Source organism: Elaeis guineensis, chromosome 2, assembly GCF_000442705.2.
Source record: "Elaeis guineensis isolate ETL-2024a chromosome 2, EG11, whole genome shotgun sequence".
NCBI lineage: Eukaryota > Viridiplantae > Streptophyta > Magnoliopsida > Arecales > Arecaceae > Elaeis > Elaeis guineensis.
The window spans coordinates 32970827-33093463 of NC_025994.2; the positions used below are offsets into that span (position 1 = coordinate 32970827).

At 41.3% G+C, this 122637-nt stretch overlaps 1 protein-coding gene across 1 annotated transcript; it reads right to left on the minus strand.

Annotated features, from left to right (window-relative positions):
- Positions 1-54352: 54352 nt before the first annotated feature.
- On the minus strand, positions 54353-107147 carry LOC105034748 (histone-lysine N-methyltransferase SUVR3). The gene is made up of 3 exons (XM_073251720.1): positions 106530-107147; positions 54670-55188; positions 54353-54589 (listed from the first exon to the last, which is right to left on the minus strand). The coding sequence occupies exons 1-2, from the start codon at positions 107122-107124 to the stop codon at positions 54800-54802; spliced, it is 984 nt and encodes a 327-aa protein (XP_073107821.1). The 5' UTR covers positions 107125-107147; the 3' UTR covers positions 54353-54589; positions 54670-54799.
- Positions 107148-122637: the final 15490 nt, after the last annotated feature.

Genomic DNA, 122637 nt, shown 5'->3' on the forward strand with positions numbered 1-122637 from the left:
GCGTGAGAGGATAAAGACAAGTGGTTACACATTTGAATTCAAATTAAATTTGAATTCAAACTAAAACCAACTCATCCCTATCCACTTGGGCGTGAGAAGAGAAGGTGCGAGTCTGCTTTGTGCATGGAAAGGTTTCATGAGAAACTCTTTCTCGTGTGAGATGTGGAGCGCTAAAGTGGATAATGTCATGTATGCATAAGAGTAAGTTATCCATTCAAATTCAAACACGCTTTGAATTTGAATGGCTAACTAATCATCTTTATCCAAATATTGGCACACAAGAGTGGGCGTGAGAAGGGCTTTGCATGAGAAAAAATTCATGAGAAGTTTCTTCTTGTGAATTCAAATGGGCGTAGAGATTTAAGGTGGTGCAGGGATTCAAATTCAAATGGTGGTTTGATCTTAATTGAACCAACCTAATCAAAATAGGTTAAGCACAATTAGACTAAATTAAACCCACTTAAATAGGCTTAATTAGGCTCAATAAAATCTTAATCAAATCAGAAATTGACTAAGCCAACCCCTGATCAAATCAGGGACCAAACCATCTCGACGATTAGGTCAACTCTTAACCTAATCGGGTCAAACCCAACTGAATCCAATTCAATTGACTTGATCCAAAAATAATTACTCAATCAAATTGAGTTAATTAGTGATTAAATCACTAATAAAACCTCTCATAATTATTGAGTCCAAATCCGATGGACAATCGGGTATCAAAGTCCATCAATATGAAACCTTGATCGAAGAGTTCAAATTTCAAATTCAAAATTGAAATTCAAAATTTGACCCCGATACCCAAAATGTGTGGAACTCATGATCAGAGAATCCTAATTCTCAATCATAGAGTTCCAGACACATAAGACTCATAATCAGCCATCAGATCAGAAAGGAACCTCTAATGTGTGTGACCCCGCAGGTTCGAACCTAAGTCGGTAGCACAGGAACCAATTCCTGTACCAATCGAAGTGACCATCTAGCAATGGTACCCGACGTTCGATAAGTCGAATAGTTGCAATCGCAACACTCAGAACCTACGTGAATATGGTTACTGTATAATTCATCCCTTTTGACCCCTGTGTTTAGGATGACTCAGGGTTAAACTGTCAACCCTGATTATATCATCCGAGTCGTGTTCAACTCAATCAGTCCTGTGACTCCTCACTAGGACTACCCTGGCCAAGGTTTTGCTAAATTGAAACACGACTGTATACAGCTCCTAAACTGGAGTGGTCAATCCCATTTTGACACACACACTGACAAGTCAAGTACTTGACTACACCCAGCAGCCTTCCGTCACTGAATTAGAAATTCAGGTAGTCCAGTGCCTAAGTGCAGTGAGTTGCTTGCAAGTCACCGTGACGTTCTCAGGTCGGAGGGATATTTATACCCATATCCCATCGGAGCAAATCTTGACAGCAGAAATAGCTCCAGAGTCGGTCACGTTCAGTGCAGATGTACCATTACATCTCACCTGTATGTCATACCAGTGTCTCCACACTCCTTGGTTATGAGGACAACCAACCCATATGGCACACAACGACCTATGCTCGATAAACGTTGTCTCCTTGATAACAATGTATCATTTGATCGCGAACAGGTTTAAGGACTAAGCGACAAATCCTCCTTTGTCGAGTCTAAATAGTCCTAAGGACTTCACCACAACACAGGAGTTCATTAGAAGATGAAAACATTTGTGATGAAAAAATACCAAAATAACTTTTACATATTTATAATTCATGTACCAATACAAAAGGAGCACAACCGTCAACAAGCTGACGATTGGCTTTGGGACACTATTCCCAATAATCTCCCACTTGGCCTAAAGCCAATCGGTGCAGTATCTAATACCCATCTTCGACTTGTAGTCGTTGAACTCCTTCACCGCAATGGCTTTAGTGAATGGGTCGGCCAGGTTCTCCTTCCCATCGATCTTCTGAAGGTCGACGTCACCTCGATCCACGATCTCCCGGATGAGATGGTAGCGGCGCAAAAATGCTTCATCCGCTGGTGTGCCTTCAGTTCCTTCGCCTGAGCAATGGCTCCAGAGCTGTCACAGTAGAGCAAAACTGGACCAACAAGGGAGGGTGCTACTCCGAGCTCGGTGATGAATTTTCTCAGCCACACCACTTTTTTGGCAGCATCTAATGCAGCAATATACTCCACCTCACATACTGAATCAGCCACAGTGTGCTGCTTGAAACTCTTCCAGCAGACAGCCCACCATTAAAGGTAAAAATAAATCCTGACACACTCTTGCTGTCATCGCAATCAGACTGGAAACTAGAGTCTGTAAACCCTATAAGTCTCAAGTCCGATTCACCATATACAAGCCACTGGTCCTTAGTATTTCTTAAATACTTCAGGATGGTTTTAACAACCTTTCAGTGATTCTCCCCTGGATCAGATTGGTATCTACTCACTACCCCTAGTGAGTATGCCACATCTGGTCGTGTACATGTCATGGCATACATGATAGATCCCACTGTCGAAGCATATGGAATCCTACCTATACGCTCTCTCTCTTGAGGTGTTGTCGGACAATCCTTTTTCGAGAAAAAAATTCCATGGCCTATCGGTAGATAGCCTTTCTTGAAATTCTCTATGCTGAACCTTTTCAGCATAGTATCAATGTACGTGGACTGGGATAAGCCAAGCAACCTTTTGGATCTATCCCTATAGATCCTCATCCCTAGGATGTAGGAAGCTTCTCCCAGATCCTTCATGGAGAACTGTGATGACAGCCAAATCTTTATTTCCTATAATGTAGGGACATCATTCCCCATTAAGAGAATGTCATCCACATACAATACAAGAAATACTACTACTGGACCATTAGTCCACTTATAAATACAGGGCTCTTCTCCATTCTTAACGAAGCCATACGTTTTGATCGTCCTATCAAAACGTATGTTCCAACTCCGAGATGCCTGCTTAAGTCCATAAATGGACCTTTGTAGCTTGCATACCATAGACTCATCTATGGATGTGAACCCTTCAGGTTGTATCATATACACCTCTTCGTCCAGCTCTCCGTTTAGAAAAGCTGTCTTCACATCCATCTGCCAGATTTTATAGTCTAGATGGGCAGCTATCGCAAGCAAAATCCGAATGGATTTGAGCATTGCCACAGGAAAAAATATCTCGTCATAGTCTATACCATAACGTTGACGATATCCCTTAGCAACCAGATGGGCTTTATAGGTCTCCACCTTTCCATCTGTGCCCCTCTTTCTCTTGAAGACCCACTTACACCCTATGGGTTTCACTCCTTCGGGTGAGTCAACCAATGTCCACACTTCATTGACCTTCATGGACTCCATTTCGGATTTTATGGCCTCTATCCATTTCTCAGAGTCAGGTCTCTGCATTGCATCCATGTAGGTGATTGGATCCTCATCATTTTCATCAAGTTTGATAGGATTGCCATCCCGAACCAAGAAATCATAATATCTGTCCGGTTGATGTGGTACTCTACCAGACCGCCTTAAGGGTGCATAATCAATGGGCTCCGGATCTGATCTAATCAAATCCGGTTCAGGTTCAGTAATATGTGTCGAATTTTTACCTATCAAACTTCGTTAAGTTCGACCTTAGAGGCAACAGTTCCTTCACTAAGGAACTCTTTTCTAAAAAGATTGCCTTAAGGCTGACAAACACCTTTTGCTCATCAGCAAGGTAGAAATAATACCTTTGGTCTCTTTTGGGTACCCTATAAAATTACACTTGTCAGACCTAGGTCCAAGCTTGTCTGTAATTAAACGTTTAATATAAGCCGGACACCCCCAAACCCTAAGGTGCAAGAGTACTAGCTTACGTCCTATCCATATCTCATATGGTGTTTTGGCTACATACTTACTCGGAACTCTATTTAGAATGTAACAAGCCGATTCGAGCGCATATCCCCAGAGGGAGATCGGCAGATCAGCAAACCCCATCATGGATCGAACCATGTCCAATAAGGTCCGATTTCTCCTTTCAGACACACCATTATGCTGTGGTGTTCCAGGAGGAGTCCACTGAGAGAGAATCCCATTCTTCCCTAGATACGTCAGAAACTCATTGAAAAGGTATTCACCTCCTCGATCAGATCGAAGAATTTTAATACACTTCCCAGTTTATTTTTCTACCTCATTTTGGAATAGTTTGAACATTTCAAATGACTCCGACTTATGCTTCATTAAGTAGACATACCCATACCTCGATAGGTCATCTGTGAAGGTTATGAAGTAGAAATATCCACCTCTTGCACTTGAGCTCATAGGTCCACATACATCAGAATGTACCAGACCCAAGAGTTCACTGGCTCGCTCACCTTTTCCAGTAAAAGGTGACTTGGTCATCTTACCAAGAAAACAAAACTCACAGGTTGGAAGTGATTCACAATCACCAAGTTCAAGAATTTCTTCTTGAGCCAACCTGTTTATCTTGTTCTTATTGATATGACCTAGCCTACAGTGCCAAAGGTAGACTTCTGACACATTATCTATTCTAGGGCATTTACCGAAGTTTTGAACCACATTAACAGGCTGTGATAGTAAGTAAATTTTATTATTTAATTATCCAACAAACATTGTAACACCATTCAAAATGATATTATAAATATTTTTTTTATTAAAAAATTATAACCGTACATGGCCAAAAGGCCTACAGAAATAATATTTAATAAAAAATATGGATAATAGTGACATTCACTCAGAATTACATTACGAGAATTGATTACAAGACTCATGATTCCTAAAGCTAGAACTGAAACTTTGCTTCCATCTCCAACGTTCAGGAACCTCTCACCTTCATTAAATCTTTACTGACCTGCAGACCCTACATCAAATTACAAATATGATAAGGGCTTCCAGTATCCAATACCCAGGCAGTAGTATCACAAATGGAAAAGTTGCAAGGAGTTATCATATAATTACCTTGCTTCTTCTTCGGCCTGTTCGGGTCCAGGGAGGCTATGTATTGAGGACAGTTCCTCTTCCAATGCCCCTGCTTCTTGCAAAAGAAGCACTCCGCCTGGCTCTGGTCGGGCTTGCGCTTCTTGGTCTGACCCTGTGCAACCGTCCCAGCATGAGGTTGCACCTTCTTGTTCTTCTTCTTCTTGTTCTTCTTCCCCTTCCCAAAGGGTCGACGACGAGAAGAAGACCCTCCCACTACATTCACCAACTCCTTATGGAGCTGGTGATCCTTCTCAAAGTTCTGCAGCAACCCAACAACCCGTGGTAGTTTACTGCAGGCTTTGTCATTCAAAAATGAGTAAGGAATGGGAGGAAGGACTTGGGCAAGGAATTAAGGATCGCATCCTTACCGAGCTGCTCGTGCAGAGGAAAACCCAATTTGCTTAGGCACTCAATCATCTCGATCATGTACAGTACATGATCAGTGACTGAGGCCCCATCCCACATCTGAGCATTGAAAATGGCACAACTAGTTTTGTGCCTTTCAACGTCGTCAGGCATGCCAAAGGAGTCATTCAACATTTGAAGCATCTCCTATGGCTGGGCGTTCTCAAACCTGCGGCTGAACTCGTCATTCATTGCTGCCAGCATAATACATCGGATGTAGTGCGGTCATTGAGCCACTTCTGGTAAGTGTCTCAGATCGCCTTACTAGCATTCGGAGCTGGCTCCTCAGGTGCTGGATCCATTACTACATAAAGAATCCGCTCATGCTCAAGGATGATTTTTAATTTTCGATACCAGCTATCAAAATTAGGTCCCATGAGCTTGTCATTATCTAATAATGACCGGAGCGACAGGGTAGTGGCCATAGCTGTATAAAGGAAAACCAGACCTCTATTAGTACATAAATTAATACTAAAGACTTGGACTTTAGTCTAAAGTTTTTTCAATATTTTTACGAACTGGTAGCCTCAACCTCCAATTCGAGGAATTACTTTAATTCCTTAATGGGTACTAGAATCCACACAGACTACACACGAGCCCAACTTTGGTTAGTCAACCCATGTGCATCTATGGGTAGGTTCTTAACCAGTTGTTTCTCTAAACAACTTCTAGTAATTGATTTTGCCCCAGAACCTAATCAGTAGGCTTTGGCCTCCACTGAAAAGATCTGGTTAGGTCCAATCATTAACATGACTTAATTTGGTAAATCAGACCAATAAATAATCAGGTCCGACTTTGGCCGGCCAACCTAACCACCATCAAAAAGACTCAACCAAATTATCATATTATGAATGATAATTCCATTAGCCAATGAGCACCAGGCCTTTGGGCCTCCAATGATCATTGAACTAATGGACTCATTATCACTCACTTAATGGGAGGCATTGACTTAGTTATCATTATAACTTAATCATTTTAGGGACCTAATAATTTTTGAGGATTTTATTAAAGGATAGTAGAGAAGAAATCATCCAGCCAATTTTAATCCTCCCACTGACTTCACCAAGTCAGATTAAAAAAAAAGATTTAATTAAAGCTGGCATTAGGAGCACCTAAATCAGTCACACTGATTTATCTAATGACATGGGTGAGCTCTAATCACCAAGTGATCTAATCAAAATCTAACTTACCAGATTGGCCAGGTAAGTGAGATCAGTGGTGGGGATTTACCATTAACTCGTCAATGATCGAATCAATGCGAGTAGCTCCCGCTTAAGAACCACTGGTCAAAACTGCCGAACTTACCTTAGACACCAACCAGTTCATTAGTTTTAATTTTGATCAACTTAGTAAATAGGGCTCCACCGCGTAGCCATGAATTAAGTCCATCTTGGTCTAGTTAAAGACATGGACCCATTCAACTACAACTATTGAAGTTGAGTCTAAAGTATCTTTGACCTAATCTAATTCAACTTTTGATTAGATTTGACCAATTACTCCATTTAGTCTATTTTTTAAGCTAACCTTAGGTCTAACCCAATTATGGACCTAATTCATCTAACCCATTGATCCACAAGTTTATGCAATTATCTTAGGTCTTAATTCATAATTCTAGACCTACTAGACAACACTTAATTCTTTTAATTAATACTTGGGCTGATGGGTCAGGGTTTGGCATTTCGAAAATAATTTTCAAATTTTGAAAGATTTTATTTTCTGTTCACCAAATGTGTTGACTCATTTCACAAACGGATCAGCATATTTCATAAACAGCAATCCTATTGCTCATTTCACAATAGAAAATAACTCAAAATAAATCATGAATTTTTTTTTAGATCTAATCTAATACATTCATGATAAATTTTATAATTAAGTCTTTTGCTGCTTCATCGATATGAAAATAATTGCATCGGTACCCCTACCGCCAAAGGAGACCCCATCGAATGGAAAAGAGGGCCTTTAAACCTTATTTTTCTCCTATGACCGGACGGCCATGGCAACCAATCCAATTAGATTACTTGCTACTTGGATCAAGTATATCTAAATATACCAATTTCAAAATTTAAATTTTGAATTTAAATTTCAAATTTCAAATTTTAAATTTTAAATTTAAATTTGAGATTTCAACCAAATTTTAAATTTTGAATTTCCAATCTTTGAATTTTAAATTTTGAATTTTGAATTTCAAATTTTAAATTTCAATTTCAAATTTGAGATTTCAACCAAATTTCAAATTTTAATTTTAATTTTAAATTTAAAATTTCAAACAAATTTCAAATTTCAAATTTCAAATTTCAAATTTAAAATTCAAATTTAAATTTCGAATTTAAACTTATAGATTACATATTAATCTACGCATGCATATGTATATCATATTCTAGAACCATGCTCTGATACCATTTGAAGCAAAATTCAGTGCAGGGGCAAAATGATAATTTTAAAACTTTTTCAAAATTACTATTTTACAGTGAAATTATTAATTAATCTCATTAATTAATACTAATTAACCTACACTAGGATCTAAATATGATACAACAGCATGCATTTAAATTTAAAATTCAAATTTGAAACAGTAAACCTTTTACTGTACTGTGTTCAGAACACATCACCTTTTACGGGTAGTCGATCACGCAATCTGATCACCGTCGGGGGCTTTGATCATCACGTCGTAGCCACACAGTGTCTGGCCTCTGTGGATCATCACATGAAGCTTCCGTCTGATCGGCTCCTCACGAATGCTAGTTCATGATTTCATCCTTTTGATGGCTGATGTTGATCGAACTCCTTCGATCGATGTGTGCTGACTCTTGGATGCTTCGGATCATCTGCACGATTGGTTGAGAGGCTGATGGATCTCTTTCTAAAATTTATGGACTCACAACACTCGTGGCACACCAATCTCACTTCCCGAACCCTAGGTAGAAATCCTAGGGTACACACCAAAAATCCTGCACCCAATTTTCTTTCTTTTCTTTCTTTTTCTCTCAGAAGGTTTTGGACCTTCACCTCACGCACAAGGCTTCCTCACGCCCCACTTTCTTTCTCAAAATTTTTTCTATGCACGCCCCAGCTCCCTATCTCTTTTAAAATAGTTCAAAACGTGTCTTATCCGCGTGAGAGGATAAAGACAAGTGGTTACACATTTGAATTCAAATCAAATTTGAATTCAAACTAAAACCAACTCATCCCTATCCACTTGGGTGTGAGAAGAGAAGGTGCGAGTTTGCTTTGTGCGTGGAAAGGTTTCATGAGAAACTCTTTCTCGTGTGAGATGTGGGGCGCTAAAGTGGATAATGTCATGTATGCGCAAGAGATAAGTTATCCATTCAAATTCAAACATGCTTTGAATTTGAATGGCTAACTAATCATATTTATCCAAATATTAGCGCACAAGAGTGGGGTGAGAAGGGCTTTGCATGAGAAAAAATTCACGAGAAGTTTCTTCTCATGAATTCAAATGGGCGCAGAGATTTAAGGTGGTGCAGGAATTCAAATTCAAATGGTGGTTTGATCTTAATTGAACCAACCTAATCAAAATAGGTTAAGCACAATTAGACTAAATTAAACCTAACTTAATTAGACTTAATTAGGCTCAATAAAATCCTAATCAAATCAAAAATTGACTAAGCCCAACCCTGATCAAATCAGGGACCAAACCATCTCGACGATTAGGTCAACTCTTAACCTAATCGGGTCAAACCCAACTGAATCCAATTCAATTGGACTTGATCCAAAAATAATTACTCAATCAAATTGAGTTAATTAGTGATCAAATCACTAATAAAACCTCTCATAATTATTGAGTCAAATCCGATGGGCAATCAGGTATCAAAGTCCATCAATATGAAACCTTGATCGAAAAGTTCAAATTTCAAATTCAAAATTTGAAATTCAAAATTTTGACCCCGATACCCAAAATGTGTGGAACTCATGATCAGAGAATCCTAATTCTCAATCATAGAGTTTCAGATACATAAGACTCATAATCAGCCATGAGATCAGAAAGGAACCTCTAATGTGTGTAACCCCGCAGGTTTGAACCTAAGCCGGTAGCACAGAAATCAATTCCTATACTAATCGAAGTGACCATCTAGCAAGGTATCCGATGTCCGGATTAGTCAATAGTTGCAATCGCAACACTCAGAACCTATGTGAATATGGTTACTGTATAATTCATCCCTTTTGACCCCTGTGTTTAGGATGACTCAGGTTAAACTGTCAACCCTGATTAGATCATCCGAGTCATGTTCAACTCAGTCAGTCCTGTGACTGCTCATTAGGACTATCCTGGCCAAGATTTTGCTAAATTAAAACACGACTGTACACAGCTCCTAAACTGGAGTGGTCAATCCCATCTTGACACACGCACCGATAAGTCAAGTACTTGACTACACCCAGCAGCCTTCCGTCACTAATTAGAAATTCAGGTAGTTCAGTGCCTAAGTGCAGTGAGTTGCTTGCAAGTCACCATGGTGGTCTCAGGTCGGAGGGATATTTATACCATATCCCATCGGAGCAAATCTTGACAGCAAAATAGCTCCGGAGTCGGTCACGTTCAGTGTAGATGTACCATTAATCTCACCTGTATGCCATACCAGTGTCTCCACACTCCTTGGTTACGAGGACAACCAACCCATATGGCACACAACGACCTATGCTCGATAAACGTTTCATCCTTGGTAACAACGTATCATTTGGTCACGAACAGATTTAGGACTAAGCGACAAATCCTCCTTTATCGAGTCTAAATAGTTCTAAAGACTTCACCACAACACAGGAGTTCATTAGAAGATGAAACATTTGTGATGAAAAAATGCCAAAATAACTTTTATTTATTTATAATTCATGTACTAATACAAAAGGAGCACAACCGTCAACAGACTGATGATTGGCTTTGGATACTATTCTCAATAACCACCACATACTGCTAGGTATCACTGATAGATTTTGGGTGCAATTAGAATGATATTGATGATCGATCATTCTAATTATCTGAATCAGAAGAGTTCTAGTCCATCGAAAGAAGTTTCGATAATATCGATGATGAGATCATGATATGTCTCATTACCATACGGAATTGAACCTAACTGGGTCACACAAACAAGGGTTAGGGTCTGGATGTCATCAATTGGGCTAACCTAATTGATTTGGATAAGATCCAATTAGGTTCAAGGAAATCGTGCTAGCACACGATTGAGCCTAACTTTCTCCTCGTGTAATCTTTTCTGTCTCTACTGAGCCAAATGTAATTTGACTCATCCAAGAATCTTGAAAAGATTTCTCTCAGTCTAAATGAAGTTTGTCCAGCTCAGAAAATACTTGTCTTAATTCATGAGATGAATTTAAGACAAGCACCTGCTAATTTCTATCACCTGCCAATTTCATTTTAAGATATTTGTCAAAAGTTGACATATGGGTCTTAAATTGAAGGCCACTTGGCAAGAGCTTATTGGAGGATTTTTGTGGAGTCAAACCACATCAAATTGGGTGCCATGATTAGATTATGGCATGAGCCCAATTGGATTAAGTGGGCACCCCAAGTGGATAAGGTTGGAGAGTCTTGATAAGATTGGACTCTTTGGTGCCAACCTCTCTTTGTCCTTATCCAGTGTTGGCACCAACTTTGAGATAGAAGATTGGGTTCTCATCTGATGTGATCAGATGACATCATGCAACCAATCAAAATTTTTCCAAAATTCATTGGAATTTTTGATTGGTTGAATGATGTGGCACTGGCAGCATACAGGGTCTATATAAACCCTTCTGCGCCTAGGGTTTCAAAAAAAAGTTTTTTTATGTACCAAACCCAATAGCTGCTGCCCCCTCTCTTCTCCATATCCTCCCTACTCTCCTATCTCCCCTCTTCATGTCCAAGGAGTTAGACGTTCATCTGGTGCAAGGAAAAGGCTGATGACTCCTAGAACAGGAAGGCTGCAGGACATCTTTGACAGGCTGCTGCTCCAACTTCAGAAGGAGTTCTGAAGCACTTCCAAATCAGATAGAGATCTGATTTTTGGAGCATAGATTTGCGAGGAGAAAATATTCTAGGTCCTGCCTGAGTAGATATCGGTAGAGGTCAGGCGCTTGCGTGGCTAACATCAGAACCTCGGGCTGTGCTGAGATCATCTACAGGGTAATCAGATTACCCTTAAGGTATGTCTATACTTCTCATACTTTTAGATTTAATTTTAAATTTTAAATATCAGATAATAAAATTAGATCTAATATATATTAGATTGAAATAGCATAGAATAAAATTTTTAAATTATTCTGCCCAGATTTGATGAAATCTGGAAGATCCTACAAAGGAAAAAGGCAGTTTTTCCTTCATCACATTTGTAAGAGTCTGCACCATCCCATCAAACATCCTCACCCAAATGCTCTCTATATCAGTAGCCTTGCATGGGTGATCATCTCTGAGTGTCACGATCTCTTCATCAATTTTGGTGTATGTCACGAACCAAGATCGGTTTGGGGTGTAGTGATGCGAATAGGCTGAATCTAGGGTCCATACATCTGTGCATTGCCTGTGACCATTAGATACCACCAAGAGGTCATCCTCCACCTCCTGATCAGCCACCATACTCAGTGCATCAGATCCTCCCTTATCTTCCTTCTTGCTCTTCCATTGCGGGCAATCTCGCTTGAAGTGCCCGATCTCATTGCACTTATAGCACCAAGCCTCTTTCTTGCTTCTACTCTTTGAGATTTTGATCATCCCCTTGATTTGCCCCTTTCTTTTCTCTTCCTGACCACTCCCCCATGGCCAAGCCCTCCTGAGGAGCCCATCCTTGGTCATCTTTTTTTGCTGTTCATTGGAGCACAGCACCGAGACCATATCTTCATACTCCAGAGTCTCCTTGACATACAATAGCATCATCACCAATGGATCATAGGAAGGGGGAAGCTAGCATAGCAATAATAAAGATTTATCTTTCTTCTCCATCTTCATTCCGATGTTCAACAACTCATTGCACATCTGGTCGAACCTCTGGATGTGACCCAAGACATCTCGCCTTCCGGCATCCGAAGGCTGTACAGTCTCTTCTTCAACATCAGCTTGTTGCACATATTTTTTCCCATATACATGGTGTGCAACTTCGACCACAAATCCTTTGAAATCTTCTCCTCTAACATGGAATAGAGAGCCGCATCCATCAAATATTTTCTAATCACCGAACAAGCCTTCTTCTCTAGGGACATCCATTGACGATCCAATATCCTTCAGGCTTCTCCTCCAATGCCTGATCTAGATCTGCCTGAACCAAAACATCTTCAACTCAAACTTTTTACATAGAAAAAAAATTTTTCCCATCAAACTTCTCAAAATCAACCTTCATTTTTCTTGCCATGGCTGGATCCAAACCAAATCATAACAGAAAACTCCAAGAGATTTGAGAAATACCTTGACAAAGATCTTGCTGAAATTTTAGCCTTTGAAGATCTTCACTTTCTGGCATCTCGTTCTCCCTCCACGCAATACAAGCTCTGATACCACTTGTTGTGCCATGTTTTTAGGTGTGTGGAGTACCTCCCACCAGGAGATCAATAAAGAAAACTCTCTGGAAGGGGATGAAACATGTTGAAGAAGAACAGCCTTTTTGGTTGCAGCAGCCTTATAAATTCTGTCAGCAGGATTTCTTTCTTTGACTTGAACTCCTTCTCCATCAAATTGAAATTCACCTTTTGGAACCTGGAAGCAAACTTGATGAAGCCTCTAAAACTAAAAAAAATAGGAATGAAACTCCTCTTGAGCAGCCAAGAGGGGGTGCTCAAAACAGGGCCATGGATAAAAGGCTGGTTCTTTTCTTTCCTTTTTGGGTTGGCGGCTAAGAAACCCTAGGTTTCTTAGTTCTAGGGCATGGAGAAGACCAGAGAGAGAGGGGGAAAGAAGGAAGAGAGAAAAAATTCTGGAAAAAAATGATTTGATTGATTGAACCCTTCATACAAAATCTAAATACAAAGGTATTTATACAAGGTCAATGTGATCCAACCACAAAACTCCCTTGGCTAACTTGATATGAGATTTGTGCTAATCCAAACCCATGTATACCCATAATTTAAACAAATCTTATCTATCTAAAACTCAAATTTAGCCCAAAATAAGTTAACCCCTTGAGACTCAAGTCTCCTGAACCTCAAGATCCGAAAGGCTGACAGCCTTTCATCCTAGGATCCAAACTAGTCCTAAAACCTCATGAGCACCTCATGGACTTTGGACCTTGGTCTTAGTTTTGGTCCCCTGAGCCTTGAGAGCACCACATGAGGCCCAACACTAAATTAGCTCGACTCGAGTTCATCTGTGAATTCTATGAAAACTCTTTTTCAGTATTCACACTTACTCTGACTAGAGATTTTTGAACTCAGTCTTACAAATTATATAGGACTTCTCTTTTTCTATCAAGGTCGATAGATTTTATCAGTATATTCTACTCCAAACAGTGAATCTAAACCTATAATAACCAACATACATAGCAAGGACCCAAACAGCTAGGGACCAAGAGAACATACAGTTAAACTATGCAGCCTCGCTGTGAATAGCAAATATACCGTAAGTCAAAGGACCAGTCACACTACTGCAGCATCGAGAAGATCACTAATGAGTGAGTAGATATCCAAATGATTTCTCATGTTGGTCATGCTCAGTACAAGTTATTCTCTAACAACCATCTGTACTTTCACTCTAGTGTCTCTACACCGCAGACTCAAGACTCATCTATCCTAAAGGGAGGTGATCTGTGCATCGATCTTTAATGGATTGATCACTGTCTTTCGTGATGATCCTTCGATTGGAGCATTTAAAAATTAACCACTAATGATATATGTCTCAAATTTTCAACATCTTGAGAATATAAAAAATTATCTTTGTTAATTTTTAGGATAAATCATGGACACATATGACATGATTGGTTATAAAGACTACCCATCAAGTATAAAATATGTCCTAAAGAAAGGTATGTGTCAGTCAATATTGACTTTTAGGACACACATCTAACAAACTTCTACTTGCATTAAAGCCAATCTACCATATATCTGAGCCCCATCTTCTGAAGACAGGCTTCGATGTTTAGCTGGCTAAGTGACTCGAGCCTAACACATTCTCTGTGGAGTCTACTCTTTGTACCTCTTTGTATTTTTACTTGAGATAATATGTATATCTCTATTCTATGTGCATAGACTTTTGGGGAGATCTTGGCTCCTTAGCAAGGGCTATGGACCATTATCTTTGTAGTACAATATCATAGCATCGAATGGTATGACATCCAGTTCTACAACTATCAAAAGAACCAGAATGCATCCTGCATATCTATAGCATATTCAGCTTCCATTGGTCAATTGTCTAGAACCCTTCCAACATATCGAACCAACATAACTCAAGAATACATGCTGATTTAAACATTCTACCATCAGCATCAGTGTATCCTCCTACTCTTAGCTCTAATCCTTTTTCAAAGATGAGGAATAATCCTTTAGTACTTTTCAAGTACTCAAGAATATTTTTCATGGTAATCCAATACTCCTAGTCTGGATTCGACTAATATCTGCTTGTGACTTTCACAGTAAGATATACCAAGTTGAGTATATAGCTTGGCATATATCTATGTCTAAGAGGATAACGGATCCCTCTTAAAGATTTCAATGCTAAACCTTTCAACACCTCTTTTATGTACTTATTTGTGAAAAACAAACATCCTTTTAGGATCTATCTCTATAGACCTTTATTTTCAGAATGTTTGACCTAGGCCTTTGAAAAAAAATTCTATACGTAACCACATCATAACCGATGTCAGTATGGGACCCTCTAACTGACCTTCATGTAACTATATGATTCCTCATATCACATCATTGTAGGTTATGGGATCATCCCTATGTTCTCAATCTCTCTTGAGAAATGCTTTCTCTAAATCCTTTGTAAGAATACCAAATACATTACTAAAGATGAAAGCTCCTACTAGATCTATGAGATGAAGGAGGTACTATATATACTGACTCATTTTAAATAGATTATACAGATCTTGTGACTCATTATTCTATAGAGATTTTCTCTTTAAGTTCATCCTCCCACTGTTTTCAAAGAAAATGTATGATTGCTCACAATCACATTGTGAACCACTGAAGAAAGAAAGTGACATTTCAAATTCTTTTGGGATACACCATAAATGAGCCCTCGTAGATCTATCCTCTAACTTGTCCACCATATCATATCTCATATGATGTAATGAAACCAACTTTAGAAGGAACCTAATTAGATTTCAAAAATTAAATTTTTTTCTAATGAAATAATAATTAAATTAGTGATGTTCATGATGGATCAGACCATATCTCATACAATGCCATCCTCCTTATAGATATCCCATTGAGCTGAGGTATATAAGGAGAATTTTATCATGAAACTATGCATTCTCTTTAGATAATCGATAAATTTTTTATTTGATATTGCATCCTCGATCTAATCAAAGTATCTTTAAAAATTTTTTGATTTATCTTTTCTACTTCACATCTAAATTTTTGAACTTTTTAAAGTGTTTCAGATTTGTATCTCATATATATATCGATACCATGATAGCTCATCGATAAAGATGATGAAGTAGTGATAACCTCCTAGTCTGGCTCATCAAATGGGTCATGCACATCGTATGTATACTAGGATAAGTATCTCAGTGGTCCTATCCCTTTGACCCATAAAGGATAGCTTGATCATTAATCCTCAAAGAAATGATTCACAGACTAGATATGACTTAACAGTCAATGAGCCCAAATGTTCATTTTCTCTTCTCGGCAAATCATTTCTTCTCATATATGATCTAGCCAAAAGAACCATCTATATACTTTAGGTTATTTGGTTCTGGATCTCTCAAGCTCAATGGCAATCACTATTTTGCTCAAATAAGTTCACAAATGCATCACCATGCAAATGATAATGAACTAAATCCAAACAGTAATCACTGAGATTGATGCCCATGGTCTCAGTGCAATGTTTGCACCATTGCCGACTCAAAAGAGTTATTTCACCTTCCCTCAATTCTCTTCTTTTCTTAAATCTCATATTAAAGTACGTAATATGCACTAGAGTCTAATGAAAAAGAGACAATTGTAAGATCAATTTTGAGCAATTCGACATACCTTCCAAAGGCATGTCAATATTTTTTTAGATTTTTTAGGTATGTACCTCTGAACTTTTCAAGATCCCTTAGTTATCAGTATATCAACCAATTCAGTTAAGGTGCTATAATATTTATTCATATAATAGTTTCACAGCCTATCTGTATGAATTAGAGATTACAGGATCAAATCTATTAGCAATTTCTTATGTATAGTCATATCGAGCTTTTTAAGTTTTCAATATCCTTGATCATCGATCATGGATAAATTGCCCATTATGCATCTCATATACTGTGCGATCTGATCATCTCACAACTATTGCAGATGAATCAGTACGTCATTGGCAGTCTATATGTCCTTATGCATATATTAGATTTCATCAACTATGAAGTCCAATTTATAGCACTTAACCTAATTGTCAATATCCAACCATTTGTCAAGTATAGCTCCTTGACCATGAATTGGATAAGCTGATGACATTGGGTTAACCTAGTCAAGATCATGGTTTAATTTTTAAAAGCTAAGAACTATTTTTAGATTTTGAGTCAGAATATATAATTGATTTCGATTAAGTGGTTGATATCTAGGATTCAAGCTAGAGGATTGGAAGCTGAAGAATTGATCATAAAGAGTAAAGATTTAAGTAAATGATTATGCATGTAATAGTTTGTTCTAGAGACTTTAAAAATAAACAAAGGCTCCCACTAATTTTTTGAATCTCTCACACCCCTCGGATGGAGAAACGAAAATCTTAATATGATAAGTGATTCTAGTGGGTGTTGGTCCCATCGATGTATGGCACCTCACCTAATAGTTATTGATGACACATATACCAATGCATGGACAACTCTTTATCCAGATGCTTCTCCAAGCATGTTGCAGCGACTTGATCTCTAAGTCCTGTGGCCTTACCTAACAGGTCTCTAAGTCCTGTGGCCTCACTCTAATGCCAATAGAGTGGTTGTGCCTTCCCGATGCAACCGAACCACTGTAACCAGTCGAGAACGATCAATGTCGGAAAAGGAATCCACATCTCTACAATGATGGAAGATCAGTAGACTTAATATTTAGTGAGGAGATTTGGATTCAGATCTCTTCTAATTAGTCACATACATCTAATATAATGACTAATCTGGTTGAATCATTACATTTCATGTCTGACCAACCTAATCGCATGAGTGAACTCGGATCAACAAGTAATCTAATACAAAACATAATCTCCCAAGATGTCCAGATAAGTGAAGATGAGTGGGGTCCCCCCGTTGCTTTTCTTAGACACCAACGAATTGATCAGATCAGACAATAAAACAATTAAATAACCACCATCTAATATTTATCGTAGACACCAAATTGGTTGATTAGGATTAATTAGATTGACCTATAGATCGGGCTCGAACCGCTAAGCCAAATTCGATCTTGACTTAATCAATTCACATCACATGTAAATCAATTTGATCAATTATAATTAAATTTAATTTTGAGCTCCTTTGATCTAATTCCAACCAACTCTTGATTAGGTTCGATCAACTACTCAAAATCGAAAAGGATTCTAACCTAATCTAATCAATGACCCTAGTTACAGTTTAGTCTCTAAACCTAATTTGTTCAACCCATATCCGAAGTCCATATTTTATGCATTGAAATTTAGATCTTAAATTTATAATTTTAGATCTTATAATTTTAAATCTTAATTCTCAATTAAGTACATTATGTACATGAGTTTAAGTTTAGATCTTAAAATAATTGCTAATCTAAACTATTTTATTGTATCTCATATAATATTGCTATTTGTAGAATCGAGTCGATTCACCCTAGTACACGAATCGACTTGTCACAATGAGTCGGCACACACTGAGACAAATAGAAACCTATAGACCTAGCCTGCACATTTGAGTCGGCTCATCAGCAAATGTGCCAACCTACTAGGATTTCGAGTCGACTCCGACAAATGAGTCAACTCACCTCAACAACTCGAGTCAACCTAATTGAGAATCGAGTCGACTCCACAGACATACCAGTCATAGTTTCATATTTTCATGCAAACAAAGCCTAGGATTTTGAATCTAAAATTTTATAGAAATTAAGTTTTAGATCATGTGTCAAATAATATATCACATATAATATTAATTGATCTAAAATACATAAAAATATATGCATAATCTGATTCAAATCTAAAATATGTATCACATACATATTTTTTGTTCGCTATTCATCTTCATAAAAAATATCACAGTCGGCATCCCTACACGTCATAAGAGAGAACCCATCGAATGGACTATAAAGGGACTTTAATCCCTTCATCATCTTATGATCGAACGATCATGGTGATTATTCCAATTTGATTACTAAGCTATTAAGAATTTAATCTAACACATCAATATGTAATCAATTAAAAATTAGATCTAATTATCTTTCACATGTCAAACATATGAATAATAACATTAATCTATGCATGTAAGAAAAATTTCAGCAATCATACTAGATCCATATTAAATCTAATTAATATTTTTAGATCTAAAATTAATTTTAGATCTAAATAACTCATGATTTATTTCAGATCTTAAATAATTTTAGATTTAAAATAATTCTATAATCATATCACTGCATGTAGAAAATTAGATCTAACCTTAATCGATGTTCTACATCGTTTTAGAATAATCGTTCAGCAAACAAGGTTATGCCAGGGCAATCTTATTTCAGAATGAGTAGATCATCAAACTAACCTTCAAATCTGATTTCTAAAATCATATTTTAGATCTGAAGAATTTTTATGTTCGTATCAGAATCTAGCTCTGACACCACTGTTAGAAAAATACTACGATTTCGTACGTGAAATTCAAAAATTTTCTAAGCATCTAAGCAGTGGAAGTAAATCAATTAAAATATTTTTAATTAAACCATGTATCAGATTTAATCTAAAAATCATAGTTAGGATCTTGATATGAATATTCAACCATGATCTAAAATCTAAAAAAAAAAAATCGTTAGAAAAAGAAATCGGAGATCAGATCTCTATACCTTAGATCTTGTGGATGCTTCGAGTTTTGATCGTAGCCGCGCACTTGCTCGTTCTCTACTAGTATCCACATGGAGATATCTAATTGGAACATCAAGATCACTAATGTACTAGCACCTTACAGATCTCGCTCCTTACCCTTGGATCTAGATCTCTTCTTTAGATCATGAAGAAAGAGATCGCTGCGTGAATTCTTTCGTACATATCTGACAGGATCTAAACCAGATCACCATGAAGAGAAGAAGAATCCTTCTTCTTCTCTTCTTCTCTCTCTTTTTCTCTCTTAGATTTGATCACCATCAGATCTGGGCGTAGAGATAAAAAAGAAAGCAAGAGGAGGCATTGGAAGGAAGTTGTGATGTAAAAAAAAAGACTCTCACATATCACGCACGCCACCCTTCTCTTCATATTTTTTGTCACACCAACCACTCTTTTTCTTATACCCAAACCCTTCTTAATGCCTTAATAGATCAAATCCTATTTGATCTTGGGCATTCAAATCATAAAGAAAGGATGAGATTTAATGAGATAAGAGGAGGAAGAAACAAATCTCACACACATAATTAGCACATGCCCACTTTCTCCAATTTTTTTTTATCATACAAAAAAAATTTTCATACTCTAATTAGATATATTTTTATCCTATTTTAAATCAAATTTAAATAAAAAAATCTAGAAGAAAAAAAAATTTAGATAAGGTGGGGCGCCAACTATTGGTGCCCCCTCCCCTTTCACGCGTGCAACAAAAGAAGGATGAGAAAAATAATGCCTCTCTTCCCTTCTTAGTGTGATTTCTAGAGAGAGAGTCTTAGAGAACCTAGGCTCTCCGATTCATGATTCTTTTGGTTTAATTGGATCTTAATCGGGTTCAAATCAAGTCCGAATCGAGTCAAATTCGAAAAGGCTGTCCAGTCTGATCCAATCAAGCTTGAAATTCAAATCTAATTTGGATAATTAAATTTAATTAATATTAAATTAAATTAAATTAAATTTGATTTGATTTAAATTAATTAAAATTTAATTTATAATTTAATCAACCTTAAAAAAATATAATATTTGCAATTAAGTCCCTGCGCTAACAATTAGCAACTGCCAAAACTATAACAATTATGAATTAGCAGTTTTTAAAATTTAAACTATCAATCCGATTGATAATTTGAATATCATCCAAGTTATTGATCAGGTCATGCTCTTTTTGTATATGATCCCATAGGTTCTATTCTATCTAGTAGTGAGATATACCGTGATCTCCATCACAGCATCATCGAAACTCTTTTTGATGGACTGAAATGATTCCAACTCATCTCAACAAAGATCATTGATCCGAAAATGATCTTAGTAAGTTCTCATGATCACCAGTGATGTCTAGCAATATGTAGTGTAATCAATAAAATAAAAAAAATAAATCCCTAGATACAGTTATCGTGTGATACAATCTCTCTATCCTGAGTTCTGACTAGACGAAAATCATAGAGAACTCGTCAAACTCCATCGTCGGTCATATCCTAGACTGGCTCGACTTGAGTTCATTTATGAATCTTGTGAAAATTTTTTTTTAGTATTCACACTTTTTCTGACTAGAGAGTTTCTGAACTCAGTCTTATGAATTGCATAGGACTTCTCTTTTTCTACCAAGGTGATAGATTCCATCTAAGTGTATCCTACTCCAAACAGCGAACCTGAACCTACAATAACCAACATATATAGCAAGGATCCGAATGGCTAGAGACTAAAAGAATGTGCACTTAAATTATTTAGCCTCACTGTGAATAGCCAATACACTGTAGGTCAAAAGATCAGTCACACCACTGCAGCATCGAGAAGATCACTGACGAGTGAGTAAACATCCAAGTGGTTTCTCATGTTGGTTATGCTCAGTGCAAGTTATTCTCTAACAACTACCTATACTCTCATCCCAGTGTCTCTACACCACAGACTCAAGACTCATCTACCTTAAAGGGAGGTGATCCGTATATCGATTTTTAATGGATTGATCACTATCCTCCGTAACGATTCTTCGATCGAGAGTATTTAAAAATTAACCACTAATTATGTATATCTCAAATTCTCAATACCTTGAGAATATACAAAATCATCTTTATTAATTTTTAAGATAAATCATGGACACATATGATATAATTGATTATAAAAATTATCCATCAAGTACAAAATATATCCTAGAGAAAGGTATGTGTCAGTCAAGATTGGCTTTTAAGGTACACATCTAATAGTTCAGGCTCATTTCAATAGGTTAATCTAATCAATTCTAATCGACCAATTTGGTGTCTAAGGCAAGTATTTAGATAGTAATTTTTTAATTAGTTTCATTGTCTGACCTGATCAATTTTGATTAGTGTCTAAGGTAAGCAACGTGCAGACCCCTATGCATCTTCACTTACCTGACCATATTGGAAGATTTAGTTTTGTGTTATGTTACTTATTGACTCGAGTTCACACATGCCGATTAGGCTGGTTAGACATATTGATATGCTGACCTAATTTAATCAGTCAGATGTCAGATCTGCTGATTTAGAAGAGACTTAAACACAAATCTTCTCATTAAATATTAAGTCTGGAGGTCTTCCATTATTGTAGAGATGCGGGTGCCTTTCTGACGTTGATCGTTCTCGACTGGTTATAGTAGTTCGGTTGCATTAGAAAGATACAATCACTCTATTGATATTGATATCCTGAGGTAGAGATGGGGTTGGGCCCAATAACTATTAGATGAGGGTCCCAATGATGGCTTTACGTCTGCTGGTGAATGATGGGTCTGACTTAAAAAGAAATGCCAATAACTATTAAGTGAGGCCATAGGACTTAGAGACCAAGCCCACTACATCTTGCTTAGTGAAGTAATGGACAAAGTGTGAAAGGAATATGCCCTATAAGCCAATCAAAATGTGTAATTTGATGGATATTCTTTTATCTCCCGACAACTCATGTACTTATGTTTTAAATAAATAAAGGCATTTAGTTCATCATATGCTGTATTTTATTTTTGATTATGATGAACCCCATAAATCAGGGCTATGGTTTTAGATTATGATGCGATCATACTAGTGAGACCTAAAACTTAAAACCCTAATTTTAAATATTTTTAGTTGATGGAACATTGAGTAGGGGATCAATATTTTCGATAAGACTGTACATCCTGTGTATGCTTGATAGAGAGGATAATTGATCTCACAATTACTTGTGTATGACACTAATATAAGGATGTAAGTACTCATTAAAGAATGAGTTCATGAATTGATCCAATTAAAGAAATCTGATGGAGTCTTATCTACATGTCAACAGATGTTTCTCATAGTGGAATTGTGCATGTAAATCTTTTGACCTGAGACTGCCATAGAACCTTATAAGTATGAATCCATATTTTGGATCAGACTCATTCATGATTTAATCATGTATGGGGTGTTCTAGATATAGTGGATTGCTTATGAAGGTTGTGAGTAGGTCAATATGGAAACGATCACTCCTAGTAAGAGGAGATCGCATCCTATCTGCTTCGATCGAATAATGATTCAGGAAGACTTTGATCAGAGCATTATGAAAAATTAGAAATGATTTCTAATATTTCATAAATTGAATCATTATTATCTGATCAAGAGAAATATGAATATAAAATTGGGTTTGATATTTTTCCATACCCAAACTTATATTCGGGATGCAGATGATTGTAAGATCAAGTTGCACGGTAATTTTTTGCTGAAGAATATTTTTGGTATTTTTATCAAAATTTTATATCTTTCAGGTAGACATGATACATTGCTAGATGACAATCATGTCTTGTGAGTTTGATTGAATTAAAAATTTAATTTGATCATTAATTAGAAGCTGTTCTGATTGATCGAAATGGGTCAGCTAGATTTGACCTAAATCGCTCGATTGTGTTCTAACCAAATTAGGTCAAATTGCACCCGGACTCACTGCTGGCTAGATGTGGAACCCAATGGGTCACACACAAAGGGAATTGATCATGGGTTTAATTTGATTAAACCATATTTGCAAGTTGAACATGCTAGCACATGTTGCAAACCCTAGCATCTAGATTCGAATTGGATTCGAATCGGGTTCCGATTTGGGCTAATTTAGAACCAATTTGAGCCAAATTGGATTTGGTCTTAAAATGAGTTTGAAGTATTCTGATTGGGCTTACTGTTAGGTGCCAAAAACTAGGGAACCACACACCTAAGAGTCTCTCGCTGGCATGTGGATTTAAATCCATGCACATGTGCCACATGGCGCATGGAGGGAGTTGGCACCCCTTAACTTGGTCTTATCTATTTTCTCCGTGGCTTTTATTCAACGAAAGGTTTTCAAAAATCTTAAGAGGTGCCTAAGAGTCCTTCTGATTATTAAACTCTTCATAAAAAAAATTAGGAGAAGAGATAAGGATGTATCCATGTGCATGTGCCACATGGCGCATGGATGGAGTTGGCGCCCCCTTAACTTAGAATTATCCATTTTTTTTCATGGTTTTTTATTCTATGAGGCTTTCAGATCCTTAGAAGGCACCTAAGAGTCCTTCTGTATTGAAACACTCCGTAGAATATTTGTGGGAAGAGATAAGGATGAAATCCCATGTGCCACCCCTTGGAAGCGCCCCTTGGACCAAGTCAAATCTCAAGGTTGTTTTGAATTGTTCCACGCCCCTTATCTCTTGGCCCTTCCTGAAGTTGGTGCCCTCTATCTTGGTCATTGGATGGGCTTCCTTCCAGATCCAAAGGCATGGGTTGATGGCACCAATAAGAGAAGCATTGCGACTTCTCATGTGAACACCGTAAGTTGAGTTCAGAGAGTCCTTCTGAAATAAGGTGCCTCTTCAATCCAACTTTGATGTCCACATGGCTTTTTCTCATCAAATGGGGTATGAGAAATTGAGAGGAGGCATGAGATGAGGTGTAGTGGGTGTGAGATGCTTGGTTTGCATCCCTACGTGCAATATAAATAGGGGTGCACGCCGAGGAGTCATCGCTCATTCCAAACTCTTCCTTCTTTCTTACAATAGGCTCTTCTTGTCCAATTCTCTTTATTCTTTTTCTCTAGCTATACAAGGTCTAGATAAAGGACAAGAAGTCTTCCAAAAGGCTTAGAGAATTATAATAAAAATTAAGGTGACAAGGAGCAAGAAAGGAAGGCAAGAAAAGGTCCAACAGGGTGATAGCAAAGCCAAGAAAGGAGGTTCTGCCCAAATTACATTTAAATTCTGATAAATTAGAATTTAATTATAGAGAATTTTTAAATAGGTGCTAGTGGGTTGATTGAGTCCCGTGTGGATCAACGTTGGAGGGTGAACATGTGGGCACCTGGTGGAAACCCTGACGGACTACTGCCGGCGATCGAGCACAAATTAGGGTCTAGCCATAAGAGGTATGTTTCTATACCTTATATTATGATATTAATGTATATTATATGGTTTAAATTTTGATAAGGTGATCTGGAATTAGGTTTTGGTATTATGATTTCATAATAATTGCTTTGAAATCCATGTTTCGTCTTGACACCAAACCTTACAGTGGTATCAGAGCGACCTTGTTAGAATTAAATCATATGATGATATGTTAATGATTTAATGGCAATATTATAAATATGATATGATCATAATTTATAATTTTTATATGATATTAATATGATGAGATCATATTCATTATTTCATAATTAAATTATGATGTATATAATTATGGAATGTTGCCCTGTCATATTGAATTGTGTTCACTATGATGCTAATTTCTTTTATTCATGTATTTAGTATGATATAGAAATTAAATATGCATTAGACCTCAAAAGCCCTCTATAAAATATATTAAGTTGTAGTGTAATTAACCAATAGCAGAACCAGTCCAGATGTCTAATTGATCAATCAGTGTTTAGGAAAGTGGTTCATGATTGGTAAAGAGAAGTGATTTCTAATTGATTTCGTTGTCTAACCTGGCCAATTTATTGGTATCTAAGAAAAGCAACGGGAGGACCCCCACCTCTCTCCCACTTACCTGGTTGATTAGATTAATTTAATTCTTGGTTGGGATGCTTGGTGTTATATTCACTACATTATGGCCTTCCTTCATGGTAGGAATTATTATGTCACGAACCATATTAGGTTCGTTGTGTAACCACAAGACCAATTATGGAAACTGACATAATATTGTTCTAGTGCATGAGATGCTTACAGTATTTTTGAGTATAATGCTTTGTTGTGTAACCACAAGAGCATTTATATTCTATTTTGACTGTATTGAAATGAAGGGTCCTACTTAACTAAAACATTATGGTTTGTTGTGTAAACACAAGGCTATTAATATTTTCGAGGTCAGGATTTTTTATTGAGAATTGCATGAGATGCAATTGGAAAGAGTTTCCTACCTTTAAACTTATAAAAGATTTGTTGTGCAACTACAAGATCTTTTATAAGGAATTAGGGTCTCAATCCCACTAAGAAAATCAATCAGGGTTTTCTAGAACAGCATACTAGAGGGTTATGATGTCTAATAAAATAATGGAAGACACAATAAAATTAAAGTCCTAATTTAATTGTGCATATCATCTTGAGTTGTTTGCTTATGTAATGTTCTTTATTATATAGATTAATGGCTTCTTCACTTTCACTTCGCTCCATTTTGGATACAAATAAATTAACTGGTACCAACTATGTAGACTGGTTGAGAAATCTTAAAATAGTACTTAGTCAAGAGAAGCTTTCTTACATCCTCGATACCCCTGACATTGAGCCAGTTGGGGAGGATGCCACAGAGAAGAAAAAGCCACATATAGGATATGGCAAAATGATTCTTTAACTGTCAAGTGTATCATATTGCCTCTATGACAAATGAGTTACAGAGGCAGCATGATAACATGGACACTCATTTCATATTGCTCAATTTAAAAGAGCTTTATGGGGAACAGAGTAGGACTGCTAGATATGAGATATCTAAGTAGTTATTCTATGCCAAAATGGCAGAGGGGTCATCCGTACAAAACCATGTTTTGATGGTTATTGACCTGATCACTCGATTAGGTCAATTAGGTTTTGTTATGGATGGGGAGTTGAGTCAGGATCTAATCCTGCAATCACTCTCAGAATTATTTTCTCAGTTTGTCGTGAACTATCACATGAACAAACTAAATTCTTCCTTGCTGAGCTGTTAAATATACTCAAGATAGCAGAGAGCCATATCAAGAAGGATAAGGCTCCTCTTCTTCTTGTGGATGGGATCTCCAAGAAGAAGGCAGGCAAAAAGGGTTCTAAAAGGAGGCTGAACCCTAAAGGTGGTATAAATAAGAGGAAAAAGAAAAGAAGACCTTCGGACAGTCAACCTGCTTTCACTGCGGTAAGGCAGGTCATTGGAAAAGGAATTGCAAGGTTTACCTTGCAACAGTGAAGACTGGTGAAAATAATGCACCAAAAGGTATGTATGAGATACAAACAATATTATCATTGAATTCTTTCATTTCAAACTCTTGGGTATTGGATACCGCCTGTGGTTTTCATATCTGCAAATCATTACAGGGGCTGCAGAAAATTAGAAGTTTGAGGAAGGGAGACTTCGAGCTCTACGGTGCTGGAGGAGAGTCCATCCAAGCAGAAGCTGTAGGGACAAATATCTTGAAGTTTTCTTCTGGGAAGATCTTAGAGCTAACAGATTGTTATTACATGCCTAAGATCATTAAAATATTGTATCTGTACCCTTGTTGATAAAATAAGGATATTAAATATTTGTAACGAGCAATGGTTGCTCGATTAATTTTTCTAATGAAATAATTTGCCATGGCATTTTTGATAATGGTTTGTTGACTCTATGCTTGAATGATAATATTTTTCATGTTGATGAAAATAGAAAACGTAAGAGAGATAATATAAATAATACCTTACTTTGGCATTATCGACTTGGTCATATCAGTGAGACTAAGATTAACAAGTTGTACAAAGAAAAGTTCTTTGATCCTTATGATTATGAATCATTAGGAACTTGTGAATCATGTCTCATGGGTAAAATGACCAAGACTTCATTTAGTGGACATGGAGATAGGACAAACGAGTTGTTAGGACTTGTACATACAGATGTATATGGCCTTATGACAACCCAGGCCAGAGGTGGATACTCTTATTTTATTACATTTATAGATGATTTATCTAGGTTTGGATATGTGTATCTTATGAAACATAAATTCAAGACTTTGATAAATTTAAAGAGTATCAAAGTATGGTCGAAAAACAAACTGAAAAAAATATAAAATCCTTCGATCTGATCGAGGAGGAGAATACTTATCCAATGAATTTTTAGACCATCTTAAGGTAAAGGAATTATCTCTGAATGGATACCTCCTTATATGCCACAATTAAATGGTGTAGACGAAAGGAGAACTGTACTGTTGGTGAAAAATCCACCGACGTCGGAGAAGCTGGAGTCGAGGGAGCCGCAGTCACCATCGGACCTGCAAAGGAAGTCTAAACAGAGTTAGGGGTGCTCCGGCAAGACCCTCCGATGCTCAAGTCAGTTCTCTGCCTCAACAAGAATGGAGTGCTCGAACGAAAATTTTAGCAATTTTGAGATAGAAATTAGAGCTTAGAGAATAACGATCTGGGGTCCCCTTTTTATAGCGGAGGGTGCAATAGACTGATAGCGATGTTTGTAACCGTCTGCAGTGGGCCGTTCGGGTCAGGAGGAGTTTGTTATGAAGATAGTGGAGTGGAATCGTGGCATCACCGTGACCTGCCACGTGGAGTCTGTTGGGGGAGTGGAGCGGCATCCGTTGTCATGACTTGCCAGAGAGTGGAGGAGCCGCGCGATATCCATCGCAGGAAGTGGAGCAGAGTCGTGGCCATTACTGTGGCCTGCCAGGGAGTGATGGAGCCACATGGAATCCATCACAGGAAGTGGAGCAGAGTCATGGCCGTTACTGTGGCCTGCAGGGGGTCCAGCCTGTCGACCGAAGTTCGATTGAGGTGCCTGGCGAAGAGAGGTAGCTATCCATCTGAGAGGAGCTCGGATGTTGCAAATCTTTTGGGTGCCTTGGGCGTTAAGGCTGCAGGCGAGGACCACTTGCCGTAGAGCTCGGTCAGAGGCTTTCCGCAGATGCAATCAATTTTGCACAGAATTCGATAGAGGGTCGATCGACGGTGGATGTCAGATGGCGCTGGAGAGGTTCATCTGCTGGAGGGGTCCAGCTGCTGGATTTTGTGAACCCAAAATTTGTCCGCTATAGAAGTTCGGTCAGAGTCCGATCTCCGTAGAAGCCCGGATGGGGATCATTTGTGAGGAATCTCGCCAAGGCCTGTCTGCAATAGAAATCCGAAAGAAATTCATCCACAATGGAAGCTCGGGTGAAGGCTTACAGTGGGAATCCGCACGACCGCTCGTGGTAAAATTTGAAGTAATCATTTGTAGCAGAAGCTCGGAGTGGTCGCTTGCAGTAGAAGCTCGGAGTCGGCCCTTATAGGAGTTCGGGTGAGGTCAACCTGCAACAGGAGTTCAGGCGGAAGTCCGGCTCCCGTAGAAGCTCGACGAGGTCTACCTGTTCGGGGAAGAAGTCTGCTCCCGTAGGAGTCCGAACAAAATCTACCTGCAGTCGAAGTTCAGGGAAGAGGTCGGCTCCCGTAGGAGCCCGGATGAAGGCTATCTGCAGTTGGAGTTCAGGGAAGATGTCTGGCTCCCGTAGGAGTCCGGACGAAGGCTACCTGCAGTTGGAGTTCGGGGAAGAGGTCCGGCTCCCATAGGAGTCCGGACGAAGTCTAGAAGGTGGTCAACCACCGTAGAAACTTGGATGGAGTCCGTCCGTCGTGGAGAATTCGGTTGATGCTGGTAGGGGTTTATCTGTCAGCAGAGCTTGGAACGTTGCGGAGGCTCAGCCGTCGGAGAGGTTCGAAAAATGTCGTCGAAGGTCTGACGTCGGTAGAATCTCCGGAGGGTCACTCCTGACACGAACTTGGCTGGGGGTATTTTATACCCAACAGTAGTCCCCCTACTTTCGAGTTTGAATTTGAATGAAGGAAGTACAGAGAAATTTTCACAGCTGAAGTTGCCCTCTGAATCCTACGTACGACCATCCTAGAAAATCCTGGCATTTAATGCGCACGTGCTGGAGTCTTTTCAAATCGGGGTGATCCGAAGAGTCTTTCGAAATTCTCGCAGAGCGTAATCCCAAGCGCCATGCCATAAGGTCCCCCAGCAGTCAGCCCTGCACCACGGTGAGTGGGACACGTGGCGGGCACGGATCGGCCTGGGAAGATCTGCGATCATCATAGCGCGGATCCCAGGGTCTATTTAAACCCGCTTTCCGCCTCCAGGAGTCTCATTCCGCCTGAAAGTTCTGTCGGTGTCTGCCTTTTCTCCGAGAGCTCTGACCTTCCTTGGCGTCCACCTTGGCCCTAAGCGTTCTTCGAGTCATCCCTGTCCTCGCACCTCTGCATCCTTCGGAGCACTTAGGTTAGTCCCGAAACTTTTGTTCCTTTTCTTGCCATCTAGGTGCCCATTCTCCTCATTTTTCTTCTGCCGTATTCCTCTGGTTTGGTCCCCGCAAACCTTTCTCTCTTATTTCGTCTGATTCCTCGAGATTTTTAGGGTTCTTATTTGAAATATCTTCTGGCACCTCCGCCTCTAGCGGTTCCAGGAGCTCGTCCGCTCAGTCCCCCAGAACCCTCATACTGTAGACGAACCCACATCTAGGGCTGGGCCTCGCCGATTTTTGCCATGCGCCATTCCCTGTTCCCTGACTCCGGACGAACTTTTACTGATAAAGGTTCAGTATGGAGTTCCTCCGGAGTACAATCTGGAGCTTCCTGATCCCGCGACCGGGCTAGCACCCCGCACCTGGCCGTTTCTGCCTGTACCAAGAGGCCTTCCATGCTGGGCTCCGACTTCCACTTCCCCCTTCATCGTCGCTCTTTTTCATTTTTTAGACATTTCTTTAGCTTCAGTCGCACCGAATTCCTTTAGGTTTCTGATAGGGTTCCTCTCCCTTTGCACGTAGTCGAAGTTCAGCCATCTCTTTCTTTGTTTAGGTATTTTTACACCTTCAAGTGCCACCCCTCGGCAAAAGATGGTGGTACTTCTCTCCCAATTCGGCGAGAAGGAGTTGCTGAAAGGTGCTCCCTCTTCAATCCATAACTGGAAGGGAAGTACCTCTACGTCCAATGCCCGACCTTGAAGCTGGGATTGCCCCTTGGGGCTCCTTGAGGGACTCTGTCCGTCGGGCCCCCAGCCTGGGGGAGGACGACCTTCAGGCTGCCCGGAAGCTTCTTAGTTATCCGACTCCTTCCCTTCCTAACCTTTTGAAGGAGCAGTTTCTGTTCAACATCGGCTTGAGTCCCCTGGATCTGCGAGTATTCCATCTTTCCCTTCTTCTTCTCTTCTCCTTTTCTTCTCCCCTTTCTCTTTTTCTTTTTCTTTCTTCTTTCTCTTTTTCTTCTTTTTTTTTTTTGTTGGCGTCACCTCTTCCTTTTTCATCCCATTGCTGATCTTCTCCTTTTTTTTTCAGGAATGGATGCGAAGCAGCACGGATGCTTGCCAGGGCCTCAAGGTTACAAAAGGAAAGGCGCTGGGCCTCCGGGTTGGCAAAGAAGGCCAGAACGGAGGAAACGAGCTCGACCATGCCTGCCCAGGCGGCTTCGCGGTCGACGTTCCTTCAGATCGAACCTCCGGCTCCCGGGCCTCTTCAAGGAGTTCTCCCGTTGAGGTTCCCGCTTCAGGGGCCCACTTCGAGGAGGTGCCAGGGGTTGAGAGGGGGAGGAGAAGGAAGTCGGTGGCCTGCAGGGTGAGTAGCCACCGAGCCGCCATCGAAGAGTCCCACGTTTCGAAGAAGAGCCGGGGAGAATCTTTTAATGACAGGGACCTGATAAGCAACTGGTCGACGGCTGCATCCTGCCCGAAGTCGTCCAGAGGATCATTCGCACCGATCCCGAACAGGGGTTTGGGACTCTCTAGGGTCCTTTCTCGAGGTAAACAGGTTCACTTTCCTCCTTCTCCTCCTTTTCGTTTAATTAATTTTCAACTTTCATTCTGACCTCCTGCCGCCCTTGCAGATCGGGCACCAGCTCCTTGCCAATATCGAGGCGACGAATCGGGCGAGGAGGGACGCCATCCAGGTGGAGGAGAGTCACGGGCCGAAGTCGCTCGCCTCAAAGAAAAGGCTGCCGAGGTAGCCAACCTCCAAGAGGCCCTTGAGAAAGAAAAGCAGACCTCGAGGAGATGGTGAGGAAGGCGGATGCCGAGGTCGCAAATTTGACGGAGCAGATTTTGATTCTGATCTCGGAGGCCAGGGTTCTAGCGATGGAGGAGTTCAAGGCCTCTACAGAGATGAGGGACCTGAACGTCAAGTTCGCCCAAGAAGCATTCATCAAAGGGTTCGAGCTCTGTAAGAGAAGGTGGTCAAGAAATTTTCCGAGCTCGACCTCAGCTTCTTGGATGAGGGTTTGAAGATGAAGCCAGGCCCTCTCCCACTGCCGCTACCACCGCAGCTCCCTTCCAAGAACACCAAGCTCCCCAACTCCTATTTCAGAGGTCTGAGACCTCTGACTTTGTATTTTTCTTTTATTATAATTTTTCTTTCCCCTTTGGTCTTTAAGAAACATTCGATCAATAAAATTGGGTTTCTCCTTATGGAGGGCTTCTCCACTCTTTTTCTTTTCTTTCTGCAATGAGATGCGCCTTGACGCTTTTGTCTCCACTGGCAGTGTCCTGCCGAAGCACTTTCCTTGCCACAGGGAGTTCACTGAAGTCCACGATCCAACATCTGAGGAAGAAAGTTTGTCATTTAACAAAAAGGTCAAAGGAGATGGAGAACAACTTCGCAGGTTGAGGGAGAGCCACTCTGAGGCCACTGCGGAGGCCACCTACTTCGGAACCTCCATGTGAAGGGATCATGGAGTACAGTCGGAGGAAGGCGAACTTCGAGAAGGAGCTAGAGGAACACAAGAAGCGTGCCAGCGATCGATCTTGGGCTCAAGCTGCTAAGGTCAGCTCTCTCAGAGGGAGCTGTCGGCTGCACAGGAGAGGATCAGCCAGTGGAAGGAAGCTCATCCTGGCTTTCGACTCGGGCCGACTGCGATCGAGAATGGTCGAAGAAGTTCTCCGACCTTCAGCAACAGCTCCAGGATGCCGAGGTGAGCTATAACGCATGCCGGGCCGGCTGGTGCAAGCAGTGGACGACTATAGGGGGAAGCTCAGGATGGCGACCGACGAGATTGCCCGCCTTCGAAGGCAGTTATCTGAAGGAGCTCCGTTTGCTCCTGTTCGGGATCCCGACGAACTCCAATCCCTGAGAAGAACTGTAGAAGAGCTATCTGTCGCCCTTGGAGAGGGAAGGCTGAGCTGCAGCAATTGAAGATCCACTGGTATACGAGCAGCAGGCAGTCAAGGATGCGGAGGCAGAATCGAGGTCTTGAGAAAGAGACCGAGAGGTGGAGAACGAAAGCCAGTGCTTCATCGAAGATATATGGAGATGCTAATGAGGGAGAAGGAATTGGAAGAGGAAGTCAAGAGCTTAAGGCACTCCTGATGAGGGTCGAAGCCGAAAGTTCGAAGTCGGAGGAAGCCGGGCCTCCTTAGGGCTCTTTTTGCCTTTCGTCCTTCTATATGTCTTCTTTTGCCGCTTGTTTGTTTGTTGTTGTTTTTTTTTTTTTTTTTGATGCCGATGTCGTCTGGAGGTTCTTGGTCGTCGCCACGTCGGCTTGCTTTTCTTGTCATCTTTCTTCTTCAGCCTCAAGGGCTCTGTAATGTATACTTAATTAATGACATGAGAAGAGAATTTTTCGTTACCTCTTTTACTCGCATGTTGAATTATCGTTTGCCGAGCTCCTTTGGCTTTTGCCTTGCTCGATATCGATGCCGTTTGGAGGTACCCGATTGTCGTCGCATTGACCCATCCTTTTGTTCATGGCCACAGATTTGTCTGGGGCCACTCGGGTTTGACGCCTCCTTTCAAGTTCGAGCTCGGAGGTCTGAGCTTCTCGCCGTCCTGAGGAAGCTGCCTTACCCTTGGCCTGTGTTGAGAGCTCTCTTGGAGATCGGGATTTTGATAAGAACCCCAATCCTCGCTGAGACAAGTTCCCTGTATCTTTGATGTAATTTTTTTCCATTCGTCGCTGATGTAGTTCGTCGCTTTCCTTTTTAACCCCCTTCCCCTTTTTCTTTTTCTTTTCTCGAGTGAGGGTTTTCCTCTGCTCTTAGTAGGGTCGCGGGAGCAGGAGGGGCCTGAGAAGGTTTCCTTTTTCTTATCTGGTCTCGAATGATCGGACCTTAGTCGGTGTCAGGACGATGTTCTTCCCTATTTCTGATGCGGTCGATCTCAGCTCAGATTAGGATGAGGTTCTTCCCCCGCTCCTAATAGGGTTGGGGGCACATATGGGCATTGCAAGGCCTCTCCCCCCATCCGGTCTCAGGGTAACCGAGCCTTCGACTTTGCTCATGTTAGGGCGAGGTTCTCCTCCTGTCCCTAACAGGGCTGTGGGGGCGCATATGGGCGCCGTAGGGCCTCTCCCCCCATCCGGTCTAAAAATAATCGGGCCTTCGATCTTGCTCATATTAGGGTGAGGTCCTCCTCCTGTCCCTAACATGGCTGTGGGGGCGCATATGGGCGCTGTAGGGCCTCTCCCCCATCCGGTCTAAAAATAACCGGGCCTTTGACCTTGCTCATGTTAGGGCGAGGTTCTCCTCCTGTCCCTAACATGGCTGTGGGGGCGCATATGGGCGCTGTAGGGCCTCTCCCCCCATCCAGTCTGAAAATAATCGGGCCTTCGACCTTACTCATGTTAGGGCGAGTTCTCCTCCTGTCCCTAACATGGCTGTGGGGGCGCATATGGGCTGTAGGGCCTCTCCCCCATCCGATCTTAGAATAATCGGACTTTCGATTTTGCCCATATTAGGTGTTGTTTTCGTTGTCTGAAGGGTTATCCCCCTGTCATTACAAGTCCATGCCAAAAGGAAAAGATGTGCAAATCTGAAAGAATCTTGATTTAAAGCGAAGTCGTTCGTAATACATTTACAGATTTTTCAAATCTCAGGGCGTAGAAGGTCTGCTCCCATCAAGGTCCTCCAGAGATGGAGTTGATGATCCAATTGGAGGCCGATCTCCGGGCTGCTCTTCCCTCCTCGGCGGCTCAGGTTGCGGCAGGGCCCTTGGCCGATCTTCTCTACCCTCAGATCGGCGCCGAATGAACCTATCGAGCCGACCTCATCTGATGAGCTCCTCGATCTCGTCTCGGAGTTGAATGCATTCCTTGTGTCGTGGCCGTGGTCACGATGGTAGAGGCAGAATTGTTAAGATTGCGCTTCCAGGTGTGTGCGCATCCTTTCTGGCCTTGGGAGCTGCTCTCTGACTTCCATCAGCACCTGGGTTTTCGATGCGTTGAGGGGGGCATAGCTGCAGAATCTTCCTGGGGAGAGCCCCGGCGAACCCGGCACTCCGGGCTTCTCTGTCTGCGCGCTCGGGGAGGAGTCTGGGGCGCTTGTGCCCGGGAGGAGTTCGAGAACATGGCCGAGCTTCTCTCGCCCTTTCTCGACTGCGGGCTTACTCGAGTCTCCCACCTGTTGCTCTCTCGCAGTCTCCTCATCCTTCATCTTGAAGGCTTCTTCTGCTCGGGCGTACCCTTTGGCCCGAGCCAATAAATCAACAAAATCTTGGGTACTTCTTTTCCAGGGAGAATAGAAGGTCGTTCTTCTGAAGGACGCCTTTCAGAGCGGCCATCGCGATCGATTGGTCCAAGTTCCGGACCTCCAACACGGTGACATTGAAACGGTTGATGTAAGCCCGAATGGACTCCCCCTCCCTCTGCTTGATGTTGATGAGGGACTCCGAACCCTTCCGGGGATGCCGGCTGCTAACAAAATGAGCCGCAAACTGGTGGCTCATCTGATCGAAGAAAAAGATGGTACCGGCTTCAGCGTCGAGTACCAGTTTCTCGCCGCTCCCTTCAAGGTGGATGGGAAAGCTCGGCACAGGATGGCATCCGGCGTGCCATGAAGTAGCATCACTGTCCGGAAGGCCTCCAGGTGGTCAACTGGGTCGAAGTCCCGTTGTAGCTTTCAAATTGAGAAGCTTGAAGTTTGACGGGATCGGTTCTGCATGATCATTTGAGAAAAGGGAGGGTCAGTACAAATATCCTCACCATAAGCGAGGGGAGCGTGGCGGAGTTCTTCGATCCGCCGGTTCATCTCCTGGAGCCTCCGGTCCAGGAAATCCTCTCGACTATGGGTCTCGAGGGTCTTCTGGCAGAATGGAGGTAGAGATCTTTAGGAGTAGATCGTGATCTGACTGAGGGCTCTCCACCCTCGGATTCATCTTTCCGGAAAGATGAGGCGACTGGCCCAAGTGGCCCTCCTACTGCTGGATTTTGGAGTTCCGACAACGTTCTCTCCAGTCGTACCGACGCCTGCGCTGTTGCTGCATGGCCTGTACCGCTTCAGTGAGGCCTCTGACCTGCTGAACCAGCAAGTCGAATTGCTCCGCGCCAACCGCCGTTGTCGGAGGAGGAGGAGGAGCCTGAAAACTGGAGGTGAGGCGGAGCCTGAGATCTGGCCGCTGAGGTCGTGGATCGCGGGTGGATGCTTTGCGGGGAGGCATCAGGCGAAGATCTGGTAGAGGAAGGAGAAGAGGATGTCGGAGAGGATGACCGGAGGGGTCCCGTTGAGCGCTCCTTTAAGAATAAGGGTACTGTGAAGACACAGGCCTTCCTCTAGCGCCAATCCTGTTGGTGCAAAAATCTCCGACGTCGGAGAAGCTGGAGTCGAGGGAGCCGCGGTCACCGTCGGGACCTGCAAAGGAAGTCTAAACCGGAGTTGGGGGTGCTCCGGCAAGACCCTCCGACGCTCAAGTCAGTTCTCTACCTCAATAAGAATGGAGTGCTCGAACAGAAATTTTAACAGAGTTTTGAGATAGAAATTAGAGCTTAGAGAATAACGTATCTGGGGTCCCCTTTTTATAGGCAGAGGGTGCAATAGACTGATATCGACGTTTGTAACCGTCTGCAGTGGGCCGTTCGGGGCCAGGAGGAGTTTGTTATGAAGAGTAGTGGAGTGGAATCGTGGCCATCACGTGACTGCCACGTGGAGTCTGTTGCGGGGAGTGGAGCGGTGTCCGTTGTCGTGACTTGCCAGAGAGTGGAGGAGCCGCGGTATCCGTCGCAGGAAGTGGAGCAGAGTCGTGGCCATTACTGTGGCCTGCCAGGGAGTGATGGAGCCCGCGAAATCCATCGCAGGAAGTGGAGCAGAGTCGTAGCCGTTACTGTGGCCTGCCAGGGGGTCCAGGCCTGTCGACCGAAGTTCGATTGAGGTGCCTGACGGAGAGAGGTAGCTATCCATCTGAGAGGAGCTCAGATGTTGCAAATCCTATTGGGTGCCTTAGGCGTTAAGGCTGCAGGCGAGGACCACTTGCCGTAGGAGCTCGGTCAGAGGCTTTCCGCAGATGCAATCCAGTTTTGCACAGAATTCGATAGAGGGTCGACTGGTGGTGGATGTCAGATGGTGTGGAGAGTTCATCTGCTGGAGGGGTCAGCTGCTGGATTTCGTGAACCCAAAATTTGTCCGCTATAGAAGTTCGGTCGAAGTTCGATCTCCGTAGAAGCCCGGATGGGGATCATTTGTCGAGGAATCTTGATCGAGGCCTGTCTGCAATAGAAATCCGAAAGGAATTCATCCACAATGGAAGCTCGGGTGAAGGCTTACAGTGGGAATCCGGCACGGACCGCTCGTGGTAGAAAGTTGAAGTAGATCGTTTGTAGCAGAAGCTCGGAGTGTGTCGCTTGCAGTAGAAGCTCGAGTCCGGCCTTGTAGGAGTTCGAGGTGAGGTCAACCTGCAACAGGAGTTCAGGGTGGAAGCCCGGCTCCCGTAGGAGCTCGGACGAGGTCTATCTGTTCGGGGAAGAAGTTCGACTCCCGTAGGAGTCCGGACAAAATCTACCTGCAGTCGAAGTTCAGGGAAGAGGTCCGGCTCCCGTAGGAGCTCGGACGAAGGCTACCTGCAGTTGGAGTTCGGAGAAGAGGTCCGGCTCCCGTAGGAGTCCGGATGAAGGCTACCCGCAGTTGGAGTTCGGGGAAGAGGTCCGGCTCCCGTAGGAGTCCGAACGAAGGCTACCGCAGTTGGAGTTCGGGGAAGAGGTCCAGCTCCCGTAGGAGTTCGGACGAAGTCTAGAAGGTGGTCAACCACCGTAGAAACTTGGATGGAGTCCGTCCGTCGTGGAGAATCCGGTTGACGCTGGTAGGGGTTTATCTGTCAGCAGAGCTTGAGAACATTGCGGAGGCTCGACCGTGGAGAGGTTCGAAAAGATGTCGTCGAAGGTCTGACGTCGGTAGAATCCCCGAAGGGTCACTCCTGACATGAACTTCGGCTGGAGGGTATTTTATACCCAACACGTACCTTATTAGATATGGTGCGGTCCATGATGTGCTTCATTGAGTTGCCTATTTCCTTCTGGGGTCATGCTTTAGAGACCGCAATAATTATCTTGAATAGGGTACCTTCTAAATCTGTATCTAGTACTCCATATGAGATATGGAGAGGTAAGAAATCCAATCTTAAATATTTTAAGATATGGGGATGTTCAGCATATGTCCAAAGAAATTTTGGACACAAGCTAGATGCTAGAGCAGATAAATATTTGTTTGTAGGATATCCTAAGGATAGTATAGGATATCTATTCTACCACCCTATTGAACAAAAGATATTTGTAAGTAGGCATGCCACTTTCATGGAGAAAGAATTTATCCTAGAAAGAGGTAGTGGGAGAAATATTGAAATTAATAAAATTTAAAAAAATAAATAGATATTTTTCAACCAAATATTCACATAAATAAGGAAGAACCAGAACACATTACTCCTATCCATAGATCAGATAGGGTATGATATGTACCTATAAGGTATGGGTTCATTATTGAGAATAATGAAGTCCAAGTCATTGAGAATGATGAACCTTTGATCTATACGGAAGTTATCATGAGTAAGGACTCAGACAAATGGCAGGATGCCATGAAATCCGAGATAGACTCCATGTACACCAACAAAGTATGGACTTTGGTTGATGCACCAGAAGGGGTAAATCCTATTGGGTGCAAATAGGTCTATAAAAAAAAGATTGGAGCAGATGGTCAAATAGAAACCTATAAAATTAGATTGGTAGCTAAAGATTTTAGGCAAAAATAGGGTATTGATTATGATGAAACTTTTTCACCTGTTGCCATGCTCAAATCTATTCAGATTATGCTTGCAATAGCAGCATACTATGATTATGAAATATGGCAAATGGATGTTAAGACCGCCTTCTTGAATGGTTTTCTAGAAGAGGAGGTCTACATGTCACAGCCAGAGGGTTTTATCTCAAATGACAAACCAAATCAGGTATGCAAGCTTAAAAAATCTATTTATGAATTAAAGCAAGCCTCAAGGAGTTAGAACATCCGCTTTGATGTGACAGTCAAAGAGTTTGATTTCATCAAGAATGTGGATGAATCGTGTGTATACAAGAAGACTAATGGGAGTGCTATAGTTTTCTTGATTCTGTATGTGGATGACATACTCCTCATTGGGAATGATATCCCAATGTTACAATCAGTCAAGTTATGGCTATCTAATAAGTTTTCCATGAAGGACTTGGGAGAAGCATCCTATATACTTGGAATTAAGATCTATAGAGATAGATCTAAAAGGATGCTAGGCTTATCTCAGTCTAAGTACATTGACTTAATATTGAAAAGGTTCAGTATGGATAGGAGTAAAAGAGGTTACTTACCCATGAGTCAAAGCATACATCTCTCTAAGAAGATGTCTCCTAAGACACCTGAAGAGAGAAATAGAATGAGTTCTATTCCTTATGCTTCGACTGTAGGATCAATAATGTATGCTATGTTATGTACCAGGCCTGATATAGCTTATGCCTTAGGCATAGCCAGTAGATTTCAGGCTGATCCAGGAGAGGATCATTGGAAGGCTGTGAAAAATATTTTAAAGTACTTAAGAAGGACTAAGGATATTTTTCTTATATATGGTGGATCTGATCTTAAACTAGAAGGATACTCTGATTCTAGTTTTCAATTAGACCCAGATGATAGCAAATCCATTTCAGGGTATGTCTTTACTTTGAATGGTGGAGCAGTGAGTTGGAAGAGTTCTAAGCAGCAGACTGTAGCTGACTCAACCACAGAGGTAGAATACATAGCTGCAAGTGAAGCCGTCAAGGAAGCTGTCTGGATGAAGAAGTTCATCACTGAATTTGGTGTTGTTCATGAGATTGAGAACCCAGTACCACTTTATTGTGATAATACTGGAGCAGTTGCTCAAGCAAAGGAACCCAGGTCTCACCATAAATCCAAGCATATTTTGAGATGCTTTCATCTCGTTCGTGAAATAATTGAAAGATAAAATGTTATTATTGAACGAGTAGACACAAAGAACAACATAGCGGATCCATTCACTAAAGCTTTACCACAGCAGCAGTTTGATCGCCACCTCGATTATATGGGGTTGAAATATAAGGGCGATTGGCTTTAGTGCAAGTGGGAGATTGAAAGGAATATGCCCTATAAGCCAATCAAAATGTGTAATTTGATGGATATTCTTTTGTCGCTCGATAACTCATGTACTTATATTTTAAATAAATAAAGGCATTTAGTTCATCATATGCTGTGTTTTATTTTTGATTATGATGAACCCCATAAATCAGGGCTATGGTTTTAGGATTATGATGCGATCATACCAGTGAGACCTAAAACCTTAAAACTCTAATTTTAAATATTCTTAGTCGATGGAACATTGAGTAGGGGATCAATATTTTCGGTAAGACTGGTACATCCTGTGTATGCTTGATGGAGAGGATAATTGATCTCACAATTACTTGTGTATGACACTAATATAAGGATGTAAGTACTCATTAGAGAATGAGTTCACTGAATTGATCCAATTAAAGAACATCTGATGGAGTCTTATCTACATGTCAACAGATGTTTCTCATAGTGGGAATTGTGCATGTAAATCTTTTGACCTGAGACTGCCATAGAACCTTATAAGCACGAATCCATATTTTGGATCATACTCATTCATGATTTAATCATGTACGGGGTGTTCTAAATATGGTGGATTGCTTATGAAGATTGTGAGTAGGTCAATATGAAAACGATCACTCCTAGTAAGAGGAGATCGCATCCTATCTGCTTCGATCGAATAATGATTCAGGAAGACTTTGATCAGAGTATTATGAAAAATTAAAAATAGTTTTTAATATTTCATAAATTGAATCATTATTATCTGATCGAGAGAAATATGAATATAAAATTGGGTTTGACATTTTTCCATACCCAAACTTATATTCGGGATGCAGGATGATCGTAAGATCAAGTTGCACGGTAATTTTCCACTGAAAGATATTTTTGATATTTCTATCAAAATTTTATATCTTTCAGGTAGACATGATACGTTTCTAGACATCAATCATTTATTGTGAGTTTGATCAAATTAAAGAATTTAATTCGATCATTAATTAGAAGCTATTCAGATTGATCGAAACGGGTCAGCTAGATTTGACCTAAATTGGCTCGGTTGTGTTCTAACCAAATTAGGTCAAATTGCACCCGGACTCACTGCTGGCTAGATGTAGAACCCAATGGATCACACACAAAAGAAATTGATCATGGGTTTAATTTGATTAAACCATGTTTGCAAGTTGAATATGCTAGCACATGTTGCAAATCCTAGCATCTAGATTCGAATCGAATTCGAATTGGGTTTCGATTTGGGCTAATTTAGAACCAATTTGAGAAAAAATGGATTTGGTCTTGAAATGGGTTCAAAGTATTTTGATTTGGCTTACTGTTGGGTGCCAAAAACTAAGAAACCACACGCCTAAGAGTCTCTCTCTTGGCGTGTGGATTTAAATCCATGAGCATGTGCCACATGGCGCATGGAGGGAGTTGGCGCCTCTTAACTTGGTCTTATCTATTTTCTCCATGGCTTTTATTCTACGAAAGGTTTTCAAAAATCTTAAGAGGTGCCTAAGAGTCCTTCTAAGTATTAAACTCTTCGTAAAAAAAATTAGGAAAAGAGATAAGAATGTATCCATGCGCATGTGCAACATGGCGCATGGATGGAGTTGGCGCCCCCTTAACTTGGAATTATCCATTTTTCTTCCATGGTTTTTTATTCTATGAGGCTTTTAGATCTCTTAGAAGGCACCTAAGAGTCCTTCTGTATCTGAAACACTCCGTAGAATATTTGTGGGAAGAGATAAGGATGAAATCCCATGCGCCACCCCTTGGAAGCGCCCCTTGGACCAAGTCAAATCTCAAGGTTGTTTTGAATTGTTCCACACCCCTTATCTCTTGCGCCCTTCCTGAAGTTGGTGCCCTCTATCTTGGTCATTGGATGGGCTTCCTTCCAGATCCAAAGGCATGGGTTGATGGCGCCAATAAGAGAAGCATTGCGACTTCTCATGTGAACACCGTAAGTTGAGTTCGGAGAGTCCTTCTGAAATAAGGTGCCTCTTCAACCCAACTTTGATGTCCACATGGCTTTTTCTCATCAAATAGGGTATGAGAAATTGAGAGGAGGTGTGAGATGAGGTGTGAGTGGGCATGAGATGCTTGGTTTGCACCCCTACGTGCAATATAAATAGGGGTGCACGCCGAGGAGTCATCGCTCATTCCAAACTCTTCCTTCTTTCTTACAATAGGCTCTTCTTGTCCAATTTTCTTTATTCTTCTTCCTAGCCTAGACAAAGTCCAGATAAAGGATAAGAAGTCTTCCAAAAAGCTTAGAGAATTATAATAAAAATTAAGGTGACAAGGAGCAAGAAAGGAAGGCAAGAAAAGGTCCAACAGGGTGATAGCAAAGCCAAGAGAGGTTCTGCCCAAATAGCATTTAAATTTTGATAAATTAGAATTTAATTGTAGAAAATTTTTAAATAGGTGCTAGTGGGTTGATTGAGTTTCCGTGTGGATCAACGTTGGAGGGTGAACACGTGGGCACCTGGTGGAAACCCTGACGGACTGTTGCTGGCGATCGAGCACAAATTAGGGTCTAGCCATAAGAGGTATGTTTCTATACCTTATATTATGATATTAATGCATATTATATGGTTTAAATTCTAATAAGGTGATCTTGGAGTTAGGTTTTGGTTTTATGATTTCATAATAATTGCTTTGAAATCCGTGTTTCTGCCTTGACACCAAACCCTACAAAGTGTTGTCCACTCATTGATCTGTACTCATCAATAACTGTTAGGTGAGGTGTGTATAGATTAATAGGACCGCAATACCCACTTGAAATCGATCGCGTATAGATTTCTGTTTCTTCACTTAAAGAGTGTGGGAGATTCAAAGAAATAGTGGGAGCCTTTGTTTGTTTTTAAAGTTTTTAGAACAAATAATTTTATAAGTACAAAACCTAACTAGAAACTGATCTCTCTACAAATAACCATGTCGAGTTCAAACTCCTTAGCTCGAATTCTTGATACAAATAGATTGATCGATACAAATTACAAAGATTGACTCTGAAATATGAGAATTGTTCTCCATTCCGAAAAGCATACCCATGTTCTAGACCAGGAAGTGTCTGTATTACCTGCTCGCCCATCTGTTGATCAACGAGCTGCACTTGAGAAATGGATAGACAAAGATAACAAGACGAAGTGCTACATCTTAGCGTCCATGTCTAATGATCTTTAGCAATAGTATGAAGATATAAGGACTGTCAGAGAAATGCTGGTTCACCTGCAAGAGTTGTATAGTGAACAGAGTCACATAGCTCACTTTGAGGTCTCCCAAAGATTTTTCAGAGTGAAGATGCATGATGGACAGTTTGTCAATGATTATTGTTTGACAATAATCAAGGACATAGAGGAGTTTCAGAAGCTCAGTATGAATATGGATAAAAAATTACAGATGGATCTGATCCTCCAGTTTCTTTCTGATTCATATGGGCAATTCATCATGAAGTACCATATGAATAAGATCGATGCTACTTTGCCTGAGTTATTGAATATTCTGATGACTACAAAAGACACCTGGAAGAGTTCAAGGGATATAGTTCTAGCTGTGGAGTGGGCTTCCTCCAAAAGAAAGTCTTCTTTTAAGAAGAAGAAAAAACCTTCGAAGAAGCAAAAGAATGAGGCCAAGCCTAAGAAACAAGCTCCTAAGAAGGTCGACAATAAGAAAAAATATTTTCATTGCAACGTCGAAGGCCACTGGAGAAAGAACTATCTGGCCTACCTAACGACTGTCAAAAGAAGGAAGAAGGATGAGCTTTCTGAAGGTACATCTGAAATGCTCGTTATTAAAACTAATCTAACGATTATCTCTTCTTCTAGTTGGATTCTTGATTCTGATTCAAGTGCTCATTTGTGCACTTCAATGCAGGATCTTGAAGAAGTTAGGGGGCTAAGGGAAGACGAGATCACTCTTCGGATCGGTAATAGAGCAAGGATTGCTGTTGTGGCCATCAGAACCACCCTCTGCGACTATCGATAGGATTTAGTTTACTTTTGAAAGACTGTTACTATGTATCTATAGCCAGTAGAAATTTGATTTCTATCTCTGTACTGGCACAGAATAATTATAATTTTTATTTCAATAAAGACTTATGTTCTATTTATTTTAAAATTAAACTTGTAGCATATATTTTCTTGATTGACGGTCATTACCATTTGCATACCGATGTAAGTGTAAACATTAACGAGCAAATAGTGAATGCCATAGGATCTAAGAGACTTAAAGATAGGATCAGCTAAAAGTATCTATGGCACCTTAGACTAGGTCATATTGAAGAAGACAGACTCAACAAACTGGAGAAAGATGATCTTCTTTGACCATTGACTTTCGAGTCTTATCCAGTCTGTGAATCATGTCTTCAAGAAAAAATGGCCAAGCTATCCTTTGTGGGATAAGGAGAAAGGACCACTGAGATATTAGTCCTGGTACACACTGATGTGTATAGTTCATTCGATCGGTACAAGCTAAGGGTGGCTATATCTACTTTATAACTTTTATCGATAATTTTTTATGGTATGGATTTATGTATTTGATACACCGAAAGTCTGAAGCCTTTGAAAAGTTCATAGAGTTCAGATATGAAGTAGAAAAATAGATCAAAAAACTCATAAAGGTTCTTTAATCAGATCAAGGAGAAAAATACCTTAGTAAAAATTTCAGACCTATCTCAAAGATAATGGCATAATCTCACAGTGGATACCTTCAAAGATACCTCAACTCAATGGAATATCCGAAAGGAGAAAACAGATCTTATTAGATATGATCCGATCTATGATGAGCCTCACAGATCTTCCTGACTTCCTCTTGGGGCATGCTTTGCTTATTGGGATTCATCTTTTGAATCGAATTCCCTCAAAATCCGTTCCTACCACACTATGTAAATTATGGCATGATAAGAAGTCAACTCTTGGGTATCTCAAGATTTGAAGATGTTCAGCCCATGTTAAGTGACAGCAGGCGGATAAGTTATAGGCTAGATCTTTTAGGGCTCATTTTATAAGGTATCCTAAGAAAATCATGGAATACTACTTTTATCTTTCTGAGGATCACAATGTGATTGTGAGCCATCATGCCGTCTTCTTGAAAAAAAATTTTATCTAAGATGGAGCTAGTGGGAGGAAGATTGAGCTTGAAGAGAAAGTCTCTGAAGAGCATCGAATCCAAGAACATGAACTCAATAATGAGTCAATAGATGTGATACCTCCTCCACCTCGTAGATCATGTAGGGTCCCCATCCTCCTGAAAGATACTCAGGTATTCTTATAGAGAATTTAAAGGAAGCGTTCCTTATGGGAGATAGGGACATTAGGAATGATCTCAAAACCTACGATGAGGCAATGTTAGATGTAGACTCCGAGAAATAAATGGAAGCGATGAAGTCAGAAATTGACTCCATATATTCCAACCAAGTTTGGTCCTTAGTAGATCCACCTGAAGGTATTGTACCTATTGGGTGTAAATAGATTTACAAAAAAAAGATTGGGTCAGATGGTAAGGTAGAAACCTATAAGATAAGGCTAATCGCAAAAGATTATAGTCAACACGAAGGCATCGACTATCATAAAATATTTTCATCCTAATCATTCTGAAATCCATCCGTACTCTGCTTGCCATAGCAGTATTTCATGATTATGAAATTTGACAGATGGATGTGAAAACTGCCTTCCTAAATGGATATCTTGAGGAAGATATCTATATGGAGCAGCCTCTGGATTTCACATCTAATAATAGTGATCACAAGGTTTGCAAGCTGAAAAGGTCTATTTATGGACTCAAGCAAGCATCTCAGAGTTAGAACACTCGCTTCAATGATGTAATCAAAATATTTGATTTCATAAAAAATGAGGAGCTGTGTGTGTACAAAAAGGTCAATGAAAGTATTGTCACATTCTTCATATTGTATGTGGATGACATCCTCCTAAATTGAAAATGATATTCCCATGCTGACGTCAGTTAAAGTATGGTTGTCGAAAGAGTTCACCATGAAACATCTAGGAGAAGCTTCCTACATTCTTAAAATAAAGATCTATAGAGATAGATCTAAGAGAATGATAGGACTCTCACAGCATATGTACATAGAGAAGGTGCTAAAAAGATTCAGTATGAAAAACTTCAAGAGGGATACTTTGCCCTTTAGACATGGTATTCATCTCCAAGAAGATGTGCCCTGACACACCTGAGGAGATCCAATGCATGAGCAAGATTCCTTATGCTTCGACAATAAGGAGCCTTATGTATGTCATGTTATGTACACATCCTGATATAGCACTTACCGTGAGTATCACAAGTAGATATCAGGTGAATCCAGGTTAAGAACATTGGATTGCTGTTAAAAATATCTTTAAGTACTTAAGAAGGACTAAGAATTTGATGTTGATCTTTGGTGGAGGATTGGAGCTGAAAGTTGAGGGATACACCGATTCAGACTTTATGACTGATGTCGATGATAGAAAATCTACATCAAAATGTACTTATGTAATAGTGGTGCGGTTAGCTGAAAGAGTTTCAAGCAGTCGATCGTTACAGATTCGACTATGAAAGTCGAGTACATCGCCGCTTCTGAAGCTGCTAAGGAAGCCTCTTAGTTCAAAAAATTTATTACGGAGCTGGGTGTGATGCCATCAGATGCCATTGCACTGCACTGCGATAACAACGGCGCCATAGCCCTCGTTAAAAAGTTAAGGTCTCACCGGAAGTTCAAGTATATAGAGCAGTGGTTTCACATCATACGCGAATACCTCGAAAAAAAATTCGTCGAGGTGCAGACAGTCGACTTCACGATGAATGTGGTGGATCCACTGACCAAGTCTCTTAGCCAGTAGAAGATCGAAGCTCATCTTGAGAAGATGGGTCTTAGGTATATGGCCAATTGGCTTAAGGTCAAGTGAGAGTTTGTTAGATTTGTGCCCTAAAAATCAATTATTGGTTGATACATTATATAATTCTAGAGTCTAAACTTGTGCTTGTAATCTTTTTATTATTAATAAAAAAAATTTATTCTAATTATATTTATGTATCCATGATTTGTTCTAGAAATTAATAAAGATTATTTTGTATATTCTTAAAGAGTTAAAAATTTGAGACATACATTAATTAGTGGTTACTTTCTAAATACTTTCGATTAAAAGATTGTTACGGAGGACAGTGATCAATCCATTTGAGATCAATGCATGGTTCACCTCCTTTGTAGGCAAAAGAGTCTCGAATCTATGGTGTAAAGACACTAGGATAAAGATGCATGTGGTTGTTAGAGAACAACTTACACTAAATGTGACCAATACGAGAACCACATGGATGTCTACTCACTCATCAATGATCTTTTCGATGCTGCAGAGGTGTGAGTGGTCCTTTGACCTATGGTGCCATTAGCTATTTACAGCGAGGCTACTGAATTTGACTGCACGTTCTCTTGATCCCTAGCCATTCGGATCCTTGCTGTGTATGTTGGTTTCAGTAGGTTCAAGTTCGCTGTTTGGAGTAGGATACATCTAAATGGGATCTATTGACCTTGATAGAAAAAGAGAAGTCCTATACGATTTATGAGACTGAGTTCAAAAAATCTTTGGCCAAAATAAGTGTAAATACTAAAAAAAAATTTTATGGAATTCATAAATAAACTCGAGTCGAGTCAATCTAGCATATGACTGACGATGGGGTCTAATGAGTTCTCCATGATCTCCGTCAAGTCGAGACTTACGATAGAAAGACTGAATTATATGATATCTGTCCTATGAGTTTGTATTTTCATTCTACTAGATTGCCACTACATACTGCTAGGTGTCACTAGTGAATTGTGAGACTCATCGAGCATCATCTTGATGATCGATGGCCCTCGAAGGATAGAATTAAAAATATTTCAATCCATCAAAAAGAGTTTCGATGATATTATGATAAAGATCATAATATATCTTACTATCAGATAGAATGGAACCTATAGGATCGCACATTAAGAGATTTAATCTCAAATTTGCCAATTAGACTTATGAAGTTTCAATTGGATTAAGGTTTATTGAAATCCTATTAGGTTTATAAGAACCATGCTAGTACATGGTTAAATCTAATTCCTCTCAAAACTTCGATTTGATTGAGTCCATAGCCTTAAACCTAACCTAAATCCATTTGAGTTTAATTGGGCTCTTAATTGTGAGCCCAAAAAAATTTGATTAAGTCAATTAGTTGGCATAATTATCCTAACATTATCTCTTCTTTATCTCCTAATTATCTCTAAGTGTGCATATGGAATAGATGGAAAATTGGGTGGCGCCTTCCTTCTCTTTTGGCAAGAATTGGGTGCCAAATTTTGGAAAGGCCCGCCCCCTCTTATATAGCATGGTGTGGAGGAGAGAGAGGTGGGGCCATGCCCCTTCTTATTTGGATAGAAATCCTATTGTGGGATGCCAAGAGTTGGTGCCCCACTACCTGACATATATTAGATGGGCGCCTCTTGTACATACTTAAAGGGACTGATCATATACCATTTATATTTGATTTTAATTAGAATAAATCAGATTAAAAAGGTAGAAAATTCTTATAAGATAAGGATCTACCTTTTTAAAATAAATGGATTCCTATTTTGTGTCAGGATAGTGCCTATTTAAAGGGTATATCTTTAGGGTTCCTAGCTAATTGATTTTTGGTGAAAAATCTCTCTCTCACCCTTCTCCATGCCTCCTCTCCTCCCTCTCTTCTCTTCCATGCCCAAGAGTTGGGCATCCCCATTTTTCACACGCCAAGAGGTGCAGCTTTATCTTCAAGAGTAAAGATCGAGGAAAAGAAGAAGGCTGCTGATCAAAGAGTTGATTCCGCAGTCTAGATCAAGACGTTGATCAAAGTGTTCTAGACTAAAATTTTTTTTGAGAAGAAAAATCTTTTATGAGGAGAAATCAGTTTGAGATCGATCTCGATGGATATCCGTAGAGGCCGGACGCATGTGTGGCTCAAGAATCTACAAATTTGTGATCATCAGAAACGGTGAACATCTACCCATGCCATAGTAAAGAGATCTGATCTCATATTTATTTTTAAATTTTAGATTGTATAGATGTGTTTTCTCCTGAGCTTGGGTAGGATTAGATTTGATCTATTGCATGTGGAGGTTAAAGGGTTTAACTCATTAGTTTTCTGCTGTGATTTTTAAAATTTTGAAATCTACATATGCTGCCTTTCCGGTATTCTAACACATGTGTCATTGATAGTTAATTTTTAAATTACTTCTGATTATAAGATCATCATGAGGATGGTGATTGATCCGGACAGACTGATGCACAAATCGTTTTCTTCAAACAGATGGATCTCGAGTTTGCAATGTAGGGACACTGGAGTGAGAGTATAGGTGGTTGTTAGAGAACAACTAGCATTGAGCATGGCCAACATGAGAAGTCATATAGATGTCTGCTTATTCATTAGTGATTTTTTCAATGTTGTAGTAGTATGACTAGTCTTTTGACCTGCGATGCCATGACTGCTCACAATAAGACTGCTAGAGTTTGACTATACATAAATATGGCATCAATGAATCCTTGTAGTGGATGTTGACGATAGTTAGTCCACTATAGGAGTAGAGTACGGATCTAGATGGGATCTATTGACCTTAATAAAAAAGAGTAGTCTTATGTGATTTATGAGACTGAGTTTAGAAGTCCTTATCCAAGATAGTATGATTGATGAAAAAAAAATTTCATGGATATTCATAATATGAACTCAAGTCGAATAAATCTAACATATGGCTGACGTGGGGTTTAACAAATTTGTCATGATCTCCATCTAGTCAGAACTCACGATAGAGGGACTGTATCACATAGTAACTGCATCTAGAGATTTATCATTTTTATTCTGCTAGATTGTCACTACATGCTGCTAAGTATTACTGATAGATTATGGTGCTCATGAGCATCATCTTAATGATCAATAATCCTTGATGGGTAGAGTTGGAATGGTTCCAAACTATTAAAAGGAGTTTCAATGATATTGTGATAGAGATCATAATATATCTCACTACCAAATAGAATAGAATCTATGGGATCATACACAAAAGAGGCTCTTGACTGATCAGATGGTTGAGTTGCGATTATGAATCGTAATAAGATTTAATTATCAATTTGATTGATGATTAAATTAATACAAAATTTGCAACATTTAATTCACTAAGGGTTAGTGAATTTTTAGGATGATTCAATTTGCAATTGGATTGCAATAAGGCTCGATATAATGGAGCTATGGGATTCAAATTAGATTTAATTGAATTTGATTCAATTTAGTTTGATTTGAATTTGATTGGATCAAGTCCTATTGAATAATAGGCTTGATTGGATCAAATCCTATTGATTATGAGATGACCTTTTATCCAAAAAATCAATCCCTAGTTTCATAGGATTTAGCCTAACTAATTTTTTAATTGGATTAGGATCTAATTGGATTCCTAATTGGGCTAGGACCTGATTAATTATTTGGTTATAGCTAATTCCTAAGGTAGTTAGGATTTGGTCCAACAATTAGTTAGGGATTTAAACTAACATTCAAGAAAGTTCTAGTTGGACTCGGACTCATGTATTCTTGGCCGCCCACCCCATCTCCACATCCACTTCTTCACGTTAAAAGAATTTTATGTGAGGAATTATCATGCCAATAAGGAGACCACGCCCACTCCCTTTTCTCTATTGGATTAGGATAACTTTAAAGTTGGAACTAGATTCAAACATTTAAACAATTTGACCCAATCCTAATAGAACTCTTGCACGCCAATTTAAGAAGGGTTCTTAGGGGCGTGTGAGAAAAATTTTAATCTGGTTTTAACCATGTAATATCATATGTTAGCATGAGAAATTAGATAGTAAAGCTGTGGGATCCTTTTTTTTCTTACACACCATAAAAGAAGGTGGAAGGCATCTAAGAGTTGATGCCCCTCTAAACACCTGTTGGCCCTAATCCACGCCTATTTAAAGAGCCCCTTCAATGTGAGAAAGCTGCTGATTTTTGAGCGTCAAAATATGAAAAAGCTTCTTTTATGGTGTGAGAAAAAGAGAGGAAGAAGGTCTTCCTCTTGGGCTGAAAAGAGAGGAATTGTTCCTCCTTCTTGGCGTGATAAAAGGTGAGGGAGAAGGTTTGCTCATGAGCTAAAGAAAGAAAGAAGGTCTTCCTTTTTGTATGCTGATTTTGGAGAGGAAAGGTTCCTCTTGAGAGTGTAAAAAAGGATAAGAGAAAGATTTTTTCTTATGCATGGAAGAAAGAGAAGAAAGTATTTTTCTCATCATCTCTAGCATAGAGATCTTTATCCTCCTATTCTTCTTCTCCAAGAGTGTCTTGAAAGAAAAGAAGAATTTTTTTCAACCGTCAAGATGCGATTTCTGTAAGAGAGCTAGCACCCCAATAAGATCAAAGGCTTCTGATCAGATCAAGGCCTTGTGTGGATATCTGTAGAGATCGAATGCTTATACGGCTTCAAAAGGACCTTTTGGAAGACATCCAAGATCATCGCTTTGCAGGTGAAGATCGACTTATGGTGAAGATCCAGATTTGAAGATGGAAAAATGAAATAGGTGCACGATCTAATCATGTGTTTATTTCAGATTAAAAATCAGATCATATTGTTTCTGTATATGAACTAGATCCTTAGGTACTTTCATATGATGAATGCATGTTATTGATTAAAAAAATTTTAATCTACTATATTTTGATTTTAAAAAAATTTTAAAATTTATATGCACTAGCATCTTAGAAAATCTAACACCTACTGAGTCACGGGAGTAAATCATGGATCAAAATGAGCAGCTCATCCATGAACTGGTCATCCAGCTCTAGTTCTGGGTCAAGTCGCTCAGGCTCACCCTCTTCTAGTTCCAAGGTAGCCCAATCAATCATCCCAAATGGTCCTGATGCCATAGAGAGTACCTTGTACCAAGTTGATTTAAATAGGATTAGGAAATCATACTTCGTTTCACCCAGCATTTCCCCAAGGCTACCCGGGTCTGATGGAAGGGCCTCTAGTTGTCTTCCTGCTGTGCTCAGCTATGCAGGGAGATTTTGAAAATAGGGCTGAGATTTCCTCTTCAACCCTTTACAAATCAACTCTTAGATTGGTACCAGTTGGTACCAACACAACTAGTCCCCAACTCTCGGAAGATTGTGGTTGAGTTTCTCTCTTTTCTACTCTATATGGTATCCGGGCCACCATTGAGCTATTTAACATCCCTCTAAGAATGGCTAGTGGTATTTTTCAGCTTGGAAGATGTATCGAGTAAAGGATGGCCCTCCCTCAACCCATGGCTGGAAAGATCGCTATTTCTTCATGTCCTCCTAGCAGCTATAGAGCTTTAGCACAGTATGGGGGCCGCCTAGAAAGTCTCTAAAGCAGACCCTAGCTTGTGGAGGAGCAAAAGGCACTAGATGATCCTTGCTGAGTTGAGATTCCCTTTATTTAAGAAGTTCTGGCCGAGTAGATGCTAGTGAATGCCATTTTGAGCAATGAACCCAGGGGTTCGAGTTACTTGAGGGAACTCGAGGGTGATACATGTGTTCAATTGACAAAGGTGCCAAATACGAGCATAGAGGTGCAAGCTTGACCGTATAATTGGATTACTGCACATTTATGTTTGAGATAGACTCATGCAAGCTGGCTGTAGCTGTATGGCATGCCACGGTGCCACACCAGTGCTTGAGCATTGAAAACACCCGCACCGTGACCAATAGGTGAGTTGAGCTAAGTCCAAATCTAATCGGGATGCACCTGGCCTTAAGCTGGACTAATATTTACCCAACCTTAAGTGATCCTCAACCCAGTTTCAACCCAAGTCAGGCTCGTTCATTATAGACCAGAAACCCAAGCGCGGCGCCTAGCCCAGGAACTGTCAGGACTCTACAATTCTGTGCCACAATCGAGCCAGAGTCCAATTCTTTCCATACTAGGTCAGCCCTACCTATCGACAGCCCTTGATATTTTCTTTGCCTTGTAGGCCCTTTTTTTTTTGGGGTACATTTATCAGTGAATCACGAGATAGCTTCCAATATTAATATATCAGTTAATATTTTTCAGTTACCTTTTGACTACCTGAAATTGATATTTTAGATAACTAGTTCTGTAACCAATACTTCAATATTTTTAATCTAAGTTTACCGTATTAGATGAGAGATTGATATTTCCGCCCTATATATCAGCTGAGATTTAAATAATTGTTGGACGTCCCTGCATTTTTGTACTATCCAATCATATGTATCCATGATCTCCAGTCCATCTTGATTGTGGAAGAAATTATTGCCTAAACCATGCCCCAGTAGACTACTCAAATCCCAAGGTGGATAACACGCCACATTAACCCTTGTATTTTCACATTATTGTCTAGACCACACCCCAGTAGACTACCCAAATCCCATGGTGTATAACACGCCACATTAACCTTTGTATTTCATAAATTCTCTATTGCACACTATCCACCGTGCATGTGCTCCAAGATTTGCACTGATGGGCATGATCCACACAATAATTTCCCTGATCGCAACCATATCAATCGAGATTTCAACTTTTACAAACTTGAGCAAAGCATTCACTTTCACCTCACAAGTTTTCTTCTCAATCTATACGCATTGAGACCTCAAGAGAGCTAGATAGTTGATGATGGTAAGTACATAGCTAGATTAAGAGTAAATGGAAGCAAGTATGATGATTTAGAGAAGATTGAAGAAAATAGTTGATAGCAAGACTGGATGTAAAAACACAAAGGCAGTCTGCACTACATTAAAAGATCAAAATAAAAAATAGTTGGCTTGGACTGCATATTGGATGTCATAAAATTTTAAATAATATTTAAAAAAAAAAGATGCTTTGTACACCACGCGCACCGCTCACGATGATTGACTCACACATAGAGAGAAAGCACGGCATCCGAAAAAAAAAATATTTCTTTTGACCCTACACCCAGGCCAATCACCGCATGCGATGCTGCACCACATGCGGTGCACAAACCATTTCTCTTTATATAAAAAAAAAAAAAAAAAAAAAACCCTACATTGTCTGCTTTTCCTCCTACCTTTTCTCTTTCTTTTTTCCTTTATTTCTTCCGCTTTCTGCTATTCTCTCTTTTTCTTATATATTTCTACTGCTATGCATCTTCTGTACTGGATTATTGTGTTGATGGTGCTGATCTCTTGCATGTTATTAAAATCTTACCCATTAGCATTTCAGCACTCTAAATTTCATTAGTGCTGTTATTTCTTGGCTACTAATTTGCCAGCCAGTCTTGAGCAGTCTCTTTGAACCGGCCTTGAGCTTTGAATTCACCTACTTTGACATTCTTCTAATCCTAGAAACTCTTAAATTTTGATACCTCCCAAAATCCTAGAGCTGATACACAAACGCCCTCCCCCACCACAATCGGAATCTAATTCAGATCTAGCCTATTTCTCAATTCCGGACAGCATGCATCAAGTACTTTTAAATCATACGAAATCTTATCCTTTTTTTCGCCCATCACTTCTAGTACACAGTTCAAACTCGTGTCCTACATCACATACTAGAGATACCACGTGATTTAGAATTTAAGTTCATCCACACTCAACAACCCACTTGTCAATGACATTTTTTTGATGACCAATTATGGAACTGGATTGAGCATTGTATCAATGTCCTCAAACTGATATTGTTACGCTCGTATGTCTCTTGTCTTAACCTGCATGCACCAAGGTAGACATTAAAATGGAGATAGAAACATCGTGCTAGTCAACCATTAATGCTGAGGAACAAGTTTACCTGATATTCTCATCTGTCAGAAATATGCAAAGGAGACAGGTGAGTAATCCACGAATAATGGCCTTTGAACTTTTGAAGGGGACCACCACTGAAGTCCTTCATGCTCTTACGGCGGAGATGGAGAGCAGCATCAAGTTTCTTCCGAAGGCAACATTCCAGAGCAAATAGAGCTACCACAGAAGCAGTGCTGGCCATTTTGCCTAAGCCTAGCACTTCCATAGCTAAAGGTGAGCTCTTCACCTTCCTGTATATCCACGGCAGCAAAGAAACAAAGTCTTGGGAGCAATGAGCCAGAGCTCCTTACCAGGACAATCGACAGATTGCCACCATCACATGAGTGATTGATGAAGCGAGCCACATTGCCAACTTTTGTTGCATCAATATTCACCCTCAGACATGCTTTGCCCGAAGGTAGATGCTCCCTCACAACCAGAAGTGCAGGAGAAAACCTTCCACTGGATGCAAGCTCATCATAAGTTCTTTGACGATTTCTCGCTTCCTCTGTTATCAAAAACTCTCCTGCACACAAAACATTACCAGTGTTTGGACACGTGCAATTAGAAATGGAGTTCTGATGACCTTGTGAAATCTGGCTCTTTCATCCCATTTTGTTTTCATTTGTGCAATTCAGTCATTTTTGCTCGACGGCAATGACCCAGTTTCTAAATTTTCGGATACTTCTGGCCCTGACCCCATTGGACAGCCACACACACATTCAGCACTCAACAAATACATGAATCCAATATTAAATATATGCACATCCACTATAAGAAAAGAAACTATATATTTTTGATACTGAATGCACTTATTTGCCAAGTGTTGAATACACATACAATTGGAATGTATCTGATGGGGCCAGGAACAAAACTATCCAAAACAATTGAAACTTACCCAAGAAAAATAAGATAAAAAATAGGATTGGGAATGTGCAAAATCAAAAATAAAATGGGCCAAGAGTACCAAGATTTTCCCTGATATGGTATCCATAGAGGATGTCACACAAGGAAGGGCACACAACCCAAATAAAAGAGCAAGAAGATACAGAGATATACATGCAAGAAATCCTATGGCCACATGAAAGTTTGTACTTTTACCATCTTCATGCTTTTAAGTTCAACATAACAAATGAAGCATGTCCATTAATAGAATGAAGCATCAAAGTCAGAAGTCAAATCACTTTCATTTCGAAAAAGAATCTTTTTCATTCATCCTGCAGTAATATCTTTAGTAAATAATGGCAGAAAATCATATTTGCTTTCATGAGCATCAAAATTGTTGATTATGGTTTTAGATAAATTTGCTAATGCTTAACAATTTGTGTAGACATCTAAAATCCCAATATAAAATTCATGTATCTAGGTTTCAATGACAACTGTGATAAAGAACATGGAAAAGCTTGGACTGAGCAGATAGAACACCATAGAATTAAAACCAAGATTTTCAGAACCGGTATCGATGGCCATATCGACGGCCGGTGGTACGATACGGTACAGTTCCGTATCATACCGAACCGACGCGAACCGACGAAGGCAAAAAACCCGAACCGGGAGAAGAAAAAGAGAGAAATAGAGAGGAAGAAAGAAAAAGAGAGAGGATGAAGGAAGAGTACCCTATAAGCCAATCGCAAGTGTGTTGTGATGGGACTTTTTTTTATAATTTTTCAACTCATATAGTGATATTTATTATTTGATAATAAAATGAGGCATTGATTCATCGTATTAACTGCATCTTATTATGTCTGAGATTATGATGAATCCCAAAGTTTAGGACAATAATTTTAGGAGACATGAATGGATCATGCTAGTGAGACCTAAAACTCTAAAATCCTAATCTTAAATATTCCTAATCGTAAGAACATTAAGTCAGAGATCAATATTCTAGATAGACTGGCACATCCTATATATGCTCGATGGAGAGAATGGCAGATCTCACTAGCCACTTGTGTGGAACACTAATCAAGGATGTGGATGCTCATTTGAAAAATGAGTCTACTGAATTGACTCGATGAAAGAGAACATCTTATGGAAGCCTTACTTGCATGTCAAAGATGGTTCTCTAAGTGAGAGTTGTGCAAGTGATCCTTAGACCTGAGATCACCATAGAATCTTGTGCACATGAATCCATATTTTGGTTCATGCTCAAGCATGGCATTAAGACATGTACAGGATGTTCTGGATATGATAGAGTGTGTATGAAGATTGTGAGTAGATCAACATGAATTCGATCACTCCTAATAACAGGAGATCGCATCCTGTGTATTCTCATTCTTAGATGACTCAAGAAAAATCTTTTGGCCAAAAGTAGGAAGGAGATCAGAAAGAGTTTCTAATGCTTCTTCATTGGAGTCATTATTGGTTAATTGAGAAACGATATGAATATGTGTTTTAGTTTAATATGGTTCCATACTCATGAACATATTCAGAGTGCAGGGATGATCGAAAGATTGAATTGCACGGTAACCTGCCACTGAAGGATATATTTGGTATTTCCACCAAATTCCACATCTTCTAAATAATTATAATATGTTGCTAGACGTCAATCTTAACTTGTAGGCCTGATCGAATTAAAGAGTTTAATTCGATTGCCAATTAGAAAGAGTTCTAGTTGCTGAAATCGGATTAGCTCGATTGGACCTAAATCAGTTAGATTAAAATCTAATCAAATTAGATCAACTTGCACCCGGACCTACTGCTGGCTAGATGTGGAACCCAATGGGTCACACACATATGAAAATTGGCTAAGGACCCTTTTGAAAAAGGTTGATTGAAATTTTGGATTAAATCAGGATTCCGATAAGCATGCTAGCACATGTGAAAATCCTAGCTCCTTTAGAGATCAATTTGGTCTCATGCCTTGCTGATTTGCTAGCCCAATCTGGTGGGCATTTGGATCAGGTCAAGCCACCTGGAAGCAGCCAAAAAAAGGTGCCATATCTGATGATTAATGCCAAAAAATAAGAGTCCAAGATGAAGACTCTTGGCGCATATATGCTGAGCGCATGCGCTCTTTGGTTTTGGCGTGCAGAAGGACTAAGAGTCCTGCTTTGGGTCTTTATTTTTTATAGCAAGTAGATCAGATCATGAACCACCTAGCACGCCATTTAAATTATAAAAAATCCATCAGATTGTGCATGAAAAAAATTCTTGGAACATTGCTACGTGCGCGACAGATTTTCTAGACATGCGAAGGGACGCGAAGACTCCTTCTATTTAAGAAGTCTTAAAAGACTTTTTTATCTGATAACTTTCCTGATAAGGATCAGTTTTAAGTGCTGATCATGTGGTAAAAATCTGAAAAATTATTGGATATTGGAAAGTTGCTTTTGATGCCCTTTTCTGGGTTTGCGCGCACGCGACAGCGAGAAGACACTTGCACATCTTTCCGATTAAAAGCCTTCTCAGGTTTTAAACACTTATCCAAATGGGGCGACACTTGCTAATAGCCTTTCCATTTGAATCATGTGTTACATGGCAAATTTTCATGCTGATCTGAAGGGAGAAGAGATACCAATTGTGTCTCATTCTGTGCATGCGCGTATGAGAGGGCTAAAATCGACGTATGACATCCTGAAGAGTCCTTCTGTTTAAAGACTCAGATAAGTGATACAATGACTTGATATGGCTTTCTAGATGAGACGTGCCTTCTCTATTGGCGCCCCATCTGATGCTATAAATAGGGGATGGCAGAAAGATTGATCATTCAATTCTTACATCCCCTATCCACTCCCTCTCTCCCTCTCTTACAACTCTAGGATTTAGGACAAAGGCTTGTTCTTTTAAGACAAGCCTAAATCCTAATAGCTCTAAGGGTTTAAGAGGTCCAAAAAAAGGTGGTCAGATCCAATGGGTGGTTCTAAGAGATTCAGACTCAAGTCTGAAGGAAGATCTGATCGATTGATGGCTAGTTGAGTTATAGAGGCTAGAACTCTTGAAGCAAGGTGAAGGAGAAGCGCTGTCTTTAGTTCAATTTCTGTGAATCACCGTTGGAGAGCGGACACTTAGACACCTCGTGAAAATTGGATTAGCGCTACAGGTATTCTTCTAATCCAAATTTATTTTAATTATACTTTGATTGATATAGCAAGGGTTTCTGGGTATTAGGATTTTCGGTGCATCGGATGTTTTGAATGAAAATTTTAAACACCTAACCCTTCCGTTGCGCCACCGAAACCCAACAGTGCTATCAGAGCCTACCTTGATCTATATAATCAAAAGTTAAATTATTGCCTTGATTGTGATCAAACATGAATTTTTGGTTTGGTTCAAATCGGATCAAAGGTTGAACCCGATTGAACATCCAAACCCTAGCATATCTTAGAGATATTTTAAATATAAAATGCATAATGTATGTATAGAATTTTCTTAGAAGCTTAGTACTCTAATTAGGGTTCATCGCCAGGCTGCCTGTCATAAGAGTAAGTAGTGTTCAGAGACCCTCTCTTCGTATTCCATAGGGTACTCTTATAGCATGTAAAGGTGCCACTGTGATGTCCCAAAAAGAAGAACCGCGAAAAGAGTATTTTGTATTCATGCATGTTATTAGAATTTCATGCATATGTGATATGCTTGAGATGCTTAATTATAATCATGTTATATGATTATGTTTTCATATCTTAGAAATATGATTAGATGCTATGATTAGTTGTTATGATTTTTAAGATACAACTATATTAGTGCATCATTGTGATTGATTGATTTAGGATGTGCTTGAGATCATTAAAGTCCTCATAAAAATCATATTAAGTAGTAGTGTTGTGAACCAGTGGCTGATCTATTTTCTTGAATCGATTGATCAATTGGTGTTTAAGGAGTGTTTCAAGTGCGCTGGTTATTTAATTGGTTTCGTTACTGGCCTGGTCAATTTTATTGGTGTCTAAGAAAAGCAACAAGGGAACCCCCACCAATCTTAACACTTTTCTGACCAATTGGATTAGTTCGAATCTTGAATGATGGTAGCTTAGTATTTTGAACACTATATTTGCCTTCCTTCATGTCTAGTCAATATCCTGTCAAAAATCATAGTAGGTTTGTTGTGATATCCACAAGGCTTGCTATGGAGATTGATGTGGATTTATCTTGGTACATATTAGATGCTTTATGGCATATTTTGGATATGTTGATTTGTTGTGATATCCACAATGACAGTATTTTTCAGATATGGCTGTATGGAAATGAAAGATCTGACTTAACTAAAAATACTATAGTTTGTTGTGATATCCACAAGGCTATGAGTATTTTTAGAGGCAAGGATTATGTTAAGAGTTGCATAAGATGCAATTGGATAGGCTTTCCTACCTTGAACTCATTGAGGTTTATTGTGATATCCACAGCTTTATTGAGGGATTAGGATCTCAATCCCATTAAGAAACCAGATTAGGATTTTTTGTTTACTATAGGAAGAGGGCTATGGTATCCCATAAATTAGTGAGAGACAACTAGTTTTAGAAATCCTCATCTAGTTATGTATGTCAAACATGAGTGCTCTGCTTATATTATTGTTCTTTATTTATGCAGATTTAAGTCTACATTATGGCTTCTTTATTTTCACCGCATAACATCATAAATAAAAATATATTGACCGATCTCAACTATATAGATTGGTTGAGGAACTTGCAAGTTAGGTTCATATTGAAGAAGAACTCCGATGTTGTGAAAATTCTTGACCTCGGATTGGTCAGTTATAATAAGAAGGCAAAAGATGTCCATAAAGATATTATCTGTTCATTTTGTGGCAAATTTGGATAGTGGGAGTAAAATTACAAGAATAATCTTGCAAGTTTGAAGCAAAGTGTAAGTGTAGCACCAAAAGGTATGTATATGATACAGATCTGTTTTTCATTGAATGGCTCAGACTCTGATACTTGGGTATTAGATACCGACTGTAGATCGCATGTTTGTAATTCATTACAGCGATTACAAAATATCAAAGGTCTGAAAAGAGGTGACCTCGAGCTTTATGCCACAAGTGGAAAGTCCATTAGCGCAAAGGCTGTGGGAACCTGTATGCTTGATTTGCCTTCGGACAAAACTTTAGAATTGAAAGATTGTTATTACATGCCAAAGATCATTAGAAATATTATTTCTATACCTTTGTTATTAAAACAAAGTGATAAAATAAGGCTAATGGGAAATGGATACTCCATTTTCTTTTCTAATAAATTTTATGGTAGTGGTTATATTGATAACAATCTTTTAATTCTTGCACTTAATAAAAATATTTTTCATATTGAAAGAAATATGAAAAGAAAGAAGATGTGAATATCACATATCTCTGATATTGCCGTCTTGATCATATTAGTGGGTCAAGGATAAACAAGTTATATAAAGAAGAATTCTTTGACTCGTATAATTATGAATCATAGAAAACTGATGAATCTTGTCTCATGGGTAAGATGACCAAGACTTCATTTTCTGGATATGGAGAGAGGACGAATGAATTGTTAGCCCTAGTATATACAGATGTATATGGACCGATGACAACTCAAGCTAGAGGAGGATACTCCTATTTTATCACCTTTACAGATGATCTATCAAAGTTCGGATGTGTATCTTATGAAACATAAATCCGAAGTCTTTGATAAGTTCAAGGAGTATCAAAATATGGTCAAGAAACAAACTGAAAAAAATATTAAGATTCTTCGATCTAATCGAAGAGGAGAATACTTATCTAGTGAATTTTTTGATCATCTTAAAAGTAAACGTATTCTCTCTGAATGGACTCTTCTTGATACACCCCAGTTAAATAGTGTAGCAGAAAGGAGAAATCGCACTTTGATGGATATGATGCAGTCCATGATGTGCTTCACTGATCTCCCAATATCATTCTGGGGATATGCCTTAGAGACTGCCACATATCTTTTAAACAGAGTGCCTTCAAAGTCTGTTGCAAGCACATGATATGAGATATGGAAGAGAAGAAAGCCTAATCTGAAACATCTTAAGATTTAGGACTATCCTGCTTATATCAAAAATATTTTTAGACATAAGCTTAGTGCTAGATCAGACAAGTATAAATTTGTAGGATATCCTAAAAAAACTAATGGATATTACTTCTACCACCCTACTGAACAAAAGATATTTGTTAGTAGACATGCCACTTTCTTAGAAAATGAATTCATCCAAGGAGGTAGTGGAAAGAATATTGAACTTGTGAAAGTTCAGAATCTACAAACCGATCCAGAAATACCTATGGTTGGACTACAAGAAGATCCTCAATCAGAAGTACTCAGGGATGAGGTACATCCACAACACACCTCTCCGAAGGTCAGATAGAGTGCGTCAAGCACCTGAGATATGATTTTATCATTGAGAATGACAATTCAATCAACATACTACAAGAAGATCCTCAATCAAAAGTACTCAGGGATGAGGTACATCCACAACACACCTCTCCGAAGGTCAGATAGAGTGCGTCAAGCACCTGAGATATGATTTTATCATTGAGAATGACAATTCAATCAACATCATTCAGGATGATAATCCACTGATATATTCGGAAGCTGTCATAAGTAGAGACTCAGATAGATGGCTGGAAGCCATGAAATCTGAGATGGACTCGATGTATACCAACTAAGTGTGGACCTTGGTTGATGCACCTGAGGGTGTGACCCCAATAGGATGCAAGTGGATCTTCAAGAAGAAGATCGAAGCAAATGGCCAAGTAGAAATCTACAAAGCTAGATTGGTGGTAAAGAATTTCAGACAAAGATAAGGAAATTGACTATGATGAAACCTTCTCGCCAGTGGCTAATGCTCAAGTCCATCCAGATTTTGCTTGCAATAGCAGCATACTACGACTATGAGATCTGACAGATGGACGTCAAGACCGCTTTCCTCAATGGTAATCTATCCAACTCTTTGGAAATACAAATGTGTCAACCAACAATTGACTTTTAGAGCACACATCTAACAATGTCCAACTCTTTGGACAAGGAGAAGAAGAGGGGAGATGTTCAACTCTTGAATATAAGACAAGGGAGAAAAAGAGATATCTTACCTTCAACAACCAATCTTTGGTTGTAAGAAAAGAAGAGAAACAACCCTCACATGCCAACCCAAGGAGCCGCAGCATCATCTCTCTATTTTTCATGCTTGCTGCCTTGGGGACGTGCGACCCAGGCCGGGACTCGCGTCCCAGGTCCCCCTACAGATTAGTCAGTAGGCACCCCTCTTATCCTTATTTAAAAGAAGTTAGATAGGTTTTAGTTAGAGTCCAAATCCAAGTGGAAGTTGGAGTCCAATTCAGATTGGGTTAAGTCCAATCCCATTAGACTAATGAAACCCAATCCAAGTCAAATTAGAACCACATCTAATCAAATTAAATCTGATTTAATTTGACTAAGACCCAATCCAAATCAAATATAGCTAAAGATTAGATCAAACCTAATCTAGATAGGTTTGGATCAAATATTCATTAAATCTAAAATCCCATTAGATTAATGAAACCTAGTTTGCGTCAAACTCAAATCAAAACTAATCAAATTAAATCTGATTTAATTTGATTAGAACCCAATCTTAATATTTGATCAAATCAAATAATATACAATAATTATAATTTAGTCCTCCTATAACTTACAACTCTTAATAAGTTCTTCATGTAATTTTTTTCCATATTAGTCCAATCATCAATCAAATTGATAATTGAATTCTTTTGCGATTCGAAATCGCTATTTGACAATCCGATCGATCAGAACCTCTTTTATGTGTGACCTCATAGATTCTATTTTGTCTGATAGTGAGAAATATTTTGATCTCCATCAAAATATCATTGAAACTCCTTTCAATGAATTGGAACAATTTTAACTCACCAATCGAGAATTATTGATCATCAAAATAATTCTCGATGGTCCTACAATCTATTAGTGACGTCTAACAGTATGTAGTGACAATCCAGCAGAATAGAAGGATGAACCTCTAGATATAGTTAACGTGTGATTCAATTCTTCTATCATGAGTTCCGACAAGATGGAGGTTATGAAAAACTCGTCAAATCCCATCATCTGTCATATATAAGATTTATTCGACTTGAGTTCATTTGTGAAGTCTGATAAAAACTCTTTTCCATCATTCACACTGTCCTGACCAAGATCTTCCAAACTCAATCTCATAAATCACATAGGACTATTCTTTTACTAAGATCGGTAGATCCTATATAGGTGCACCCCTATTCTTACAATAAACCTACTGCAGCCAACATACACTTCAAAACTCTGTATGACTAAGAGACCGAGTTATTGTGTAGTCAAACTACAGCAACCTTATTGTGAACAGTTGAGGCACCGCAGATCTAAGAACTAATCACACGACTATAGCATCAAGAATGTCACTGACGAGTGAGTAGACATCCAAGTGATTTCTCGTATTGACCATACTCGGTACCTTTATTCTCTAACAAACACCTGCACTCTCGTTCCAGTATCTCCATATTGTAGACTCAAGACTCGTCTATCCTAAAGAAAGCAATCCATACACCAATCTTACCGGATCAATCACCGTCTCCGTGATGATTCTTTGATCGAGAATAATTTGAAAATTAACCATCAATGACACATGCCTCAAATTCTCAACTCTTGAGAATGTGTCATCTTATGAGTTCTCTAAAAGATTCATACATACATTTACTATATGAATAGAATTAACTGTCCTAATTAATTTGATCAAGTACAAAATTATGTCCCAGAAAAAATTAATATGTCGGCCTGATTGACTTTTAGAACATACATCTAACAATCAACCACTTGCACTAGAGCCAATCTACCATAAATCTAAGCCCCATCTTCTCAAGATATGCTTTAGTCCTGACCGACTAAATCATTTAGTTAGTGGACCCACCATGTTTCCATGGAGTCTACTCTGATCCTTGAAGTCTTACTTCTCGAAATAGTCGCGAATCATTGCTCTTATGTGCTAAAAACTTTGGTGAGATCTTAGCTCCTCAGCTAGAGCTATGGCGCCTTCGTTGTCGAAGAACAGTATTGTGTCATCTCATGACATTACACCTAATTCTGCAATACACCAGAATGCTTTCTTAGCTTCCTCATAAGCAGTGACAAACTCGGCTTCTAAAATCTGTAATGATCGGTTGTTTGGAACTCTTCCAATTTACCGAATCCCATTGCATAAAAAATTACATCCTGATGCAGACTCTCTACCATCAACATCAGGCTTAAAGTCTGAATTGTGAATCCTTTTATCCTCTATTTTTCTTCTCCTCCCAAAGACCATAAACATATCCTAAGTACTTCTTAAGTACTTAAAAATATTTTTCATAGCTATCTATTACCCTCAGTCTGGATTCAATCAATATTTGCTTGTAACACGCATAGTAAAAACTATATCGATTTGTATGCATAGCATAACCTACACGAGGCTTCCTTTAGCTGAAGCATAAGAGATCTAGCTCATATGCTGAATCTCCTCAAATATGTCAGATCACATCTTCTTGGAAAGATCAATCTCATGCCTAAAAGGTAGAAACCCTTCTAGGAGCCATCTATGCTGAACCCTTTCAACACCTCCTCTATGCATATTTTCTGTGAAAGATTTAGCATCCCTTAAGTCTATCTTATAGACCTAGACCTATCTCATAAATCTTTATTGGATGCTTCTCGAGGTTCTTTATGAAGAGTTTGTTTAGACAACCAAATTTTAAACCAATGTCAGTATAGAAACAACTTTTCTAATCAGAAGGATGTCATCCATGTATAATACGATGATTGTAACAATAATCCCACTGACTTTTATAAACACATATTTTTCTCAAGGAACATTTAATCACATCAAACGATTTGATCACATCAAATCATATTCCTTATCTCCCATGAGGAACATGATTGTAACAATACTCCCACTGACCTTTATAAACACATGTTTCCCTCAAAGAATATTTGATCACATCAAACGATTTGATCACATCAAATCATGTTCCTTATCTCCCATAAGGAACACTTTCTCTATGTCCTCTAACAAAATACCTAAGTATTTTTCAGTAGGATCAGAGATTGAACTCTATAAGATAGAGGGACTACATGTACTGGCTCAATATAAATAGGTTCTATAACTTGTTGCTCTTAAGAGATTTTCTCTTTGAGCTCAGTTTTCCTCCCACTATCGCATTTTGGACAAACTATTTCTCCAAGAACATAGAATATCGGGCCACAATCAAATTATGATCCTTTGAGAAGAAAAATAGTATTCCTAAAACTCTTTAGGATACTTTGAAACGAGTCTCATAGACCTAATCTCTAACTTGATCCACATGTCAACACTTGACATAGGTTGAACATCCTAAACATGCCACATCTCATACGACGTGATAGAAAAAACTTAGAAAAAACTCTATTCATTAAGCATATTCCTAAAGAAACATAAAGGAAGATCAGTGATGCTCATCATCAATCGGACTATATCGAATAGAGTCCAATTCCTCCTCACCGACACCCCATCAAATTGAGATGTATCAGGAAGAGTCCATTATGAAACCATGTCGTTTTCTTGAGATAGGTTAGAAACTCCCACTAAAGCATACACCTCTTTGATCTCATCGAATAACCTTAAGGATTTCTAATTTATTTTTTTACTTCATATCTGAATTTTTTTAACCTTTCAAGATTTTAGATTTGTGTCTCACACATATACTTGTACTATAAACAGTCACCAATATAAGTAATGAAGTAAAGAGAATCATCCCTTGCCTAGCTCATCAAATGGACTGCATACATCAGAATATATCAGGACAAGTGTATTAGTGTCCTCTCTCCATGTCCTACAAAGGGTGGTTTAGCCATCTATTCTTGAAGGCAGAATTCATAAATCGAAAATGACTCGAGAGTCGATAAGCCTAGGAGCTCATACCTTTTCAATTTATTTATTCTGTCCTCTCCAATATGGTCAAGCCTAAGGTGCCACATATATTTTGGATCTATCTCATCTTTGGATCTCTCAGATCCTACGGCACTCACTATCTGCTCATACTTTCTGAAAGTATATCCCTTATCCTTTTCTCTAAGTTCTCCAGATATACAGAAACCCTTCTCCTTGAACTCTTCAAGGTTCCATTAGTAGTCACCAACTCAACCAAGGTGCAATCAATTTTATTCATCTGGTAGTTTACTATAAACTGCCTATATGAACTAATAAGGAATTACATGATCAAATCCATTCGTAATTCCTTGTGCTTGGATATATTGAGCTTCTCAAGTACATCCAAGTCTTTGATCATTATCAAACAATGATCATGAACTAATTGCCCTTTGGTCAAGGTTGAACGGTTTGGTGACATAGGGATATCCTGGTTAGCTCAATTTGTGGAAACTTAAAACCATTTTAGGTTACTAAGCCAGTCTTTATAACTTGATCAATTAGTCAATTGGTTCTAAGTTTGTGAGAATTGAAAGTCATTTTTAATCTTTAAAGAGTAAAGATTCTCGTTAAATATTTGTACTTGATTCTAAATTTGTTCTAGAGACTTTTAAAACAAATGTGCTTCCACTAATTTTTTGGATCCCAACACTCAGATTGGAAAGCGAAAACCCCTTCGCGAGTTAAAGTTCCTAGTGGGTACTGCGGTCCTACTGACTGGCACACCACCTCACCTGACCGAACTTAGTGAATGTGTCAACCAATGAGTGGACAACTCTTATTCAATACTTCTTAAACAAATTACAGCAGACTTGATTTCTAAGTCTTGAGACCTCACCTGACAGATCTTGACCTCATTTTTTAGTTAAGTTAGATCCACCATTGAGCACGAGTGAAGCCGTCATTGGACCCTTACCTGACAGATGTTGGATCCACCCCCATCTTCACCCCGCAATATCTTATGCCAATAGAATGGTTGCTTCACCCCTGATGCAACTGAATCACTATATCCAATCAAGAACAGTCAACATCGGAGACGGCACAGCACTCTACAACAGTGAAAGACCCCTCGACTTAATATTATTGAGGAGATTATTATTTTAGGTCTCTTTAATCCTTAATTAGTCATAACTGTTATGACTAAACCTAAGGACGTAGGCTAGCTCGAATCACCAAGCAACCACATCAAGACTAATCAACCAAATTGGCCAGAAAAGTGTAAGATCAGTGGGGATCCCCCCGTTACTTTTCTTAGACACCAATAAATTGGCCAGATCAGCAAACAGAACCAATTAAATAATCTCTCTAGATCGAACCAAACCACTTTTCTTAGACACCAATAAATCAATCAATTTCGAATAGGTTAGCTTGTGTAACTCAGGCTCGAGCCACTGAGCCAAATCAGATCTTTGAGTTAATCAATCCTATTGGATTTTCTACGTATGCTAGTGCATGTGAATTTCAAAATTTTTCTAAATCCAAAATGCAGCGAAAAATCAGATTAAAACAATTTTAATCTAAACCTGCATTCATCATATAAAAGCATCTATGGATCTAGTTCATATACTGAAATTAACATAAATTGATTTTAGAATGAATAAAGAAAAATCTGTGATCAATTCACATACCTGAATCGCTTTCCCTTTGTTTCAAATCAGTAATAGGAGCTGAATCCAATTCAATCCCTAGATCTGGGGTTGAGCAGGTTCTGAATCAGCAACACAAGCATCCTACCTCTATGGGTATCCACAGAGCCGACCTAGATAGGCTCCTCTTGATACAATTTACTCGAACTCAAAGCCTAAATAGCTTGAACCAACCTGGATAGGGATCAACCCTTGAACCCTTTTTGATCTTTCTTTCTTGATTCTTTAAGCCAAGAACCTATCTTGATGCCTCAACTAATCAAGAAGAACTACTATCAAGAAGTGGTTATAAGAAACTCCCAACAAACTTGAAAGGAAGAAGAAGAAACCAAAAGCCTTGGCGCCAACCCTTGACACCAAGGAAGAGGATGCCGCCCACCTCTCTCCTAGATCCAAAAAAGACGCCTAGAGAGAGAGAACGTAGACTAGAGAGAGGAAGAGGAGGGGAGGCATTGGGCACAGTAAAGGTGGCGGCAAGGATGAGAGAATAAGTGATATGTAGAGAGGTAGGACTAGGATTCTTTAAATAGACAACGTAAGGATATCCTAATCAAATTAGGATCCCTCATAATCATATTAGAAGTCCTAACTTAAAACCTCTTAGACCAATTAAAAAGGACGCCACCCATCCTTGACCCACGCCCACACCCAATGCTAGGCATCCCATCATATGGGATCCAATTAAATGCTCTCAAAGCAGCCCATGTGATTTCACAAATTCACTTCAAGAATTTTTGATCAAATCAAGATGAATAAAATCAAAAAACTCTTTATTGATTTAATCCAAGCCATAAATTAAGCATCCAACCATTAGAGGCCATTGAATCAAATTCAATTAGGATCAAATCAAGTGTAGAAATTGGCTAAAACTTATCATATAAGCAAACCAACAACAAGAGAAATTGGATTCACTGAGGTGCTAGCAAAGTTAACATGAATCCAATAGAATTTCTCTAAATCCATATAAATTGGTGCTTCATAAACTCAATTTTAACCAATCCAAACATTTTTCTTTTAAGATGTGACCCCATAGGTTCAATTCTGTCTGATAATGAGACATATCATGATCTCTATCATAGATATCACTGAAATCCCTTTCAGTGGATCGGAACAGTTCCACTCTAACTCCACAAAGATCATTGATCCATCACAATCCACCAATGACATCTAGCAATATGTAGTGACAACCCAGCAGAACTGAAATAGAATCTCTAAATGTAATTAATATGTAATACAGTCCCTCTATCATGAGTCCCGACTAAATGGTAGGTCATGGATAAATCGTCAAAGCTCATCATCAGTCATATGATAGATTCGATCAGTTCAAATCCAATAGTGATTCCAAATGAAAACTCTTTTCCATCAATTATACTGCTATGGCCATAGACTTATAGATTCAACTTCTCAAATCTAATAGGACTACTACTCTCTATCAAGATCGATTGATCCCATCTAAATACACACTTGCTCCTACAGCTCAACCAACTGAAGCAAACATTCACTACAAAAATTTATAATTGAATTAATGCTTGTGTAGTCAAACTACAGCAGTCTTACTGTAAGCAACTGTAACACCGCAGATCGAAGGACCAGCCGCACACTATAGCATCGAGATGATCACTGACGGTTAGATAGAAATCCATATGATTTCTCGTATGGTCACGCTCAGTACTAATTGTTCTCTAACAACTATCCGCACTTGTCGCTCAATGTCTCTACACTGTAGATTACACTCATCTACCTCAAAGAAAGTGAACCGTGCATCGATCTATTTAGATAGATCACCGTCCCCATGACTATACTATGATCGAAAGCAATTTAGAATCGATCATACATGCCTCTAATTCTCAACAGTTGAAAATATATATCGTAACATCAATTCTAAGAACGATTCAAGAACACATAACATTTGAATGAAAAAAAAAATTTGCCCTTTATTGATTAAATCAATAGTTTAAGTACAAATTTATGTCATAGAATGAACAATATATCAACCAATATTTGACTTCTAGAATATACATCTAACAATCTCCCACTTGAACTAAAACCAATTGATCATTAATCTAAACCCCATCTTCTCAAGATGAGCTTCTATTTTGGGCTAACTCAACTATTTTGTCAGTGGGTCTGCCACGTTATCTGCGAAATCTGCTTTTCGCACCTCGACATATTGCTTCTCGAGGTAATCACGTATAATATGAAACCGCCTCTCAATGTGCTTAGATTTTTTATGAGACTGAGGCTCCTTAGCAAGTACTATGGCTCAATTATTGTCGCAGTACAGTGGTATAGCATCTGATGTCATTGTACCAAGTTCCGCGGCAAACTTTTTGAACCAGAAGCCTTCTTTTACAGCATCCGATGCAGCGACATACTCAGCCTCTGTGGTCGAATTTGCGATGATGCTCTATTTGAAATACTTCAAGCTAATTATACCACCATTGCAAACGAACACATACTCTGATGTAGACTTTCTATCATCAGGATCTGATATAAAGTCCGAATCTGTATAACCCTCAATCCGCAATTCAGGTGCTCCTCCAAAGACCAAGAGCAAATCCTTAGTCCTTAATAAGTACTTTAAGATATTCTTCATGGCTATCCAGTGCTAATCGCCTAGATTCGACTGATACCTACTTGTGATTCACAGCAAGGGCAATATCAGATCGAATATATAGCATAACGTACATGAGACTCCTTATCGCCAAAGCATAAGGGATCCTACTCATGCGCTCGATCTCCTCAGAAGTGATAAGACATCATCTTGGAGAGTCGAATACCATACCTAAGGGGTAGTAAACCCCTTTTGGAGTTATCCATACTGAACTACTTCAGCACTCTCTTTATACAGCTTTTGCAACAGACCAAGCATCTTTCTAGATCTATCTCTATAGATCTTTATCCCAAGGATATAGGATGCTTCCCTTAGATCTTTCATGGAGAATTCTTTAGACAACCAAGCTTTGACTGAGATCAATATGAAAATATCATTCCCTATAAGAAGGATATCATCTATATATAGTACAAGGAAGATAAGCGCGCTCCCACTGATTCTTTTGTAAACATAAGGTTCCTCTTCATTTTTTATGAAACCAAATGACTTGATCGCATCATCGAAATGAAGATTCTGACTCCAAGAAGCTTGTTTTAGTCCATAGATGGACCTTTGCAGCTTGCAGACTCGATGATACTATCATCGGACGTGAAACCCAGAGACTGCTCTATATAAATATTTTTTTCAAGATATCCATTCAGAAATGCAATTTTCACATCCATCTGTCAAATCTCATAATCATATTAAGCTGCAACAGCAAGCAATATTCGGATGGATTTCAACATGGCTATGGTGAAAAAGTGTCATGATAGTCAATGCCTTCGTACTGACTATAATCCTTCACTACCAACCTTATCTTATAGATCTCTACCTTACTATCAGCACCTATTTTTCTTTTATAGATTCATTTACATCCAATGAGAACAATTTCTTTAGGTGGATCCACTAAGGTATTAGATGTATATCCTAGAAACTAATATGACTGACACATTGTAATAAATCTAGGACATAATTTTGTACTTAATACATTGATATGATCAATAAAAGAGCAAGTTTATATTTCATTCAAGTGATGTGTCCTTGAATTATCCATGAAATTAGCTTTCGATACATATTCTCAAAAGAATTGAGAATTAGAGATATGTATTTAATTCCTAAATGCTTTCGATCATAGGATTATCATGAGGACAGTAATCGATCCGGATAAACCGGCGCACAGATCGCTTCCTTCGGAATAGATGAGTCTTTAGTCTACAGTGTAGAGACACTGGACGACGAATGCGAATATTTGTTAGAGAACAACTAGTACTGAGCGTAACCATACGAAATATCACTTGAATTTCTACTCGATCGTCAGTGATCGTCTCGATGCTGTAGTTGTGTGACTGATCCTTTGATCTGAGATGGCACTGCTGCCCGCAGTGTGGCTGCTGGAGTTTAATTGACATATAAACATGGATCTCGATGAGCCCTTGTAATATTTATTGGCGACAGTTGGTCCACTGTAGGAGTAGGGTGTGCATCAAGATGGAATCTATCGACCTTGATAGAAAGTAATCCTATGAGATTTGAGAGGCTAAGTCCGAAAATCTGTGGCCACAGTAGTATGATTGATGGAAAAGAGTTTCCATAAAATCATATTTGGACTTGAGTTGATCAAATCTATCATATGACTGATGTTGAGATTTGACGATTTATCCATTACCTACCAGCTAGCCAGGACTCACAATAGAGTGGCTGAATCACACGTTAACTACATCTTGAGATTCATTTCAGTTCTACTGAGTTGTAGGTGTCACTGATGGATTGTGAGAGCTTACTAGGATTGTTCTGTATCGACAATTCTCGATGAGTTAGAGTAAAATTATTCTGACTCATTGAAAAGAGTTTCTATGATACTTTGTATATCTCACTACCAGGTAGAATTGAACCTATGGGATCACACAACTCACTATCAGGTAGAATTAAACCTGTGGGGTCACACAACAAAGGAATTAAGCCTGGAATTAGCAATTGAGCATATGAAATGTCAATTGAGTTTAGAAAAACTCGATTGGGTTCAAGATAACCTTGCTAGCATATGGTTGGATCCAATTTTCTCTTTATATTTAGATTTCTTATTTGATAAGATAATTCAAACTTAATTACCTGCTAATAATCTAAATGAATTAGATTCATTGGACTCCATTTGTTGAGTGTCTAAGATTTTGGATCAATTGAATTAGGATGCAAGTCCCTAATTAATATTCCTTGATAATTTTATAGGGCGCCACCTTGATTGGATCAAGTTGGACATGTCCCATGATTAGAGGGCCTTTTGATTTCATGTGGGACGTCTCTTGGGTGCAAAAGAGGGTATGAAATAATCAGTACAAGGAGTCTAGGAGTTGGCGCCTAATAGGATTCCCAATGTAAGTTAAATAACTTAAGTTATTAGGAAATCCAATGCAAGACTTATATTATGATATTAAACAGGATTCAATCCTCATGCCTATTTAAAGAGACCTCCCCTAAGGTCCCTAAGGTATCCAACCAGCACCCCACACACCGTAAAGGAGACCTCCCACACCCTCTCTTCTCCTCCTTTTCTCTTCTCCCTTGGACGTCCAATGTCCTTCATCTTTGGGCGTCCCATCTTGTTCCACGCTCAAGGCTGTTGGATATCTTTTGTTTGCTGGTTTCCACCTACTGGTAGCAGCACAAAGCAAAGGAGAGGCAAGAGAATAAGAGAAGAAAAAGATCAAGGAAAGAGATCAAGTGTTGATTGCGATCCAGACTTCATTCAGATTCAGCAGCCTGAATTTTTTTTTAAAAAAATTCAACTTGAAGAGGACAGTTCTAGGCTGATCTCGAATGGATACCCGTAGAGGTCGGATACTTATGCGGCTAGAAGAAAACTTTTTCTTTTCCAGATCCAGATTTGAAGAAAAGAATTGCAAAACAGATATGTGATTTGATCACAATCTGAATTTCAATATATGTCAATTTCAGCACATGAACTAGATCCTTGTGGTTTTATATTTTTATGCATGCATGATTCAGATTAAAAGCATTTTTATCTTGTATGCCGCTGTGGTATTTAGAAAAAAAAATTTTGAAGCACACATGCATACCCTAATCTCAAATTCCAATAGTGGTATCAGAGCCACGGGTTTCATATGCTGAAATTTGACATCTATATTTTGAAAATGTTTCAAAATTTGATTTTTCCTTAATGCATGAGATGTATAGATGAATCTTTGAATCTGGAATTTAATTTGGGTTTGATTTTAGAACATATAGTTGATATATGAAAGCATGCATAGATCTGAATTTTGATCTAGAACAGTTTCTAATTCATGTTCATGCAGATGCATGCATAAACTTAAAATTTTATATGACCTGATTCATGATTCATATATGAGATATATGATTGCATGTTTAGGTCATAAAATTATTTTTAATATAATTAATGATTAGTATATGAGATATATGATATCATGTTGTAGATCTGAATTTTATTTAAATCTGAATTTTACATGCATATATGTGATATATATTTGTATGTTAAATCTGAAAATTATTTTCATGATTTAAAAACTTACTTTCATGCAAAGAATTTAGATCTGAAATTTTATTTTGATTGAAATTTGTATTTATGCATAAATTTTGGTCATAGGAAAATCAAAATTATGCCATGTAATAGGATTGCATCTAAGATTTTTGATTTGAGTCATATGAATCTAATTCGATTAAGTAATTAATAGAATCGAGTCAGGTGTTAATTAGGATCAGATCAATTAAGTTAAATGATCATGCAATTGTTGTTGATCAAATCGATTGAGTCCCATATATAGAATCGATTAATCTAAGGATCTAATTTGGCTCGATAGTTTGAACCTAATTCGCTTAAGCTAACCTGTTTGGACCAATTGACCTATTGGTGTTTAAGACAAGTAATTGAAACGTGATTATTTAATTGGTTCCGTTCGCTTATCTGGCCAATTTATTAGTGTTTAAGAAAAGCAATTGGGGGACTCCCACCGATCTTCATTTATCTGGTCAATTTGGAACATTAGGTCTTAAATAAGGTTACTTAGCGGTTTGGTTTAACCCATGCCAATTAAATCGGTCATATGATGACTGATTAGATGAGACCTAAACCTAAACCTCCCCACAAATATTAAGTCCATAGGTCTTCCACCGTTGTAGATGTGCGGGCATGCTACAGGCATTGATTGTTCTCGGCTGGTCACAGTGGTTCGGTTACATCGGGAATACATAACCACTCTATTAGCAAAGAGTTGCTCCAAGGTAAAGATGAGATTGGGCCCAATAACTGTAATGTAAGGAATCCAATGACGACCTTGCACATGCTTGTGAATGGTGGGTCGGGCTTATCTAAGGAGTGGGCAATAACTGTTAGGTGAGCCCACATGACTTAAAGACCAAATCGCTGCAACATGCTTAGAGAAGCATCTGAACAAAGAGTTGCCTATGCATTGGTGTACATGTTACCAATAACTGTTAGATGAAGTGCATGGCATCGGTGGGACCGCAGCACCCACTAGGAATCCTTTGTCGCATTAGGATTTCTGTTTCCTTCTCAGAAAGTGGAGGGATCCGAAAAATTAGTGAGAATCATTGTTTGCATCTTAAAGTCCCTAAAAGCAAACATAATATTAAGTACAAAAGTCTAACTTGAATCTCTACTCTCACAATTAAACAATATCAGCCTCAAACCCTCGAGCCCGCATCCTTGAAACCAATCATTTGACCGGTACAAATTACAAAGACTGGCTCAGAAATCTCAAGATTGTCCTGACCTCAGAAAAACTAAGTCATGTACTCGATCAGGAATCCATAGTGCTACCAAACCGTCCTACTGCTGAGCAAAGGACTGCTTATGAAAAATGGACAGATTAAGATAGTCGGGTCAAGTACTATATACTGACTTTTATGTCAAACGAGTTGCAAAACCAGCATCAGCATATGCCCACTGCCAGGGCTATGATAACTCACCTGCAAGGTTGCATGGTGAGCAGAACCATACAGCGCGCTTCGAAGTGTCCAAGAGACTTCAACTTGAAGATGCACGAAGGGCAGTCTATCCATGAGCACTGTATGACAGTGATCAAGGATATTAAGGAGCTTGAGAAGCTCGAGCTGAATATGCAAAAGGAATTACCGATGGATCTGATCCTTCAATCCCTTACGAGTTCATATAGTTAATTTATTATAAATTTTCGTATGAACAAACTCGATTGCACTATATTTTAACTAGTCAACATATTGATCACTACGGAGGAAATCTTTAAGAGTTCAAGGGGTACTGTTCTCGCTGTGGAGCGGACTTCTTCCAAGAAAAAGTCTACCGGGAAGAAGGCTAAATCCGCTAAGAAGCAGAAAAAGGAGAACAAGCCAAAGAAGGACGTTCTAAAAGGGGCTGAAGCTATGGAAAAGTGTTTCTATTATCATGTTGAAGGCCACTAGAAGAGGAACTGTCCACTTTACCTGGAGAGCCTAAAGACCAAAAAGGATGATAAACCTTCCAAAGGTATGCTCGCAATTGAATCAACCTTATGGTTTCTTCTACTTCTAATTTGGTATTAGACTTTAGTTCAAATGCTCATATATGCACCTCAATACAGGATCTAATAAAAAATAAGAGGTCAAGGGAAGGTGACATGATCCTTCGGATCGATAATGGAGCAAAAATTGCTACAGAGGCCGTTAGCACTTATCATCTTCGATTACCGTCTGGTTTTAGATTAGATTTGAAAGACTATTATTACGTTCCTGTAGCTAATCGAAATTTGATTTCCGTGTCTGTGCTAGCACAGGAAGGTTTTGAAATTAGTTTTAATAAAGACTTTTATTCCATTTATTTATGAAATAAATTGGTTGCACGAGATCTTTTAATTGACAGTTTTTATCACTTGCATGTTAATGCGAATGTGAATTTAAACGAGCAAATAGTGAATGCCATAGACCAAAAGAGATCCAGAGATAAAATTAACCAAAAGTACTTGTAGCACCATAGACCCATATTTGAAAGGATAGGATAAACAAACTGGAGAAGAATGGGATCCTTGGCTCTCTTAACCCAGAATCGTATCCAGCTTGTGAATCTTGTCTTTAAGAAAAAATGACCAAGTTATCTTTTGTAGGACATAGAGAAAGGACCACTGAGTTACTTGCCCTGGTACACATCGATGTGTGTGGGCCATTTGATGTGCACGCCAAGGATGGTTATGCCTACTTCATTACTTTTATCGATGATCTGTCTAGGTATGGATATCTGTATCTGATGAAACATAAGTCTGAAGCCTTTGAAAAGTTCAAAGAATTCAGACGTAAAGTAGAAAAACAAACAGAAAAATCCATCAAAGTTCTTCGATCTGATCGAGGAGATGAATACCTAAGTCGAGAATTTCTCAGATATTTTAAGGATAACGGCATAGTCTCTCAATGGACTCCTCCCGGAACGTCTCAACTCAACAGGATATCCGAAAGAAGGAACAGAACCCTATTGGATATGATCAGGTCCATGATAAGCTTCACCGATCTACCGTTATATCTTTGGGGATATATCTTGTTAACCACCATTCACCTGTTGAATAGGATTCCATCAAAGTCCATTTCTACCACACTGTATGAGATATGATTCGATAAAAAACCGAGTCTAGATTATCTCAAGACTTGAAGATGTCCGACCTATGTCAAGAGACAGATGACTGATAAGTTAGAGGATATATCTATTATAGCTCGTTTTATAGGACATCCTAAAGAATCCATTGGATACTACTACTTTCTACAAGACCACAATATGATTATGAGTTCGAACGCCATATTTCTAGAAAAACAGTTTATCCAGGATAGTGGCAGTGGGAGATTAGTTGAGCTCGAAGTGGTCTCTAAAGAGCAAAAAGCTATAAATCTTTAGGAACCCGTTATCCATGAGCCAGTAGTTGATGTTCCTCTACCACCTTGTGATCTAGCAGAATCTCCCAACCTCCTGAAAAGTACGTGGATATGTTTACAGAGAAAGTAAAGAAAATGTTCCTAATGAAAGATAAGGATCATAATGATGATCCTAATACCTTTGACAAGGTAATATCTGACATCGATTCTGAGAAATGGTTAGATGCAATGAAGTTAGAAATTGACTCAATGCACTCGAACCAAATATGGACCTTAGTGAATCCACCTGAGGGTATTATACCCATTAGGTGTAAATAGATCTACAAAAAGAAAATAGGTGCCGATGGTAAGATAGAGACCTATAAAGCTAGGCTTGTGGCTAAAGATTATAGTCAGCACGAGGGCATTGACTATCAGAAAATCTTCTCGTCCGTAGCCATGCTGAAATCTATTCGCACTTTGCTTACTGTTACAGCTTATCATGATTATGAAATCTGGCAGATGGATGTGAAAACTGTCTTTCTGAATGGATATATTGAGAAAGATATCTATATGGAGCAGCCTATGAGTTTCACATCTGATGATGATAATCACAGAATCTGCAAGCTGCAAAGATCCATATACGGATTAAAGCAAGTTTCTCGGAGTTGGAATCATCATTTTGATGGAGCGATCAAATCGTTTGATTTTATCAAAAACGAAAAAATCCATGTGTATACAAAAGGATCAGTGGGAGCACTACAACATTCTTCGTATTGTACGTGGATGATATTCTCCTTATTGGGAATGATGTTCCCATACTAACCACAGTTAAAAGATGATTGTCCAAAGAATTCTCCATGAAAGACCTAGAGGAAGCATCCTATATTCTCGAAAAAAGATCTACAGGGATGACCTAAACGGATGCTAGGCTATCACAAAAGCTGTACATAAAGAAGGTGCTGAAAAAGTTCAGCATGAAAAACTCCAAAAAAAAATTTTTACCTCTTAGGCATGGTATTAGTCTTTTCAAGACGATGTGTAGTTCAGCGCATAAGTAAGATTCCTTATGCCTCAGCCATAGGAAGCCTCGTGTATGTCATGCTATGTACTCTACTTGATATTACCCTTGTTGTAAGTATCACGAGCAGATATCAATCGAATCCAGATGAGGAGCACTGGACAGCTGTGAAGAACATCCTTAAGTACTTAAGAAGTACTAAGGATTTGTTCTTGATCTTTAGAAGAGATTCTGAGTTGCGAGTCGAGGGATATACTGATTCAGACTTCATATCTGATCCTGTTGATAGAAAGTCTACATCAGAATATATGTTCATTTGCCATGGTGGCGCGGTTAGCTGGAAGAGTTCCAAGCAACCCATCATAGCGGATTCGACCATGGAGACTGAGTATGTAGCTGCTTCGGATGCTGCAAAGAAAGGCTTCTGGTTCAAAAAGTTCATCACGAAACTTGGGGTTATTACATCGAATGCCATACCACTTTACTGCGACAACAATGGAGCCATAGCACTTGCTAAGGAGCCGAGGTCTCATCAAAAATCAAAGTATATCGAGCGGCGATATCATATCATACGCGACTATCTTGAAAAAAAATATGTCGAGGTACAAAGAGTAGACTCTACGGACAACGTGGCAAACCCGCTAATAAAGCAGTTGAGTCAATCAAAAATGAAAGTCCATCTTGAGAAGATGAGACTTAGATTTGTGGCCAATTGACTTTAGTCCAAGTAGGAGATTGTTAGATGTATGTCCTAAAAGCCAATATGCCTGACACATTATAATAATTCTAAAACATAATTTTATACTTAATACATTGATATGATCAATAAAAGGACAAGTTTATATTTCATTTAAGTGTGATGTGTCCTTGAATCGTCCATGAAATTAACTTTCGATACATATTCTCAAAAGAGTTGAGAATTAGAGACATGTATTTAATTTCTAAATGCTCCCGATCATAGGATTATCATGAGGACGGTGATCGATCCGGATAAATCGGTGCACAAATCATTTTCTTCGAAATAGATGAGTCTCTAACCTACAGTGTAGAGATACTAGACGACGAGTGCGGATAGTTGTTAGAGAACTAGTACTGAGCATGACCATACGAAAGATCACTTGAATTTTTACTCGATCGTCAGTGATCGTCTCGATGCTGTAGTTGTATAACTGATCTTTTGACCTGAGATGGCACTGCTGCTCGTAGTATGGCTGCTGGAGTTTGATTGACACATAAATATGGGTCTCAATGAGCCCTTATAGTGCATATTAGCGACAGTTGGTCCACTGTAAGAGTAGGGTGTGCATCAAGATGGGATTTATCGACTTTGGTAGAAAGGAATAGTCCTATAGAATTTGAGAGGCTAAGTCCGAGAATCTGTGATCACGATAGTGTGATTGATGAAAAAGAGTTTCTATAAGAATCACATTTGGACTTGAGCTGATCGAATCTATCATATGACTGATGTTGAGGTTTGATGATTTATCCATGACCTACCATTTAGTCGGAACTCATAATAGAAAGACTGAATCACATGTTAACTATACCTAGAGGTTCATTTCAGTTCTACTGAGTTGCCACTACATACTGCTAGGTGTCACTGATGGATTGTGAGAGCTCACTAAGGTTGTTCTGGATCGACAATCCTTTATGAGTTAGAGTAGAATTGTTCCGATCCATTGAAAAGAGTTTCAATGATACTTTGATAAAGAACATTGTATATCTTACTATCAGGTAGAATTTAACCTATGGGATCACACAACAAAAGGATTAGGCCTGAAATTAGCAATTGAGCTTATGAAGTGTCAATTGGGTTTAGAGAAACCTGATTGGGTTCAAGATAACCTTACTAGCACATGGTTGGACCCAATTTCCTCGTTGCATTTGGATTTCTTATTTGATAAGATAATTCAAACTTAATTAGCTGCTAATAACCTAAATGAATTAGATTCATTGGACTCCAATTGTTGGGTGTCTAAGATTTTGGATTAATTGAATTAGGGTGCAAGTCCCTAATTAATATTCCTTGATAGTTATTATGAGGCGCCACCTTGATTGAATCAAGTTGGACGTGTCCCATGATTAGAGGGCCTTTTGATTTCATGTGAGGCATCTCTTGGGTGCAAAAGAAGGTGCAAAATAATAGATGCAAGGGCTCCAAGAGTTGGCGCCTAATAAGATTCCTAATGTAAGTTAAATAACTTAAGTTATTTAGGAAACCCAATTCAAATAGGACTTGTATTATGAGATTGAATAGGATTCAATCCTCATGTCTATTTAAAGGGACCTCTCCTAAGGTCCCTAAGGCATTCAACCAGCACCCCACACGCCACAAAGGAGACCTCCCATGCCCTCTCTTCTCCTCCTTTTCTCTTCTCCCTTGGACATCCAACGTCCTTCATCTTTGGGCATCCCATCTTGTTCCACGCCCAAGGCTGTTGGGTGTCTTTTGTTTGCTGGTTTCCACCTGCTGGTAGCAGCACAAAGCAAGGAAGAAAGGCAAGAGAAAAAGAGAAAAAGAAGATCAAGGAAAGAGATTAAGTGTTGATCACGATCCAAGTTTCGTTCAGATTCAGCAGGCTGAATTTTTTTAGAGAAAAAAATTCAACTTGAAGAGGGTTGTTCCAAACTGATCCCGAGTGGATACCCGTAGAGACCCGACACTTGTGCAATTAGAAGAAAACCTCTTCCCTTCTAAATCCTGATTTGAAGAAAAGGATTACGAAATAGGTATACAATTTGATCACAATCTGAATTTCAGCATATGTCAATTTCAGCACATGAACTAAATCCTTGTGGTTTTATGTTTTTATGCATGCATGATTCAGATTAAAAATATTTTAATCTTGTATTCCGCTGCGGTGTTCAGAAAAAAAAATTTTGAAACACACATGCATGCCCCAAACCTCAAATTCCAACATAAGGTCCATACCTGGTTCGAATGCATGGAGTCAATTTTTGACTTTATTGTATCTAACTATTTTTCGAAATCGATGTCGAACATTGTCTCATCAAAAGTACTAGGATCATCACCATGACCCCCATCTCCCATAAGGAGCGCTTCCTCTACATCCTCTTTTAGCATATTCATGTATCTTTCAAGAGGATAGGAGATTCTACCTGATCTATGAGGTGGAGGTGGAACATTAACTACTGGCTCATCATGGATGGGTTTTTGAGGATCTATAGCTCGTTGCTCTTTAGAGACATTCTCGTCGAGCTCAACTAACCTCCCACTGCCACCATCCTAGATGAACTATTTTTCTAGAAATGTAGCATTGCAACTCACAATCACATTGTGATCATGTGGAAAGTAAAAGTGGTACCCCACAAATTCTTTAGGTACCTTATAAATCGAGCCACAACAGATCTATCCTCTAACTTGTCAGCTTTCTGTCTCTTGACATAGGCTGAACATCTCCAAATCTTAAAGTAACTCAGACTTGACTTCTTATCGTGCTATCTCTCATATGGTATGGTAGGAACGGATTTAGAAGAAACCTTATTTAAAATATGCATCGCGGTAAGCAAGACGTGTCCCCAAAGAAATAAAGATAAATCAGTGAAGCTCATCATGGATCGAATCATATCCAATAAGATCCTATTTCTCCTTTTGGATACCCCGTTGAGTTTAAACATATCAGGAGAAGTCTATTGAGAGACTATGTTATTCTCCTTAAAATATTCCTGAATTCAATACTTAAATATTCTCCTTCTCGATCAGATCAAAGAACTTTGATGGATTTACCTGTTTATTTCTCTACCTTATGCTTGAATTCTCTAAATCTTTCAAAGGCTTCAAATTTGTGTTTCATGAGAAACACATATCCGTACTGTGACAGATCATTAGTAAAGATAATGAAGTAGTTATAACCACCCCTAGCCTACATACCAAATAGACCACACACATCAATGTGTACCAGGGTTAGTAACTCAGTGGCCCTTTCTCCTTGTCCCACAAAGGGTAATCTAACCATTTTTTCTTGAAGGCATGATTCACAGGCCGGAATTGACTCAGATTTAACCAAGTCAAGGATCCTATCCTTTTTCAATCTGTTTATCCTGTCCTCTCCAATATGGCCAAGCCTATGGTGCCATAAATACTTATGGTTAAACTCATTTCTGGATCTCTTTTGGCTTACGATACTCCCTACTTGCTCGTTTAAGTTCACATTAGCATCAACATACAAATGATAAAGACTGTCAATCAAAAGACTAGATGCAATCAATTTATTTCGCAAATAAATGGAACAATAGTCTTTATTAAATTAAAAAAATAAATCCATCCTGTGCTAGTACAGATATCGAAATCAAATTTCAGCTAGCTATAGGAACAAAATAATAGTCTTTTAAATCTAATCTAAAGTCTAACGGTAATCAAAGAGGATAGGTTTCAACGGCTTCTGCAGCAATTTTTGCTCCATTGTCGATCCGAAGGATCATATCATCTTGCCTCAACCTTCTACTTTCCATTAGACTTTGCATTAAAGTATATATATGAGCACTAAAACCAGAATCCAATATCCAACTAAAAGTAGAAGAAACCGTTAGGTTAGATTCTATTATGAGCATTCTTTCAAAAGGTTGTTCACCCTTTTTCATTTTTAAGCTCTCCAGGTAAGACGGACGGTTTCTCCTCTAATGGCCGTCGAAGTTGCAATGGAAACACTTTCCCTTCTCTACGGCTTTCTTCGAAGTGTCCTTCTTAGGTTTGCTCTCCTTCTGCTTCTTTATAGGCTTATTCGTTTTCTTCTCTTGAGACTTTCTCTTGGAAGGTGCCCGATCATCAACAAAAACAGAGCCCCTTGAACTTTTCAAGGTACCCTCAACAGTGACCAGCATATTGACCAACTCGGGTAAGTTGCAGTCCAATTTGTTCATATGGTAGTTTACGATAAATTGCCTAAACGAACTAGTCAGGATTGGAAGATCAAATCCACCTTTACCTCCCTCTGCATATTAAGCTCGAGCTTCTCAAACTCCTCAAGATTTTTAATCACTGTCATACAATGATCGTAGACTGATTGCCCCTCACACATTTTCATATTGAACAACCGCTTGGATAATTTGAAGCGTGCGGTCCGACCCTGCTCACTGTACAACTCTTGCAGTGAGTGATCATGGCACGAGCAGTGGCCATGTGCTCATGCTAACTCTGGAACTCGTTTGATATGGAAGCCAGCACATAGCACTTTACCCTAATGTCATCATCCGTCTACTTATCCAGAACGGCTCTTTGCTCTGCCGTAGGACGGACTGGTAAAACTGAAGCATCCTGATCGAGTACATACCCAATCTTTTCGGATGTCAAGATCATTCTGAGGTTTCTAAGCCAGTCCTTAAAATTTGTGCCAGTCAGACGGTTGGTTTAAAGGATGTGGGCTAGTAGGTTAGAGACCAACATTGTTTATCTGCGAGAGTAGATATTCTAATTAGATATTATATTTGCTTTAAAGACTTTTAGATGCAAATAGACTCCCACTATTTTTTCAGATTTTGATACTTTCCGGATGAAAAACAAAAATCCGACACAATCAATGCAAGATTTCTAGTGGATGCTGCGGTCCCACCGACGCCATGCACCTCGCCTAACAGTTATTGACGACACGCACACCGATGCGTAGGCAACTCTTTGTCCAGATGCTTCTTTAAGCATATTGCAGTAATTCGGTCTCTAAGTCATGTGAGCTTAGATAACACATATTGTCCCACTCCTTAAATTAAGCCAGACCCACCGTTCACAAGCAGGTGTGAAGTCGTCATTGAGTCCCTCAGACAACACATATTGGACCCAACCCCATCTTCATCCTGGAGCAACTCTTTGCTAGTAGTGGTTGCGTGTTTTCGATGCAACTGAACCACTATAACCAGTTGAGAACAGTCAACGCCAGTACCACATCCGCACTTCTACAATGGTGGAATACCATAAGATTTAATATTGATTGGAGAGATTTAGGTCAGATCTCATCTAATCAATCATCACATGACCGATCAAATTGACATGGACTAAGCCAAAATGCCTTGGCAACTAATGAACCCAATCATCTAATTGGCCAATAAGTGAAATCGATGGAAGGGTATGCCATTAATTCACCGTAGGCTAAATTGTCTAGGTGAGTAGCCTCCCAATTAAAAATCACGGATCGAGACTTGCCTTAAATACTAAATGGCTTATTGATTTCAATTAGTCAGCTTAAATAAATTGGATTCGAGCTATAAAGCCGAATTAGATCCTTAGATTGACTCGATTCTACATATGGAGTTTGATCGACTCAATCTACAACACTTGTAGAATCATTAGCTCAATTGATCTAACCCAAATCAACATTTGATTTGATTTGATTAATAGCTACATCGATTTCGACCCAATATGATTTAATCATAACCTAAGATGAAATCCAATTACATGACCTAATGCAAAACTACCCATGTCCAACGATCCATGCACACACTAATTTCATATCATAAAAATAATTTTCAGATCTAAATTTATTGCATAAAAAGTAAATTTTTTTTGTTCTCGAAACACTTTCAGAACATACATGCAATCATATATCATATATATATAAATTTTCAGATTTTTCAGAAATCAATTTCAAATCTAAACAAACCATCATATATCACATACATAAAAAATTCAAATCGCAGAAATTTAATTTCTAACCTGCGTATGCTTTCATATATCGTATATATGAATAAAAATCAAAATTAAAATACTTTTCAGATCTGAACATAAGTACATACATCACATGTATGAACCAAAATCAGAATTTTGAAAATAATTTTCAAAATTTTTATGCTACTTTTATACATATGAACCTGTGGCTCTGATACCATTGTTGGATTTTCTACAAGTGCTAGTATATGCGGATTTCAAAAATTTTTCAAATCCCCAATGCAGCGAAAAATCAGATTAAAATAATTTTAATCTAAGCATGCATTCATCATATGAAAGCACGTATAGATCTAGTTCATATGCTAAAATTAACATAAACTGATTTTAGGATGAATAAAAAAAAATTATGACCAATTCACATATCTGAATCACTTTCTTTTTACTTTAAACCTGTAACAGGGGTTGAATCCAATTCAATCCCTAAATCTGGGATTGAGTAGGTTCTGAATTTGCAGCACAAGCCTCCTGCCTCTACGAGTATCCACAGGACCGACCTGGATAGACTCCTCTTGATACAATTCACTTGAACTAAAAGCCTGAATAGGTTTGAACCAAGCTTGGATAGGGATCAACCCTTGAACCCTTTTTTATCTTTCTTTCTTGATTCTTGAAGAAGCTAAGAACCTATCTTGATCCCTCAACTAATCAAGAAGAACTACTATTAAGAAGTAGTTATAACAAACTCCCAACAAACTTGAAAGGAAAAAGAAGAAACCAAAAGTCTTGACGCCAACCCTTGACACCAAGGAAGAAGATGCCGCCCATCTCTCTCCTAGATCGAAAGAGGATGTCTAGAGAGAGGACGTGGGCTAGAGAGAGGAAGAGGAGGGGAGGCATTGGGCACAGTAAGGATGGCGGCAAAGATAAGAGAATAAGTAATATGTAGAGAGGTAGGGCTAGGATCCTTTAAATAGACAACATAGGGGTGTTCTAATCAAATTAGGATCCCTCTTCCTAATTATATTAGAAGTCCTAACTTAAAACTTTTTTGACCAATTAAAAGAGGCGCCACCCATCCTTGACCCACGCCCACACCCAATGCTAGGCGTCCCGTCATATGGGATCCAATTAAATGCTCTCAAAGCAGCCCACATGGTTTCACAAATTCACTTCAAGGATTTTTGATCAAATCAAGATAAATAAAATCAAGAAACTCTTTCTTGATTTAATCCAAGCAATAAATTAAGCATCCAACTATTAAAGACCATTGAATCAAATTCAATTAGGTTTGAATCAAATTCAATTAGAATTGGCTAAAGCTTATTGTTGGGTATAAAATACCCACAGCCGAAATCCTCGGCGGAATCGACAACAGCACAGCTCCGCCCGGACTCCTACGGGAGCCGGACTCCGCCTCCGACATCGACGGAACAACACAGCTCCGTCCGGACTCCTACGGGAGCCGGGCTCCGCCTCCGACATCGACGGAACAACACAGCTCCGCCCGGACTCCTACGGGAGCCGGGCTCCGCCTCCGACATCAACTGCAGAACAGCTCCGCCCGGACTCCTACGGGAGCCGGGCTCCGCCTCCGACATCAACTGCAGAACAGCTCCGCCCGACTCCTACGGGAGCCGGGCTCCGCCTCCGACATCGACGGAACAACACAGCTCCGCCCGGACTCCTACGGGAGCCGGGCTCCGCCTCCGACATCAACTGCAGAACAGCTCCGTCCGGACTCCTACGGGAGCCGGGCTCCGCCTCCGACATCAACTGTAGAACAGCTCCGTCCGGACTCCTACGGGAGCCGGGCTCCGCCTCCAACATCGACGGAACAACACAGCTCCGCCCGGACTCCTACGGGAGCCGGGCTCCGCCTCCGACATCAACTGCAGAACAGCTCCGCCCGGACTCCTACGGGAGCCGGGCTCCGCCTTCGACAACGACTGCAGAACAGCTCCGCCCGGACTCCTACGGGAGCCGGGCTCCGCCTCCGACATCAACTGCAGAACAGCTCCGCCCGGACTCCTACTGGAGCCGGGCTCCGCCTCCGACATCAACTACAGAACAGCTCCGCCCGGACTCCTACGGGAGCCGGGCTCCGCCTCCGACAACGACTGCAGCATGGCTCCACCCGGACTCCTACGGGAGCCAGGCTCCGCTCTCAGTATCAACTGCTGGTAAGCTCCGTCCAGACTCCTACGGGAGCCGGACTTCACCTCTAACTTTGATTGCAGAGGACTCCGCCCGGACTCCTACGGGAGCCGGGCTCCGCCCGCAACTTCAGCTCCGAGAGAGCTCCGTCCGGACTCCTACAGGAGCCGGACTTCACCTCTAACCTTGATTGCAGAGGACCTCTCCCGGACCTCCACAGAGGCCGGGCTCCGACCGCTGCCGAGCTTCAATCAACAGATCCGCGCCCCCTGGCGAGCCACCATAACGGCCGCGATCCTGCTCCACTTCCTGTGGCGGATTCCGCGCAGCTCCATCATTCCCTAACAGGCCGCAGTAACCATCGCAGCTCTGCTCCACTTCCTGTGGCGGATTCCGCACAGCTCCACTACCCCCTGGCAGGCCACCATAACGGCCACGAACCTGCTCCACCTCCTGCGACGGATACCGGGCGATTCTCCCATCCGCTGGCAAGTCACGACAACGGACGCTGCTCCACCCTCGTAACAGATTTCACGTGGCAAGCTGTGGTGATGGCCACGATTCGCTCCACTACCTCTCGCAATAAATTTTCCCTGACAACGGGCGGCCCACGATCCGACGGTTACAGACGTCGCCATCGATCCATTACCTCCCCCGCCTATAAAAAGGGGGGACTCAGATACGTTATTCTCTAAGCTCATTTCTTATCTCCAAACTCCGCTAAATTCTCCGTTCGAGCACTCCATTCTTGTTGAGGCAGAGAACTGACTTGAGCGTCGGAGGGTCTTGCCGGAGCAACCCCACCTCCGGTTTAGACTTCCCTTGCAGGTCCCGGCGGCGACCGCGGCTTCCCCGACTCCAGCTTCTCCGGCGCAAGCAGATTTTTGCACCAACAGGATTGGCGCTAGAAGAAGGGCGTGTCTTCGCAGCACCCTTGTTCTTAAAGGAGTGTTCAACGGAGCCGCCTCCGACCGTCTCTCCGTCACCCACTCCTAATCTTCCCCCGCGGGATCGACACTCGATGCCTCCGCACAAGGCGTCCACCCGACGGTCCACGGCCTCCGCGGCCAGATCTCAGGCTCCGGCCTCCCCTCCCGTTTCTCAGCCTCCTCCTCCCCCTCCGGCAGCGGCGGTCGGCGCGGAGCAATTTGACCTGCTGGCACAGCAGGTCAGAGGTCTCGTCGAGGCCGTACAAGCGATGCAGCAGCAGCAGCAGCAACCGCAGGCGTCGGCGCATCCGGAAGGGGCATCTCCGGAATGCCAGAACCCGGCGGCGGGGCGGGCCACCTGGGCCAGCCGCCCCGTCCTTCCCGGGAAGGCAAATCCGAGGGTAGAAAGCCCTCAATCGGACCACGACTCCACCCCTGGAAGATCCCTGCCCCCGTTCTGCCAAAGGACCCTCGAGACTCGAAGTCGAGAGGATTTCCTGGACCGGAGGCTCCAGGAGATGAACCGGCGGATTGAAGAACTCCGTCACGCGCCCCCCGCTTATGGTGAGGATATTTGCACTGACCCTCCCTTCTCCCAAATGATTATGCAGGAACCGATCCCGCCGAACTTCAAGCTTCCCCAGTTCGAAAGCTACGACAGGACGTCGGACCCGGTTGATCATCTGGAGGCCTTCCGAACGATGATGCTGCTTCACAGCGCTCCTGACGCCATCTTGTGCCGGGCTTTCCCGTCTACGTTGAAGGGAGCAGCGAGGAACTGGTACTCGGCTCTGAAGCCGGGTACCATATTTTCCTTCGATCAAATGAGCCACCAATTTGTGGCCCATTTTGTCAGCAGCCGGCGTCCCCGGAAGGGTTCGGAGTCCCTCATCAACATCAAGCAGAGGGAAGGGGAGTCCATACGGGCCTACGTCAACCGCTTCAACATCGCGGCGTTGGAGGTCCGGAACTTGGACCAGTCAGTTGCCATGGCCGCCCTGAAAGGCGGCCTTCAGAAGAATGGTCTTTTGTACTCTCTGGAGAAGTACCCCAGGGATTTTGCCGATTTACTGGCTCGGGCTGAAGGATACGCCCGAGCGGAAGAAGCCTTCAAAATGAAGGACGAGGAGACAGCAAGAGAGCGTCAAGCGGGAGATTCGAGTAAGCCCGCAGTAGAGAAAAGGCCAAAGGAAGCCCGGCACGTTCCCGATCCCCTCCTGGACATAAGCGCGCCCTTACTCCACCCCGGGCACGCAGGCAGAGAAGCCCGGACCGCAGGGTTCGGCGGGGCTCCCCACCAGGGAGATTTCGCAACTACGTCCCCCTCAACGCCTCAAAGGTCCAGGTACTAATGGAGGTCAGGGAACAGCTCCCTAGGCCGGAGAGGATGCGCACACATCCCGGGAAGCGCAACCCCAACAAGTTCTGCCTCTACCACCGCGACCACGACCACGACACGGAGGAATGCATCCAGCTCCAGGACGAGATCGAGGAGCTCATTCGGCGAGGTCGACTCGACAGATTCATCCGCCGCAGGCCTGAGGGTAGAGGAGACCGGCCAAGAGCCCTCCCACCGCCTGAACCGCAGAAAAGGGAGGAGCAACCCGGGGACCGACCTCCCATCGGGACCATCGACTCCATCACCGGAGGGCCTCAAGGAGGAGCGGGAAAACTGTAAATGTATCACTTACTATTTCGCCTTGAATCTACTTTTCTTTCTGCCTAACGTGCCCCTCCCACCTAGCGTGGATGTATTATGACTGGATATGATCCCTCCAAAAACACAGCCATGTCAGGAACAGGAGGAGAACCTCGTCCTGACATGAGCAAAGTCAAAGGCCCGGTTCTTTTAGACCGGATGGGGGGAGAGGCCTTACAATGCCCTAATGTGCCCCCACAGCCTTGTTAGGGACAGGAGGAAAACCTCGCCCTAACTTGAGCAAAGTCAAAGGCCCGATTCTTTTAGACCGGATGGAGGGAGAGGCCTTACAACGCCCTAATGTGCCCCCACAGCCCTGTTAGGGACAGGAGGAAAACCTCGCCCTAACTTGAGCAAAGTCAAAGGCCCGGTTCTTTTAGACCGGATGGGGGGAGAGGCCTTGCAACGCCCTAATGTGCCCCCACAGCCATGTCAGGAACAGGAGGAGAACCTCGTCCTGACATGAGCAAAGTTGAAGGCCCGGTTCTTTTAGACCGGAGGGGGGAGAGGCCTTACAGCGCCCTAACGCGCCCCCACAAGCCAGGCTGGTAACGAGAGGAGAAACTCACGCCAGCTCGAGCAAAATGGAAGGTCCGGACTCCTACGGGAGCCGGGTTCCGCCGCCAAGAAAGACTTCACCCGGACTCCTACGGGAGCCGGGTTCCGCCGCCAAGGAAGACTTCACTCGGACTCCTACGGGAGCCGGGTTCCGCCGCCAAGGAAGACTTCACCCGGACTTCTACGGAAGCCGGGTTCCACCGCCAAGGAAGACTTCACCCGGACTTCTACAGGAGCCGGGTTCCGCCGCCAAGGAAGACTTCACCCGGACTCCTACGGGAGCCGGGTTCCGCCGCCAAGAAAGACTTCACCCGGACTCCTACGGGAGCCGGGTTCCGCCGCCAAGGAAGACTTCACCCGGACTCCTACGGGAGCCGGGTTCCTACGCAAGGAAGACTTCGCCCGGACTCCTACGGAAGCCGGGCTCCATCCGCCACTTCTGCAGCGAGGGTTAATAATGGTGGCGAAACTCGACCGCGTAACAAGGTCGGATGAAAGGAAAGAGCCCCCCCACGACGACATCTACGTCAAACAAGCCAAACGACAAGAAAGGTTCAACAGATGACAATATCAGTGCTACGCGTGGACAAGGTAACACAAAACGCTCTTTTTCCATTTCCGATATACACACTACAAGGCCAGGGCGGCCAAGGAAAGAAGGACAAAACAACAAAAAGGAAGTAACTACATGATAAGACATAAAAACAAAAGAGCTCTAAGGAGGCCCTGCTCCCTCCGACCCAGGGTTATCTACTCCATCCCTCAACCAGGACTGCCTCAGGTTCTCTATTGCTTCCTCTAGTTCTTCCCTCTTCCGCCGTTCGTCCTGGAGCACCCGACGAAGTTGCTGGCTCTCAGCCTCCGCTTCTCGATGCCACTTCCGCAAAACTTCGGACTCCGCCTCCGCGTCTGCAACGGCCTTCCGCTCAAGTGCCAGTTGGATCTTCACTTGTTGCAGCTCGGCTGTCTTCTCCCCAAGGGAGACAGAAATCCCTTCGACAGTGCCTCTCAGGGCTTGGAGCTCTTCGGTATCCTGGGCGGAAGTAAGCTGCGCCCTATTAACCAGCTGCCTCTGGAGACGAACGACCTCGTCAGCCGCCCTCCGGAATCTCCCTTTGTACTCTTCCACTTGCCGGCGCCAGCTGGCCCGCTGCACGTCGTGGCTCATCTCGGCGTCTTGAAGCTGCTTCTGGAGGTCGGAGACCTTCTGCGACCACTTCTGTTCATCATCAACCCGGGCCAGGAGCCGGGATGAGTTTCCCTCCAGCTGGCCAATCTTCCTCTTCGCAGCTGATAGCTCCACCTTAAGGGCGCTGATCCTGGCCTCTTGAGCCCAGGTTCGGTCGCTGGCGCTCTTCTTGCATTCCTCGAGCTCCTTTGTGAAGTTCGCCTTCCTCCGGCTGTAATCCATGATTGCCTTCACTTGGAGACTCCTAAAGTGGGCGGCCTCAGCGGCGGCTTCGGAATGGCATTCTCTCGATTTGCGGAGCTCGCCTTCCGACTTCTTCAACTTCTTCGTCAGGTGGAGGACCTCCTTCTTCAGCCGCTGGATTGTTGATTTCAGCGGGACCCCCAGGGGCAAGGGGAGTGCTTCAGCAGGGCACTGCCATCGAAAGGTGCAAGCGTCAAAGATCGACTCATTACAAGAAGAAAAGCAGAAAGGAGGAGGGGGAAGGAGAGGCCATCCACAACAAGAAATTCGACTTTATTGATTGAATAATTTTGAAGACAAACAGAAAGGAATATGGCGACAAAATAAGAGCACAAGATCAGAGGTCTCAGACCTCGGGGGCAGGAGGTGGAGAACTCGGCGCGGGGGGTGCGACTGCGGTGGCGGCGGATGAGGGGCCGGCCTCGTCTTCAGACTCCTCAAGAAAGCCGAGATCGAGGTCGGGGTATCTGCTGGCCACCTTCTCTTGGCAGAGCTCGAACCCCTTAGTGAACGCCTCCTGGCCGAACTGGACGTTCAGTTTCCTCATCTCCGCGGAAGCCTTGAACTCCTCCACCGCAAGGGCCCTGGCCTCCGAGACCAAAACCGGAGTTTGCTCGACCAAATGGGCGACCTCGGCCTCCGCCTTCCTCGCCGACTCCTCCAAGATCCGTCTCTCCTCTTCCCGGGCTTGTCTCTCCTCTTCCCGGGCTTGCCTCTCTGTTTCCAGGGCCTCCTGGAGGGCGACTACTTCGGCCGTCTTCGCTTGGAGGCGAGCAACCTCGGCTTGGTAGCGTTCCTCCGCCTGAAGGAGGTCCCTCCTCATGCGGCTCGCCGTCCCGACATAGGTGAAGAGCTGGTGCCCAATCTGCAAGGACGGATAGAGAATTACAACAAAGGCCGAGTGACCGTGTAAATAAATATCTGCTTACCTCGAGGAAGGACCCCAAAGAGTCCCAAGCCCGCTGCTCAGGATCGGCGCGGTCGATCCTCTCCACGACGTCGGACAGGATGCAGCCGTCGAGTAGCCGCCTGATCAAGTCCCTATCGTTGAAGGGGTTCTCCGATCCCCCCTCGGAGCAGATGGACTCGTCTGCAACAGCTCGGTGGCTACTCGCCCTGCGAGCCACCGATTTCCTCCTCCCCGCGGCGGGCGCCTCCGTGGGGCGAACCCCCGGAGCGGGGGCCCCAGTCGGCGGGCTCCTCGAGGAAGCCCGAGGGGCCACTGGCTCGGCATCTGAAGGAATGTCGATGGCCGGGGCCGCCTGGACGGGCGCAGCCAAGCTCGTCTCCTCCGCCCTGGCCCTCTTCGCCGATCCAGAGGCCGTCGCGCCCTTCCTCTTCTGAGCCCTCATGCCCCTGGCAAGCATCCGCGTTGCTTCGGCGTCCATTGCTGAAAAAAAAAAAAAAAAAAAAGAAAAAAAAGAGAAGCGACACCGATCAGTCCAGAGTCAAAAAAAAAAAAAAAAAAAAAGAAAAGAGAGAAAAAAGAAGAGAGAAAGAAAGAGAAAGAAAAGAGCGGGAAGGAAAAAGTAAAGAGAAGAAGAAGAGGAAGGCAAGAAAAGAAAAGATAAGATGAATACTTGCTGGATCCTGAGGGCTCAGGCCGATGTTGAAAAGAAGCTGCTCCCTCAGAAGATTAGGAAGGGAAGGAGCGGGATAAGTTAGGAGCTTCTGGGCGGCCTGAAGGTCGTCCTCCCCCAGGCTGGGAGCCCGACGGACGGAATCCCTCAGAAACCCCCAAGGGGGCAGGCCCAGCTCCAGGGTCGGGCAGTGGACGAAGAGAAATTTCTCCTTCCAATTGTGAATCGAAGAAGGGGCGCCCTTCAGCAACCCCTTTTTACCAAACTGGGGGGAGAAGTACCACCAGTCCTTCGCCGAAGGATGGCGTTTGAAGGTATAAAAATGCCTGAACAAAGAGAGGGACGGCTGGACCTCGGCTATGTGGCAGAGGGAGAGAAACCCTATCAAAAACCTAAAGGAATTTGGGACCACGGAGGCGAGAGAAATGTCCAAGAAGCGGAAGAAGGCAGCAACAAAGACAGGAAGCGGAAGCCGGAGTTCGGCACGGAACGCTTCCTGATACAAACAGAAGCGACCGGGAGGAGGAGTGCTGGCCCGATCAGAGAGGCCAGGTAGCTCCAGGTCGTACTCCGGAGGAACCCCGTACCGAACCCTTATCAGAAGGAGTTCATCCGAAGTCGACGAACATGGAATAGCGCCCGGTGCAAAAACCGGACGAGGCCCTGCCCCGGACGCAAGCTCGTCCGCAGAGACAGCGACCTGGGGGTTTGAAGCGGAAGAACTCTCAGAACTGCCAGGAGCAGAAGAGTCAGAAGACATTTTGAGTGGTTTCGAAGGGAGGATCTAAAGGACCCTAAAAGACAGACCGAAAGGGGAACGAGACGCCGAAGGTTAACTCGGAGGGAGGCACAAAAGTAATGAAGAGAGGAGAAGCCCCTAGGCGGTGAGAGGAAGGTTGGCACTAACCTATATTGCTCTGAGGGACCTGGGGGACGAGAAACGGGAGGCGCCTACGGCTCGAGAAGACGTTCACTAGAGCAAGGCTCTCGAAGAGAAGACAGACACCAGCAAAAACTCAGGAATGGAGTAGGACGCCTGAAGGGGGGAGGACGGATTTAAATAGACCCTGGGATCCGGCGCCATAATGATCGCGAATCCCCCAGGCCAGTCCGCATCCGACACGTGTCCCACTCCCCCTGACAGACGGCTAAAAGCGGCTGACGGTTGGCAGGATCATAATTGCGCCGTACCTAGGCCAGTGTACCTGCGGGATTTTCGAAGCGTCCTCTCGTACCGCTCCAATTCGAAAAGACTCCGGCACGTGCCCATTTAATGTCAAAATATCTGGAGGCGGCAGTGCGCAGGATTCGGAGGGATAGTTCCGACTGTACCTATCTCTCTCTCTCTGTGTACTTCCTTCGCTTGAAATTCAAACTCGAAAGTAGGGGGACTGGTGTTGGGTATAAAATACCCACAGCCGAAACCCTCGGCGGAATCGACAACAGCACAGCTCCGCCCGGACTCCTACGGGAGCCGGGCTCCGCCTCCGACATCGACGGAACAACACAGCTCCGCCCGGACTCCTACGGGAGCCGGCTCCGCCTCCGACATCAACTGCAGAACAGCTCCGCCCGGACTCCTACGGGAGCCGGGCTCCGCCTCCGACATCAACTGCAGAACAGCTCCGCCCGGACTCCTACGGGAGCCGGGCTCCGCCTCCGACATCGACGGAACAACACAGCTCCGTCCGGACTCCTACGGGAGCCGGGCTCCGCCTCCGACATCAACTGAGAACAGCTTCGCCCGGACTCCTACGGGAGCCGGGCTCCGCCTCCGACATCAACTGCAGAACAGCTCCGTCCGGACTCCTACGGGAGCCGGGCTCCGCCTCCGACATCGACGGAACAACACAGCTCCGCCCGGACTCCTACGGGAGCTGGGCTCCGCCTCCGACATCGACGGAACAACACAGCTCCGCCCGGACTCCTACGGGAGCAGCTCCGCCTCCGACATCAACTGCAGAACAGCTCCGCCCGGACTCCTACGAGAGCCGGGCTCCGCCTTCGACAACGACTGCAGAACAGCTCCGCCCGGACTCCTACGGGAGCCGGGCTCCGCCTCCGACATCAACTGCAGAACAGCTCCGCCCGGACTCCTACGGGAGCCGGGCTCCGCCTCCGACAACGACTGCAGCATGGCTCCGCCCGGACTCCTACGGGAGCCAGGCTCCGCTCTCAGTATCAACTGCTGGTAAGCTCCGTCCGGACTCCTACGGGAGCCGGACTTCACCTCTAACTTTGATTGCAGAGGACTCCGTCCGGACTCCTACGGGAGCCGGGCTCCGCCCGCAACTTCAGCTCCGAAGAGCTCCGTCCGGACTCCTACGGGAGCCGGACTTCACCTCTAACCTTGATTGCAGAGGACCTCTCCCGGACCTCCACAGAGGCCGGGCTCCGACCGCTGCCGAGCTTCAATCAACAGATCCGCGCCCCCTGGCGAGCCACCATAACGGCCGCGATCCTGCTCCACTTCCTGTGGCGGATTCCGCGCAGCTCCATCATTCCCTGACAGGCCGCAGTAACCATCGCAGCTCTGCTCCACTTCCTGTGGCGGATTCCGCACAGCTCCACTACCCCCTGGCAGGCCACCATAACGGCCACGAACCTGCTCCACCTCCTGCGACGGATACCGGACGATTCTCCCATCCGCTGGCAAGTCACGACAACGGACGCTGCTCCACCCCTCGTAACAGATTCCACGTGGCAAGCTGTGGTGATGGCCACGATTCCGCTCCACTACCTCTCGCAATAAATTTTCCCTGACAACGGGCGGCCCACGATCCGACGGTTACAGACGTCGCCATCGATCCGTTACCTCCCCCGCCTATAAAAAGGGGGACTCAGATACGTTATTCTCTAAGCTCATTTCTTATCTCCAAACTCTGCTAAATTCTCCGTTCGAGCACTCCATTCTTGTTGAGGCAGAGAACTGACTTGAGCGTCGGAGGGTCTTGTCGGAGCAACTCCACCTCCGGTTTAGACTTCCCTTGCAGGTCCCGGCGGCGACCGCGGCTTCCCCGACTCCAGCTTCTCCGACGCAAGCAGATTTTTGCACCAACACTTATCATATAAGCAAACCAACAACAAGAAGAATTGGGTTCACCCAGGTCCTAGCAAGGTTAACATAAACCCAATAGGATTTCTTTAAGTCTATATAAATTGATGCTTCATAAGTCCAATTTTAATCAATCCAAGTCTTTTTCCTTTAATATGTGACACCATAGGTTCATTTCTATCTGATAGTGAGATATACCATGATCTCTATCATAAGTATCACTGAAATCCCTTCCAGTGGATCGGAACAGTTTCACTCTAACTCGATAAGAATTATTGATCCAAAACGATCCTATTGAGCTCTCACAATCCATCAGTGACATCTAGCAATATGTAGTGGCAATCCAGTAGAACTGCAATAGAACCTCAAATGTAGTTAATGTGTAATACAGTCCCTCTATCGTGAGGCCCAACTAGATGATAGGTCATAGATAAATCGTCAAATCTCATCATCAATCATATGATAAATTCGATCAATTCAAGTCCAATAGTAATTCGAAATGAAAACTCTTTTCCATCAATCATACTGCTATGACCATAGACTTGTGAACTCAACTTCTCAAATCTTGTAGGACTACTCTCTATCAAGATCGATAGATCCCATCTAGATACACACCTTGCTTCCACAGCTCAACTAACAACTGAAGCCAACGTTCACTACAAAAACTCATAATTGAGTTAATGCTTATGTGTAGTCAAACTACAACAGTCTTATTGTGAGCAACTGTGACACCACAGGACAAAAGACCAGTCACACACCTACAGCATCGAGATGATCACTGACGATTAGATAGAAATCCATGTGATTTCTCATATGGTCACGTTCAGTACTAGTTGTTCTCTAACAACTATCCGCACTTACCGTTCAATGTCTCTATACTATAGATTAGAGACTCATCTATCTCGAAGAAAACGAACCATGCATCAATCTATCTGGATGGATCACCGTCCCTATGACTATCCTATAACCGGAAGTAATTTAAAAATCGATCATACATGCCTCTAATTCTTAACAGTTGAGAATATATATTGCAACATCAATTTCAAGGACGATTCAAAGACATATAACACTTGAATGAAAAAAAAACTTATCCTTTATTGATTAAATCAATAGTTTAAGTACAAATTTATGTCATAAAATGAACAATGTGTCAGTCAATAATTGATTTCTACGACATATATCTAACAGATCCAATATATGGCTGTTAATCGATGTGACCAATCTACACCTATTGGATTGATCTCGAGCACTCTTGACCTAATCCTAATCAACTCTTGATTAGGTTGGAACAACCGCTTATCTCGATTAAGTCCTATTATGTACCAATTGATTATCCAAAAGTAATCGAATTACAAGACCTAATGGAACTACCCAAGCCCAAACCCTTATGTTTTATGCTTAAGATTAAGATCTTAAATTCTCGATTTCAGATCTTAATACTTAATTTCAGATCTTTAATTTATAATTTCAGATCTTTAATTAAGTGCATTATGAATATGAGGTAGTTCAGATGTCAAAACTACTTTCATATCTAAACATTTAAACATGTATCTCATACATAACCACATAAATTCCAGATTTATGTTTATATCCAAAATGGTTTTGGATTTAGAGTTTTGATTTAAAAGGGTCTCATCTCACATCATCCTAGGACAACCATTCAGTACAATTTCCATTATGCTAGGGCAATCTTATGTCAGAATGATTTTGATTAATCCAACCAATTTAGATCTAATCTAAAATAGGTTTGATCATTTATACATCTCATGTATATTTAGATCTAATAAATACGCATCTCATGCAATATTCAGATTTATTAACATGCATCTCACGCATATTAAAACAGATTATGTATCTCATACATAACTACAGCTATACATATCACATATGCACATCACTTATACATCTCATGTATAAATTGATCTAATACGACACATGTATTTAAATTAAATCTAATCTAATTACTAAATCTGATTTTCATATCAAAATATCTGATTTTCAAATCTTAATAATATGCATGTGAAATTAAACCATGGCTCTGATACCACTTGAAGGAAGACCGACTTTCGGGATATGCATGCAGAAATCAAATTGCAGCGAAAATTAAAACTGACCTAGATTTAAAACTATTTTAAATCTAATATACATAAAATATAGATCTAATCTATACATGCCAGAAATGTTTACATGCTGAAATTAAGATGCTGAAAGTAAAAAATTAGTTTTAGATTCAGATCTTTACCTTACACGGATAGATATTCATCGCGATCCGATGATCCGTGGATATCTTCACGATCTGCTGAACCTATGATCCAATAATCCATGGATGTCTCGAAGGTCCGTTGAAGCCGCACAAGTATCCAGCCTCTACAGATATCCACACGAGGCTAATCTGATTAGGAGGACTCGATCTCACCAGGGTGCTAGCTCTCTTGCAGAGATGCTCCTTGGATTGTCGAATCGGCTTGATCTTTTGATTTTCTTCCCAAGAGAATCAATCAAATCTATAGGAGGATATGATGAAATCAGATCACGTGATTTTCTTTTTCACTTTTCTCTTCTTAAGAGAAAATCAAAGATCTATTGAAGAAGACAAGAGATCTAATCTCTTTCTTCTTCCATCTTGTTCAACCCTTGGACTCGATCTAAGAAAAAGTAGAGGAGAACTTCTGTCCATCTCATAGACCAATAGGAAGAGGCAAAAATCAGATCAAATCTGATTTTAATCATGTTCAACTCTTGAACATGTATAGAGGAGAACCGTCCATCTCTTGGACTAAAATAAATCAGATCAAATCTGATTTTAATCATGTTCAACTTTTGAATATGTATGGAGGAGAAGATGATGGAGATATGTCCAACTCTTTGGACAAGGAGAGAAAGAGGGAAAATATTCAACTCTTGAACATAAGACAAGGGAGAAAGAGAGATATCTTACTTTCAACAACCAACTTTTGGTTGTAAGAAAGAAGAGAAACAACCCTCACACGCCAACCCAAGGAGCCATGGCATTATCTTTCTATTTTTCATGCTTGCTGCCTTCGGATGCGCGTCCCAGGGCGGGACGCGCGACCCAGGCTAGGACCTCCTACAGATTAGTTAGTAGGTGCCCCTCTTATCCCTATTTAAAGAGAGTTAGATAAGGTTTTAGTTAGAGTCCAAATCCAAATGGAAGTTGGAGTCCAATTTAGATTAGGTTAAGTCCAATCCCATTAGACTAATGAAATCCAATCCAAGTCAAATTAGAACCATATCTAATCAAATTAAATCTGATTTAATTTAATTAAGATCCAATCCAAATCAAATATGGCTAAAGATTAGATCAAACCTAATCTAGATAGGTTTGGGTCCGGTATTCATTAAATCTAATCCCATTAGATTAATGAAACCTAGTTTAAGTCAAACTCAAATTAAAACTAGTCAAATTAAATCTGATTTAATTTGATTAGGATCCAATCTTAATATTTGATCGTCTGTCATATGTAGATTTATTCGACTTGAGTTCATTTGTGAAATCTGATGAAAACTATTTTCCATCATTCACACTGTCCTAGTCAAGATCTTCTGAATTCAGTCTCATAAATCACATAGGACTACTTCTTAACTACTAAGATCGATAGATCCCATATAGGTACACATCCTATTCTTACAATGAACTTGCTGCAGCCAATATACACCTCAAGACTCCGCATGGCTAAGAGACCGAGTTATGGTGCAGTCAAACTACAGCAATCTCATTGTGAACAACCAAGGCACCGAAGGTTTAAGAATTATTACACCACTACAGCATCGAGAATGTCACTGACGAGTGAGTGACATCCAAATGACTTCTCATGTTGGTCATGCTCGATACCTTTATTCTCTAACAAACACCTGCACTCTTGCTCCAATATCTCCACACTGTAGATTCGAGACTCGTTTACCCTAAGGGAAGCGATCTGTGCACCAATCTTATCGGATCAATCACCGTCCCTGTGATGATCCTTCGATCGAAAGCAATTTGAAAATTAATCATCAATAACACATACCTCAAATTTTCAACTCTTGAGAATATGTGTCATCATCTTATTAATTTTCTGAATGATTCATGGACACATTTACTATATGAATGGAATTAACTGTACTAATTAATTTGATCAAGTACAAAATTATGTCCTAGAAAGAATTAATGTGTCGGACTGATTGATTTCTAGGGCATGCATCTAACACTAAGTTGTCTTGCATGATTTTTGAATCAGAGCAAAAAGATCCTACTCCATTCATCCTTTGTTTGCTTTACCTTTTTATTATCCATTTGATTCTCTCATTATGTCATCAAATAATAAGCAAGCCAAACCCCTAAGTTGTCCTGCATCATTTTTGAATCAGAGCAAAAGGATCCAACTCCATTCATCCTTTTTTTGCTTCACCTTTTTATTATCCATTTGATTCTCCCATTATGTCATCAAACAATAAGCTAAATTTTAAGCTTAAGATTCCTCATCAACACATGAGGAAGGACTCTAGACTTAGCTGCAATGATTTATCATCAATCTAACACTAGATTGATATCTCTTAACAGTATGTTTTGGTGTTAACGAATGCTAGGTTGCAAGAATTGGAAGCAGCTTTAGATGTTTGACAGGGCTTTAAAATAGTCATCTTCTCTGCTTGTAATTATCAACAAGTTATGAAGTAAATTCCTACAATGCCCATGCAAGTCCATCTGCACAAAGCACTGGAGATCAAAACCCTTAAAATCCATCAAACAAGAATGCAATGCTCAAAGATGTATCAATAAAAGATCATAGAAAGTACAAAAGCTGAACCCTCATGTCAAGAGTTTGCCATGGAAGATATACCATGTCTTGGAAAATCAATTACCAAGCATGAAAGCACAAGGACCCATGTCCAAGAAATTTTCAAACAATAAGGACAGGGGTTGGAAACATTCAACGAGTTGTGCTCATATCACAGCATCTCAATGATCAAGGATTCAATTTTGTTGATTTTGTGGGTTCATCAAAGCATAGCATCAATCAAATGATCAAAAGCATCATGCTTGAAGAACCAAGGGCACCAAAGCAACCAACTAGCATCATATTTATGAGAAAGTTTTATACAGGTCTCCATTGTCAGATCTTGGATGTTCATTCAATCATGTCAAAGCATTATTAAGATCTCAAGGGCAAGATCAATGCAGTGAAAGAATATGGAGAAGTCAAGGACAAGGATCATGAGAAATGATTGCTATTATGATCATTCAAGCCCTCATCCAATTATTTTGAAAACGAATAGAATCAATCACAGCACTTGAATCATGAATGGTCAACATTTTATTAAAATAAATTTGTATGTTTTAACATAATTGTATTAGCTTATTTGGCCCTTAAGTAACTTAGACATTAAGTCACTCTGCCACCAAGTTAATCTTTTTTAATGACTTGTCCATCAAGTTACTTGGCTCACAAGTAACCGGGTCTCCAAGTTGCGTTGTATTTTATTTTATTTGATTACTTGCTCCCTAGGTTACAGGAGGCTATAAATATAGTTTATGGGATAGCTAAGAAGGGAGATTTGAATCATGTACTCTATGACTTTGTGTTGTTGAGAAAGAAAGTGTCTCTTTCCTCTTATACCTTTTTCTTCTATCCTTCTCTCTTGTCTCCGCTCACTCTCTCCTTTCTCTAGCATACTCTACTCTTTCTTCTCTCTATTTCCTCGATTATCCTAATGTGCTAGGCCCATCTATATGCAAGCAAGCCAACCCCTTAAGCCATCCTGCATCACGTCATACTACCAATAACCTTGATAAGATGACACCACACCAATTGCAAAGTAGTTGTTGTGCCTCTCTCATCCCTAGTAATACATACAGCTAAGAAGTGAGGCTAGAATGAAATTTATTTGGCAACAGAAAAGTAGGATTTGGACCTTTGGCTTGCACATAAGGGTACCACACAGCTATGTTGCCTTGATAGTTGATACTTTAGTTTGTGGTACAGGATTGCTATGACATCTAAGCATGGCTCCAAAAGAAGAAAATCTTAGACATTGAAAAATGATCCTGCTTAGATACACACCCCAACACCTGACATACAAGCCAAGTCCATGTAACGTAGCCTCTCTACATGCTATCTTTTTTTTTTGTTTGAAATCTCTATAATTCAGCCTCTAATTTTTCCAAGATTAATAGTTTCAACTAATCTTTAACCTCCCATGTGGTTTTCCTTGCATATAAAAAATTTTGAAATTTCACATGTTAGTACTTGAGCTCTTAAAAACTTTTGACATTTCACAAGTTAGAACTTGAGCTCATTATTTCTACTTCTGGAATAAATGTGATCATATCCTCCATGCTGTAAATATTATGCATATTACACGTTTTTCTAAAAGACTTCAGGTGGGAAACAAGAAGCTGCAGGCCACCTAAAACATACGTAGTCACCAAGACTCCTAAGGTGAAGGTTAACCATGCAGACCTCAAAATCCTTTCTGATGGGAGTTTACCTTCTTATTTGGGACCAACTCCACTAGCAACAGTCCCTAGCACTTGAAACTACAACACCAACAAAGCATTCTCTACTGCCAATAGTAGCCCTACCAGCAACGGTAGCCTTAACTGGATACCACCCTACAACCCCACCAAATGGTAGCTATAGGAGTTATCATCGCCTACTTGATTGCCAAGGTTTTGATAAGAGAAAGAAAGAGATAGAGAGACTTGGGAAAGAAAAAAAAGGATAGTTAAAAAGATAATTTACCTGAACTGTCACTACAATCACTATCACCAAGTGCTGCTCCTGACTGCCATGCACCATCACTGGCTACCAAGCATTGCAACCATATTGCTACTTCCTCCCGCCCCTCCCTCTCTGCTCCTATAGAGATGTCTAGTGCTCACTCAAAAGGATTAAGCCTCAGGGTAGGGGTTAAGTGTTAAATGAACAGGAAGGGTACTAAGTTATTAGGTAATTGTCTGGTAGAACCCTAACCCAACAAGCACGAAACCCCAACCGACCTCCTTAATCATGGATGCATGCCCATGCAACCTTGGCATGGTATCCTAGGTTCAATTGAATTTCGGGTAGGCATTTGACCCAAGTTTTAAAAGTCATAGTAACATCTACCTAGCTAAATAAGCTTTCTTCCCATACATTCCATTATTAGCAAGTGCAAGTTTATCAAACTAAATACCTAGCAAAGCTCAAAACTACTGTGTTATCCAACAGCATGGTTCTTTTCATTCGACCGATATACAAAACATAAAGCAAATATAGTGATTTTGTTTGAAGACAAGTGAAGCACCACCATAACTTTGGCCCATAACAAGTGCCTCCATTTCATCACTCAAGAACAAACACATGTTATAGCATGCATGACAGCTTGCTAAGGTGTCAACCCACCAATTTACATCACTAGCTTTGGCTGACATGCAAGATCAACAAATTACTATTGAACTTAGTGGAACGCCCAACCACATGAATCTATTGCTTTAATTTGACATTGTAATCCTTCATGGAGTGGTCTAAATTGCCACAATTATAGCAATGACCAAGCCTTATATTTTTGAATTTCTTGTAATGCTAAGCACCATATTTAGGTTTCTGCTGGTTTTGGTTCTTGAAATCACTTTGAGTTGGCTCATCATTCTTGAATTGTTTCCTCTTGGGTTGCATCTTCTACTCAAAAATTTCTTCCATTACATTGGCTTTGATTAATCACCTTATAGACATATTTTGCATGACCATGACTGCACGGCTCCTCTTTAATACATTTGTGCTAGAGAAAATCTTTCAACAAAACTTGCTTCTTGGAATGATAGTATTTGTTTCTCTAAAGATGTCATTGTTTAACAATATTTTATAATAACAGTTTTTGATAGAAAAGATAGTTAGAAAATTGAAAGCACTATGTAATGTCCTTTATTATCATTTTTTGATCCCAAAAGCAATTTCTTAATTTAGTCACCAAACAAATACTAAAGTTCCACAACACTTAGCAAACAGCTTTTTTAAAAACTCTATTAGCAAAAGCTTTATTGTCCAAAGCTCTACAAACAAAAACTCTACTACCTACAGCGATGCCAAATGGGGCCATAGGCTCTAAGCTCCATACTTTTGGGTATATAGGCTTAGCATCAACAATAAAGAAGTTTTTCTAGTTTATCACCAACTAGGTTTGATTATTGTTTGTGTTCCTTGCAATGTTTTTTGATTTCCTCTTGGATAGCCTTGGCACAAGTTTCCTTGTGGTTGAATCTAGACAAGTTATTGACCTTACCACTCAAAAATATTCCTCATAGAGGAAATTTTCTCCCATCCATATTTCAAAAGTAGCTTGCTCCTTTGGTGGAGTTCCTAATTAATCTTAGGAAGCTTTTGAGTTAACATACGATACAACTCAGTGCCTCTAGGTACAAAAATTACCTTTCACCTCCAATTATCATCATCAAACTCTAATCCATTGTCAATTTTATACAATATGAACCTTTTAAAGGATCCATGATGGAATCAATTTCTGAATTGTTGGTATTGGAATTTTATTTTGGGATATCTAGATATGGTGTCACACCAAGACCTGAAACTAATTCAAATCAGTGAACTAGAACTTGCCCCAATTGTCACCTCTCCACTCAGCAACCAAACGTTCTAGGTGCGATTTTTGAGAGGTGCATCTATGGACTTAGGTGATTATAGGGCAGGTGATTTCCCCATCCCTTTATCTCAAAAGGGGGAAAAAATCCCAAAGAATGACAATAACTTTTAAGGCTGCAACTTCGGTTGGCCAAGCCAAACCAAACTTAAGCTGAAAACAAATTTGCATCAAGCTTGGCAGGTTAAGCCGAAACTCAAGCCAAGCTTAAGTTGAGAAACCTTGACATGAATCTATCTAGATCAAGCATAAACTAAAGTGCTGGGCAACCAATCCAAACCCAAACATGACTTATTTAATATGCATACGCCAAAAAGCCTCGGCCCTTTCCTATTTATTTCTCAACATTGCAGTCCTTTGCTTTTTTTAATAATAAAAATGCCAAAAGTTAAATCTTCTAATCATAAGAAATACTGATACTATGATTGACTGGAAAAATATTTAAATTTCAAAAAAGCTCTGATATTTCACACAGTTTAGGACCTTTTTCTAAAGATTTATTTATACCCTCAAGGCCACATAAATTCTCATTGCTAATGCAAATGAGGCTGCACATATCCTTAATAGCGAACCAGATGGGGAGAACTTACTTCTAAAGATTTATTTATACCTCAAGGCCACATAAATTGCATTGCTAATGCAAATGAGGCTGACCTTAATAGTGAACCAGATGGGGCCACATAAATCCTTACCACTAATGCAAATGAGGCCACACATATTCGAACTGGGAAACCAAATGAATTACATATATTTCAAGACCCACATATATCACTGCCCAAGGATCCCTATGTATCTTTATCAATAATTTGAATGGGGCCACATTTATCACCTAATATAAGTCAAAAGTATATCCTCATTGGTAACTCAAATGCAGAGAAATATGCCACTTTATTTGAGGTTCACATGTAAATCTAAATTATGACATTATGTTCAGATTTAATATAAACTGCACAAATGCCATTTAAAAATATATATAAATAAAAATTCACAGACACAGAAGAGGTTCTACCATGCAAAGAATTTCAAAGTACAAACACGCATGCAAGTTCATGAATGCAATTCATAAATTTTCAAATAGAAACAAAAATATAAACTTAAACTCACAAAGTACCAAACATCAAAGAACAATAAGTTAAAGTCATTGCAACTAATCATAGGTTTCAAAATTAAAAACAGCCTTAAAACAAAACAAGAACAGAAAGGAAAGGAACGGAATGGAACGGATGGGAGAGAAGCTAATACCGGCATACTCGCAAATAAATTGCCCTCTTTTGACGAACTGAGCCGCGTGTAATCCCCACCCTTTCAGGGGATGTTTGACGACCCGCAATCGGGCAGAAATCCCTCCCTGCGTCACGCGATTACGGCACTCGGGCCCGCAGGGGCAATTCACCCCGCACTCCGTCATCAGCTCCATCCCCGGCTCGGGGCCCAACGAGCACGGGCATTCGGACGCGCACGCCGGTGCGCAAGCGCACCCTCCGGCTGCCGGCGAGAAGGTGAGAGCGGCGAGGGAGGAGGGGTTGGAGGGGGTGGGGCCGCGTCCGCCCCACGGCTGTGCGGAGGGGGAGTGGAGGGCGAGAAGAGGGAAGCGGGCGTAGAGGAAGTAGGAGTAAGGCTGGGCATCGACGGGGTTGAGGAACGGGACAGGGTGGCGCTCCAGGCCTCGGGAAGCGTCTGAAGCTCTCCGGTAGGAGACGCCCATGGCTACGCTGCGGAGGGCCTTGCTCGCGGAGGCGACGGCAGCGAGGTCGGGAGGGGCCAGCCAAGGGAGGACCAGCTCGGCCCATCCCCGCAACGCCTCCCCCTCCGCCTCTCGGCCTCTCTTCTCCTCCATGTCTCGAGGTGCCGAGCCCGAATGGGTTGAAGTACAAATCCCAACTCGCGCCCGTTCTAGGGAGAAATTATTGCATGCACCAGGTGCAAGTTAACCAGGGCAAATCCGGGAGCATATGCACGGTGGAGAGCGCTCAATCGGGAATCGGTGAAATTCAAAGGGTCGCGTGGCGTGTTATCCACCGTGGGTCTTGCGCGATCCAATTGCACCTGGTGCATGCAATTCGGAGGCCGTCCTAGGTTGGATCACGCCCAATCCAGTTAGGACTGAATCATCACATTAGCCAGAGAAATCTAATCTAATTTAATATAATATATAAAGAGAACGATCAAATTAGTAATTTTTTGACAAGTGATATTTTTAATATTTGACAAATGGCATTCATGACTTTTTGATAAGTGGTATTCATATTTGGATTGTAAAATAAAATCTTTGTGTATTTAAGGTAATTGATTTATAATGATAATAGTAAATATCTGTAAATCATTATTTATTTTAATTTAATAAAAAAATTTATATTAAATTGAATAATATAAAAATTGAAAATTAAAAATTAGATTTATTATTATAGATTTGCCTTATTTTTGTGTGTTGATAAAAATTATTTTTTTTATGCCCAGATGCCATAGATAAATATTACTTATTGAAGTCATATTTTTAAAAAAAATAATTATAGTAGATGATGTCATTACATTCAAAATATAATAGAGTAGAATCAAATTTTTTAAATAAAAAATGATAGAGACATGCTATATATAAGCCCTCGGCTCATTCTTCTTTGCTACTATTTGAGTTCCTATTATTTAATTTATATTCTTTATTTCTATATTTTGTTTAGTATAATCAAATATTTAAATGTCATCGAATATTGAATAATGTTTTAAACTCTCCTCCTCTTAGATGGAATAACTTTATGCGAAACAGGTCTTACTCTAGCTAAATGGGTTTAAAATATAGGAATAAATTAAAGAGAATTAATTATTCAAACATGAAGAAAGACCGAATAAATATTCAATCAGGAGCAAAAAAAAAAAAAAGTGTTTTGGGTCAAATCTTATTAAACAACTATCCAACAAAAAGCATAGAATTATTTTATTCTTGGAATATGAAACTCCTCTCTTTTTTTTAAAAAAAAGAAATTATGGAGAAAGTAGACTCAGCTTTGAGTTATTCAAGGCATAAGCTAGAAATTTTATAATAATTTATGACAAAAATTCTCTCTCTCTCTCCAAGGGAATAACAATATTTGTTATCATGCCGTCAAAAAGGTCAGGCGAATCAATGGGCTCCACGTGGTGGGTGGTAGTAAGTCATTTTTGATCGTGCAGAAAGTAACGATATGTTTGTTAATAAATTTGTACCGAATATCATCGGATTTATTTTGGTATCTTTATTTTTTTTCTTTACCAAAAAAAATATTAACATATTTTTTGATAAATTAACCATTAATTCATTATTATTAATAAATGTTAGCATGATTTGCATGATTTTATGAGTTGTGAGAGCTGAAATTTTTTTTGATACTATGTTACCATGTTAGCATGATGTGCATAATTTTATGAGATTATAAGAACTGTATTTTTATTTGATCCTGTTGGTGCAAAAATCCGCTTGCGCCGGAGAAGCTGGAGTCGAGGGAGTCGCGGTCGCCGCCGGGACTTGCAAAGAAAGTCTAAACCGGAGGTGGGGTTGCTCCGACAAGACCCTCCGACGCTCAAGTCAGTTCTCTGCCTCAACAAGAATGGAGTGCTCGAATGGAGAATTTAGCAGAGTTTTGAGATGAAAAGTGAAAGCTTATGGAATAACGTATCTGGGATTTCCCTTTTATAGACGGAGAGGGCAACAGATTGATAGCGACGCTTGTAACCGTCTGGTGGTGGGCCGTCCAGAGTCAAAAGAAATTTATTGCAGAGAGTAATGGAGTGGGGTCGTGGCTATCGCCGTGGCTCGCCACGTGGGATCAGTTACGGGGAGTGGAGCGGCGTCTGCTGTCGTGACTCATCTGGGGGTGGTGGAATCGCACAGGATCCGCCGCAGAGAGTGGAGCAGTATTATGGCCGTTAATACGGTCTGTCAGGGAGTAATGGAGCTGCGTAGGGTTCGCCGCAGGGAGTGGAGCAGTGTTGTCCGTTACTGTGGCCTGCCAGGGGGTCCAGATTGGTCGGTCAAAGTTCGGTTAGAGACGATAGCGAGGTCCGGTGCTTGTAGAAGTTTGGACGAGGTCTTTCCGCAGTCGGAATAAAAGACGGAGCCTGGCTTCCGTAGGAATTCGGACGGAATCTACTTGCAGTCGGGGTCGTGGACGGAGCCCGACTCCCGTGGGAGTCCGAACGAAGTCTGTCCGCAGCCGTTGGGGTCGAGGGCGAAGCCCGGCTCTCGTAGGAGTCCAGGCGGAGTCTTTCTGCAGCCGTTGGAGTTGAGGACGAAGCCCGGCTCCCATAGGAGTCCGGGTGAAGTCTTCCTGCAATTAAAGTCGAAGGCGAAGTCCGGCTCACGTAGGAGTCCGGATAGGGCTTACCAGCAGTTGATGTTGAGGATGGAGCCCGGCTCCCGCAGGAGTCCGGGCGGAGTCTACTTGCGGTCGAAATTATCGGCGGAGTCTGGGTCCCGTAGGAGTCCGGGTGAAGTCTGTTTGCAGTCATTGGGGTCGAGGACGAAGTCCGGCTCCCGTAGGAGTCCGGGTGAAGTCTTCCTGCAATTAAAATCGAAGGCGAAGTCTGGCTCCCGTAGGAGTCCGGGCGGAGTCTACTTGCGGTCGAAATTATCGACGGAGCCCGGCTCCCGTAGGAGTCCGGGCGGAGTCCCTCTTGAAGTTGGAGTCGTGGGCGGAGCCCGGCTCCCGTAGGAGTCCGGGCGGAGTCCTCTCAGAGTTGAAGTCGCGGGCGGAGCCCGGCTCCCGTAGGAGTCCGGGCGGAGTCTCCTGCAATTAAAGTCAGGCGCAGAGTCCGGCTCCCATAGGTGTCCGGACGGAGCTTACCGGCAGTCGAGGTTGGCGACAGAGCCCGGCTCCCGTAGGAGTCCGGGCGGAGTCCCTCTTGAAGTTGGAGTCGTGGGCGGAGCCCGGCTCCCGTAGGAGTCTGGGCGGAGTCCTCTCGGAGTTGAAGTCGCGGGCGGAGCCCGGCTCCCGTAGGAGTCCGGGCGGAGTCCCCTGCAATTAAAGTCAAGCACAGAGTCCGGCTCCCATAGGAGTCCGGACGGAGCTTACCGGCAGTCGAGGTTGGCGACGGAGCCCGGCTCCCATAAGAGTCCGGACGGAGTCCCTCTTGAAGTTGGAGTCGTGGGCGGAGCCCGGCTCCCATAGGAGTCCGGGCGGAGTCCTCTCAGAGTTGAAGTCACGGGCGGAGCCCGGCTCCCGTAGGAGTCCGGGCAGAGTCCCCTGCAATTAAAGTCAGGCGCAGAGTCCGGCTCCCATAGGAGTCCGGACGGAGCTTACCGGCAGTCGAGGTTGGCGACGGAGCCCGGCTCCCGTAGGAGTCCGGGCGGAGTCCTCTGAAGTTGGAGTCGTGGGCGAAGCCCGGCTCCCGTAGGAGTCCGGGCGGGGTCCTCCCGGAGCTGATTCTGTTGAGAACTTCGGCTGTGGGTATTTTGTACCCAACACCAGTCTCCCTACTTTCGAGTTTGAATTTCGAATGAAGGAAGTACAGAGATATAGCCGAAGTTGTCTCCTCGAATCCTGTGCACGACCGCCCCCATATATTTTTGCATTAAATGTGCGTGTGCCAGAGCCCTTTTTTCGGTTAGGATGACCTGAAGAGTCTTTTCGGAACTCCCACCGAAATGCGAGCCCAAGCATCGCGCTATGGAAATTCGCGAATAGTCAATCCTCGATAGCGGCGAGTGGGACACGCGGGACACGTGGTAAGCACCGGTTGACCTAGGGACACCCGCCGTCATAATTGCGCTAAGATCCGCTGCCTATTTAAACCCCCTACCCTTCCTTCGGGGCTTCATCCTGCCAAAAGGGCGGCACCTTTCTTCCGTCTGAGAGCCTAGCTACTCAGCCACTTCCTTGGTGCCCCTGCCAACTTCGAGCGTCCTCCGCGCTGGTCCTTGCCGTTTTCAGTCTCCCTACTCCTCTCCAAGGGGTTTCCCTGTCATGTCCTCCACCCCGGAGGCCATCCTCAAGGGGATGTCAAGGGCTTGGAGGAAGGCGAGGAGGAGAACAGCGATCGGTGAGTTCTCCGGCCATCGAGCGACCGCTGAGGGTCCCCGTCATTTCGAAGGGGGCTCGAGGAAGAATTCCTTCAGCAACAGGTGTTTAATAATGGGGACCGCCGGTAAAGATGTTCTGCCTGAGAATTTCGGAGTAGCAAGACGGGGTGACACCGATCAGGAGGGCAGAACTGCCGTCACAAGCTGTGGCGGGATCCTTGATGTCGTCGGGGCCGAGGGACCAGAAGTGGTCGACGTCGACGGTGGGGCAGTGAAACTTGTTGCGGGGACGGTGGAAGTAGCGCATGCCGACCTTGCCGGAGCATTTTGGACGGTGGCTGTCACGGAGCATTCGGTGATGACGCATACCTCTGGTGCCACCGCTGAACCCGGGGTGACTCCGATTCTTCTTGAAACAGGTCTTCGTCGCCGCTGCCGTCGCCCCTACAGCCCCGAAAATCTATCCCATCCTTTTCCCCATAAAGTTGGGACTTCGGAGGTGGAGCGAAACAAGGCGGGGCGAAAGCCGATGAGCCCGTCACACACACTGGACAACGTGGCTGGGAAGGATAGAAATGGGAAGAGAAGTTTGCAGCTCGAAGCAGTCTCCGATGTATCCTTTCCAAACCGTGTTCGCGAGACTTGCAATGATGTATATATATATTTTTTTTCTGGCCCATCGGGTCTTGTAACGTACATCTTGTTAATTAAAAAATGAAAAGAAGATTTTGTTACTTCGCCCGCATCTTGCATCGAATAACTGTCTGTCGAACTTCTTTATTCTTCTTTCTTCTCTCTTCCTCCTTTTCTTTTTTCCCCTTTTTTCTTTTTCTCTTTTTTTTTTTTTTTTTACGGCGTCCTAAGGTCATCGATGGTCCCTTTTATTCGTGTTGGATTGTCATTTGTCGAGCTCCTTTTCAATTTTTACGTCGTTCGAAGGTACCCGATTGCCATTGCACCAACCCATCTTTTCTGTCATTGGCCGCAGGCTCGCCCGGGGCCATTCGGGCTTGGGGTCCCTCTTAGGGCTTGAGTCCGGGGGTCTGAGCTTCTGTCACCCTGAGTAAGTTGTCCTATTTTGCATCGAAAGCTTTCTTAAAAGCTGGGACTCCCGATGGGAGTCCCAATCCTTGCTGTGACAGGGTTTTCTGTACCTCGGGTGCTGTTTGTTTTCCAATCGTCGCTGTTGCGATCCATTGCCTTCCTTTTTCACTTGGAGTTTTTCTCCGCTGAAGCTGAGATGAAGTTCGGCTCCCGTGGGAGTCTGGACGAAGAACACTAGCTGTTGAAGTTGGTGACGAAGTCCGGCTCCCGTAGGAGTCCGGGCGGAGAATCCTTCTTGAAGTTGGAGTTGTGGGCGGAGCCCGACTCCCGTAGGAGTCCGGGCGGAGTCCTCCTGCAATTAAAGTTAGGTGTGAAGTCCGGCTCCCGTAGGAGTCCGGACGGATCTTACTGGCGGTTGAAGTTGGCGACGGAGCCCGGCTCCTGTAGGAGTCCGGGCGGAGTCCTCCTTGCGGTTGGCGTCGCGGGCGGAGCCCGACTCCCGTAGGAGTCCGGGCGGAGTCCCCTCAGAGTTGAAGTCACAGGTGGAGCTCGGCTCCCGTAGGAGTCCGGGCGGAGTCTTCCTTGGCATCGTGGATAGAGCCCGGCTCCCGTAGCAGTCAGGGCGAAGTCTTCCTGCAATCAAAGTAGGGTACGAAGTCCGGCTCCCGTAGGAGTCCGGATGGAATTTATCAGAAATCGAAGTTGGCAACGGAGCCCCGCTCCCGTAGAGGTCCGGGATGGGCTTACCACCGGTTGAAGTTGCTTAAGCTAGGGTCAGATTTTCCTCATGGGGGGCGCATATGGGCGTTGCAGGGCCTCTCCCCCCATCCGGTCTAAAAGAACCGGGCCTTTGACTTTGCTCATGTCAGGACGAGGTCCTCCTCCTGTTCCTGACATGGCTGTGGGGGCACGTTAGGACGCTGTAAGGCCTCTCCCCCCATCCGGTCTAAAAGAACCGGGCCTTTGGCTTTGCTCAAGTTAGGGCGAGGTTCTCCTCCTGTCCCTAACAGGGCTGTGGGGGCGCATATGGGCGTTGCAGGGCCTCTCCTCCCATCCGGTCTAAAAGAACCGGGCCTTCGACTTTGCTCAAGTTAGGGTGAGGTTCTCCTCCTGTCCATAACAGGGCTGTGGGGGCACGTTAGGACGCTGTAAGGCCTCTCTCCCCATCCGGTCTAAAAGAATCGGGCCTTCGACTTTGCTCAAGTTAGGGCGAGGTTCTCCTCCTGTCCCTAACAAGGCTGTAGGGGCACGTTAGGGCGCTGTAAGGCCTCTCCCCCCATCCGGTCTAAATGGAACCGGGCCTTCGACTTTGTTGAGACGACGTTTCCCTTTCATTTCTGACACAGTTTGTGCGAATTGTTCAAAGACATACAGGTATGCAACTTTCAATTAAAATGAAGTTATTGGTAGTACACCCGTAAGTTTTTCGAGCTCCACGGTCGCAGGAGGTTGGCTCCTCCGAGTTCCTTAAGATAATAAGTTCCTGACCGGACTACTTTGACTTCATACGGTCCTTCCCAGTTTGGGGCGAGTTTTTCTCGATCCTGAGGTTGCGAGATAGCAGCTCGTCGATGAAGCGAAAATTTAGTGCAGGGGCAAAATGGTAATTTTAAAACTTTTTTAAAATTACTATTTTACAGTAGAATTATTAATTAATCTCATTAATTAATACTAATTAACCCTACACTAGGATCTAAATATGATACAACAGCATGCATTTAAATTTGAAATTCAAATTTGAATCAGTAAACGTTTTACAGTACTGTGTTCAGAACACATCACCTTTTGTGGGTAGTCGATCACCGCAATCTGATCACCGTCGGAGGGTTCTGATCTCATGTCGCAACCACCCAACTGTCTGGCCTCTGCGGATCATCCACACGAAGCTCCCGTCTGATCAGCTCCTCACGAATGCTAGTTCGTGATTTCACCCTTTTGATGGCAGATGTTGATCGAACTCCTTCGATCGATGTGTGCTGACTTCTCGGATGCTCTGGATCGTCTGCACAGTTACTTGAGAGGCTGATGGATCTCTCTCTGAAATTTGGTGGACTCACGACACTCGTGGCACACCAATCTCACTTCCCAAACCCTAGGTAGAAACCCTAAGGTACACACCAAAAACCCTGCGCCCAATTTTCTCTCTTTTCTTTCTTTTTCTCTCGGAAGGTTTTGGACCTTCACCTTGGGCATAAGCCTTCCTCACGCCCCAAAGTTTCTCTCCTAATTTTTTACGCACGTCCCACCTTTCTCCTCTTTTTAAAACAACGTCGAACGTGTCTTATCCGCGTGAGAGGATAAAAACAAGAGGTTACACATTTGAATTCAAATCAAATTTGAATTCAAACGAAAACCAACTTATCCCTATCCTTTTGGGCGTGAGAAGAGAAGGGGCGTGGCTATTTGTGTATGGAAAAAGTTTCACGAGAAACCTTTTCTCATGTAAGTAATGTGGCGCACAAAATGGATAAGGATGAAAGGGCAAGTGATAAGTTATCCATTCAAATTCAAACATGCTTTGAATTTGAATGGCTAACTAATTATTTTATCCATCCATATGGTGCACAAATGAGGACGTGGGGAAGGGTTTTGCGAGAGAAAAATTTCACGAGAAGTTTCTTCTCGTGAATTCAAATGGGTGCAAGGAAGTTGGGTGACGCAGGGAATTTAAAACAAGGTGGTTTGATTCAAATTGAGCCAACCTAGTTTAAAATAGGTTGAGCACAATTAGACCAAATTAAACCCAACATAATTAGACTTAATTAGGCTTAATAAAATTTTAATCAAATCAGGAATTAACTAAACCTAACCCCTGATCAAATCAGGGACTAAACCACCTTAGCGATTAGGTCAACATTTAACCTAATCGGGTCAATCCAAACTGAATCCAATTCAATTGGACTTGATCCAAAAATAATTACTCAATCAAATTGAGTTAATTAGTGATTAAATCACTAATTAAACCTCTCATAAATGTTGAGTCCAAATCCGATGGGCAATCAGGCATCAGAGACCATCGATATGAAACCCTGATCAAAGAGTTCAAATTTCAAATTCGAAATTCGAAATTCAAAATTTTGACCCTGGTACCCAAAATGTGTGGAACTCATGATTAGAGAATCCTAATTCTCAATCATAGAGTTCCAGATAGATAAGACTCATAATCAACCATCAGATCAGAAAGGAACCTCTAATGTGTGTGACCCCGCAGGTTCGAACCTAAGCCGGTAGCACAGGAACCAATTTCTGTACTAATCGAAGTGACCATCTAGCAATGGTACCCGACGACCGGATAGGTCGAATAATCGCAATCGCAACATTCAGAACCTACGTGAATATGGTTACCGTATAATTCATCCCTTTTGACCCCTGTGTTTAGGATGACTCAGGGTTAAACTGTCAACCCTGATGATATCATCCGAATCGTGCTCAACTCAATTAGTCCTGTGACTCCTCACTAGGACTACCCTGGCCAAGGTTTTGCTAAATTGAAACACGACTGTACACAGCTCCTAAACTGGAGTGGTCAATCCCATCTTGACACACGCACCGACAAGTCAAGTACTTGACTACACCCAGCAACCTTCCGTCACTGAATTAGAAATTCAGGTAGTCCAGTGCCTAAGTGCAGTGAGTTGCTTGCAAGTCACCGTGGCGGTCTCAGGTCGGAGGGACATTTATACCCATATCCCATCAGAGCAAATCTTGACAGCAGAAATAGCTCCGGAGTTGGTCACGTTCAGTGCAGATGTACCATTACATCTCACCTGTATGCCATACCAGTGTCTCCACACTCTTTGGTTATGAGGACAACCAACCCATATGGCACACAACGACCTATGCTCGATAAATATTGTCGTCCTTGGTAACAACGTATCATTTGGTCGCGAACATGTTTAAGGACTAAACGACAAATCCTCCTTTGTCGAGTCTAAATAGTCCTAAGGACTTCACCACAACACAGGAGTTCATTAGAAGATGAAACATTTGTGATGAAAAAATATCAAAATAACTTTTATTTATTTATAATTCATGTACTAATACAAAAGGAGCACAACCGTCAACAGGCTGACGATTGGCTTTGGGACACTATTCCCAACAATCTCCCACTTGGCCTAAAGCCTATCGGTGCAGTATCTAATACCCATCTTCGACTTGTAGTCGTTGAACTCCTTCACCGCAATGGCTTTAGTGAATGGGTCGGCCAGGTTCTCCTTCCCGTCGATCTTCTGAAGGTCGACGTCACCTCGATCCACGATCTCCCGGATGAGATGGTAGCGGCGCAGAATATGCTTCGTCCGCTGGTGTGCCTTTGGTTCCTTCGCCTGAGCAATGGCTCCAGAGCTATCGCAGTAGAGCAGAACTGGACCAACAAGGGAGGGTGCTACTCCGAGCTCGGTGATGAATTTCCTCAGCCACACCGCTTCTTTGGCAGCATCTGATGCAGCAATATACTCTGCCTCGCATACTGAATCAGCCACAGTGTGCTGCTTGGAACTCTTCCAGCAGACAGCCCCACCATTAAGGGTAAAAATAAATCCTGACACACTCTTGCTATCATCTCGATCAGACTGAAAACTAGAGTCTGTAAACCCTATAAGTCTCAAGTCCGATTCACCATATATAAGCCACTAGTCCTTAGTATTTCTCAAATACTTCAGGATGGTTTTAACAACCTTCCAGTGATTCTCTCCTGGATCAGATTGGTATCTACTCACTACCCCTAGTGAGTATGCCACATCTGATCGTGTACATGTCATGGCGTACATGATAGATCCCACTGCCGAAGCATATGGAATCCTACCCATACGCTCTCTCTCTTGAGGTGTTGTCGGACAATCCCTCTTCGAGAGAGAAATTCCATGGCCTATCGGTAGATAGCCTTTCTTGGAATTTTTCATGCTGAACCTTTTCACATAGTATCAATGTACGTGGACTGGGATAAGCCAAGCAACTTTTTGGATCTATCCCTATAGATCCTCATCCCTAGGATGTAGAAAGCTTCTCCCAGATCCTTCATGGAGAACTGTGACGATAGCCAAATCTTTATTCCCTGTAATGCAGGGACATCATTCCCGATTAAGAGAATGTCATCCACATACAATACAAGAAATACTACTGCTGGACCATTAGCCCACTTATAAATGCAGGGTTCTTCTCTGTTCTTAACGAAGCCATACGTTTTGATCGTCCTATCAAAACGTATGTTCCAACTCCGAGATGCCTGCTTAAGTCCATAAATGGACCTCTGTAGCTTGCACACCTTAGACTCATCTGTGGATGTGAACCCTTCAGGTTGTATCATATACACCTCTTCGTCCAGCTCTCCGTTTAGGAAAGCTGTCTTCACATCCATCTGCCAGATTTGATAGTCCAGATGGGCAGCTATCGCAAGCATAATCCGAATGGATTTGAGCATTGCCACAGGAGAAAACGTCTCGTCATAGTCTATACCATAACGTTGACGATATCCCTTGGCAACCAGACGGGCTTTATAGGTCTCCACCTTTCCGTCTGGGCCCCTCTTCCTTTTGAAGACCCACTTACACCCTATGGGTTTTACTCCTTCGGGTGGGTCAACCAATGTCCACACATCGTTGACCTTCATGGACTCCATTTCGGATTTCATGGCCTCTAGCCATTTCTCAGAGTCAGGTCTCTGCATTGCATCCATGTAGGTGATCGGATCCTCATCGTTTTCATCAAGTTCGATAGGATCACCATCCCGGACCAAGAAACCATAATATCTGTCCGGTTGATGTGGTACTCTACCAGACCGCCTTAAGGGTGCATAATCAATGGGCTCCGGATCTGATCTAATCAAATCCAGTTCAGGTTCAGTAATATGTGTCGGTTTTTCCACCTGTCGAACTTTGTCAAGTTCGACTTTAGAGGCAACAGTTCCTTCACTAAGGAACTCCTTTTCTAAAAAGATTGCCTTAAGGCTGACAAACACCTTTTGCTCATCAGCAAGGTAGAAATAATATCCTTTGGTCTCTTTTGGGTACCCTATAAAATTACACTTGTCAGACCTAGGTCCAAGCTTGTCTGTAATTAAATGTTTAACATAAGCCGGACACCCCCAAACCCTAAGGTGCGAGAGTACTGGCTTACGTCCTATCCATATCTCATATGGCATTTTGGCTACAGACTTACTCAGAACTCTATTTAGAAGGTAACAAGCCGATTCGAGCGCATATCCCCAGAGGGAGATCGGCAGACCAGCAAACCCCATCATGGATCGAACCATGTCTAACAGGGTCCGATTCCTCCTTTCAGACACACCATTATGCTGTGGTGTTCCAGGAGGAGTCCACTGAGAGAGAATCCCATTCTCCCCTAGATATGTCAGAAACTCATTGGAAAGGTATTCACCTCCTCGATCAGATCGAAGAGTTTTAATACACTTCCCAGTTTGTTTTTCTACCTCATTTCGGAATAGTTTGAACATTTCAAATGATTCCGACTTATGCTTCATTAAATAGACATACCCATACCTAGATAGGTCGTCTGTGAAGGTTATGAAGTAGAAAAATCCACCTCTTGCACTTGAGCTCATGGGTCCACATACATCAGAATGTACCAGACCTAAGAGTTCACTGGCTCGCTCACCTTTTCCAGTAAAAGGTGACTTGGTCATCTTTCCAAGAAGACAGGACTCACAGGTTGGAAGTGATTCACAATCACTAACTTCAAGAATTCCTTCTTGAGCCAACCTGTTTATCCTGTTCTTATTGATATAACCTAGCCTACAGTGCCAAAGGTAGACTTCTGACACATTATCTATTCTAGAGCGTTTACCAAATTTTTGAACCACATTAACAGGCTGTGATAGTAAGTAAATTCCATTATTTAATTGTCCAACAAATATTGTAACACCATTCAAAATGATATTGCAAATATTTTTTTTTATTAAAAAATCATAACCGTACATGGCCAAAAGGCCTACAGAAATAATATTTAATAAAAAACTTGGACAATAGTGACATTCACTCAGAATTACATTACGAGAATTGATTACAAGACTCATGATTCCTAAAGCTAGAACTGGAACTTTGCTTCCATCTCCAACATTCAGGAACCTCTCGCCTTCATCAAATCTCCTACTGACCTGCAGACCCTGCATCAAATTACAAATATGATAAGGGCTTTCGGTATCCAATACCCAGGCAGTAGTATCACAAATCGAAAAGTTGCAAGGAGTTATCATATAATTACCTTGCTTCTTCTTTGGCCTATTCGGGTCCAGTGAGGTAATGTATTGAGGACAGTTCCTCTTCCAATGCCCGTGCTTCTTGCAAAAGAAGCACTCCGCCTGGCTCTGGTCATGCTTGCGCTTCTTGGTCTGACCCCGTGCTACTGTCCCAGCATGAGATTGCACCTTCTTATTTTTCTTCTTCTTGTTCTTCTTCCCCTTCCCAAAGGGTTGACGACGAGAAGAAGACCCTCCCACTACATTCACCGACTCCTTATGGAGTTGGTGATCCTTCTCAAAGTTCTGCAGCAACCCCAACAATCTGTGGTAGTTTACTGCAGGCTTTGTCATTCGAAAATGAGTAAGGAATGGGAGGAAGGACTTGGGCAAGGAATTAAGGATCGCATCCTTACCGAGCTGCTCGTGCAGAGGAAAGCCCAATTTGCTTAGGCGCTCAATCATCTCGATCATATACAGTACATGATCAGTGACTGAGGCCCCATCCCTCATCCGAGCATTGAAAATAGCACAACTAGTTTTGTGCCTTTCAACGTCGTCAGGCGTGCCAAAGGAGTCGTTCAACATTTGAAGCATCTCCTATGGCTGGACGTTCTCAAACCTTCGGCTGAACTCATCATTCATTGCTGCCAGCATAATACATCGAACGGTGGTGCGGTCATTGAGCCACTTCAAGTAAGTATCTCGGATCGCTTTACTAGCGTTCGGAGCTGGCTCCTCAGGTGCTGGATCCGTTACTACATAAAGGATCCGTTCATGCTCAAGGACGATTTTCAATTTTCGATATCAGCTATCGAAATTGGGCCCCATGAGCTTGTCATTATCTAATAATGACCGGAGCGACAGGGTAGTGGCCATAGCTGCTTAAAGGAAAACGAGACCTCTATTAGTACATAAATTAATACTAAAGACTTGGACTTTAGTCTAAAGTTTTTCCTAATATTTTTACGAACTGGTAGCCTCATCCTCCAATTCGAGAAATTACTTTAATTCCTTAATGGGTACTAGAATCCACACAGACTACACACGAGCCCAACTTTGGTTGGTCAACCCATGTGCATCTATGGGTAGGTTCTTAACCAGTTATTTCTCTAAACAACTTCTAGTAATTTATTTTGCCCCAGAACCTAATCAGTAGGCTTTGGCCTCCACTGAAAAGATCTGGTTAGGTCCAACCATTAACATGACTTAATTTAGTGAATCGGACCAATAAATGATCAGGCCCGACTTTGGCCGGCCAACCTAACCACCATCAGAAAGACTCAATTAAATTATCATATTATGAATAATAATTCCATTAGCCAATGAGCACCAGGCCTTTGGGCCTCCAATGATCATTGAACTAATGGACTCATTATCATTCACTTAATGGGAGGCTATGACTTAGTTATCATTATAACTTAATCATTTTAGGGACCTAATAATTTTTGAAGATTTTATTAAAGAATAGTAGAGAAGAAATCATCCAGCCAATTTCAATCCTCCCACTGACTTCACCAAGTCAGATTAAAAAGGATTTAATTAAAGCTGGCATTAGGAGCACCTAAATCAGTCATACTGATTTACCTAATGGCATGGGTGAGCTCTAATCACCAAGTGATCTAATCAAAATCTAACTTATCAGATTGGCCAGGTAAGTGAGATCAGTGGTGGGGATTTACCATTAACTCGTCAATGATCGAATCAATGCGAGTAGCTCCCGCTTAAGAACCACTGGTCAAAACTGCCAAACTTACCTTAGACACAACCGGTTCATTAGTTTTAATTTTGATCAACTTAGTAAATAGAGCTCCACCGCGTAGCCATGAATTAAGTCCATCTTGGTCTAGTTAAAGACATGGACCCATTCAACTACAACTATTGAAGTTGAGTCTAGAGTATCCTTGACCTAATCTAATTCAACTTTTGATTAGATTTGACCAATTACTCCAATTCGTCCATTTTTTAAACTAACCTTAGGTCTAACCCAATTATGGACCTAATTCATCTAACCCATTGACCCAAAAGTTTATGCAATTGTCTTAGATCTTAATTCATAATTCTAGACCTACTAGACAACACTTAATTCTTTTAATTAAGTACTTGGGCTGATGGGTCAGGGTTTGGCATTTCGAAAACAATTTTCAAATTTGAAAGATTTTATTTTCTGTTCACCAAATGTGTTAACTCATTTCACAAACGGGTCAGCACATTTCATAAACAGCAATTCTATTGCTCATTTCATAACAGAAAATAACTCAAAATAAATTATAAATTTTTTTTAGATCTAATCTAAACATTCATGATAAATTTCTTAATTAAGTCCTTTCGCTGCTTCATCGGACATGGGATATAATTGCATCGGCACCCCTACCGCCATAGGAGACCCCATCGAATGGGAAGAGAGGGCCTTTAAACCCTACTTTTCTCCTATGACCGGACGGCCATGGCAACCAACCCAATTAGATTACTTGCTACTTGGATCATGTATATCTAAATATACAAATTTCAAAATTTAAATTTTGAATTTCAAATTTCAAATTTCAAATTTCAAATTTTAAATTTCAAATTTGAGATTTCAACCAAATTTCAAATTTCGAATTTTCAATCTTTGAATTTTAAATTTTGAATTTTGAATTTCAAATTTCAAATTTTGAATTTCAAATTTCAAATTTCAAATTTGAGATTTCAACCAAATTTTCAAAATTTTAAATTTTGAATTTCAAATTTCAAATTTCAAATTGAATTTCATAACAAATTTTTTAAATTTCAAATTTTGAATTTCAAATTTGAAACTTCTAACAAATTTCAAATTTCAAATTTCAAATCTTTTTGAATTTCGAATTTGAATTTTGAATTTCAAATTTAAACTTATAGATTACACCTTAATCTACGCATGCATATGTATATCATATTCTAGAACCTGCTCTGATACCAATTGAAGCGAAAATTTAGTGCAGGGGCAAAATGGTAATTTTAAAACTTTTTCAAAATTACTATTTTACAGGAATTATTAATTAATCTCATTAATTAATACTAATTAACCCTACACTAGGATCTAAATATGATACAACAGCATGCATTTAAATTTGAAATTCAAATTTGAATCAGTAAACGTTTTAACA

What these genes read in the sequence shown, in the direction of transcription:
- LOC105034748 (XM_073251720.1), bottom strand. Translation starts at nt 107,124, where the DNA reads ATGGAGGAGAAGAGAGGCCGAGAGGCGGAGGGGGAGGCGTTGCGGGGA. An exon ending in ATTTATTTGCGAGTATGCCG is followed by an intron (nt 55,189 to 106,529) that starts GTATTAGCTTCT and finishes TTTTGTGTGCAG; the next exon opens with GAGAGTTTTTGATAACAGAG.